The sequence below is a fragment of the Diospyros lotus genome, chromosome 9, assembly GCF_014633365.1.
Source record: "Diospyros lotus cultivar Yz01 chromosome 9, ASM1463336v1, whole genome shotgun sequence".
Lineage (NCBI taxonomy): Eukaryota > Viridiplantae > Streptophyta > Magnoliopsida > Ericales > Ebenaceae > Diospyros > Diospyros lotus.
The window spans coordinates 1,803,556-1,947,734 of NC_068346.1; the positions used below are offsets into that span (position 1 = coordinate 1,803,556).

The following is a 144,179-nucleotide window of genomic DNA, read 5'->3' on the forward strand; positions in this document are numbered from 1 at the left end:
GAATAGTGAATAATTAATTAAATTTAAAATTTGATAAATAATTAAAAATTAAAAAATATATAATTATCAATTATATTAAAATTATTTAAAGTAACAATTTTTTTTTTATTTTTAGATTAAACTCTCATGTGTATCACACATGTTCATCACTAGTTGTATATATATAATAAAAGAGAAAAAAAAAAAAAAAAGCAGTGGATCCGCCCACCAAGGAAAGAGGGCCGACCCGTTTGGCAACGGGTCGGCCATAAATGGGATTATGGGAAGGGGGGTGGGGACGGAAGCGCTCCCCCACCACTTCTGCTCTGCTCTCTCTCCCTCCCTCCCATTTTCTCTCTTCAAGTTTCTCTCAAATATACCCACTGTAAATCACCCATTTTGTAAAATCCAACCGTCCGATCTTCGATCCAACCGCATTTTTACCGTGAAAGTGGCCCCGATTTAGAAGTAGGTAAGTCTTTTAGTTTCATCGGCAATTGTTTCAGTATAGATCCATGATATATACATTTATGCGCGCGATTTGGGTGTTTGGCCAGAAATTGAAACTTAGATCTACTAAGATCCGGCCGTCTGATCTTGCTGATGTTTGGGTATGTTGGTGGATGGGGGTAAGGGTGTCGAGTGGTTGCCTCGGATCGCCGGAAAAAATGGCCGGCGGCGACTGGCATTGCGTTTTCAATTGTGGCCGAAAATAAAAATTAGATCTACGAAAAACCAGCTGTTAGATTTGCCCCATTTTTGGATATATTGAGGCCCTTGGCTTGGTGTTCCAAACGGTAGGCTTTGATCATGGAAATCGGACCGCCGCCGGCGGCCGCTGGTGGTTATGGCTGGTTAAGCTATTGTTTTTGGGGTTGGCCAAGTTGGCGGGGCCCATCTCGTTTATGGGCTAGCCCAACGAGTTGGGCTGGGTCTGGCCCAGTTGTGGTAGCCCTTGGGTCGGCCCAGAACCCAAGTTTATTAACCCGTTTAATCTTGACTGTTGATTTTGACCCCTTATTCTGTTTGTTGTAGGGCCAGATTTCCAGGATTTTACTCAACCTCCTCCCAGGCTCAGACTTGAGTTACTCCTTTCCAGGCGAGTAGAAAGGCTATGTTATGTTTAACTTATGTTCTTTCACGTATATACTACTTTGTGCATAACTTATACATGATCTTTACATGTGACTTCTTGAATAATATGCAAATTGTTGTAAATGCATGAAACATACATATGCACCCAAAAGAATGTTGGGAACTCTTAACACGATATGCACCATTCTCAATATGCACCCAAAAGAATGTTGGGAACTCTTAACCTAATTTCTTTGGGAACTCCTAAGACGATATGCACCATTCTCAATATGCAGTTATGCACCCAAAAGAATGCTGGGAACTCTTAACATGATATTTCATGCACAGTGATACATATTTAGGAGCACCTTTTCACGGCCCACTCTTTACCATCATCTATAAAATCTAATTTCTTCTTAAAAGGAGTAATATAATTGTAACAGGAAAGAGATAACAAGAAGCTTAGTAGCTGATAACTTTTTCCCTGCACTTTTAGCAGGGCCAGAGTGGAATTGACAGGAAATCATTGATCTTAGATTGGAATTGGCCAACAATGTCGGCACTTTTCCATGTAGTGGATAATGCAGCGTGACATTTCATATTAGCATAAGCCCAGCAAGGCCAATACTTCTCTTCTAAAAGAACAATAATTAGCTAGGGCCCTTCCTTTTTGGTCCTTGCCTTCTTTTTACCTTTTTGTCTTAATTTAGACAATTGATTCCATTGTTAACATTCAATCTCTTGATGATATTGCCTCTAAGCATGGATGGTGCCAACCTCTTTTGTCTGCAAATCTTCTAGATATGATTCAGAGACAAATGTCTGATACAATACTATTAGTAGTTTCAAATTGGTGATTACACATTCCCATTTAAGCTATATTCAGAAACCCTGTCGCAATTACAAATTAAGTCTGTAATTTTATGCCTTTTAACCACAAATTATCCCTACCACTTCCCTGATTGCACAAAAGAATTCACACCTTACCCCCTTCAACACAATGCTTCTTCACAAAAAGATAAACTATTCTTGAATATTTGCCCGCATTGGGCCTAAACAAAGTCATAATCCATTCTAGTTCAGTAGAACGTCACAATTTCTATTTTTTTTTATAGAATCATTTATTACCTAGAAGAAATAAAAAATTTAGCATAAAATCAAAAACACAAAATAAAAAATCCAACGGAAGCGCACTTTTGAATACATTAATCAATTACCTTCCTTCAATCAAGAAATTATGCAGAGAAACAAAAATGAAAATGCCAGCATTGTTCACAAATCCGTTCTAGGGTTTATGCTTTAGTGTGAAACAAAAGAATTTTGCTTGATTAGAAATCCAATATTTTATGTGTCTTTTATAAAATTATGATAAAAATGAAAAGTCTTTTTTTTTTTATGTATACAAATCTATATCCACATTTGCTCAAAAAATGTCCAAGCCTAAAAGGAAGAAGTCAAAGGAAGGAGCTCGAGGGGACCACCGAAAGACCTTGATAAGGCAGTACCTGATAGACCTTTCAGTTACCTTTCTTGGGGAATCACAGTAGACTTTGACGAGAACTTACCTGGATGCCTCCAAAAGACCTTTCTCAGAAGTCTCTTCCCAATATCATCAAGAGATCCTTTCGGGAGCCTTTCTCGGGTACTAGAGACACGGTTCCTAGGGGACTTTTCGAACTATGAACCAATAAAAATACATCAAACCTACTTCTATGATTTTTTTGTAAGTATAAACAAAGATTTAATCGCTCATTTCACTTAAATTTTTTTTTTTAATGTAAATATTGGTCTCTTAGATTAATTATAATAACACTAATAGTAATCACAAATTTTAATTTCATATTAAATCATTTTTCTAAATTTATGATATTTGATTTTATAAGTCTAACCCTTTTTATACTGTTTGTTATCTCTTCTGATTGTCATAGACATTAAAAATAAGAATTTTTGTGTAAATTAATAATTAGCCAAACCACGTGAGGTTCCACGGCAATATACCCTTAATATTACATAAGCATACCATAGTTGTACTCTTTGAATGGTTTCTCTTCTCTGAAAAGCTCAATCTTGCATAGAAATGGCAAAGCAATACAGAAACCTAAATCTCACATTGAAACCCCAAAGCAACACTGATTGAATGCTTCACGCGCGGGCTTCTGCAGAGGAAAATCTCACATCCACTCACTCATTGAATAGGTAAGGTGCACCTTGTATCGTAACTGTTTTTTCCAAATTTTGAATAGCTTGAATTTTGATATTTGATACTTGATCACTGATCCCTAGTTTGGATTGCAAAAAGATAGTGCATAGATCTCTAAATTCTAGGTCCAGTAGATTGTTGATATTTGATACTTGATCACTAATGTTTTGTTTGATATCTCTGTCAATTAAGTTAATGCTAAAAACTGATTAGGACTTGTAGCTATTATTAAGGTTGTAGAGCTAACGTGGGGGTCTTGTCAAGGCTGAAGATATCTTTGATCATGGTTATTGTAGAATGACAATGTTTAACCATGAAGAGAGGGGAACATACTTAAAAGAAAAAAAATGAAATTGAATAATAGGGCATCAAAAGATCTTCTAAGAGATTGTGTAACTATAGGATAAGATGACTAGAAGAGGAGGGAATTGCTCTGGCTCTCAATTTTTACTATTTCCATTCTTGTGTGTGGATGACGTTTTCATTTCTTTTTCCCTCTTGGGGTGGGGTGCAGGGAAGCAGCAATTGAGGTTATATAGTAGTTAATATGGAGATTCTACCTATGTCATAATTAGAAAAGAAGACATATTTTATGTTATAGTCAATGGACTGGCTCTGAATCATGGGCTTATTAGCAAGGAGGATGATTAAAAAACACAACAGGTCTAGCAAAAAAATAATGTTCTGATAAGAGAGAATCTCACTGGCGAGGAGCCAGGGATCAAGACCTTGAAATTCAAGAAAGATGATTTGAGAATTAAGTGAACAGAGAATGTGCGGAAGATAGGGAAGAAGTACTCAAGTAGATAAGAAAATGAGGGAAAAGAAATTTATGTTTTTCCTTACCTCACTACAACAGAATACATATCTTCTATACATTGCCTGTTATAGAAACTATCCTCGCAACTATTTAACAAGAATGAACAACTGATGCTAAATTCTTTTAAACTACCAATGATTTCCAGCTAAATTGGAACAGCTCAGCGAGCTGAAAATTAACTACTTTGTGCTCTATTCCTCTTCTTCTCTATCTCTGCTGTGCTTTGCTTCAGCAATTGTGCCTCAGCTCAATCTCCAGCTAGTTCTTGCTACTTATTTTCTTTAGCTACTCTATTGGCTACTCCAGATCTATCCTGCTCTTGTGTAGCCTTTTCCCTTGGCATAACATCAATTCCTGTAGCATTCTCCTCAGCATCTCTACTGCTGGCAGCAACGCCTTTATAAGCAGCTCCCTTATTCCTCTTCAAAGTCTTTTCTAGTGTTATATCATGTTCAGATAGGAAAGGGAAAAAAAGAAAAGAAAAAGAAGCTACCTTTTTGTTTCAATTTCATTCCAGTTGATGTGTTTCTGGAGCTAAAATGTTATATTTTATCTACAAATCTCAAATAACCGATCCCCATCATCCATTTAGTCATAATCAAGCTTTATGGCTATATTACAAAATAAGAATTTTGATTGTTCGTCTTGCTGATGCAATTTACTGCAATGCCCTAACCATAATAATGGTTATCTGGAAGTTGTGAGTAGAAACTTCGTGGGGGCAGGGTGGGATTCCGTACTGTTTGGTGCTACTCCTTTATGACTTATCTTTGATGTATGCTTATCCAGTTGCTTGGATTTTTTTTTTTTTTTTTTTTTGGGGGGGGGGGGGGGGGGGGGTTGTGGTGAAGATGAAACTGAAAAGAAAAAGTATCCTTTGAAGTGATTTTCGCTTAAGGGTTTAGGGTAATGGTACATCAAAGATTGTCTTTGAATTTTATAGTTCAATTTGCAAAGTGTTATGTTCAATTTGCAAAGGGTTTAGGGTAGATATTCTTGTATGTGCTTTACCTTGAAGGCCAAATATGTCGTTTACTTGATTCTTAGTTTAGTAAATTGTTAAGAGGTTATTGTTATAAATTAAAAAATATGAAAGGGGATTCCTTTAGCTGATAGCAAATGGTGACGTGATTTTTTGTTATTGAGCTAAAAATAATTTGTTGTTATTTGTAATGGAAAATCTTGATAAAATATTAATAGGCCTCTGGTCCAAGGTCATAGAAGTGTGTGACAATGTCAAGGTCTAGTGTGGTTGCTCTTGCTGCTATTTGGGTTAGTTCAGAATGGACTTATCGGGGAAGTATAAGAATTAGGACAACTTTTGACTTCAAAATTGTGCAATGGAATTGGAGCCTTTTTTGTATTATCATGTATCCTCTGTGATGTGTAGTAGGGATAATCAAGGCTGTTTGTTCTTTCAGTTTTTGTTTTTCTCTATTGGTCTGGATGTTGATCTAAATTTTCTAAGCAAATCAGGAAAAGAGCTACAAGAGATTTGGTGGAAAAGGATGCAGAACAACTCCTCTCAAGAAGAAGAGGCATTTAAGGTTCGAAAGTTAGAGATTTCAGACAAAGACAAGGGCTTTATCCAACTGTTGCAGCAACTAACTTCATGTGATTCTGTCTCTGACAAAGAATTCGAAGAGCGATTCCAAGAGCTCAGTTCATATGGCGACAACCATCTCGTTTGTGTAATTGAAGATACTCGCTCAGGGAAGATTATTGCAAGCGGAAGCGTGTTTATCGAAAAGAAGTTCATAAGGAATTGTGGGAAAGTTGGGCATGTTGAAGATGTGGTGGTCGACTCCAGTGCCCGGGGAATGCAACTAGGAAAGAAAATTGTTGGTTTCCTTACGGATCACGCTCAATCAATGGGTTGCTACAAAGTCATCCTTGACTGTAGCACTGAGAACCGAGCATTTTATGAGAGATGCGGTTTCAAGCAAAAGGAAATTCAGATGGTGAGGTATTTCATTTGAAGGAATGTCATGCGTTTCTTCTGGATCGACGGGACGGCCATTTTGTGTACAAAGTTTAATTTGGATGCTTCATTGGATTTATTATTAGATAACATTTTTGGGGTACGGTTTCTACGTGGGTCATCAAACTGTAATTATGTGACATTTTTTTGAATATGAATTTTGGATTTTAATGTTTGCAGTTGTGTCTTAATCTTATGTTTTTAATTGCACCATAAGGTTTTATTACATTTTCTAAATGTTACAATTAATCACCATCCATTAGTTAACCCTTATCTGTCTTAGTTGACCAACATAAAATTTTGTATTTTGTTAATATATAAAATTTTGTATTCAGAATTTTGGAATCTTATATGTAAAATTCTGTATTTTATATGTGATTTAGAATTTTGCATACATAATTACAGAATTTTGTATATCAATGTAATGTAGAATACATAATTCTAGAATTCATCAAAGAAATTCAGAATTTTGTTTTGGTTAACTAACAGAGTTAAGGGTTGATTAATGGGTGATGGTTGATCATAACATTTAAAAAGGGTAATAGAATTTTTTGGTGCAATTAAAAGTACATGATAACTTATTTAACTGGAAAAAGATCGTTCGTTTTCAGGACTAATCAGACAAAATTCAAAACTTAAGTTATAAAAAAAAAACACATGATAACTTTAAGTGAAAGAGAATTTTATATAATTTATCGTTTAACCAAATTAAAAGTCATTAAAAAATGTAAAAAAAATATTTATTAAATAACTAACGTTGGTCTTAAATCTAAAAGTTTGATAGCTTATTTGAAACCTTTTAAATTGTATTAGTTAGTTGTACAATAGTTTATTTAATACTTCTTAATATAGAATGATCAAATTGACTTGAAATTAAAATAAAATAACTTACTTGATATTTTATTATTAGACTAAAATTATAACTTTGTTATAAATATAAATGATAATTATATAATATTTTTTCAAAAATAATGATATGATTTATTTATATTCTCGCATTACAAAGAAAATAATTCATTATCAATATTATTTTAACAATATTTTTAGATAAAATTTTTATACAAATATTGTAACTTGAAGTGTGGTCTTGGTAAGAGTGTTCTCCCTAATTTGGGATATGCATACACCCCACCCGGATTAGAACGAATGGGCAGATAGAAAATACTTTTATTTAAAAGTTTAGGTTTAGGGTTCATATAAATGAAGAAAATGTTTTTTTTTTCTTTTTTAATTTTATTTTTTCCTAAAATGGTTGAGTGTTTCATTAAAAATAAAAATTTAATTTTCTGACTTTTAAATTTTATATTATGAATTAATTTAAATATATGTTTTAAAAATGATCAAAGGGCTTACTTTTTGTTACCCTCAAAATTTGGAGAGAGAGAGAGAGAGAGAATGAAATTAAAATGGATAAAATAAAACCAATTTTTGTATTTTAACAACAACATAAACTTAAATAAATTTGTAAAGGTTCAAATTTTATTTGTTGATTAAAAGAATAATAATGTTTATTTATTTGTTGACTATATCTCATCTTTCAATTATTTATTTAGTATTTATTTGTTGACTATATCTCATCTTTCAATTATTTATTTAGTAGTAGTAGTAGTAAAAGTGTCTTTTTAAACAAAATCAATCAACAGCTTCCAATCTAATGGATTGATTTTGTTTAAAAAATCATGCAAGGCTCCATATTAATTAATTTTACCAATGCTATTTGATTGAACTGGGGACTGTAATTTGTAATACCTTTGAAGAGTCATGATAAATTTTGTCATTTAAGAGAATTTTAGTCTATAAAAAATTTCAAAATTGCCCTTGAATTAAAGAAAATGCCATGAAATATTGGATGTCTTAGGAGGGGCAAAATGGTAATTTGGAATTTCATCCCAAAGGAAGATAAATTATTTTTGGAGAAATTATTTATATTGGAGAATTAATTTTGGAGAATTTAATTCTTGATTAAGTGCATGGATAATTAGGAATTAAATTAGAAAACCAAGTATGACTAGATTGGTGACACTTGACAAATTCTTATGGAAAGAGATTTAATTTAATTTGGAGAATAAAGATTTATTTAATTAAGAGAATTTGGTGACACATGGCATGATCTTATGAATCAAGAGGAATATTTAATAAATGCAAAAAGCAAAAAGAAATTAATCTCTCAAGCATTAATGAGAGCCATTATGGAGAGAATTAAAAAGAAAATCAATAATAAAAAGAAATGTGTCAAGCATTAATGTTGGAAAATAGAGGATTTAAATAAATGATAAAGTAAATGGATTATGTCTTTCAAGAGCCTTTAAAATTAAATCAAAAAGAAATTATTTAAGTCTCCATTAAATGCTTGAAAAGTTATGGATTTAATTTAAATGCAAATTTGGGAAATTAGTCAATCTTGGAAATTAGTCATGATTTAATTATTTGAAAAATAGAGAATTATGGAAAATTGGGATTGATCCAAGGGAGGAGATTTAGTCTCCAAAGAAATATCAATGGATGAGAATTAAGAAGACAAGTCTCTTAGATTTGTGTTTCCTTTGAATCTAGATAAGAATTCTCCTAAAATCAAGGGCTAGGATTTAAGTTGGGAGAAGCACAAGGATTGTGCTAATGTTCAAAGGTAGAGATTAAGTCTCTTGAAATAAGAAGAAATCTATGGCTAGGATGTGATCTTGAGAATTGGCATGGATTAAGAAGAAAACTCTATAAATAGGAAGTGAGAAATTGGTTCAAAGCTTTTTCCCCATTTGTGAATTGAAGAAGCAAGAAGGCAAGCAAGTCTAGAGAAAGAAGAGAAAAACTAGCAAAGATAAGCCTAGTTTTCTCCCTTGATATAGTTGAATGCATGTGTTTAAGAACTAAAGTCCCTTTATTATTTTTCTTTAAGGGTGAGTCTTAGCTTGTGGAGGTGTTGAAGCTTCAAAGTCTAAGAGGGATTCTTGGCTTGTGAGAGTGTTAAAGCTTCAAGGAAACAAGGTAAGTGATAGCCCCAAGTGGAGGGGTTTTTGTTTGCATTTGTATATGTGTAAATGAGTTGCATGTGATGGTTCTTTGCATGTTTTGTGCCCAAGTGGACCTATGGCCATAAGGAGGACTTGTGAGGGGAGTGAGGGGTTGGTTGGTGCCTTAACCTAAGTGGTTATGAGGTGCCTTAACCTAAGTGGTTATGAGGGCATAGAGAACTACCCTTAATATGCATTGCATTGCATTACATGTTATGTTTATCATACTTCATTTACATTTGTATAGCACCCTTACTGAGCATTGGCTCATAAGGTCCTTTGACCTCGATGTAGGTGGAGAATCATCTAAGGGAAATGGAGTTTTGCAAGGGTGAAGGTATTGAAGCAAAGAGGAAATTATGTGTAATGGTTATGTAGTTTTGTCTTTTTGTGTTGTATTATTTTGTTAAACTTGGAATGTATGTAAATGTAGTTAAAAAGGGGTAAACTTGAGTGTTTTGGAAGGCCCTTGGTATGGAAATGTATTCTGGAAAATATGGTTTTTATTTAAAAAAAAATATTTTTTTTTGAAAAAAATGGCCGAGGCAGTGGGCTGGCGCGGCCGGCCAGTGCTCGCGTGGCCCGCGCGGCCCACGCGCTCGCAGCCTGCGCGGCCAGCGCGCGCTGGGGGGCGCGGCTGCTGCTGCGCCCCCCCTCTTGTGGCTGCTGTGAAGTTTCCTTTTTTTTTATATTTTATATTTTTGGGGTTATTTAGTTATTTTTGATAAATTATGAAATTTTGAAATAATTTAAATAAATAAATAAATAAATGAGTATTTAGCCTTTAAATTAATTTTTAAATTAATGTAAATTTGAGGCAATTGTGGGAAAAATTTTTATATTTTGGGAAATTAAATAATGGACTATTTTCCTAAAATTTTGAAATTGGACGATGATGCTTGAGATTTGTATTTCAAAAATTAATTTCCTAATGGTTGAAAAATTATGGAAATTTTGAAATAAATAAAAGGGAAAATCAATTGAGCTTTAATGAGGAAAAATTTATTTAAATTTTTCTAAAGAAAGATTAATCCAAATATTTTTCAAAGGAATTGGAAGTGAGATAAATGGGTTAATGGTTGGGGCAAAGATAGGAAAAATCTATTTTCTTATAATTAAGGCGTTATGCCATAAATTATTTTAAGCTAGAGAGTTAGCTTATTTCCTTTTGATCCTGGTAGGTCACCCTTTTCCTTCATTAAAGAGTTCGAGAAGGGGTGACAATTGCGAGGTCTCGGGTTTAATAGGTCGATTGATAATTCCCGGACCCTCGAGCGGAGCGAAGAGAGAGCAAAGCCTAGTTCTCACCTAGGTCGTTTCCCGTTGAAACATAGCCGTCTCTTCATCTTTGCCCTAGCGTGTGAATAGTAAGTTGGCTATTCGTGAGAAACACCCATAAGTGGGAGCGGAGCGTTACATAATTTACATTCTTTTAAGTCAATATTGGAGAAAAATGCCATTAAAATTGTAACATACTAATAAGTAATATTTATAATAAATAAATTCGAATTTACAAGCCCACATAAAAAACGGGTAGAACTGTGGCTGCTGGGATTCGAGCCCAGGTCTCCACGGCCACAACGTGGAATTCTTACCACTAAACTACAGCCACAAGACGATGCTCGTTCCTTTAATTTAAATTATTCAGTTAATAAGTTATACGTTAACCCAAAAATAATAATATATAAAGATCTTATTCGATACATAAAATTAAAAACCCTAGACCAACTTCATAAGTTTAGATTAAATAAATTAGAAGCCTGATCATACCATGCACTTGTAAATAAAAACTCATTAGGTGACAATTGATGGTTGTGATTTCATTTTTTATATATTTTAGAACAAAATTTAAAGTTAGCAAAGTGATAAAATTAAATATATAATTTACACACTTACAAGGATCATGAAAACAAATCTTGGTGATTAAATTTTATTTATATATATTTTTTAAAAAACATAAGAAGTATTTTAAAAAAAATACCAAAACACTCATTTACTTAGTCGGGCCGATGACAAGTGGGTAGAGATTCTATTGACAAAATCTCATCTTTAGTAACGAACCAAGCTTTAAGTATGTTAAATTATGAGGAAGCCGTTCAAGAGAATAAAAAAAATAAAAATCTTTTCTCTTCGGATGACCTTTCCTTGTGAAGGCCCGTAATGCTTAACTTTTGATTTTGTTAGAAAAGGTAAATCACGGAATGTGCCTTAAAAGAGCTCAAAGTTCAAATTCACAATTTATTAAAATAATATTGACATATCATGATCAATTCTTAATCATCCCAGCTATGCCCGAGGGACAAGAAAATCTTCTCTTGTCAATTGAGATGCGGGTTGCGGCCTGGCCAGCAGCGGTAGGCACCTCCTGTTGGCAAAACTTACCATCGTTCCAAGAGAATTGGCCAAGTTAAAAAGCAAGCATCTAATGCCTCAGCACGCAACAAGCAAATGCAACGTTGATTGAAGTTGGCGGATCTAGAAGACTTGCAATTAGCATCGCTTGTAAAGATTGTTTGTTTGATAGTTGATATAGTCTTCCGATAGAGAGCATCTCCCTCCCCCTTCCCACACAAACAAAACTCAAAACAGTACAGTGCCCTATCCATCTGGCATAACAATAACAGTGAAAGGACTTCGCTAATTCAATGGTAGAAGTAGCACTACATCAACACTGCAAATCTCACATTGAAAAAGGAACATACCACAGGAAGGATAGCTCAAGGTGGGGATCAAACCTAACTAACTTGCAACTCTACTATCCTTCTATAGATCATATGCAGAACAGTGCGGAACAAATCAGCAAAATCAAAAAGAAAAAATACAACCCCTAAAACCTCTCTCCATTTTTCTTTCTGTTGGAAAGAGATTACATAACATATAAAGATCATCAAGTGAAGTCTATACAAGGTTCTGACTCAAGTAATGAATCCCTGTGCAACCCAATTAAACAGAGAAGAAGAAGATGCTGTTGCGTTAGTTCTTTAAACCACTTTGGCACAATTAAATGGGATATGCTTCCCCTTCACGCCCCTTATCACCCAAAAAAATTGGGGATAATTACAGAGGCCTGCCAAAGATTTGCCATAATATCCGCTTTCCATTTAATTTTGTCACATTACAGAAATCTACTTGAAATGTCTTTGACGAACAGAGACTTATTTGAGGTCTTGATTGTTGTTTTGCTCTTTGTTTTGGGCTTAACGATGGAAAATAATATTGCTTTAATGATGAAATTTTTTGTTTAAGTGATTCTTTATTTGGTACATCTATCTCATTTCATAAGCATTTCAAAGCATCAAAATAAAAATCAATTTTTCATGAAAATCAATTTTATCCAATGCCAAAATCTTGTTCTCAAAATTCTTTGATGACATTTGGGAAAAACAAATTTTTATGTTAAAAGAATGGTTTAAATTTTGATTATTCAATAATAGTCTTAAAGTAGTTGAAAATCGAAGTAATGGTTTTTAAAATGCAAAGACCAAATTAGGTACGGTCGATCGCTTGAGGTCTTGCAGTCGACTGGTTGCCCAAGCCAGTCGACTAGGCAAATGCAAGCTCTCGACCAAGTCATCAACCACTAATGCATGAAATCCAATCAACTGACTTCAACCCATTCGATTGTTTTTGCCATGCTTGTTGACTATTTTCTTAGGGTTTGTTGTAATTGGTCGACCATCTCTTAGCCCTATCGACCGTCTTCCTTATAGATGTTTTTAACGACTAATTTTGCAGATCATTTATGACGATCAATGGCTCCATTAACGATAACTAAATTCAAAGGGTAGGTAACACCTTTAAATACCAATATGATGGTGCATTTGGAGGGTAAGAGAGATTATTGCAAGCTTCAAATTTTACAATCTCATTCAAGTGCTCAAGTGTTTTTTAATTTTCTCTCAAAAGGCTTTGTAAATTATTTTGTTTCAATTGTTCAACCCTCTGTGTTTAATTTTGAGAGACAATTATAACTAAGAGATTCATTTATCATATCATTTTTTATTATAAAAATTATTATACATTGCCTAGCAAGATTGCTAGAGGGTCTACTTTGATAAGTAGAATGTTGTGATACTAGATGGCCTACTTGGGATCAAGGAAAATGTTTCAATAGATGTTTTAAAACCCTTAGTAAGGATAGCCAATAACTGTTTCCTTTAAACAAAGAAACTTAGTTGAGTAAGAAGAGAAAAATATTAGATTATAAATCTAGGTTAGTCAACTATTTTCAAATTTCTTAAGAAATTTTAAGCGTAAAAAATATGCTACTATAAATAGAGACCTGATCGACTAAAATCATTCAATTCACGTATATTTCAAGCTGTAGCTCTTTGCATCTCATCTCCAGATAACTCTAGATTAATTTCTCATTTCCTTTCGGTTTTTATATGAAATCTTTTCATTTTGGTCTGTTTTCCTCTTCATCTCATCATTTCACTGAAAATATTCTTTCATTTAGTCAGGAGCGGATCTATATGTAAGTTGTCCTCTGCAAAAGCCCAAAATAACTTGCAACAAAAATTAAATTTATAGAGTAATTTTTTTGATTACTTAATATTAGGCCAGCCCAAAGTCACTCCAGCCCATCCTTCTCTTCTCTTTCCTCTCTCGACCTCCCTCTCGCTCACGGCTCACCCTCGTTGCCTCTCGCTCTCTGCCTCCTCTTCTCTTGCTCGTCCCCTCGCGCTTGCCCTCGCTCTCTGCCTCTCCCTTGCTCTCGCTCGCCCTCGCTGGCTCTCTCTTTCTCTCGCTCGAGCTCGGCCCCTCTTGCTCTCGCTCGCCCTCGCTGCCTCTCGCCCTCGCTCTCTGCCTACCTTGCTCTCGCTCGCCCTCCGGCTCTCGCTGCCTTTCTCTTGCTCTCGCTCTCGCTCGCCCTCGCTGCCTCTCGCCCTCGCTCTCTGCCTCTCTTGCTCTCGCTCGCCCTCCGGCTCTCGCTGCCTTTCTCTTGCTCTCGCTCTCGCTCGCCCTCGCCCTCGCCCTCGCTCTCTGCCTGACTGCCTCTCTCAGTCTCTCTTGCTCTCGCTCGGCCAGTCGGCCTCGCCCTCTTGCTCGCTACCCTGGCCCCTGCCTCTGATTCAGCCATTCAGGTCTTCGTTTTACCCCCCCGCCCCCCAAACATCCAGATTTGCTTCATTCGAGCCCAGGTATGTTTTCTCTTCTTTCAGTTCTTTGATTCTCTCGATTGACAGCTAAATCTCGATAGTTTTTCTATTTTTCGCCCATATTTTTTTTTACTTGTTTATGCTTGATTTGTTGTTGAAATCGCTGCCTTTTTTCAGCAAGTTTTAAGTGATTTTGTTGTTTATGCTTGATTTGTTGTGTCTGCTTGCCTCTTTTACTACTGCATTTAGCTAGGAACTTAGGAATTGGTGTGGCTGGAAGCCTGGAATTTGTTATTGCGAATCTGTTATTGTTATTGAATATTTGAATCGACAATAATAGATGTAGACTCTGTTGTAGGTGAATTTTTTGTTTCAAAATCTCGTTAAGCACAAGTTTAATGAAAAATTATTGTAGTGACTTTTTGGTTACATAAAATTTTTATTACATTAACCTTTTAAATTTCAGCCCCCCAAACCTAAATTCCTAGATCCGCCCCTGCATGTAGTACTCTTAAAATCGGGACCAAACCCTCTGAAATGTCATCAAAGCAAAAAGAAGTCGTCACCTCTACTTCTAAGGATTCTGCATGAAGAAACCTAGAGTCAGAAATCCTTTAGTGTCTGCACCTAACCCTAGCAACAGACCACCCTCTCATTCTCAATCAACTCACTTTTGGAATGACCATCACAAGAGCCTGTATTCAAGTGCCGTTGCTAGACAATATGTACTTGGTAGAAATATAAACTGGGACAACTTTACGAAAATAAAATTTGGAGCAAACCTAAAAACATGGATAAACAATATGGGTTGGTTTAAACTGTCCACCACAAACCTTCTTGTCTATTCTGAGGCCCTAGCAAAATTTTATTCCAGTCTTCCCAAATCTCTGTTAAAAAATAAAAAGGAATAATATGATCTAGATAGTATCAAATTTAGATTTGGTGGAAAAAAATACACCATGACATATGAGTAATTCATAGCCCTACTAGACCTAGACAATTGTAAGACAGACATAGATGACCTTGAATTCAACCATGATGAAATATGGTTTAACCTGATTGGGAAAAATGAGTCATTTTCAACCGATAACCATCCAGCTTCTCATGATTTTCTTAACCTAGAACACATAGTTCTTCAACTTTATTGCCACCTCAATCAATGTTCGAACTGGGTCCTTTCATTTTGTCACATTCTTAGATTTAGACATGATGTGGTGTGCCCTTCAAAACATCAAATTCAATCTTCCCTTGTTCCTCTTCTCCCGAATGTATAATTCTGTAATTGTTAAAGAGAAGTGCAAATTTTCATTTGGAATGCTTCTCACACTTATTCTCCAAAACACCCATGGTCCTCTAACTGACACATCTGACTCTCTCTCTCTCTTTCTCTCTCTCTCTCGTTATGACACTTACTCTCTCCCAACCTTAAAAAGAATAGGGATCACTCGTGAAAATGATATTTGGTAGATGCCTACTAAGAAAGAGCACTCGACACATCTAGAAGGAAATATCCCTCCATGACGAGAAACTGGTCCTTCACAACCTTCTTCTCCTTCTCTAACTCAAGCCTCTACCTCACATCCCCAAAATCCTCCAAATCCTAGCCCTACTCTTGGTATGACAAAAATGTCATTGAATGACTTTTTGATCCAGTTAATCACTACCCTACTTACCAACCAGGAAACCATAATAGAATGACTAAGTAATGTAGAAAGAGAACTGACTGAAGTAAAATCAATTCTACATGGAATGAGGAGATTTAAGACAACTACCAAAAGATCTATCAGAATAGCTGTAGAAGAAGAAGAAGACATGCCAACAGAGGAACAAGGAGAGGAAAGAAGACAAAAAGAGAGGACATAAGAAAAAGAAGGAACTAGAAGAGAAAAAGAAGCAAGAGGACGAGGAGCACAAGGACAAGTGAGAATAGAAGAAGAAAAAGAAAAAGAACAATATAAGAAAGCAAAAAAAGGACACAAACATAGACAAAAAGAACAGGAATAGGATGATCACATCTATAGTGTTTAAGATAACCAACTGTACCTAGTGATATGTTTAAACTATTTTTCTAGTAAATGATTACCTGATTATGTGGTGCACCTATGATAGGTAGCACAAAACTAATTTTTCTTTTGCTATGGTATATTTTCTGTGCACTCTATAATTCCTGTCTTGATATGTTTGCAATGCATCATACTTTTGAGTATGCTTTTATGCTTATGCCTTATGTTATTCTTCCTAAATTTTTATGATGCTTATGTATTCTACAAGTTAGGGGGAGATAGTTTCCTTTTGTTCTCCTTGTGAACTAATTTTTTATTTCTGACAAAAAGAGAGAGAAAAAAAGTATATTAGTTTCAAGGAGACTTTCAATAGGTCAATGTTTCAAGTGGAATCTCATTCTCCTTAATTATTCCTTATAATTTTTTAAAAATGTCTCCCTCTATGTATGTAAATATATATATAGGTCTACATATACATATAAATTGTTAATATATATCGATATAATTATAAGTATGTATGTATATGTGTATAGATACATACTTTTATGTACTCGAGTGCATATATACTTATATATATGTTTGTATGAAGCATAGTTACAAATATGTGCTTACATATATCTACATATATATATAAATATTACATCTATATACATATATTTATTTATGTATATATATGTATACATGTTCATTAAAATTTGTATATACCTATGTATGTACATGTATATTGGTACACATAGATGTATAACTATGTATACATACTTACAGATATATATATGTAAGTATGCATCATAAATACAAATTTTAAAATATATGTGCACATATATATATATATATATGCATATGTATACATATCTATATATATTGTAAGACCCCATATTTGAAATGAATAATATATTTAACATATTTCGTTATTTCATAACGTTAGAATAGTCGTATTTAAAGATTTAGGAGACATATTGTCAACTTTGCTTAGCCGAATTGACTGGAGGGAGTGCCCTCGAACCGAGATGTCTAATGAAAAGAATACGGTATTTCGTTATTTCATAACGTTAGAATAGTCGTATTTAAAGATTTAGGAGACATATTGTCAACTTTGCTCAGCCGAATTGACTGGAGGGAGTGCCCTGGAACCGAGATGTCTAATGAAAAGAATACGGTATTGACGAGCATCTCGAGATATGATTTATGATACTGAAAGAAATCAGATTTGAAACGATTTTTGGTACAGTTTCAGATCAGACTGAAAAACTGAATTGTAGTAAGAGGCTTCCGAAAAGACAACGGAAAATTCGTAGAAGTCAAATATTACATAAGGAACAACCCTTAAGTGGCCTCGGGATGAAACAAGGGGATTTTGCAATCAAAGCATAACTTCGGGCCAAAGTATAATTTTTGAAAATTTTCGAGAGAGGTCGAAACGACATTATTCCCTAAACTTCGAGGGGTCAAATGAGAGGTTTAGATCGTGAGGGTTTCAAAAGAAGTTTTGAAAAACTCAGGGGCCTTATGGAAAGGGCCAAAATACATTTCAAAAGTTAGGGGGTGAAAGTGTAATTTCAGAAAAAGTTGGGCAGCCATGGCTGACCAAGCTTCCGGCCACCAATTCCATCACCGCTTTCGGCCACAGGAAACTCGAGGAAAAGGGCTAAGGGACCTCAAGGCTTGGCCTGGATCGATCCATGTCCGACAAAAGGGAGCAAAACGGATAGATTTTTCTACCAAAAGTTGGCCACTGTAAATCGAGTTTTGGGGCCATTTTTGGTGGCTTTTGGACTGATCTAAGGAAAGTAAAGACTTTAGTGGCTTTGGATTCCATAGGGATGGTCGGTTAGAGGCTTGATTTTGAGTATAAAAAGAGATCTAAATGGCTGATTTTTCTTCAAAGTTGAGGCTCAAAATTGGGCATGTTAAAGGACAAATTGAGCAACAAGGATAAGAGGCTTTTAATCCTTGTGAGTGGTAGAGTGATTTTGAAAAATTTGGTGAAGTTTCGTGTCAATTTGAAGGGGTTTTGGACGTTGGCCAGAAAATCGAGCGGGCGGCGAATGCGGTCTGAAAATCGGTTGATTCGGCCTTTTCCGACAGGTGGTTCGGCCATCGGAGGGTGCCCCTAGGATCTATTCAAAGAGACTTCAGCGTGGTGGAGTCAGATCGATCATCGGAGGTGGAACCAGGTGGTAGTGGTGGGTAGTTCTTCGGGGAAGACGAACCAGAGATGGTGCATAAGGCACACACGCTAGGCAAGTGGCTGCGGGGCACGTGGTTGGGTGTGGGAGGTAAGAAAAATAGAAAAAAAATAAAAAAAAAGAAAAATGAAGACAATAGAAGAAAAATTGGAAAAAAAAATGTAAAAATTTCCAAAAAAAATCGAGGATTTTATTTTAAGAATCATTGTGGGAAATTTTCTGGAAAACGCTGAAGGAAATATTTATTTTACAATTTTTGAGGAAAAAAGAATTGTGGAAATTAGAAAAAAAAATTGAAGAAAAATAGGGTTTAATATTTATTTGAACGAATATGATGAATAGGGCGTTTTTGTGGCTCAAATTGAGTGATTGTGTGACTTTCAAGACTTAACACGCAAATCGAGGCGGTATACTAGATGGTTTGAATCTTAAGTTAAAGGTAAGTGATTTTTCCCAGAAAACTTGATTTTAAGTATATGGTTTATCATGTTGTCATGTCTTGATGTGAATATGTCATATAGATTGCATTTACATGTATTGATGATGAAATATGCATATGTACATGATGATATTATTGATCATGCATTCACATAAGGGTTTGAGAGTACAGGCCGGGACTGCTGTTCTTCCAATGGTGCACCCATACATCTTGGCTTGATAATGAGGTTATAAAAATGTGGAATAGCATTAAAGTATGGTCGGCTCAAACCGAAATGAAATAAAAAATGACATTTTGCATCCATGCACGAAATATGTTTATTGTTTCCTTACTTAGATGATTCATTATTTAACCTGAGTTTTGCCCCTGGAATATTCAAACGTTCCAGATGTTGTTGTAGCAGAAGCAGATACAGAAAATGCATGTGATGGCATTTAACAAGTGCACGATGATCTATGATTAAGATATTGAAATTGATGTATTTAAGTTTCTGCTACTTAACATTCTGAACATTTTGAAAGACAATGATATATTATTTGAACTATGGTGATTGTAATATTAGGTTCAATTCTTAGTTTCTGCATTTGATGTTTATGATCATTCTCTTTCGAGATGTACGTATGGAAATTTTGGGATGGATATGAATAATTATTTGGTTTAGTCGTAAATTTAAATAGAAAAAAAATTATTATCCCATAATTGTCCTAATTTATAATACGCTCGAGAAAGTGAGGTGTTACATATATAAATATATGTATATACATATGTATAAATATCTTTGCATAAGTATGTATATCTAAATATGTATGTATATATGTAAGTACTTATATGTACATAAGTTCATATATGCTTATATATGTGTATGTATGAAGACTACATACATATATGTGCTTACAAATACGTATGTATATATAAATATACATCAGGACTGTTTTAAGAATATTTATGATCCTAGATAAAAGTTATTTTGGTGGTCCCTTAATAATGTAAATAAATATTTAACATTTATTTTCTTTACTTTTTGAGATGTAAAATCACTAAATAAATTTTTGTATTCAAATTTAGAAAGTAAATCCCTTTCAATTGATAATATAAACAAAACGAAAAGATTTGAAAATATAAAAATTGAATAATAAAAAAATATGGAGAGTCCATAGCCAAGTCTTGCAAATTAAAAAATCTTAGATTTGCTTTTTGTTTTTTTCTTTAATGTTTAGATTAGTGCGAACTCTCAAAATGGAATTTTTGTTGTTCAAAGAATCTTTTTATTAAATTATTATTATAAAATAACGTCATTTCTTACTTTTTTTATTTCATTATGGATCCAAATATGAATTCTAGACAAACTATCTGTTGGGATGTAACCCACATAGAAGTCTAGAATTCATGTAGCCAACCCCACATAGTGGGATAACGGCTGGATATGTTGTTGTTGTTTATGTTAATTACTAATTTATACCTTACTATTCATTGCTTAATATTAAAAATAATTCATGAACTTTGGGAGGTAGGGTGCCTACTTGTCTAAATAACATATAACTATTTATTATTTAACATTGAAAAATAATTCATAGAGTTGAAGAGTGAGGGAGTCTCTTTGTCCTAATAATTCATTATTATTCATTACCTAACATTAAAAAATAATTTGCAAACTTGGAGAGTTGGGGGTTCTTCTCATTCAAATGAAATAATAAAATAAATAGAACATGAATTCAAACAAAAAACTATCATGAAATAAAATTAATAATTATATATTTTTAAAAATAAAAAATAAATTTTAAATAATTAAATATCAATAAATGGGATTATAGGGAGGGGGGGGGGGGGGGGGGGAACGGAAGGGCTCCCTCACCACTTCTGCTCTCTTTCTCTCTATCATAGATTTTGCAAAATCCAACCGTCCGATCTTCAATCCGACCGCATTTTCATCGTGAAAGTGGCCTCGATCTAGAAGTAGGTAAGTCTTTTAGTTTCATTGGCAATTGTTTCAGTATAGATCCATGATATATACATTTATGCGTGCGATTTGGTTGTTTGGCCAGAAATTAAAACTTAGATCTACGAAGATCCGGTCGTCAGATCTTGCTGATTTTTGGGTATGTTGGTCGATGGGGTTAAGGGTGTCGAGTGGTTGCCTCGGGTCGCCGGAAAAACTGGCCGGCGGCGACTAGCAGCGCATTTTCAATTGTGGACAAAAATTAAAAATTAGATTTTTGAAAATCCAGCCGGATATGCCCCTTTTTTGGATATATTAAGGCCCTTGGCTTGGTGTTTCAATTGGTAGGCTTTGATCATGGAAATCGCCAGTCGGCTGCGGTCATCGCCTGCGGCTGCTGGTGGAGGCTGTTATGGTTGGTTTAGGCTATTTTTTTGGGGTTGTCCCAAGTTGGCGAGGCCCAGTTGGTGTATGGGCCAACCCAACTTGTTGGGCTGGGTTTGACCCAGTTGTGGTAGCCCCTTATTCTGTTTGTTGTAGGGCTAGATTTCCAGGATTTTACTCAACCTCCTCCCAGGCTCAGACTTGAGTTACTCCTTTCCAGGCGAGTAGAAAGGCTATGTTATGTTTAACTTATGTTCTTTCATATATATACTGTTTCATGCATAACTTATACAAGATCTTTACATGTGATTTCTTGAATAATATGCAAATTGTTCTAAATGCACGAAACATGTTCATCCTACTGGGAGAGACATACGCATTGTGATTATGATATGATACACTAAATGTTTCTTATTCTTGGATTATACAAATTGTTGAAAAGTTGTGCATTTTAGGCACCAGGTATGATGGCAGATAGATTTTGTGATATGCATAAATAGGGTATCACTTGCATCTTAGGGGGACAGACTAGTAGATTCTCTGATGTTCACAGCAAAAGAAGATCATGGTACTGTGAACCTTGACATATCTTAGCCATGGAACATTGATGGTATGATTCAACATTGCTATTGGGTGAGGCATTACGGTGTCGCACGAGTATCATATTATGTATTGTTTGTATATATATATGTATATAGGGTTTTGGGTTGAGGGTTATAGGGGTTGAGTTTGAGGGTTTTAGGGGTTGGGGTTTTTAGGGGGTTAGGGTTTTGGGTTTAAGCGTTTAATGGTTTGGGGTTTTTTTACGGCTTCAAGCTTAGGGTTTTTTTTTAGTAAATAAGAAATTCATTGAATAAAGAATAAGTGCCAAAGCGTCAATAACAAAAGTTGGGGCATACCCCACTCATAACAAAACAACAAACAACTACAAGCTACATAAGAACAAGGAGTGACAAACTACATCTAAGTAAGCCCCAAACAGGCGAGGCTGAAAACATACATAAGACTGAAAATAATGTACCATGGAAAATAGTAACAACTGACCCATAGTGGGAAGGCCAGAGAGAACAGTAGAGAAGTCCAATGGGGAACAAGCGAAGCCAGCAACCACCCTTCTCCAAAACAACCCCCATTCCGCGATGAAATTTGAAGTAGGAGCAAATTGTCAAATTCCACGGCATTAGGCCGGAAGCCTTGACGGAAGAAAGAAACTGGCTAGCTGGAAACCACCAAAGAACCACAAAACTGCCCCGGGGGAGGGAAACCGTCAATTCCAAGAACTTTCATCATCGAAGACAACCCCATTCCAAGATGAAATTTGAAGTAGGAGCAAACTGTCAAATTTCACGTTACTAGGTTGCTCCAATGGAGGAAGGATAACTGGTCGGATGGGTCCGCCAGAAAGCCGCAAAACATGGCATTGAGGGAAGAGAGAAGCAGGGCAAAGAAAGGGGAGGGGGAAAGAAAGGAGAACATACATTGATAGAGTTGTAACTTGGGAGCCAATCATAAGAGTTGTGAATTGGCTGCATCTCTTATAAATGTCGGACATATTTTGATTAATAAACGTATTTTTCTTTTAATACTTGGCAATGTGTTCATTTTTAGGGTTTAGGGTTTAGGATTCAGGATTCAAGAAATATTAGAATCTGTTCAAAAATCACAAAGTCCACAAACAATCAGTCATCAAGAAATCAGGTATGAGATTAGTACTCTCAAAAAAGAAATAGCAGATCTTGAGGAACAGATTGATAGAGAAAATCAGGATATCAGGACACATCTACACCAGTTAGACCAACAGGTACTAGTAACAAATCTAAAAGAAAAATTAGAAAACTTCATTCCAAAACCAAATCCCCAATCAGTACATTAGAACCATCAGATGATAACCAGGAACAGGATCATTCCTTGTTCTTAAATGTTATCAACAGAATCTCATATCAGAGGTGGTATATCAATATCACTATCAGAATGCAATCTTACAAATTAGAAAGGATAGCCGTATTAGATTTCGAAGCAGACATGAACTGTATCTAGGAAGGATTAGTACCCACAAAATATTTTTAAAAAAACAAAGAAACTTTAACAGCAGCAAATAATCATCAGCTCAATATCAGATATAAGATCCCAGTTGCACATGTCTGCAACAAAGGAGTGTGTTTCTCCACCTCCTCCTTAGTCAAAAACCTAATCACTCCTATCATATTAAGAACCCCTTTCCTCCAACTCTTGTATCCTATGAGTTACCAAATCAGGTGTAGAAACTACATTCCTCAATAAACCCATTCTCTTCACTTTTGCATATCCTGTCATGACTAGGGATATCAACCTTCTCAAAAACATATCAATTTACAAAACTCATCAGATCAATCTTTTGAAAAATGACATTAGTTTTTATCAAATTCCTCATTTGCATCATCCATCTGCATCAGAATTAGGATATGGAGGTATCCTAGTGCAGCATTATAACCAGCATCATCATACTATTTCTTATCAGTCTGGTACTTGCCATGTAAATTATTTTACTGGGACAAAACATTTATTTCCTACTTACTTAATTCAAAACTATTTAAATCAAAAGTTTTTCCTTAAAACTGTTTTTCAATCAAAACATTTCAACAGGAAAGGTCTGGGTATATCAGCTTTTCCTTAATTCAAAAGGTTTTCATCAAACAAGCCTATATCAGCTTTACAACCCATGCTAGCATATTAGATATGAAGCCCACTTCGGCTTTACAACCTGATCAGGCCCAGGGTAAAGGTCTGGGTAGTCCACAACAAATGACTTATGGTAAAGACTCATCAAATCCATTATTATGGCTGGAGCCTTTGCCAAAAAGCCCAAAAACCCGTAAAATGGTGGTCGCAAGATCCCTATGGGAACGCTATAAAATGGGTGACCCAACAGTTGGCCCATTATGAATTTCTTGTGCAATATGGACCATCCACTAATCCATGTTATCTGTACAAAGAAATTTACTACACTATTACTCCATTAATCTATGATTGGATGAAGAAAAGAAGAATAAAAATCATAAGAGAATTCTGCCCAAGCAATATTCCCCTACATGTAGACATTGTAAACAACATTGCTATCAGAGTTTGCATGGTCGAATCATCAGATCAGCATCTTCCTAGTCTCATGGAAAATCTGATTTATGGTCATTCTTATTAGCCTAAACAGGAGAAAACAACAATGAGTACTCCTCCTTCCAAGAAAAATGATACAGGTAAAAACCATCAGCACCACCATCAGTTCAAGCATCATCGTCATCAGTTAAAAAAGCCAACAAGTTTACTCCATTAGACAACCTTCCTTTTGAATATCCACCATTACTCCCTTCCTCACCATTGAAACCAAAAGCACCATCGTATCTGCCCACGGCCATGCCATCACCGTCTTCAACCTCATCTCCTCAACCAAAATCTACCCCCTTTCAAAAGTCTCCTTATCACCAAAAACCCATCATGGTACCCATTATTCCATTAGAAGCCCAATTACTATAAGATTCCTACCTTAACTCTCCCACTAAATTAGCAAGAACCATTATTAATCCCTTCACTTATTAGGTTTCACCTTACTTTCCCTCCTATGATTTCTATGAGAATATCCTCACAGATAGTGTTCTAAAACGCGCTAGGCGCTAGTTGGGCGCCAGACTGGGGCCTAACGCCTAGGCGGACTATTGTTTTTTTTTTGGTTTTTTTTAATTTTTGATGTAATTTCATGTTAGTTTTAGATAAATCAAAGTTAAAGACAAATGAAACTTATATAAACAGATTAGATGTACTGGTTGACAGAAAGATTTATATATATATAAATAATAAATAATATATTTTTATATATATATAAACGGTGCCAAGGTATTGTTTTGTATTTTGGCCGCCTGGGCCGCCTAAACACCACCTTGGCAGCCTAGGCCCCGCCTGGGCCGCCTAGACACCGCCTAGACTCGATTAATCGGGCCCGATGCCTAGGATGCCGATTTGCATGTATTCGGGGCGACAAAGGTCCGCCTAACGCCTGGGCGGCGCTTAGGCGGCCTTCTAGGCCGCGTTTTAGAACACTGGCCACAGATACCAAATCCATAGATATCTCTACTGTCATGGACTGCAATGACCCTAATGAAGTTGCCTTCATGAAAGTCAAGATCAGTTGTGTCCTAACCTTATTAGGCGAAGATAAACCTAGTCACCTACTGCAAATTCGTAGTCCATGTGTCCTTTGTCATAGTAATTCTTCATGCGTGCCTGGGCTTGGTGTAACTGATCTCTCAGCTCCCTTAGAATTTGGTCACAATGAAGGAGGCTATGTTGTACGGTGTTAACGCGGGTTGTGCTCAGCACATATGTTAGTAGCGTTGGGGGTGCTTGGCTGTAGACTACTTCGAAAGGTGTCTACTTAGTGGAGGAATGAATACTTGTATTGTAGCAGTATTCTACCCAAGGAACCCACTTCGTCCATTCTTTCGGTTTGGAGCTGGTGAAGCAATGCAAGTACATCTCAACAGTCCTATTGATTGCTTCGGTTTGGCCATTAGTTTGGGGATGATAAGAACAACTAAAATTGAAATTGGTGCCTTGTAGATTAAATAACTCCCTTCAAAAAGTGCTCACACATACTGGGTCACGGTCGCAAACTATGGATCTGGGCATTCCATGGAGTTTAAAGACACGCTCAAAGAAAGATTGTGCTACCTTTGGGGCTGTGTATAGGTGGGTTAAAGGAATGAAGTGGGCGTACTTAGTAAGTCGGTCCACTACCACAAACAATACCGATTTTCCTTGCAAAGGGGGCAGCCCCCCAATGAAATCCATGGATATATTCGTCCACACTTGATTTGGTATTGATAGTGGTTGGAGCAACCCAGCAGGGGTTTGATGGTCAGTTTTGTGCTGTTGGCAAATATCACACTTCTGAATTAACTCTTTAAGCATTGCAACCATTCTTTTCCAGTAGAAAATGGCGTGCAGTCTCTGCATTGTTTTGTAGAAGCCTTCATGTCCCATACTATGGATTTCTTGGAGAATGATAGGAATTGAGTCAGAATTGTTAGGCAAATAAATCTTACTCTTATAGAACATAACATTGTCTTTGTTTTCCCATGGTTTGTCGAGCCCACTCCTGGCGAGTTTGGTATGTAGTGCTTGCAGCTCTAGATGATGTTAGTTCTCTTCTTTGATGGAGGTTAGCCTATTCGGCAAGGGACTGTTAATGGGGTAGCAGGAGCCTTGTCGAGATAAAGCATCGGCAACCCAGTTACTGTTACCTTTCTTGTATTTGATGGTGAAATCATACCCTATAAGCTTCATCAACCAACGTTGTTGTGCTTCTGTCACGGTACGCTTCTCCCTTAAATATTTGAGGCTTCTTTGGTCGGTGCGAACAATGAAGTGGCACCCCAACAAATATGTGTCATGTCCTTAGGAGGATTAGAAGGGTAATATTGTGATAGGGATATAATAAAAGGGGTAATATTGTAATATGATTATATTAGTTTCTTAGGAGATATTTGGTTGTTTGTTAGGAGCACATGGGTGCAGTTAGAAATTAGTTAAGGAGTTACCTATGCCTATAAAAAGGTCCATTGTAAGAGGAGATGATTATGCTTGAATGAATGAAAGAAAATATGATTCTCTCTCTACAATTCTCTCAAATCTCCCTCTCATTTCTCTCTTCTATTCTCCCTTAATTCTCTCTAATTTCTTCCCTATTCTTCTTCAATTTTCCCTCTATACATTATGTTCTTGACCTCAATTCAATCGGATCCTTCCGATTGCCAATTTCAGCCGTTATGAACCCTAGTTCATGACAATATGGTCTCCATTTTCGGACATCAAGAACCAGGGCCATTAATTCTTTTTCATTTGTGGACAAGAGCAATTGCTTCCCTTGTAGGGCAGTGCTGAAGAATGCCATTGGGCGTTGCTGTTGCATCAAGACTGCCCCTACACCTTGCTTGGATGTGTCACATTTGATGACAAATGGTAAGAGCTAAATTCAGGAAGGGCCAAAACGGGGGCATTAGTTAGGGCTCTTTTAAGGTTGCTAAATGACTCCTCTGATTCCGTGGTCCAAGAAAAAGAATTCTTCCGATGCATGGATGTTAATGGAGCAACTATCTTTCCATATTCTGCAATGAATTGCTATAATAATTAGTTAGTCCCAAAAACCCATGAAGTGCCTTTATTGAATTCGGCATGGGCCATTCCTCAATTGCTCGAATTTTCTGGGGGTCAACCTTCACTCCCTCACTACAAATTATGTGGCTGAGGTATTGGACTTCTTGTTGGGCAAATTGGCATTTTTCCTTCTTCATGGCAAGATGGTGTGCGTGAAGGGTGGGAAAAATGATTCGGAAGTGCAAGTGAATCTTAGTATTGTTTGAAGCAAGACTAGACTAAGTAGAAGATTGAGCAAATCTTAGTATTGTTCTCCAAGCTGTGAATCTGAACGATAAAGAGAAGGGACCTAAGATCAAAGGCTCCACCTCCAATCAGGAGAAAGGGCCACTGTTGCCTGCCCCTCGAAAGGTCGAAACAAGGCAAGGAGGTGGCGGCTACCCAAAAATCCACTTCGATAGCAGTCCTCAGTGGCCTTTTCTGGGTATCTCCCAAACTACTATCCCCAACCATTCTTATGTTGAAGAATTTAGTGCTAGTAATATCCATAGCAATAATGGACATTGAGACCCTAAAATTGATTTTTCTCCATTTCTATGGAAAGAATGCTTGGGGATGGCTTCACAAATGTGAAAAGATATTTCTAATTTCTAAGACCCCAAGGAAGAAAAAGGTTCATTATGCTTGTATACACATGCATGACTATGCTGGAACTTGATTTTTGGGGTGAATAATGGGAAAAGAGAAGGTGGATTGGAACTATTTTGCTTCTGAGGTCCAAAATAGATTTAGGAGGAAGGTATGCAAGATGTGGTGGAGGAGTTTAATAAGTTAAGGCAATGGAGTAGCTTGAAGATATATCGGGGGAAGTTTGAGGACCTTATGGTCTTGATGCTAAGGTTTAACCTAGGGTTGAGTGAACCCTATTTTGTGTCAAGTTTCGTGAGTGGCTTGAGGGAAGAAATATAGTCAATGGTAAAAATGTTTAAGCCTTCCACCCTTATTCAAGTCTATGATCAGGCTCTATTACAAGAAAGTTTAGTTGATGCTCTGCTTAAAAGACAAAGGGTGTTGTTTAGGCCTCAAAATCCCTACACCACAAATTCCTACACATCCAAAAACCCTGTTCAGCCACCCAAATCAACTATTAAGGCCTCAAATCAGAACCCCTACTTCCCAAACAAACACACTAGACTTGCCTAGTGTTATTAAAGGAGAGCCTAGGCAGAAGGCGCCCCTTGGGCACTTGGAATGCTTCCTAGCGGGCGCAGATCGTCAAGGCGTAGCTAGGCCAAGGCACTTTGGGTTTAGGCGCGCCTAGACTTTTTTAACTCTTCTTTAGGGTTTTTATTTTATTGTTTATTACTTTATTTAAATTTTTATTGTTTAAGGTTTAAATTTATTGCTTCAACTACAAATTTGACAATGAGTAAAAGGGCTACTACTTTAAATGCTTCGATTGAATTTGAACTAGATGAAGATGGAGAGGGAGATGATGTGGAAGAAGATTTTAGAGATGATGCTTCTAATGATGAAAATATGGAAATGTTTGATCTTGATGACAAGGATGTTTTTTAGATTATTTAAAATGTATAATTAGTTAATCTTGATTAAGATTTAAGACCTATACATTGTTTAAGATTTAATTTAAATTGATTTAAAGACTTTTAGATTGCATTTTTTATTGTTCTTTTCATTAGTATATGTTGAATTTTTTAATTTCTTTGATAACATGCTTGTGAATATGTTATTAGGAGTTAGAACCTATTTTATACCTTATTCTTCAACTAAAATATATATTTTTCTTTTTTTTAAGTTAGCATACGCCTAGTTCCATCAGGCGTGCACCTCACCTTACGCCTTGTGATTTAGGCTCCAACACTCTTTTGCGCCTTGTGCCTTTAATAACACTAGACTTGCCTTTAATCCAAAGCCCCCATCCAAATCAAATGACCAAAGAAGAGAATTGGGTTCATGTTACAAGTGTGGAGACTGATATTATTATGGACACCAGTGTGGGAACAAGCAGTTATTGAGTATGGAAATAAATGATGGGGAATTAGTGGAAGAAGGGTGGACTGAAAAGAATGGATGGAGTACAAACATGCAGGAATTTCCATGAATCCATTGTCACGACCTTAGGATACAGGAAGGGTAATTGTGTAATTGGGGCTGCTTATTGTTGTGGGTTGGTTAGAAGCATTTGGCTGTTGCTCTGTTGTTGTGAATTAGTTAGAGACATTGGTGGTTGCCCTGGTTGTTGGGCTTTCAGTTACTATAACTGAAGAATAGCTAGGAACACCAATAAAGGGGTTAGTTGTAAGAAGATGGCATCGAAGAAATGAAAGATGGAATCTTTTCCCTCAACTTCTCTGATTATTCTCTCTATGTCATTTATGTAATTCTTCCCCAATTCTTGCTGTATTTTCCCTTCTTTCCGTCTAATTGCCCCTCAATTTCCTCCAAATTTCCTATTCAAACCCTAAGCAAACCCTAGGATCATGTCAAGTTGCATCAGAGCTAGCAATTCTTAGTTGTGAGTTCAAAAGTTTCAATAGTTGTTCCGAACTGATTTTGAAGGAATCAAAGCCAGATTCCAAATAGAGCAATCGGTCATTGGAAACAAATTCCGACGGTGATTCTCGGCTTGATAGGCGATCGTTTTTGACCCAATTCTAAAGGAATCAACGATTGAACGTAATTAAGATAGAGGAAACCAGTTCTCAACTCAAAATTGAAGGTGTACATAGCCGATCAATCCTTGGCCAGTGGTTAAGATTGCAGTGAGTAAGAAGTCATGGATTAGAGGCAAATTTGAGCGATCGAGATCATAGTGATCGCGATCGAATCGGCGAATTGTAGTGACCCACAACGATTGGCTTGGAATTGTGGATTGTCGATCCACAACGGGTGAAGATGCTGATCGGCGATTGGGTGTGGAACTAAACGAGTCATAGGAGGCAATTCAAGAAGTAGTGAATTCTGGAAAATTCATCAGAGTTGGTGGTCTTCTGGCCATTGGACGATGATTAGGTGACAAGAAGGCGAGTTGGGGCAATCGTTAAATCACTTCGATTTTGGCGCGTAATGAAGGCACGGTGTGGAAGTAGGCTTAGGCAATCTTGAATTCGCTTGATCACAAGTAGATAGTGAACAGTTGCAGGGGTTCAGACAATCGGTTGGGATTGGGGTGTGGGTCACAACCATTGTCAGTCTTGATTGGCGGCGAGTGTAGCGATTCTCAGGCTATTAATTTCTGTCAATTGTTAATTTCCGTCACTGATCTAGCAGAACAAAGCCAGTGAACTTAGGCAAGCTATCAGGAAGGAAGCTACAACAATTTCGATTGTGACAGAGGCAGACTAGGTTTATCGAATTCAGGTTTTGGTAAATTTAGGTTGCTCATGTTATGAGGTGGTTTCGGTGAAGTTAATTTCACAGGCGAAGCAGAATCAAATCGATTATCAAGGGGTTGTTTCAGAGGCAAATTTTCAAAGGAACTGGTCCGTGGACGTGGAGTACAGGTTCGAGATGGAATTCACTAAATTCAATCAAAGGATAGACGACTTATTGGATCTGACGTCGCATGTCTTTCAAGTTAGAATACCAACGGATCTTTATTCAAGATCCACTGTAGAACAAATCCCATCAGGAGTTGGAATTTGTTATAGGACCTTCGGTTTGCAAGAAGTGGATGAACTACTTGTAAAGGATCGGATTGGAACTGAGAGTTGCAACGAAGAATTCAATAACCTAACACAAAAAGACTTTATAATGGATTATAAAGCTAGATTTGAAGAATTGAAAGCGCTAATGCTCAATTCCCATCTGAACTTGATTGAGTCTTACTTTGTGTCAAAATTCATTAATGGTCTTAACGATGCACTGAGGCCTAGTGTGAAAACATTTTTTCCTATCACGGTGGAATAAGTAGTCGAGAAGGCGAGACTGTAAGAATTGGCACTAGAAGCCATTTACAGAAAGCATGGGCTGCTGCTGAAAAGTTATCTTAAGAGCAGGTTGCAAGTTTGTGATGGACCACATGTAGCTAAAGGAGTTTTGATGGATCAATTTGGACCAGAGCAATTTTACAATGGCTCTAAGGAAGCTAATACTGAAGTTGATGAGCATGGACAGGCAACCGATGAGGACTCGGACCAAAGAAACAAACTGGAGGCTGAGGGCAAGAATGGTTCTGGGAAAGCAGATTTTAAGAGTATTGCTTCTTTGCCTTTGGTTTTGGAAAAATTGAGTCACAGGTTAAGATAATTGTCAAGGAAGACGCCGAAGAAAAATACTTTCAATCTTATTCATCCTTTGAGGGGATTAATGGGATTATATACAAGACTTTCTATCAATTTAGGAAGTTCCTTAAAACAGAATAGGACAGTTTCCAAATTTAGTTTTGGAAACCTGTACAATTTAGGATACAACAAGATATAGAAAGTTACAGCTTCTAGAAGATACACACACTAATTTAGAAAGAAAAGATAATCCAGAAACCAATCAAAATAATCTGATCTTGCTTGAGAATAAGGACAAGATCAGCCTCTCAACCGTTGACACTCCCCCTCAAAATTGAGAATGGATGTCATCCATTCCAAGCTTACTGATCAACTTGTGACTAACGGCTGCAGGTAATCCTTTAGTTAACACATCTGCCCTAGTTCTTGCATTACCCAACTTTTCACTACCCTTTACACTGGAGATTGACCCTTCAGGCAAGGGCATGGGAGCTATGTTGATGCAATTGGCCCATTACACAAAAGGTCTCGCTTCCCCTTTTCAGCGGGCATACAGAGGCCATAGAGAAGAGAAACAACGTCAAGGTGTTGTGGCGGATCTTCACCGTCTCTGACAGCTGAATTCTTTTTCAGCACCTTTAACCGCCCCCCATTAATTGCAGCCTGTAATTTTGGTTGCATGTATTGAAAATCATCTTTGCAGGTAGGTGGATGGTTGGTTTGATCTCGTTTTGGGTAATTTTACCCCGACATGTCTGCCAAGTGTTCGACATAATGTTTAAACTAGAGAACGGTTGTTTTGATGCTAACTCTTTTTGGTTTTAACTCTTGTTCACGCTGTAATGTTCACTTGGTCACTGAGGTCTTTCACAAATCCATAATTAGTCAGTTGGATTAGAGACGCTCTTAGATATTGGGCTTTACAACTGATAGGCTCATAGCCTATTTGATGTATTGGGTCTGCAAGGAATGACCAAGCCTCGATCATGTGGGGCAACAGGGGAGTTTAGTTAAACAATTGGGTGTTTCTTAGCCATGCATTGTACAATCACCTATGAAAGGACCATGTCCAACACAGTTGAGGTCACACGGAGTCATTCTTGTTGTTCTTTTTTTGGCACCTTTTCTTTTTAATTCTCCTCTATTGTGCTGATTCTGCAGGATGGAATGCCAGGACCGCAAATTGAAACCTGAATTTGAAAAAAAGATTTTTCAAATCTTTTCAGATTTTATGACAAGGTTGATCCTAGACCTTTACCAATTGTTTTTTTTTTTTAATTATCTTGGAAGTTGAAGAATATAATTCAGTTTTGTTTTGCAAAATTACTGCATCCCACATGTCTACTGTAGTAGTATATTCCCTGAAATATGTTTTTGTAACTTTTTTGCACAATTCCTACAAGAAGTGAATTTTTTTCATAATTTTCTTTTATTTCCTTAATATGTTGTTAAATCAAATAAAAGTTTGGTTTTTGGGGATTTAAGATCGATTTGTGGGTCTTAAACTTCTGAAATGTTATTAACTTGAAAGCTTGCATTAAATAATGGCATTATCTACAAGCAGACTACCTGGTTTCTTTCAAATGCTTGTTCAAAAACTTGATTGACTATAAATCTTTGAAAGAAATAATGACACAATGTCAGTTTTTGGATGTACAAACCATAGAAATTAATAATTGCTCAATGCTTAAATCTACTGATTGTTGAATTTCATGATAATGGCGTGCTAGAATACTTGCATTTTGAGTATCTATCCTTTAACCCTTGGTCAAAATGAAATGGTAGTTTGAGTTTTGATCGCCCACTAGTTACTTTATAGTAATCCGCCTGGATCAATGAACACAAATCATGTTGATAGTCAGCTAGTATACTACATGTTAACCCATTACTAACATTAGTATTATTCACCACCGTACCTATTCTTTGAAACACTGAATGGGTTGCATTATGACACCTTTTCTTAACTACAAGATACTGAGGGCTGGCAATATCAGGTCTGGTGCTAAGTTGGAAGGTCAATTGGCTACTAAAGTACATTCGCTTTACTTGTTTGAAATGTTAGGGAATGGAAAGAACTATAAACCCTTGCAAACTGCTATGGAGTGCATTTCTTTCTAAGATAGGCTTGTCCACTTGGATTATGAAAATGCCTGCATCATCCTATAGTTTTTTATTATTTTTATTTTTGTTTGAATTTTTAATGTTACTTGAAGAACATTGCAAGTATTTGTTTGAGAAGGCAGAGCAGAGCAAGATATGGTAGCATTGCTGTATGGTTATATGATTGTGAATGCCATTGGAGTTTATCATCCATGTACATCCCAAATTTGGTGTTGAAGTACATCTCATTTTCTCTTTACCATGTAGTTGAAACTGAGTCTCTCTAGTTTGATAGTGCATTCTGAATCTGAAGCCTCTTGTTGATCATATTTTGAATTATAGTATGGCACTTTTTAACTGAAACAATCCTACTTTTAACTTTTTGCACATCCATTTGTAATAGGGTTGCAAAATTTGAGGAGTTGGTTTCTTCAGGAAGTAAGTCACTTGCTGGGTTTCAGCAAGGACTAGGTTAGTAGTTTCAAGAATGTGGATCATTTTTTGTAGGTAGTAGAATGAGGTTTATTGTTCCTTCAGTAAGTTGGGTTCCATGTTGTCATGACAGAGTTTCTTCGACGGCCTCCAATTAACAAGACATCAGAGTTGATTGAGCGAATCTTTACGGCTAATGAAACCAGGAGGGTTGCAGTATATGTTGAAGCTGGATGTGTAAGTGTTCATGACAGAATACAAAATATAAGCAAGTGTAAGTGCATATATAGTTCTTTCATGGAATTAGATAGGATACTTGAGGTGCATTGAATCTAAACATTCTGAGTAACTGACCATTTCTTTCTTCTCTGTTTAAACTATATTTACTCGAGTGCATAAGGAGAGATGAGACAGACAACCCTTATCCTCCAAATAGTAGTGTTAAATTTTTAACTTCTTTTCCATTCTATAAATCTTTGTATCTAGTTACTGCCAGTGCTTTGATGTTATGACAATCACAGTGACTCATATTAAAACAACTTGGTCAATGTTGATGGACTTCCCTGGCTATCAAAAATATGTTTCAGTCCTATTTGCTTTGACCTCTTGTTGGCTGTTTGTTTTGTCAGCATGTTTATGCTGCATGCAGTATAACAATACTGTATATATTTGTTGCAAGTCCCTTTAACGGGAAATTCTATTCACAGCCACATTATTGCTCTTCACAGCCACTCCCGCCAAAATTCACCCAACATCTTTCAAAAATCCTATTTTACCCTTCCTTTTACTCTCCTCCACAGCCACAGCACAGCCACCATATGCTCCATCTCTCTCATTGCACCCATCTCTCTCTCACACCATCTCTCCATCTCTCTCTCTCTCCCCCGAATACACAAACATACACACACACACACACACACACACACACACTCACACACACCTATATATATATAGACACAAACACACACACACAAGAAAACGCATGGCCACAGGAACCTGGTTCCCGACTGCCAGCAGTCGGGGAACCCAAGAGTTCCCGACTGGAACCAGGTTCCATGGCCGCTGCCATGCGTTTTCTTGTGTGTGTGTGTGTATAGGTGTGTGTGAGTGTGTGTGTATATATGTATATATCTGTGTGTGTGTTTGTGTGTGTGTGTATTCGGGGGAGAGAGAGAGATGGGTGTGAGAGAGAGATGGGTGCAATGAGAGAGATGGAGCAGATGGTGGCTGCGCTGTGGCTGTGGAGGAGAGTAAAAGGAAGGGTAAAATAGGATTTTTAAAAGATGTGGGGTGAATTTTGGCGGGAGTGGCTGTGAAGAGCAATAATGTGGCTGTGAATAGAATTTTTGTAGTGGCCCACTATCGGATAGTCCCGCTAGCATAGGATATCCGAAAGGAGGTCATCACAAGTGTGATATAGAACAATAACATACAACACCATAATACTATCCTTAGATAAACTCAGCGGAAACTAACATAAAGGTTTACAACATCTTAGACCATAGTCTAAACAAAATGAAATACAAGGGCACTAACAAATTTTACAACATAAAATTTCCTCACACTTGCCCTCATCACAAATGCTAACATAGACCATCTAATTTGGAAGGTCTCTGTACACTTCTAACCCTGGGCTTTAGCCCCACTGGGCTCGCCCTCAACCACTGCTCTACTTGTACCTGGAATGACATGAGAGTAAACAAGGTGAGCCACAAGGCTCAGCAAGTGTATTTATAAAGCATGGAGATATAGAATCAAAGGCAGGGATAATCAAGATAGAATAAACAACTCTATGAGAAGATATTAGTATAACGCGACTCATAAGTTCTCCGTTTACATTAATTTCCCATGTCGTGATTATTACATATATTATGCACTCGTTCCCATGCTCATGCATATGCACCAATAGTAGGGAATTTTTCCGCATAATTCTCAAGGCTCTCACGGCCTATATATATATATATATATATATCCATTCATGAATATATATGCATCATGAAAATACATTAACAAATGATAACAATTTGAGCCACGCCTTCTGGGTTGATGGCCACCTCACCCGCGTCAAGCGCTCATAGGATATCCTTTCTCATCCATGGACTTAGCCGTCGCGCAAAATAATAGGTGCGCAAATCAGTATAATCATGCATCACATATGCATATCCCCATTTCATGTCAATCCTCAATGATTAAGAAAAATCTCAAATCATGCTTAATCATGCATCACAGGGTAAATTTTAATACATTTATTTACTCATACTTATAGAAATGCCCAAACCAATATTTACGGTTTATTTTTACCCCAATAATAATCGCAAGAAACACTAAATCTTGCATGACACTAGACCCTAATGAATAAATGTCATTCCTTAAGAAATGTAGGGTGACACAAAATCCTATTTAGATTCTTGCAATGTTCAACAAGAAAACGAATTAATATTGCAAGATTTATCGAAATAAGGAAAATAAAACCCTTTTATCCAACAGTGAGGGTTATCAAGAATAATTCAAAAAAACAATGGAAGAACTATACAAAAATCATAATTTTAAACGTAGGAATGATAGACTACATAGGAAGAGTTGAATAACAACATATTTCAGAAATTTTCAGATTTCAAGCATATTTTCAAAAATCCAATCTGGGCTCAATATTTGGTCAAATACCACAAACGATATACCAAATCAAATCCTAATGAGTCTAGTTTCTGGAACATCAACTGGATTTGAAATCGGAAATAACCACAAGGAGATATTCCACAAAAACCGAAACAAAGCAGAATTTGTAACAGTAATTTACAGAATTCTACATAGAATTCAACAAGGTTGTTATGGGTACAAATCATAACCAAAAATTTCAAATCTTATACCGAATCGAAGCCCATGAAGTCTATTTTATAGAAAAAATAAATGGATCACAATTTGGATATAACCACAGAGCATTATACCCCAAAAATCGAAGCAAGAACAGATTATTCAAAAACAGAGCAGAAAATTTCCAGATTCTGGGCAAGAATTTATAAGGATATTGTAGGCTCAAAACATAGCCAAAAATTCTAAAAAATTTACCAAATGAAGATTATCAAGTCTAGTTTATACAGAAACAAACGGATCTTGAATCGGATATAACCACAGAGAGTTATACCCTAAAGAGTACAACAAGGTCAGTTTACTCGAAAGCAGTAAAATTTCCAGATCTTAGCAGGGATTTACAAGGCTATAACATGATCAAATCTTAGTCAAAAAATTCGATTCTTGTGTCTAAAATGAAGCTTAAGATGTCTAGTTTACAACCCAACAAACGGATCTCAATTTGAATATAAACACAAGGAGTTATAGACCAAAGAACATAACAGGGTCAGTGAATCCGAGAATAAGAATTTAAGAGCAACAACTTAAAAATGAAGGAAACAAGCCTTCTAAGATGGAAACAAGGTTGAAGAACTTGCATTAAAAGATAAACAAGAGAAGAAGAACTTACACAATCATAAGGAGAAGAAGAAGAAGAAGATCTTGCGTATGAAACAAGAAGGAAGGGAACTTGCCTTAGATGGTTGTTAAATCCAAAGAGATGAAGACACCCTTCAAATTGGAAATTCTCCACTTGAAGCTCTAATGAAGAAGAACAATGGAGGAAGAAGAGACAATCGGGAGAGGGAGAAAAAGAAGGGAACAAGAAAGTAAGAAGAAAGAAAAGGAGGGAAAAATGTGGAAAACTTGTCTCCCAACTCTTTCCAATCCATCTCCCTTTTCATTTTTTCTAATTTGCCCCTCGTACTAATACACACAATTCACATATCTCTTACCCATTTTGGTCATTTTACCATTCTCTTAATCTTTTTTTCTTTTTAATTAAGATACCATTCTCTATGCCCATGGCCCAAGCCCAAGTCAAAATATATAGCCCAAGCCCAAGTCAAAATATATGGCCCAATCCAATTAAGGCCCAATGGACTTTTCTTGAGATTTGGGTTCAACCCAATTCATTTACACTTAAGATTTAATTATTTATCAATGGTCTAATTCAAATAAGGCCCAAACCCATTTAGCCCACAACTTTGAGACTTTTTCACACCAAATATTATTTTCATTAATTTACCCCCATTACCAACTCATATAATATTCTTAACAATTAATTAATAAAGGCAACAACTCTAATGTGCAAACTAAAATACCCATAACACCTAGACCCACTAACGGGTCATTACAATTTTCCTTTATGTTATTGCTTTGGCTTTGTCTATTTGTATTTAGGTATCATTATTATTATTCAGTTCCTGAATTTCTGATGGTGCTACTGGACCGTATTGACCTTTTTTCCTCTATGGGTTTGGATTTGCATGGAAGTACATACATGCCAACTTGGACTTCTTGACCACTTAACTAAAGGTAAACCTCTGAATTTTTTTCAATATTTCTTGATGTTCCATATATCTGAAGGGATTAACATAAAAAATTGTGTAAGTCAATTATATGATTGTGTGTAGCATAGTAGAGCACCAACATGTGCAAAGTATGAATGTAATAGAGATGAAGATGTTACAATGGATGAGTGTCCATAAAAAAATAATTTTAAAAATGAGATTATTTATAATATGGTCGGAGGGGTTTTTATTGAAGATGAGGTTTGTAATTTTATTAAAGACCAATAGAGCATGCCATGAGGAAAGTGGCTGGAATGGAACTAGTCTGTACCAAAAAGGTAAAGCAGGACCAAGAAAAATTTGATAAGAAACTCTTTATGTTTTGTTTGGGAAAGAAGGGCCAAAGGTGTGGGGTAGAGAACAGAATGGTGCATAATAGAATGGAAAGAAATGGTAAGAGAAGTAACATGACATTCCCTCGACTTCTGCAAAGAGGGAAGCCTCATGCATCAGGGTTGCCCTTTATTTCGCATTGGAGGGTGTGATCTGTGATGGATGTTCTATTTAAGTCTATAATGCTGTTTCTTAGTTATATTGGTATATTTTAACTTGCGCCATTTTTTAAAATTAATTCATCTGGACTTTCTCCAATCACGTTGTGTTCAAAATTGATGTTGTTTGCAGCCAAGAGCACCGTGAATGAACTCGAAGGCCTTGTCAAGGAAATGACGGGGGTAATGCAAACTACAAATGATAGCAAAGCACATTTTTTGCAGGAAGCGGCCATAAAAAATGAGTTTGATTTAGAACCAGTTAACTCTTATAAGGTAGTGCACTCTCTTTATATCCTTGCTCCATGTTTATGTTCATCTTTCTGTTTATTTATTTCATTTGATAGCCAGAACCATTGCGGGGCTTCCATTTTACTTATTTCCCATAAATAAAAGATTTTGGCATATCTTCTATCTATTTCACATTTTTCTTTTCCTAGGCAACTGTGAGCACAACCCGAGAGGATAGATATTCGAACCTTTTTTTTACTATATTGGTTTCCTTTTTGAATTGTGACATTGTAGTTCTTTCTTCCTTAGGATGAAGCGACATCTTCTTGTGAACCTCAAAAACCAGAAGTTATTGATTATGCTACCACGATGGGTGTTATATACAGCATGGTGAAGCAGGACTTCAATATGCAGGTACTGAGCTTCGATTCAATAATACACTAACTCTGGATATATCTATTACTGTGTTGCCTTTGGTATAATGAGATCTCAAAGAGTCTGGAAAGAAGTAACTGAGCAAAATCATCCATCGCCTTTGTTGCAGGAAAAGATAATATCTTCACTGAATCTCAAGTCGTCTTCAGGAGAACTGGAGAGCTACAACCTGATGTGGTCCTTGCGCCCTTTCGTAAACGATGAAATCATGCATCAGGCTTGGAGATTTATTCCATGACTACCGTTCTCTTTTCTTTTTCTTCTCTTGCCTTTGCTTATTTACATACACGTCTCTGCCTTTTCTTCTTCTCAATCTTGGGAAGGTAATGTATTTAATCTTTTATTTGTATCAATGATTAAAGGTACAGAAAATTTTAAAATAATAAATCTTAAAAAATTATTTTGTATTCTTAATTACTTTCTAAAACTGCCCTTGCTATGTTTTAATACTTTTTGCAAAGAAGAAATGCAATTTACAAATTTAATTGAGTGTTCTGGTATGCATCACAGCAGATGCTGATCTGAGCCCAGCTTTGATGATGGGCCTCATCAAGTATTGGGCCCATGATCTTCTTAAATTGAACTGTTTTAAATCTTTGCATCTTCTATTACGCATACAAGGCTGTACAAATCATTATCCTTATTTCACCACGCAGAGAGGTTGCAGTAGTGTGAACATGAAACAATGAAGCCATTTTTGTTGACTATATAGAGCTAGCAAAAGCAAGCAGTAAGGACCTGATCATTATACTATACTAAGTAAATAGGAAAATTGATGAAGTCCGAAGCGAAACAATTTTGCGTTACTGGTGGTGGTGGTGGTGGTGGGGGCCCATCTTGGAGGCATTGCAGTTTGCACTGTAATGGTCAGCGGCTCTGCTTTCAGGCTTTTGAGTGATGGCCACAGTAACAGAGTTCAGTTTTGAATTTTTGGTGAAGGGCACAGTGAGGGCACGACATGTACTTTACACGTACGTACTAAATGGATGATGCCCAGTACAAAATGCCTTCAAATACTAATTCCCATGGGGTTATATGGAATTTTCCTAAATTCTGTCAAGCAAAAGATTTAATGGGCCAAATGCACAATCTGCTATTATTATTCTACCATCCCTTTGCCAGTTTAATTGATATCTCTAATTAATGGTTTCATTGATTATTTACTTAAATTTATATATTTTATGACGTTAGCTCCTTTTAAATTGTACTATTAATTGTAACCCTAGTCTATTGTACTCTTCCGTGTAAGTCCCTCGTCAAGTAATTTATTTTTTTAAATAATATTTGTTAATTAAGATATGAATTGGAAAAAGTAATACATACAAAGCATTTTAGATAATAGTGATGTTGATTGTGTTTATTAAATTTATTTGACAACTTATTGAAAAGAAGTTTAAGTGACTTTTTATTTGAGATTTTTCAGATAAATTTATTTTTTATTTTTTAGTTAAAATTATATGAGATTTTTTAGATAAAAAAATAAATTTATATGTTTTCCAATATATTTTAAAAAATTTAATAAATAACTTGATAGAAATTTTAAAATATTTTTTATTTTTATCTTAATCATCAAAATATTTTAATTTTATTTTGATATAATTTTATGTGATTCATTTTAACAAAACTATCCTAATAAATAATAATTAAGATACATGATAGCCTCAGCTGAGAGCACAAAGTGCCTCCAAGGTGAAGTTTGGGACAAAGACTAAAGATCGAGTCTCGCCAGCGGTAATGTGAGAGCAATTTCTCAAAATGAGGGGCTTTTTGTGCGCAGTGAACATTGGTCTAGCTATTGTGCCCGGTTGAGTCACCATGATTAACTTCCTCACATTCTATCGGGCCGAATATGAGGACATCTGGGATAAGTGATTCACCTTTTGGGACAAGATACATGATAACCCTTTATTGCATTAGGTGAGATTTATTACATAAACCACGGAAGATTCAACCCATAAGGCATGGCCATGGACCATGCCAAGCGCTACTATTCTAATGTTGCCACGGACAACCCGGACCCGGACCCGAACCCGAACCCGAACCCCTTGGTTTTGTCCTCGCGTGCCAACTCTACCACAAACCCTATTTAATTTATAATTGCTCTCGCATTCAAAAGCTTACGGAGTTCCTACGCAAAGCAGCTATTTTCTTTCGTTTTCCATCTCTTCTGCACATGAGAGAAGGAAGGAGACTCGGTTACAGTAGTTCTTCCTGCGATGGAGATGGAGAGTCCTCACTATGCTCCGACGACGACGACCGACATCGACGCGTCTCGGCCGTCGTTGGGCTTCCCTCTGGGCATCGCCCTCCTCTTGATCATCATCTTCACCTTGAGCGGAGTCTTCTCCTGCTGCTACCACTGGGACAAGCTCCGATCCCTCCGCCGATCCTCCGACAACGATCGATCGTCGCCCTCCAAACCTAAACCCACCGACGTGGTAATATATACATATATATGTATATTATATTCCTCCTTTTTTTCCACTTTCTCCCATCTTGAACGGAATAATGAATGATGGATTAGTTGTTTTTGTGAAAACCAGAGTTGGAAGCCAAACGGAAGCGGGAGCGTGTCGGTGCTGATGCCGGGCGATCAGATACCGAAGTTCATAGCATTGCCGTGTCCTTGCGAGCCTCCGCCACCAGCCAGTTTCGCCTTGGAGGTGGACAAGCAGCCGCCGCCACCGAAGCCGCCGCAGATAGCTGTTCCCTTGTATATTTAATATTAGCTAGCTAATTAGTTATTTGTATATTACTATTATGCCACTTGGTAGAAAAAAGTTTATGTGATTACAAAAATAAAAAATATATTTTACAATTGGAAAGCCGAAATTTTCTACCTTTTGCCAATGGGCAAATGGCTGCTAATGGAAGATGGCATCGCAGATATTTGATTGAATAAATAAAAATGATTTTGAGGCGTTGATGGCAAGTTTATTTAAATAGTTAAGTGTGACATTTTTAATAATATTTACGTGTTAATATGTTATATTTTATTTGTATCAAAAAGTGTCTTGATTAGGGTATGTGAATGACTTGCAAGAAAAAAACCAATTAAAGGTATGAGTGAGTCTTCTACGCTGACTTTTTGATACTTGAGCTAGTCTATAAATGAGTACGTAAAATGTGAAAAAAATAAAATTCCAATAAATGTAGAATTTTGAACACATCTTTATTAGAGGAGGGGTCTTCTATTTGTAAAGGACATGAGACTAATAGATTTGTAAGCAACTTGAGTTGATCTTCTCAGTCTCTTGATCATACTAGTCGTCGAGTGATTTTACCAATCTGTCGACCATACCAGTCCCTTACCAGAGTCTTTCGGTCACTCTAACTAGTCTCTTATTCTTGATCATTTAATAATTTTTTATATTTTTAATTTATTTTTATAATTTTTTTTAATAGACTTTTCGATCCCTTTCTTTGTGCTTGCACCTATTCTTAAAAAGTAGGGCGTCATGAACAATATATTTGATGGATTTATTTAGTGTGTGTCCTATAGTTCTATTTTATATTCCAGCCAAACCCTCTTTTTAACTATTCTTACACCAACCCTATACAAGGTACATTCGAATATACCAGAAGCTCAAAACAATATCAAATCAAACCCAAAAGGTTTGATAAAAGTCCATAGCCACCTTGGCTATAGCCTCCAGCCATCAGCCACCACATCTTTTCTCATCTAATTGGGTATCCTTACAATCAGTTTAGGTTTGATAAAGTCCCCTTTTTTAACTTTTTTTTGGTTCTTTAGACTAAACAAATAGTTTTGTACGACAAGATAAAATTGATGAAAGTCCTAGGAAAGATACCAGATAGATAGGAATAAATTAGTACGGTATATTAATATTTATATAATTGGCTCTATTTTAATAAAATTGAGAATTATTATTATATAATATATATATTAATAATAAAATGTTTTGAAGTATAAGATATATATATATTTTGTAAATTGGTTACCACTTATTGAAATTCTGGATTGTGAAAAAATAAGTTGATCAAACTGGTAAAATCCACTTAATTAATGTGATCCAATTAGATTTTCAGACTTTGATTATTTTAGAATTTATTTATGTGTGATTTAAAAAAGTATAAATAGCTCATAAGTTATTGGACTGTTTGACAGGAGAACTCATTAAGAATACCTTACGATTAGCTCTCTTTCTTATACAAAATATAATTTTTTATATAAGTATTCAAAACACGTAAATCTTCTCATGTTATTTTGATATATCAGTACCCATTAGCAGTTCCCTTAAGAAAAAATTCAGATAGCTATTGATTTTGATATTGTTTAACCCTTTTTTCTTATGATGCATTAAAACATCTCAAGTGCATTGCTTCGACATTTTCGAAACTCTAAAAAATGTTTTCGGACCATTTTTATAATTACGAAAATGTTTCATGGTCGTTTTATAATATTAAGAAAATATCGAAAATGTATTTCTGATTTGGAGATGGAAGTCATCTCTAACTTAAAATTTTTAATTTTTGTTGAAATTTATTTTCAAAATTAGTTTGATTGTATTATCAAATTTTTGTTTATTTTAGATTGAATAATTATTTTTATAATTTTTATATTAAAAATAATATTTACAAAAATATCTCTATATTTTTTATTTACACATTTTCTCGTGTTTTCGATTTTTATTTCTTGAACAATTTTTCGTTTCGTATTATATTCATTTTTTATTTTTGTTTCCGTACAATCTAACCTTTTAGCATTTTGTATTTTGTTTTTAATATTATATAATAGATTACATAACAAGTGATATTCGATTCAGTAAATACTAAATAGGAAAGATAATAGATGCACGTGGAGATTTACAAGAACCCTAGAATGGAAGGCTAGGGTGAGGATGAAGATGGAGTGGGGGTACTATTTATCAATGCAACCACTCCCACACAGATATATTTGAGTGGAAATCCATGCAAAATGTTAGGTATATATCATCTTCAGATCAGCTCTTTCTTGTTCTGTCCTCGTGCTTGTGGTTTTGCTCTCTCAATTGGGCTTCAGTTTTCGTTTTCAAAATTTGGTATTATATTCTAATCTATAAAATACTTCAGGCACAAATATATATATTATATAACTATTACACATATTTTTCATGCATATAACACATCCTTTATGTTATACACATAATAGTTATGTAATACACATTTTACATATACATCATATCCACATCCCTAACTAATATTGTAACGAGCCAATTTAATTTAAATATGCGTTATTGGGGTAATTTAAATTAAAAAGAATATTAAAATAATTTGTTGTTATAAATAATAATTTTTGATGTTTTAAGAAAATAAGAAATTAAGGTAATTAATTCTAATATTTCTGGAATAAGAAAAAAATTTAAATAAATTAAATTGTGAAATTTTTATAAGTTCCGGGTGTTAATGTAATTAATTAAGAGGCGTACGTGTGAATTTCAAAAGATAAGGGGGTGCTGGTGCGAAGTTCAGAAAGGGCCGAAAGTCACCTTAAATATAATGTAAAGTGTATATATGTTGAAGGTGGCGTGCGGGCGTGCGCGAGGGGGCCAGGCAGCTGGCGTGGGTTCGAATCCGCGGGTGGGCAGGCGTGCGAGGCTGGAATTTTGACTGATTTTAATCAGTCTTGGATGTCGAAACGACGTCGTTTCGATTGAGGAAGGTGGCCTCCAATGGCTGGCCCGCGTGCTGCCACGTGGCGCCCTCTCCTCCGCTCATTTTTGCACCAATTTAAAGCCCAAATTGGGCGTTTTTAATGCAGCAGAAACAACAAACATTTTGGGAGAAAAGCAGCGTGCGCGTGGGAGAAATTTGGGGCTAAAATTTGGATTAAATCAAGTTTAAATCTAGATTTAATTTGCTAGGTATGTAGGCAAGCTAGTAATTAATATTATGTACGGTCGGAATTTCGTTTAGAGTTCAAATTTGTTAATTTTGGTAAATAATTTGAATATTGCAGTGTGTATAATTTTTACCGCGTTTGGCCAAAACAAGCCTAAGGATATCCTCGTAAATGCAAGTTCTTTATGCCCTTCTCAACGTTTCTTTCGTTGTTAATTTATTTGACCTCTCTTCGTTTGTTTCGGCTGTTAATAAATTATGAAATTTTAAACGGTTTATTTTTAAATTTAATTTATTAAACTAGACTCGAGGATTTTAATCGTTGGTTGCCTACGGGGGTTTGTGCCACCCCCAAGCCTGTGGGAATAATGTTGTACTCACTCGGGGCTAGGTTCTTAGTTGTTCGGGCATTATTATGGATTTTGGTTGTTTATAGGCTAGAACGGTTGGGCAGTGGGGGCAAGGATCGGTTGATCGGTGACGGAGTGACTGTCGTACGGTCTATCTTAGGTCGTCGGCTGGTCTCTCTTATCCACTGACTGTTGACCGGTGCCAAGCACTGTTGACTGACTCTGCCGTTACGTGATTATAGCATGACTGATATCATTTTATTCTTGTTGCATGTTTTGGTGTGCACATGGGTACAGGCTGCATGTTGGGGTTTTCATGATCTGGTTATGCTTGGTCAAGGACATCCTAGCTTAGTTATGATGCATCCAGCACGGGCATATGCATCGCGTGTGGTTTACTATATGGGCGGAGCATGGCCTGATGCTTGGATGTATGGGCGTCAGTGTATCACGTTGATGCTCACTATGCCATTGCATTGTTATGTGCATTGCATGGTTACTGATAGTATTTAGTTCTCGAACGGGAGTACCGTTCCGAGGGAGCCTATGGCTCGGGTGTCGGGAGTACCGACATGGATATGGGTGACGGGAGTACCGACCCGGGACAGTGCGCACAGGTTTGTTGGAGATCTATATTGTCTTTTAGGGTAGCAGCAGGTTGGTATGGGAGTTGGGTGCCAGGTGTCTTATGTGGGCCCCAAGGATCGGTATGTGCTATTATTATGCTGCACTATTGTATTGTTGCGTCACATGGCTTGTGTGTACGTGCGGGATTGTGTTAGGGCGATCTCCTCGATTTACTGTATAGCCTTCATTTTCTTATAAACTTGTTGAGTCTTGCGACTCACCTTACTTTTCATCATTCCAGGTAAGGGTAAAGCGAAGGCCGAGGGCAAGGGCGAGGGCGAGGATCGTTCCACTTAGCAGCCAGCCGTGTCGGTAGGTGTACATTTAGCTTGCCCCCATTGTCTCTGATGTTTTGTTGGGAGTTATGTCTCTCATTTTTTACTGTGTCGGGTTGTTCCTTGTATCTTTTATTTGTTGGCACAGGTGTATGTATATTTTTATATACTCTTTGACCGCTGTTCTAGCGGGGTACTTGTGGGCGTGCATGTATATCGTTTTGCTTCCGCTGTAGTATTTTTTTTATGTATACATGTCAGGGTATTTTTGTCTTGTGTTTATTTCTCTTCTCTTATGTAAGCGCTTTCGTTCAGATAGACCGGGCGATTGGGATATCCGGGCGGGGGTGCTTACAATGTGTTCCCGAATATACAAATATATATTTTACTTATAAAAGTATCCCAAAAATGATTTAGGTAAGGTTGCAATTGAATGGACCCGAGCCAAATTTTGCTAATCTCAAACTTGGTTTGCGAGCCAATTTTTAGGCTTGAGCCTTAAAACTTGGCGAGCTCGATCTCGACAGGAGTTCGAACGCTTGTTGGACATCTCAAACTCAAGTTTGTCAAAATCTATTATTTTATTTAAACTTTGTTGCCTAGAAAAATACCTAAGAAGGGGATGAATTGGATTTTTCAAAAATTTATAATCTTAACTTTGTTGAAAACTCTTAAATTTATGATTTTAATAAAAAGTCATTGAGCAAGAATAAGAAAATTTAAATCAAACAATCACAAGGAACAAGAGAGTTTTTATAGAGATTCAGCTTTAAAGAGTTTAGTTCTTTCTCTCAAATTTGAGATTGAGGTTTTATTAGGGAGATATAACATTACCTTTTAATTGGAGTTAGAATCAACATACAATTTATTGTCTAAACAAAACTAATACACTGCTAGTAAATACAAACTCCTCACATAACAAGTGGGTAAAACAACAAACTTTCAACTAGAGATAATTTCAAATAAGTAACCAGTAATTGAGAATTTAACCAGCCAACACACTTCCAATACTTTGATTTTTCTTACTTTTGTTTGAATGCTCTTCCAACAGTTTGTTCTGTCTATTTTAGACTTCATATTCACTCTATATATATACATCTCCAGAGAACTAATTGTTACAAAGAAGGATAATGAGCAATTTTGAAATTCAAAAAATTCTTTAGCTTTTCTAGTCTTCGACTAAAGTATTTCAGCATTTGTAGGTATCTTGGCTTACAAACATAACAGAGAAAATACATTGTATGAAAGATTAACGTGAGAAAGTTGAGGAGACAACTTGATAATAAGAATAGCCATAAGTTTTTTGAGACAAAAAAATTATGAGAGTTAGAGACAATAAAATCAAAATTTACAAAAGCAAAGTCAGAACATATTTTTTTCAAAAAGGGATTTTACTTTTTTACTTGAAAAAATCAGCATATGATTTTAAGGTACAAGGTGAAAAATATTTTGTACAAATATACCTTTGAGCATGTAACAAAAAAAAAAAAAAAATGCAAAAAACAAAGTACAATAGAGGCAACCGTTGGAGTTTGGTCAACCGAAGACATTACTTTGGTCAATCGAAGTTGTCTAGCAACCAATCGCACAACTTTGGTCCAAGGCAAGTTTGACCTATGACAAAAGACCAAGATTTTGGCCAACTGCGGTTGATTTAAGTTATACTTAGAATCATTTTTCTTGACTTCAATCGATTTAAGCTAAATAATCAGTCGACTTAAGATACATAGCCATGAAAAATATGTATTTTTCTTCACAAGAAGCTGATAAAATATATTTATGTCGTAAAATATTTTTATTATCGTCAAAATCTTATATTCTTACCCTTGAGCATAACAAACGTAATTTACTATTTTATTTTATTATATACATATATTATATTATGTTAAATAATTAAATTAATATATATAATAATTTTAAACATATTCAAATTAATCATATTATTATAATAATTTAAAGTTTGATAATTTTATGTTAAATAATATGTTTATAAAATTATAAATAAATATTAATATATTTATAAACGAGTTTGTTTAAAGATATTCACGAACTTCGAATCGAACATATTCTTGAATTTTAATGAGTCAAAATTTATTAAATTCAAATTCGATTCATTTATAAATCGAGTTTTAAAATTAGATTTAAGTCCAATTTATTTATCTTAACAAATAAAATTTTGTTAAGTCAAATATTGAGTCACCCACAAATGACTTGTCTGTCTTATTTACGACATTAGGTTCAAGTTGTGTTTAGGGTAGGCAAAGTTTTGAATTTTTTTATATAAAAACTATTAAGAGAGTACGAAAACTATTAGGGAACGAGTCTCCCCAAAGTTGAAGACATTCAAATTAAATCAAATCATGGGCCTGAGCCCCAGTCCCCGGGCCTTTGGTGCTAGGACTTTATTATTATTATTATTATTTTAATATCTGATTTATGTTGTCTTAAAGGACAATAATGTTTCTAAAATTGGTGAAGGTATGTAAGTGCATGAGCTTAATGTCACGCCCCCAATGTTTTTGGGCCTTAAAGATACAATCCTTAATAACCAATCATAATTCTTCGTAATATTAAATTATTTTTTTTAAGTTATTTTTTCACAAACTTGTCTCCTTTACTAAGAGAAAAGTCTATACTCATAACCCGATTTGATCATAATATTTGAAGAAAGTTTTTAGACAAAAAAAACTCTAATTTAGTAGAAAATGAGTTCAATATAAAATGAAATGAGTGGAGATATATATAGTCATTCATTTGCATTTTAAGAGTTTACATCATGAGGACGGATTCATAAATTTATATAAGAGGAGGTTAAATTTTTTTTTTTAGATATAAAATTACACATCATAAATTATGGGATGAGTTGTAATTTTTTCTAACTAAGTTATTATTAAAAAATATTTTTTTATATTAAAAAATTAATTTTAATTGTGAAGCCTAGGGCGATCCGCCCTTATACATCATTAAACACCATTCCATCTACTACATTTATATTGAATAATCTAGAACATATTAAAAAGACTTGCGTGGCAAAAGTTTCCTTTTCATATAAGAGTTTAATTTGGCCGCAATTATAATTTAATAATCATTTAATATACCAAGTCCAATAATAGGACATACTATCATCTGAGAGTTAGGGTAACGTCCAAAATATTTATAATTATTTCCTAAGTAGCAAATAGAATATCGCATTCTATAATCTATTTTAATGTCACACTCTAGTCCAAATCATTTGTCACATTAAAGAAAAAACAAATCAAAGCCTAACAATCAAATGGCAAAAAAGATATTTATAGGGATTTGGTTGGACTTTTTGGAAGTTAGGGTTATGGAGCTTGACTGGACGGTTGGTTGGCACTCTACAGTCAAACCTAAGCCCGGATTAGTATATTCCAGTCCTAAAGTGTCGCACCCATCATAATAATAAGAATAATTAATAAAATTATGACTTTTCAAAGGTCATTTAGTCAAACTAACCTACAGAAAAACGGAAAATAAATAGAAAAAAAGAGAGACAAATAATAATAATATAATAGGTAAAAATATTTTTAATTTATTTCCATCCCTTTATTAAAAGGGTATACTAATAATTATTTATTAAAAACCACTAAAGTTTGTGTGACAAGACCAAGGAGAGTAGGACTAGTAACATAATAATGCCCCACACGGAATCTTTATGGAATTAATTAAAAAAAATAACATTTTTATGTCTTGTTGCTGCCACTGCCACAGTACATGAACATGACTCACTGTGTGATACTTGCGAAGCAAGCATTTATTTTGCGTCCTAATCAAAGTTCACAAAATGAAAAATGTCCAAGGCCTTGGGACACCACTTCAAAAAGTCGTCTTTTTTATAGAGCCCACTCTCCCCCCTGACCCAACACAAAGTATAGTCCTCTCTTGATTTAAATAAATAATATTTAATTCATTACTTCTCCCTTTAACCTAAATTACTCTACTAATTGAAGTCCATCACCAGGGGCAGAGGAAATTTGGTAGGATTGAATCAAATTAATTCGAGGAATGTGTTTAGTCTCAATTCGTCAGTTAGTTTTTAAGCTTGAGTTTGAGTTGAAGTTTAAGCTCGAATTTAATATTAAATAATATATTTATAAAATTATAAATAAATATATTAATATATCAATAAATTAGTTTATTCACTATTTAATTAAATATATTTACGAGACATTAATTGAATTTTTTAGTATTTTTGAGTTTCTAATCTAATATATTCATGAGATTTAACTAAATAAGATTTATTAAGTTCAACCTCAATTTATTTACAAATTAAGATTAAAAATTATACTTAGATTTATCTCATTTATTATAATAAACAAATTTAAATGAACTTTTATCAAGTAAACTATCAAATCAATCGTGAAGGATTCGACTTATTGCAATCCGAAAAGTAGGGAAAGAAGAAAAAGATAATCAATCAAAACAAACATTTCTCTTAAAGTGTGTTTGATTGTACACATTTTTCATGAAAAATATGTAATTATTATACATTTTTTATAAAAAATAATTAAATATTTTTAATTTTTTCATGAAAAAATATGTATAGTAGAACCATTTAAAATTTCTTTTTATAAAATTTATTTTTTAAAAGGGTAAAATGATTTTTATTTTCTAGACAATATTACTTAAAATTAAATTCTAAATAATATAATCAAACATTCCTTTAAAGTTGGATTGAGGAAACGTTATTCATGGTGTATATAGTATTTTAAATATTTTTAAAAAAATATAAATTCTTTTCTTCTTTTCTTTCGGTGTAGGGAGAATGAAAATATCATTTCCGTGTGGACCCCACGGCACAAAAACCCTATTAATTCCACTGCGTGTTTCAGTTTATATCCATTTCCGCAAACCATGAATAAACCGTTTCACTGCGCATCCTTCCTTCCCTAGAAGATCATCGTCTTCTCCGAATCTGCAACTTCGCTTCCGATTCCGATTCCAATTCCGATTCACAATAATTCCTCCTTTCCATGGAAGACAACCATGCCAACACCAAACCTGATTACAAGGTGAAGCTGATGTGCAGTTACGGCGGCAAGATCCAACCGCGCCCCCACGACCACCAACTCGCTTATCTCGGCGGCGACACGAAGATCCTCTCCGTCGATCGCCGCGTCAAGCTCTCCGATGTCGTCTCCAAGCTGGTCTCTCTCTGCAACGTCCCCGCCGACGTCTCGTTCAAGTACCAGTTGCCTGGAGAAGATCTCGATGCTCTGGTCTCGGTGATCAACGACGACGATCTCGCCCACATGATGGACGAATACGACCGAATCCGCAATCAATCGCCCAAGCCAGCAAGGCTCCGGATCTTCCTCTTCTCCCCGAACCCGCCTGCCAAACCCGAGCCCGCTAAAACGCCGGCGTCCTCACAGTTGAACCCGGATTTCCTCTTCGGGTTCGACAAGGATTACCAGTACGGTGAATATCAAACCCATTCCACTCCTAAATGTGAGATTCCTCCGGATCATGGCATGACCCGACCCGAGGCTGTTCTTCCGCTGGAGGTCACCACCCATGGTGGCTTGTATCACGGGACATTCTCACGCGAGAGTCACGTGACAACCGGAGGAGGATCGGCGGGGCAGGTGGTTTACGTGGTTCCGGGAATCGTGTACGGGCAGCAGCCGGTTTACGGTTTCGTCGCCGAGCCAAAGCTGGGATTCGGTGCGGACGTGAGGAGAATGGTGGGCGGAGTGGGCCCGGATGATGGTGGCATTGGACACGTGGCGACAGATGAAGGTGGAAGGTCGGGTGGGCACGGCGCGGTGGCAACAAGCCATCAAATCTGATCTCTCTGATCGGTGGATCTTTTCTCTGTCAGTCCATAGATTCTCATCCAGCGTGTGTGGATGTCTGTATATAATAATTTTTTCGTTTTTTCTTTTGGGAGTGTGTTTTTTTATTTTCCCTTAATTTTTTTTGGATATTATGTTTTTGTTTATTTTGTTTGAGAAGAAGAATTTGTTTTATTTGTCTTATTTTTATTTTGATGGAGTGAGGAATTTTTCATTTGGAAATATAAATATTGCCATCAAGTAGGTGCCATCCATGTAACTTGTGAACTTAATTTGGTGATGTTTCTTTTAATTAACATGTCACTTGCTCATTTAAATTTCTTCTTTTTGGGGTTAAATTTCATCCCCCAAAATAATTCAAAGACTCAAGTTGAATATTAGAGTTTAAATTAATTCTTTTGGTGGGTGGGAGTGACTGGGTAGGATCGAATGACTATCACGATAAATTTGCCTTATGACATATCAGAAGACAACATAAATTTTTACACGTCATATTTCTCATTATTTATATGTTATTAATCAAGCAATTCTTATCCCGCATTAATTGTTCAATTTGCCTATAAAGTATAAAAGATCCCTCTCATTGGGTTTAAATCATAACATTTTTTAGACACTGCTTTCAAGAGGTTTGTTTGTTTTTTTTTAAGAAAATATTTGTTAAAATGAGCAAAATAAGAGATCTAAGGAATGGTCAAGATAAAATAAAGAAACATTCAAAGATTTTTATCAGATTGTTTGTTAAATTTTTTAGAATCTACTGATAATTATATTTTTTCTTTTTATGTGTTTGTTAATACATATGATAAGCACCAAGATAAGAGTTTTTTTTTTTTATTAAAATATCACTATTGTTAAATTCATTTAAAATTGTTTGTTAACATCAACAACAATTTTATGATTAAAATAGTATTTTATGATTAATATGAATTGTCAAAAAAATAAAAATAATGTTTTATTTTCTAAATCCATGTTTAAAAATAATAGATTTAAAAAGAGTTAAAAAGTAGAAATGATTATTGTTGGAATTACAATAATTTTACTTAGATAATTAAAAATGGCCAAAATATATTTTATAATAAAATATAAAATTGAATAAAATAATTTAAAAATTGGTGAAAGGAATTGTATTAGTTAATAAAATATATATATATAGAGAGAGAGAAATTTAAATTTTAAAAATTAGTGAAAGGAATAATGTCATTTAAATTTTAAAAATTGTCAAAATATATGATAATTTAAAAATTTATTAAATAATATTAATTATAAGACTTAAATGAATAATTTTTTTTAATAAATTTAAAATTTTTAAAATGTATTAAATGATATTAACTATTCTACAAGGAGCATATAAACAATTAAGGCTTATCTACAAAATATCAGATAAATTTATCTGAGGGTGAATGCCAAATAAATTTATCTTGAAAGAGAGAAATAAGAGGCTATGTGAGAGTTTTTTTTGAAGATGATCAAATAAATTTAACAAACACATTAAAAATGTTAAACATTTGAAATGCTTCTCATATTTGACATTTTCTTTTTCTTATATTCTTTAACAAACACCACCTAAGTAAGAAAGAAAGAGTTTTTCCCAATAGTGTGATCTTAGTCAAAATGTGGGAAAAGAAAACTATGTTGCATGAAAATGTCTCAGGGTGTCGACATTTATGAAACATTTCAATTTCTGAAATGCAAAAAACAAAAAATTTTGCGCTATTTTTATAATTTTAAAAATGTTTTGAGACTATTTTGTAATATTAAAAAAATATTAAAAATACGCTTCTTATTTGAAAACATATTTCTTTCTAAGAAGAGGTTAGAACAATATTTTTAATTTTTTTTAGAATTCATTTGAATGCATTATGAAATTTATGTTTATTTTTAAATTTAATAAATATTTTTTTATAATTTTTTTATTAAAATTATATTTACAAAAATGTCTCTATATTTTTTTTTTATTTACAAGTATTACGGGTATTTTTTAAACCGCCTTAGACTATTGTTTGGATTGCTTTGGACTAAGAATAGTCCAATGATTGAGCTCCAGCCACTTGAAGCCCAATGAGCCTAAAGCCTAAGAACATCTCAGCGAGGTCGCACAATGCTAGCTAAAGCATGAGTTCAGGTCGCGATAGCAAGCGAGCTCCTAGCGATGCTTCTAGCTCGTTGGTCAATCTGATCAGCTCGCAAAGAAAACCACGAAGTAGAATAAATGATGTTCGCTTGTCTTCTCTGTGGTAAATTAGGTCCCAGATGGTGCATAACTTTTTCTCTCGATTTTATGAAGATAATGACACATTGTCCCTCACGACATGACCCTACTACTTTGAACCTTGTATAAATTATAAATACCCTACACTAACAAAAATCATTGTACAGATATGAAAAAAATACATACTGTTACTCTGTCAAAATTATCAGAGAATAGTTATGAACTAGGCATCATTTCGGCCGAACCACATAAAAATTCTTGCGTATTGTTTGTTGATTATGCTATTATTTTTTTTCCCTTTTGTTCATGATTATTCTATCAGAATGGGTCGACGAATCATAATCAATTAATTCTAAACGTGGAGAACAAGTTTTTTTATGTTTTTACTTTTTTGAAAAATGTCATTCTCTCATTTTTATTTTATATTTATTTTATTTTTTATTTCTTTTTCGTACAATTTGAGAAAAAAGAATTTTCCCCATCTTCCAAACGAGCTTTTTATGGACAAGTTCAAATTTAAATTAAGGTCCCAAAAGTGAAACCACCAATTACTCTCAGTTTCCATTCCCTTCCTTTCTCAATGAGACAACTGGAAATTATTTTATTATTATTATTATTATTGCTCTTCTACCAAAATAGGTGTATAAAAACAATAGAGCTAATTCTTTACCAAAAAAGAATTCCACACTAAAAAAGGAATTATATATGAATATCATACAAATGGAAAGTAAAAGACAAAAAAGCCAATCATACGAAGTTTATATATATGAGAATGCCACTTAGATATTTAAGAATGATCCTTGCTGGGATACCCTTGAATATATGTCTAAATAAATTTTTTAAAATTTAAATATAAATTATTTTTATTAAGTCTCGAATACTAGAAATATCCATCTTTGATCAACTCTAAATTCCATGAAATTATATGAAGAAATAAGAAACGAACGCGTATACTAGAAAAATTTTAAAGATTTGCAAAGGTTAGCTATTCTGTAAGTACAAAATATCTTAAGTATAAGAAGCATCACTTAATTAGTCTCCATTTTTTCATGATCTCTTCGTTGAAGAAGAAAGGAGAGACTATATATCAAGATAATAGTAGAATTGAATAAAGACCACGTCATTTATTTTATGTAATGGATAAGTGTTAATGGCCATTGTAACAATAATGCAATGATAAACACAAGAAAGCGAGATTTGGGTTGAAAGCAGCATGAAATCCCATACAAAAAAATATAGTATTAAATTGATTTAAAAATTAATTTTAAAAATATAATTGAAATAATAAAAAGTTAAAATACAATATAAAAAAAATAAAAGTATAAATACAAAAATATAAATTTTGCCCAACTTGATCCCTATAACCGAAATGCAGATGCTGGGGCGAGCCGGGGTCAGGGCAGGCCAAATCTGGGAAAGAGCAATGTAGACCCGCATCGTCTACAATCAATCAAGGGTTTTGGTTGAAAGATGAGGACAAAGAGAAAGGAATCCAAGGGCGCCTATGGCCGTCAAATGGATCAGAGAGAACCCACCTGCATGCTACGGACATCCTCATCTCCCCATGTCCATGTTCTTTCATGCGGAGATGAAGGCAGCCAGCAGCAGCTCAAGTCCCCACCAGTGCAGTTTTCCCTTAATTAAAAATGAATAATGATAGACAGTTCGATAGAGTTCGGTCACTCCATCAAAACGTCTGTCACTGTCTATACATATATTGTTTACATTTATTTATGGTTATGGTGATCGATCGATGGAGGGATGGATAATGGAAAAGTCCAAAATATACTCATTCGTTCATGCAACAAGTCCATACCACACACTGAACTGAATGACAGGCCAATAACTGGCTACTGGCTGCTCATGGAAGACAAATCAAAGAAGTACACAATTTAGAGATTAGAGCTCAAACTCCGAACTGCTCTAACATGATAATTAAGATGATAAGTTTAGATGGAATATATGAAAGATAAAGTGAAATATAATTATAATGAAAATATTTTTTTAAGATTAACCATTGTCTGTCCCTATATATGGGCCACAAAATAAGAGAGTGAACAGCATCGCTCCACCTTACTGTTTAACTTTTTTCCAGTTTCTATCGTCACTGAAGTGGGCAGCTCACCCTACATCGATCTGTGGCGGCCAACCCATTATCCATGGCGAGTGATCCGGCAGGCCACCGGCGGCTATTCTACTTCTCCGGCTGCATGTCGCTGTCGTGCGTGCCGGTGCACGAAGAATACTCCCGCATCCGTCTTCCCGCCGCCGGCGACAAACACCGGGGCCGGAGATGGCGGAAGCTCATCAAGAAACTAGTTAGAGAAGGCAAAAACATCTACGGATCGAAGCCTCAGAGCTTTCAGTACGACGCCATTAGCTACTCCCAGAATTTCGATGAAGGCTGCCACAAGGAAGAGTACTACGATTTCCATTGCCAGAATCTTGGAGATTTTAAAAGGCATCTGCGTTGAATCATGATCATGGTTCATGAATTCTCATGATCTTTGTGTGTTTCCAAACTGTAAGTCTTTTGAACTGTGCTTGATCTAGCTCATCTTTCTGATCAGGAAACAGTAACATTCTTGTTTCAGATCGACCTCTCCGAAAGCGGATTATTAACTAATTTGTTGTTTCTTTATCGGGTTTGAATGGATCTAATTAAGGAAGATGAATGAGACTATACTTGGATTCAAATCTATTCTATACAATTATGTGCTCAGAATCTGAATCCATTTGGGCATAGTTTCAGGAAAGTTTATTTATTTATTATCAACTAGACATTAAGAGACTTAAAAAGGTAATTTAAGTGATGTTTAAATGGAAATTTTATTTAAAACACTTCTAAAAATCATGTAACTCATTGATAATGATAGGATGCATTCAAACTGATCTTGCAAAGTTGCGGTATTTATTTAGTACTAACACTTAATTAACTCTAAAATATGTTATCCATGTCCAAGGACGATAATGCCATCCCCATGGACGTTCTTCCGCTTATGGGCCACTCTGTCTTGTTACCAATACTAATTTAGAAGTAATTGTATAAGCGAGTCCTAAATTTCAAAGTTAAATTTATGGGCGTCAAAGTCACTCTCACCTTCTAAATCATTCATTATTAGGGGTCTTGATGGCATGTATTGTGTGTTTAATTATGTACATTCTGAACAAGATATTAGCCCAGTCGCTTCTAATCTCGTAAGTTATCAAAATTAGTCATAGTTTTGAAATTAAATCGCACGCACCAAACCCAAGAGAAGAGGTTGCAATAGACGACTGTCTCTGTTCTCTCTCCGGCTCTTCTCTGAGTCTCCAGGTCAGAATCAATCCAAATTCTAGGCATGTTTCAATTTTGAGTTGTCGGCAGTATCTACATTTACATTCTGTTCAATGGATCTTTGCGCTGATTGGCTTCGCCACAAGAAGTTAAGGAATCACTTCTTAATGAACAAAAGGAGGAAATTTGAGCTTAAAAGGTTCCCATATTTGGACATCTTTTTCACTCTAAAATTGGCGTGAATTGCAAGGAAAAAAAATGTTCTTTCGAATTCTCTGGCCTTTTTATATTTTTGACTTTTAATTTGCCCCTGGACTGTCATTTAAACCATATTAATTGATGGGTGGTCTTCTGATTGCTTGATAAGTGCCCTTGTTTAAGCAGTATCATGATATTGTATGGCATCACTGCATGGGTAGTGCGTAGCAATGTTGGCCTGTTGCCTGTGTGCAAATTTTAAGAGGTTTGGGCAGATTGGAACTAAACTTACGATACGATTAAGATATATCGGTAGCTTTGAGGAAGGACATTGTTCGTCTCTTAAACAATAATTTCATACTGTTCTATTTGGTCCTTATATACAGGGTTTATTGACCTTTGATGACGGGTCTAATTTTTGGTCTATTAAAGGAAAATATGTCGAGAGAGAGTGGAAAATGTCTAGACTGGTATTCCTCCTCTTTAAACACTAATATTTAATAAAATAAAAAATTACCATCTTAATCCTTCCAAGCGTCCAGTATGAGTATGCCATATTGGTTAAAAACTTAAAATGGTTTTTTGAACACAACTTATTTCTGTAAGAATCCAATTGCTACTAAAGAACCACAAGGTGTTGATGTACCAGTAGACCAACTGTGTAAGTAAGGGTTTTACTTTTGTTTGGTCTGATTGGCATCACTCTGTTAAGAAATTCATAAAAAGGGAATCTTTCTGATTTTTTTGTTTGTTTTTTATGGTGTATAGATTTAGAGAAAAACATGTATGCAAACCAATTACATTTTGCCAACAGTTCAGTTCTTTTTACCATTGAATGTTGGTTATGATTATTAGATGGTGAGTGATACCATCTTAAATTTAGTTTTCCAGATATCTAATTTGGGTGACTGCATGTTCCTTCATGACTCAATTGCAAATTCCTGTTACAACTGTGGGAAAAGACGATTGAGGATAAACTATTTCGTAAAAGCTTTCCCTGGATAGAGAAATAGTATGGTTCAATTAAAGAATTTTCTCCTTCTCCCAGTGTATAACTCTTATAATTGTTATTTGAGGGGAAATATTATGTTGAAATGGTTTACCTAGGAGAAAGTCTTTGTTTGACTTGTGGAAGAATGTGAAGTCTCTTTCCTTGTTGTCTTTTAATTTGGCAAGAATACCACAAACATGAAGACATATATCTACTATCTAATGTCTAATACATCTCTAATTACTTCAAGTCTTGGGAGTAACTGATGAAGAAAAAAAATCAGGAAAAAGCATTATAAAGAGAAATTTAAGCATGGATGTCTTTGTTTCATCTGTGCAACATGCCACCTCTGGGTAGAATATGTAAGCTATGAATGCCTTTATATTGTATGTAATAGCATGGGCTTGTTACAGAATTACATATCAATTTTATAACAACCTTGAAGCCCCTTCGTCAAGCATATTGTGGCATCTCTTCTTGAGATAGTGTTGAATGCTAACATAACGTTGGTCAGATCCCGGAGACTTTGTTCACAACCAAGCACGATCACCTGTGAGCAAGGCAACCACTGTGGTACTTCTAGATTAAATGATAAAAGTAAGTCACACCATTGATGTTTATTAATATTTGTTTTTTAATTCGTTTGTTTTTCTAACTTGAGTCAACCACTGGGCTTGTGCGTGCATATTGTACTCTGACATACATGCTATGATACTGCCTGTCTAAAATGTTGCCTGTTTATAAATTACTCATTCTCTATTGTACAAGTACTAAGTGCTACTCCAGTGCAGCTGCAACCTGTAGCAGTTACCAGAACATCATTGGGATCAAAGACTGCATTGATCGTTTGTATTACTACATTACTTTCTGAGTGAGGAGAGAACTGTACCTTGATCTTTTTATCCTTGCTGATATTTCTTGACTTTGTTGTTCTGGCTGGCTTAATTGGAGTTGGACGGGTAGATATGAGTTCTCTCCAGTTCTGAAACCATATGGATTTTGGGTGATTTCGGTCACTTCTATCACATCCCTTGTTCCATAAACCTGATGCAAGAAGTTTCTTCATAGTCAGAAAAATAATCTAACATGTTATTAGTTGAAATGTTTTTTTATATGAGTTTGTTTTGGGATTTCTGAAGGTTGAACTTGTAGTTTAACTAGATACCTTTTTATACAATTCCATGTTTTCTTGACGAATGACATTTACCTTCTTGTAGAGTTCTATGTTTTCCTGGTGCATGAGATTCCCCTGTAATGAATCCAACAAAGATTAGTAATGTAGCTGAAAATTGTTCTTGTCAAAAACTAACAGTTGGTTGATCTGGAGAAACCTTTTGGTTTAGTTCTTGTATCTCATCAGTTAGAATCTGTTCCTGCAGTGTCAGAATAACCATGTTATGTAAGTAGAAAAATCATTTTAATTGTTATAGTCTTTGTCAGACAAGGCTGCAGCCATATCAGTTTCAAAGCGTTGCATAATGACTAGTGGTGTCTGACCTTTTTCATGCGGACACAATTTAAACTTATCTCCAGTTGGTTCTCAAGATCTTGCAGATCTTTGACACTGAAACCATAAAGTTCTTCTCCCATCAATTGCCTGTGTCATCAAAATTGAAATCTTCTTTCAGTATTGGATCTTAGGCACATTCATATTCTTGATAAGTGAAGGTCTTTCATATCTTGAAGAGATCATCATCATTAAGTGCATCTTATTCTAACAAAGTTAGGGTCGATGGTATGATATTCTTAATGTTAAGGTGACTGTTAGAAGTCCTATTGACCGTTCAAATCCATGCAAAAGAACAATATGGCATATCTTGGAGATACATAACAAAATTTCAATCATTGATCTCTTGTTAGTCTAGAGATCCTTTGGGGTTTTTTGACTACTGGAGGATCTTAATGCTTCTTGAATACAGGATAGGGCAAACATTTCCATGACGACAGATTTATATCATATAGAAGGAAGAAACTATTTCATAACTGTTTAAGCAAGAAAGACGTATTTAAGTCAAAATGATGAGAAGATGTTCACACCAGAAAGTATTAGCAATCATAACAGAAATGAAATGGGTGGCCAAACTAACGAGCCAATTATAAGAAAAAAACTGCATAGGCAGTGGGACAATGGGCAAGTAGGAAACTGGATGTCACATGAGAAAGTAGAAGGAATGAAAAGGAAGCTAAAAGTCAGTATTGTAATAGAGAATTTCAAAAGGTTCTTCAGTTCTTAGAATCTCATAATGATTCTGTAGTTTGAAAATTCAGATATCCAATATATGCCACCAAGAGAGTGTTGGAATTACCTAGAGCATACTTAACGCTTTTGGTTCAGCTATTTCTTTCTTTCTTCTTTTCTCTTTTGTTTTTCTCTTTCTACAACAGAGAGACAACTATTTAACTGAAAAATGGAAAATAATTGGGAAAGAAAGAAGAGAAGGATGAAGGAGGAGAAGCATAAAGAAAACATTGGCCTCTGGCAGTAGTTTCCATCCTGTTTTGAACCAATTACTGACTAAAAGAAAAAGTTGTACAGAGGAAAATGCCCCTGGTAGCAAAAGATATGTAAAATATGGTATATGGTTACACTGGCAAAGATTCAGGGTGTTTGAATCTCATACCTACTTATCTTAATAATGTCTTCATGAGCTAGGCATGTTTTAGATACTTGTATTAAACATGTGAATGCTTCAAGGATCTGATTTCCTTAACATCACAAGGGCAATATGGACCAGTAACAATACTCCAGTAAGAACCAAGAAGGGATCAGCAAATGTTAAATAAGCAACAGGGCAGAGTTATTAGAACTCTAAAAATATCTGTACGAAAGCAAAAATACTTAAGGATTTTCTATCAAGTTTTCTTTGGTCTTCTTTTCCCTCTTTTGCTACAAACTTCCTCCATTTTATCCACTCACCTCTCATAGGTGCCCTGGTGGTTGTTGTTGTTATTCTTTTTCTTCTTCTTCTTTTTTTTTTTTTGGCTGGGTCGCCGATTGATTTTTTTCACATATTCAAGCTCTCTTAATTGTGTTTCCTGCATCTTATCTTCACTAGATGCTAGCCTAATTTTATAATTAATATTCTCATTTTTTATTATATCTATCTACCATAACATTTATAAATAAAAAAGATCTTGGACTACAATGACAGAGCAGCTTTTTTTCTTTTTGCTTATTTCCTCTTCTTGTGAAGCTTGTTGCCTGTGCCACTTTTCATCACATTTCAGTCTACTTTCATTACTCCAATTTTCCAGCTGTCGCTTGGTAGCAGTAGCAAAGTTCAGTTCACCTCTTCAAGCTTCAATATGACCAAATCTTCACCACGTGATCATAAAGAATTTTTTTCATTTGTAAATAACAAGCACGGAGTAAGCCTTGACCTGCGGTTGGGGACACTGAATGTAGAACAATGGAAACCAATTGCTGCCTAGGTTATATTTAACTTCGCACAGTATGTCATATTGAAGCCTTTCACAGCATCAGCTGGCATCTTTCCAGCCTAGTGCACTGTAATCCAAACTTCGATATTCATTTTGACTATTTCAGCTGGCATCTTCAAGCTTAATGAACCATAATCCAAAGTTCTATATATATGTTCATCTGGATTATCTTGTGTAACAAACACTCTTCAAGTTGATAAGATCGACTTTTTTTCTGGCACATACCAAAAAGGAGGTTGCATGTAAACCTAATCGATTATTGATAACTTTGATTATTGCATGTGAGTCATCAGTTGTTTACTGTTCTTTTTATATTTTATAGAATGCAACTGATGAATACCAAGCATTATCTATAACTTGTCACTCTTATTATTTTTCACAGAATATTTTCAAACAGGGAGGATCTTCGAGTAGTTATATATGAAGAATACCGCTGATATTTTGATGGTCTTCTTTTAGTTTTATACTATCTCTAGGTTAATTATATTTTCCATCTACAATAAATATATTGGGAGTCAAAGAAGAAAAAATAATTTTACCGATGATTTTCTTGCAAGTTGTGTAATTGTTGCCTCAAGATTGCTGCCTCCCTTTGCCAAAACTATCAAGTAGCATGGGACAAATAAGTGAATACAAACGCATGAGATACTTTAGGAATTAACAAGAAGATCGGAGAACAAATATTGTAATAGATGATTGAAAAACTGATGATTAATTCTCATTAAACTGACTTAATTCATAGCAATACATCAACAGAAAAAAGCATGATTTTCTTCTAAAGAGTAGCAACTAATTTGACTTGAACTCAAACTGAATTGAATTATTCAAACTAAGTAACTAAAATTTAAAATAGATTAGCTAGCTATTAAGGATATTTTCTATATCTTTTTCAGCACAAATATAGCAGCAAAAGTTGCACAGCTCAACACTCCTCCTTGCCACTTTTGCTGCAAACTCCCAACTTCTTCTTTAGTTATTCAAATCTGATTTTAGGCAAAATCTTTGTCAGAATATCAGCTAACTGATCATTAGTTTTGCAATGCACCAGAATAACTTTCTTATTCTTTTGAACTTCTCTAATAAAGTGATATTTAATTTAAAAATGTTTTGTCCTACCATGAAATACATGATTATCTGAAATAGCTATAGTAGCCTAATTGTCAACAAAAATCTTAGTTGCTTCCCTTTGATCATGCTTCAAATATGATAGTAACTCCTCAACCATAAGGCTTGATTCATAGCAGCAACAACAACAACATATTCTGCTTCTGCTATTGATTGAGCAATGATCTCTTGCTTCTTTGAACTCCAAGAGAAACAACCTGCACCAAAATTAAATAAATGTCCAGAAGTGCTTTTCATGTCATCATATGACCCTACCCAATCACTGTCAGAAAAATCATGTAACCTCAACTTCTCAAAATTTTCAAACCATACTCTACACTCAATAGTGCCTTTAATGTATCTTAGCACCCTTTTTGCAGCTCTGAAGTGTAATTCACTTGCATAATGCATAAATCTGGACAATAGACTCATAGAATACATTATATCAGTCTTTGTAGTAGTTAAATACATCAAACAACCTATAAGACTCCTATAAGGACCTTCATCAACTTTCTAAGCCCCATCATCTCTACACAACTTCTCATTTTGCATTAAATGAGTGCTTACGGGTTTGCAATTTTCCATTCTGAACTTTTTTAAAACTTCCTTTCCATATTTTTGTTGCCTAATGAAATTCTCCCCATTTGATTGTTGAATTTCCATGCCAAGAAAGTATGACATTTCTCCTAAATCTGTCATCTCAAGGCCTCCATTATTTGATGTTTGAATTATTCCACCAAAGTTGGGTTGCTTCTTGTCACAAGCAAATCATCAACATATAAAGAAATAACAACAATATCATTGTTAGTAGACTTCACATATAAAGTTGATTCACTTGAACTCTTTTTGAAACCTATTTTCAGTAGGTGATCATCAACCTTGCTATACCAGGCTCTTAGTGTCTGTTTCAAGCCATACAAGGTCTTTTTAAGTAAGTACACATTATCTTATTTACCTTTCACTGCAAAGCCTTCGGGTTGCTCAACAAAATCTCCTCCTCCAAATAGCCATTTAGGAATGCAGACTTGACATCTAGCTGATACATTTTCCACTCCTCCTAAGTTGTAAGTATTATTGTTAAACTCGCGAGTCAAATCGTATGAGTTTACGAGTGACGAAGCTTTAAACGAGTCAACTCGTGTGTAGAATTTGTTTTTCATAGGATCGGAGTTGACTCACAACTCAAAATGATAAACTCGGGCTGAGTTTATTGAGTTTAACTTTGGCAAGTATTAAATTGAGTTAAGTTCAACTTACTGTCATTTTCGTGTCGTGTCTCTACAAACCCTAAAGGCTATTCGACGATTTGGGCGTTCTCTCTTGCTGTCGCGTGGTTGATCGGTGCGGGTTGTAACAACCCAAATTTTTCGGGTGTTAAATGACTTAGGATTTCGGGAATATTTTTTTTCAACATAATACATCCAAACCAACACACATAAATCAATTTCCAACAATCCTATTATACCTTCTCAGCATACCAAACTAAGAATTAATAAGCTAAGACATGTATTAACATCACATACGCAGAAGGTAGATCAATACCTCAAATAGTATATAACTAAAACCACTTTATTCATAACATGGAAACCGTATCATCGTTTAACATGACATCATCAAAATAAAATACATCATAGACCAAAAGACATGCTATGAACCATCTACAAATAGCCATTATTTCTCGACAATTCCTTTTCATTTGGTGCCGCTGCCTTTAACTGGAACGTTTGAATATCTTAGGGACAAAATCCAAATAAGATGTTGAATCATCTAAGTGAGGTTCAAAAACATTTCATAAATATATGCAAAATCATGAAACAAAACGACATATCCCGACATGTCCCAACCCAAGAAAATCCCAGTAGCACTTAACCCATACCACATGAAAAGAATAATCTCTCTAAAGGCAACATAACCACATTAGCACATTGGCATAACATAATCCTAACTTAAAAGGGTAACATCAACACCTCTTCTTGACATGACAGAAAACCATCATTACCACTTTCGACATGAAAGGGTCAACATCAATTTAGGAACTCGAGAAATCACCCCACGATCATGTTAGGGATTACGTTTCCACTCAAAAACATTATGGGCCATATCAACACAAATCTTGACCACAAGATGATCAACACTATCCCATGAATCAATGTCACCTCAGCGATAGTGCCATTGCTCAAAGGAACCTAGGATGATGTTCATTCTTAGCCTCGCCACTTAAACTGATCCGGGGTGGTATCTATTCTCAGCCTGCCACAAGTGGGCATTATTCCTTGGCATGCATCCCTAGTACTATCACTCAAGTTCCATATCACATATTGACATCTCACATCCTGCATGTACAACCAGTCACCCTAGTGTAACTTCCCTAGCTCGGCACGAAACCCTAGGCAGTCATCCCGGCAACCACACACGGCACAGGATACCCCTATACGTTGTTCCGATAAATACCCTTGGAAAATTACAGCTACACTATCCGAGCAACATCCTAAGTTGACATCCTACATGAACAACACAAAAACATGCCAATGTCACACACCATGATTTCAATGCATCATATGAAACAACATTTCAATGTATACAATTTATTGCACAAAATTCAATGCACATGTATAAATATTTTGGGACGAACCTCTCACATGAAAACAACCATCATAGGTTAAACCATTCACATGCAACAAAACCTTTTTGCATGAAATTGAATCAAGTTTGGGGTCGAAACACCCACAATAAACCAATTTTAGTCAAGAACACTCACATCGAACGAACTTAGAATGCTTCGATTCTCGTGCCAAGCTTCAAACAACCGCACAACCACTCAACTTTGAGCCTCAATGTACCCTAGACATCATATTCATTCAAAGGAATATTAATATATATTTTTCCATAATTTTCTCTATTTTCTTCCTATTTTCCCTCGATTATTCCAAAATAAATATCTCCTCAAACATTTTTTCAAATTTTTTCAACACCATAATTCATAAAATAATTTTCTAAAAATAATAAAAATGTTCAAAAAATACCAATGGCTCATGCGCCAAGTGCATGCACTGCGAGTGAAGTTTGGCGCATGAATCTCACGCGTCGATCTTATTTTTTGGCTCCGGTCGTCGACGATTGCTCCGATCACTGATCTTTTTGCACCACCTTGAAGCCCTTCCCAAGTCGATCCTATAAGCACCTTCCTTGGCTTGAAAACACCACTGGAGATGCACCAAACGTCCAAATTTCAGTTTGACTTCAGCGAGGCTTGCGATTTTTCGACCATCATTCGAAACCCACTTAAACCACCACGAAACCTCACCAAACCCTCTAGAAATGCTCCCCAAGACACGAGGGACAAAATCCCTCTATCCAATCCTTAAAAAACATTCCAAAACTTGAGCAATTTGTGCACAAAAACCTTGAAACCCTCAGCCCTATTTATAGCCAATAACCGGCTACTTCTCGACCAATCGGGGATGGGAAAGACAGCCACCGACTTTTCAGTGTTCACAATGCACTTTGCTAAATTATATTTTGGCCCCTCCTCGATTTCCAATTACATTTTGGCCCTTTCCTTGAAGTCCTTGATTTTGCCAATAATTCCATTAAGACCCACAAGTTCTAGACTCTTCATTTCACCCCCCCAAAACTTAGAAAAAATATCTTTTTGACCTCCCTCTGGAAAAATTAAGAATTTACACTTAGGCCCGATTGTGTGATTTGATTGCTAATCCTTTTGTTTCAACCCGAAACCAACTATATTCTACTTACAAAATCAAAGTCTCTTCAGGGTTTCGTTGGCTCTTTAGAAATCTGTTACGACCATTTGATTTTTCCACCTAAGACATAGCTATATCAAAATCTGATTCTAATTTGACTTTTTTTGATGTCATAAATCACGTCTTGAAATGCTCGCCAATACCATATCATTTTCCTTAGATATCTAGCTTCCAGGGCATTCCCTGGAGTTGATTCGGTTATTCACAATATTGTACCAAAAATTATACTAAAGCCCTAATCTTTTGAAGATTTCACTTACGGCCCAAGATAAATTATACTTAAAAAAGCTATACGAAATTCTCGGGTGTTACACCGGTGCTAGGCACTGCGAAAGTTGTAATATCCCAAGAGCCTAGAGAATGGTAGTATATATCGAGGATAAATAAGGAAGAAAATAATACTAGCTGGATACCTTTTGAACTGAATGCAGGCAAAGAACTCCAAAGTTAAGCGTGCTTGACCTGGGGAAATCCAAAAATGAGTGACCCCCCTGGGAAGTTCGCTTAAGCTCATCAGGGTAAGTTGTTCCAGTCCTTCCTATCACTCAATGCGGGATGTTACAAGTGGTATCAGAGCCGACCCCCGAGCCTCTGAGCACGGTGGTGGGGCAAACCTCAGCGAGGACGTTGAGTCCCCAAGGGGGGGGTGCCTGTAGGCACCTTAGGCGAATCCCACATCGGCTATGCAATAGGGGGAGATCTGGGACCGGTTGTAAGGTCGCATGACGATGACGTCATGTGCTCAAGGGGGGAGAATGTAATACCCCAAGAGCCCAGAGAATGGTAGTATATATCGAGGATAAGTAAGGAAGGAAACAACACCAGCTGGATACCTTTTGGACTGAATGCAGACAAAGAACTCCAGAGTTAAGCGTGATTGACCTGGGAAAATCCAAGGATGGGTGACCCCCTGGGAAATTCGCGTAAGTCCATCAAGGTAAGTTATTCCGGTCCTTTTTATTGCTCGATGCAGGATGTTACAGGGGAGTATAGGAGTCTCACCTTGTTGGTTTATCTCTTGGACAGTACGATTTCACTGCAAATGGCCTAGGTTTCTGCAGAAAACACGCGTTTCGGTAAACCTAAACTCAAATATTTTTACATAGGGTTGAGAGGCTTTAAATTAGGGACAAAACTAGAAAATTTGAAGAAAAATAAGGCCCTCATGCTCCTTCACGCGCCCTGGAAACGTGAGCCACGCGCCTTCACGTGCATCCACTTTCCGGCGTGTGTAACTCACGCGCTGTACAGCAGATTCAGACAGCTTCGCCTCAGTTTCGTATTTCGGCCATAACTTCGTCATTTTAACTCCGATTCGACCCCCGTTTGAACCTACGCGGCCCTCTCTTCCCCCTCTATAGGATTATAAAAAAAAAGGACTTAACTCATTTTTTCTAACTGATTTTGGTGAATTTCGGCGAAGACCTGCAATTCCGACGAGGCTCTTTGTCCGCCACTTCTCCGCTGCTTTCTTCTCGCCTTATTGGAGAACTTCTTCTTCTCTTTCTAGAGCAAAATCCTCCACTTAGAATGCCTCAACTCTCAAAGTTTTCTTTAATGATTTGAGAATAACCCATGGTGCCTATTTATAGATTACTTGAATCAATCATATTATGCCACTTGTCACAATCTTAGCCATGGACTCCAAAGACTCAAACCTATAATTGAATGGCTTTTCAAATCCAAAGTTAGAATGAATTTAACTTTTGAAATCCAAGCTAAAATCCCAAACTTCTTCCAAATGACTTTTTGGCCCTTATTTCAAGTTCTCAACTTTAATATTTTACCACATGAGCTTATAATTTCATTCTTATTTCATTTGGATAATTCTCTAATTATAATTGCACCCTCAAATATCAAATTTATTGAGATACCTAAAATCTCAAAATTAATAACTCAAAATTACTTGATATGTACGATTTTCGGGAAGCTCTTACCATCATTCAGTCTTTTTAGGCTACAACTTAGCTTAATCGAAAAATCGTCTCTGATTTGATTTTTTTTAGCTTCATAAATCTCGCCTCGAGACGCTCGTCAAAGATATACTTTTGTCCTTAGGTATCTAAGCTCCAGGTTACTCCCTATGACCGATTCGATCACTTGTTGCCATTTCAAGCATATTTTTCAGTATTTTAAACTCACTTAAAATACGTGGCATCTTCACGAAAATATGGGGTATTATAGCAGTTGTCGATGAAACTTTCAAATTTGCATATGAGGGCGCAAGTGTTCATTTCTTGATTAATTGTCTAATTCTATTGAGACTGTAAAATTAGCGCTTAAGACTCAAAAAATTTGCAAAGGCTCAAATCTATTTCAGATGCTTTTGAAGCCCTTTGTTGGAACCCACCCATTTGTAGTTAACATGGGCAACATCTCAAGCTTTCTATCCCTGATTTGCTACACCAATTTCATTTCTATATATGACCTTTATCTTTTGTAAGGCAAAGTCTTTATAACTTACATTCTCATTAAGTTTTTCTTGATTTTCTCTACCTTTTTATGCTAAATAATTGTTCCATTTCATCTACTCTAGAGCTTCCATTAACGAGAACAAACCATCTTAAATCCCTTTACATTAATTCTTCTTTTGTTTTCTTGTGTAGTCTTCTTTTGAAATTAGTAGCTAGTGTGGTTGATTGTTCAAGCATTTAGCTATCGAATAAGGATTATCCTCAAGTATATGGGTATGAGCAAAAAGAACTAGTAAGTATTTTTCAAGCATTTAGCTGGTCCATTCTTTTGGGTTAAGTACAAGCAAAAATAACTATTAAGTAATATATAGGGGAGGTGCAATGTATAAGCACCTCAAGTATATGGGTAATTGAAACTACTCTCCTCCCAATGGTAGAAATCATCTATGAGACCTGTTGTGTTAATAACTAAAGAAACTTTATAATATCCAGATTTCTATATGTTTTTTTTTATAAGTAAGAAACTTCAATGTATTTCAAATTTAGATAATTAGTTAACTTCATCTTTGGAATGGACCAGTCAGATTACAAACTACAAAGCAATACTAATGGCTATTTTGAAATGGCCAGTAATTATGAGAGGAGCCACTTAAAATCTCGATTTTAACAACCATGATTGTAAGTGCTAGAAACATTTTGATTGTGTCAAGCCTTGTTATAGGTGCAAATATTTTTGAGAAATCCACCCTAAACTGTTGTGCATATCTTTTGACTATCAACCTTGTTTTGTGTTTGTTAATAAAATCATCAGTATTTAGTTTGGTTCTAAATGCCCATTTTATACCAATTGGCTTTTATGAAATGTCATGTCTACCAAAGTCCATGTTTGGTTCTTTTCTATCAATTTTAACTCTTCCTTCATTGTTGAAATCCATTTTGGATCCTTAGTAGCTTCTTCAAAACCTGCAGGCTCAAGCACAACAACATTACATTTTCGATAAGCATCAGAAAGCAATTTGGTACCTCTAATTGAAATATCATCAATTATCTCCTCCTGAACTGCTTCAAAATTTAGTTTTCTTTTATGCTCTACTTTAGACTTGTCCCAATTCCAGGTCGTAGATTAATCAAATTTGATGTCTCTGTTAACAATCACATTTCCTATCACAGGATGATTGTAATTCCCAAAAAATTCTTGAGGTTATAAATGGAATATTATGAAGGGTATAAATGAAATTTTTGAAAGAATGAGACTGTAAGGTACACTAACACAGTTTTAAGTGACCGAATCGACTGAAGGGAGTACCCCAGACCCTAGATAGTTAAGGAAAATGGAATAGTACCGACGAGTGATTCGAGGCATGATTTTAGGAATCAAAAGAAGTTGGATCGAGAACAGTTTTCGGTATAGTTGCGGAATAGATTGAGAAAATCGAATCGACGTAGGAAACTTTTGAAAAGTCAATGGAATGTTTTGAGGACCAGTATTTTATATGTAGAACAACCCTCAAGCAATTTTGGGTTAAAACGAAATGAATTAGGGTCAAATCGATCAACTAGACCTAAGTGTAATTTATTAATTTTGCCCGAGGAAGGCCGAAAAGATAGTTTTTCAGGAATTTTGAGGATGAAATAAAGATTAAAAAACTTATGAGCCTCAGTGGTATTGTTGGAAAGATCAGGGATGTTATGGAAATGGCCAAAATGACATTAAAGAAACAAGGGGGTCAAAGTGTAATAAACTGAAAATAAGATGTGAACACAGCCAAAAATGGCCGCCGCACTAGTACTGCACGTGGAGACATTTTCGGCGATGGGACGGTCGGGGTAGGGCTGGGGAGAGGTCGTATACAGTGTAACGCCCTGTTTTCCCAGAATGTGCATTACCTCGAGATTTCGGGAATATGTATATTTATTTTTTTTATTTTTTTTTCAACATCAAACACATAACATAAGTCTCTCGATACACATACCTTCATCATAATCGTTTCCTGACAATCCCGATCGTACCTTCTTAGCATATCAAAATTTAATAGTTAATAGACTAAGACAGGTATTATCAATCACATTAGCGGAAGTAAGATCGAAACCTCAATGATATATAACCGACAATTCCTTTTACAATAACCAAATCGATGTTTTACATAAAAATATCAAAATATTACATAACCTTTGAACATTATAATCATCGACAAAAACCTACGAAAACTAAACATAGCAGCTACATCTCGATGACATTCTTTCCCTTAGCGCCACTGCATTCACTTGGAACATTTGAATATTCCAGAGACATAGTCCAAATTAGATGCTGAATTATCTAAGTGAGAGTTCAAAAATATTTTCATGCAGATATGCAAGACCATATATATAACCGATAAATCCCGACATGCCCCAGTCTAAGAGAATTCCACATAGCACTTAGCCCTAACAGGGGAAAATGCAATCTCTCTAAAGGCGACACGACTACACCGATCTATTGGCAAATTAATCCTGTTTAAGAGGGACAACCTCGACATATGAACCTGAGAATCACCCCATTGTCATTGTTAAGCTTTACGTTCCTACTCAAAAACATTCCAAAACCCAATGCAACCCTAGCCCCAAGAGTGTCACATCAGCACTATCCCTGAAATCCACGACACCTCGGCCTTAATGCTATTGCTCAAAGGAACCTGAGGTGGTGTCCACTCTCAGCCCCGCCACTTGAGCCAACAATCGGGGTGGTGTCCACTCTCAACCCTGCCACTTGAGTATCGTAGGGTGAAGTCTGTCTCAGCCCCGTCCCAAGTGGGTCACATAGCATTAACCCTTGGCACGCATTCCGAGTGCTAACACTCGAGAGCTACGTCACAGGTTAACAACCCACGTCCCACATGGACAACACAACATGCCAATGCCAAAAATCATAACATGCATAACTTAAAATCAACATTTCGATGTATGCAATTTATCGTACGAAATTCAATGCATGTGTACATAATCGTTTGGACAAACTATCACAATAAACCAAGCCATAGGGATGAACACTCATAGTAAACCATTCACATACTACTATAAGTCTTTTCGAGTAGAACCACTCACATTGGGCTAAATTCAAGATTCCTCGAAATGCGTGCCCAATCGACCTCGATTCTCGTGCCAGGTGCTCTCTAGTTCAAATTTGAGCATCAACGATATCCTAGACATCATATGCATTCAAAGGGAAATCAATATCTATTTTCTCAATTTTCTCATTATTTTTCTCTAATTTCTTCATATTTTTCTCTCGATAATTTCAAGTAAATACCTATTCAAGCATTTTTTCTAATTTTTTCTCCACAAAAATTTATAAAACAATATTTATAAGCCTATGGAATTTTCTGGAAATTTTCCAGATTTTTCTCCTATTTTCTCAAATTTTCATAATTACTTTTCCTTGAGAAAATTTATTTCCCATTGTTTTCCTTAGAATATACTTCAATAAAAATCACCAAAATTCATAAAATAAATTATTTATCCTTCTGTAATTTTCTCAGAATTTATAAAAATTCCTCCTATTTATTTTCTATTTACCTTTCCTTTCAAAAATCCAAAATAATTATCTCCTCAAGAAATTTCCAAGATAAAAATTTATGAAAATAAACTATTCATTTTTCTTGAATTTCTGGATATTTTTCCAGAATTTTAATTCTTTTAATTCTATTTTTTATCGAATTTTCTATATTTTCAGCATTTAAAAAACTATAAAAAATACCTCCGGTCATCTTCTCCGGCGACGGCACACCGGAAAATTGAAGCGACGACACCAGGCTGTTCCTCTCCCTTAGTCGATCCCAATGGTACCCATCTTGCTCGGAAAAAACCACTGGAAGCCTTCTGATTTGGTTGAAAACAGTCCGCCGAAGCTATCCCGCCACCGAACTTCGGCAAATCAAATTGGCTTTCGATTCGAATTCCGATTGACATGAAAATTTTCAGATTTTCTACCCATAGCCTTGCCACCAAAATCCCCTTAATAGATCCTTCGATCGATCACTCTACAACCCGATTTAATACTCATGCAATATGTATATATATATATATATACAACCAAATGTATATATATGCAAAAACACTCCCTACACTACTCCAAAAACCCTCAAAATTCTCAGAATTGCTCCTCACAACCTGGGGAACAAAAGCCCCTTATCCCCGACCTCTGATTCGTTCCCAAAAGTGAGAAATCTGAAGTAAAATCTTTGATGCAAACCCACACCAAAACTCGGCTATTTATAACCAAATTCGTCCGTTTTTCTGACCAATCAAAGGCCATTGCTTCACCCCTACGCGACCTTGGCCATGCCCTGTCGAAGAACAGCTACAATCTTCGGATTCTTCGGCCACAAATCGCGGCTAGATCTGCCATTTCTGAGCAAATTTTTGAAAATTGCACTTTAGCCCCTTAGAAACTTTCTTTTACATTTTGGCCCTTATCCTCAAGCCCCTGATCTTTCTAGCACCATCACTAAAACCCTCAAGATTGGTACTTCTCATTTATCCATTGAAGCTTCCAAAAAATTACCGTTTTGACCTCCCTCGGGCAAATTCAGAAAATTACACTTAGGCCCAATTGATGGGTTTGACCTCAAATCCACTCGATTCAACCTGAAACCACTTAAGGGTTGTTCTATACATCAAATATTAGTCCTAGACACACTCCGTTGATTTTTCGGACATCGTCTATAACAATTCGGAAATACGACCTCATTGACAGCTGTATTTTTGCTGTACCGAAAACTATTCTCGATTTCATTTCTTTTATCACTAAAAATCATAATTTAAATCACTTGTCGATACTATACCATTTTTCTTGGATATCTAGGGTCCGGGGTACTCTCTCTGACTAATTCGATCGTCCAAAGCTGTGTTAGTGTACCCTATCGTCTTATTTTTTTCAAAATTCCAGTTATGCCCTTTATCAAATATCATTTTTATTCTCAAATTATTCCCGGGTATTACATACAGCGTGGGGAGGCTTGGGGGCCAAGGCTTGGCAGATGATTGGCCGAGATGTGGCCGAAAATCGCTTATAAATAGTGAGTGTTTGGCCAAAACTTTACACAAAAATTACTTGTGTTTGGGAGTGAATCGAAGGTAAGGGATAGAGGGCTTTTGGTCTCGAGGGATCAAGGATCAAATCTGGAGCATTTGGGAGTGTTTTATGTGCGTTTGAAGGCTGTTTCGAGCATCGCCGGATATGCGAGGCGGACTGCCTAGGGTCGACTTGCAACTGCCCGATTGGGGGCTTTTTCAGTGAGTTTTCGGTCTGTAAGTGGTGTTCTTGGGATCGATTAAGTGAGTGCTTCATGGGGGTACTCTTAGTTCAGCCATTGGAGTAGTTATCGGCGGCCGGATTTGAGGAAAAAGATTGGCGCGTGACTACACGCGCCACCTTTCACACACTGAGCCCGTGTGGGCACGTGAGATAGGGGTAATTTTGGTATTTTATTTCAGTATTTTCTAAATTTATTTTAGGAATTATCATGTTGAAAAATTTGAAAAAATGTTTGAGAAGATAATTATTTTGGAATTATCAAGGTGAAAACCAGGAGAAAAATAAAGGAAATTATGAAAAATTAAGAAAAATAGATTTTGATGCTCCCTTAATTAAATATGGTGTTTAGGAAATGCCGTGGTTTGAGGTTGAGTATAAGTACGGGTGTTTGAGGTGTGACGAGCAAATCGAGGTCGTGCACGAAGATCAAGGCATTCTGAATACATTTGAGGTGAGTGGTTCTATCCCAAAATTTGGTAGACTTGTGAGTGTTCGCCCCAAAACTTGATTTATTATGGATTTTTCTACCCTAAAACCTGGTATTTATGTTACTTAAGTGTGTTGTGTTTTCATGCAAAACGATTTTATTACATGCAAACGATAACCGGTGATGGTTGATTTTATGAAGGAGATTCGTCCCTAAGTGTTTTGTACTTGTGCATTGTACTTTATAAAATATTGTTTATATGATGCATTAAGTGGTGATATGTGGCATTGTCATGCGTTTTTGGTTATACATATGGAATGTCAGCCTGGAATGTTGTTTGGATAGTGTAGTCATAATTCTCCAAGGGTGTTGCCGGAATAATATATAGGGGTATCCTGTGCTGGTATGCATGCCGAGATAGCTGCCTAGGTTTCTGTGCCAGGCCGTATGGCCAGGGTAGTTACACTAGGACGACTAGGTGGTCCATATATGAGATTTGAGTTGGGATTGGGTTGTAGTTCCTAGATGCTTCTGAGTGGGAACGTAATCGATCCCTGACGTAATTGTGATGAGCCGGGTTCTTACGTTGATGTGACCCTTCTAGGTTGGGAGTGGTAACGATTGTTCCCGAGATGTTGGGGAGATGTGTTGATTTTGCCCTTCTTAAGCTAGGACCGCGTTGTGTTAGTGTGTCGGTGTGGTGGCGTGGCCTTTAGAGATTGCTCTTTCCCCGTGGTAGGGTTAAGCGCTGTGTGGAATTCTCTTGGACTAGGGCTTGCCGGGTTGTGTTGGTTTATTTTATGTCTTGCATTCATTCATGAAAACGTGTTTCTGAACTCTCACTTAGATGATTTATCATCTAATATGGACTATGTCCCTGAAATATTTAAACGTTCTAGGTGAAGGCAGCAGTGCGAAAGGAAAAGGGATTGCTGAGAAGCGACAGTGAGTAATGGATAGTTTATAGTATGTCATTTTCAATTATGTTATTTTTTTTATGATGTCATGTAAAACAGTGGTTCGGCTTTATGTTATGAATAAAATGATTTCAGTTATGTTTTATTGAGGTTTCGATCTAACTTCCGCATTTGAGGTGTAATACCCGGGAATGGTTTGAGGATATAAACGGTATTTAATGAAGGGCATACATGGAATTTGCGAAAAAATGTGACTATAGGGTACATTAACACAACTTTGGAAGATCGAATTAGTCAGAGGGAGTACTTCGGACCCTAGATAATTAAGAAAAGCGATATAGTATCATCGAGTAAAATAAATTATGCTTTTTGGTGATAAAGGAAATTGGATTGGGAATAGTTTTTGGTACAGTAAAAATACAGCTGCCGAATAGGTCGTAATACTGAATTGTTGTAGACAACATCCAAAAAATCAACAGAGCATGCCTAGGACTAATATTTGATGAATAGAACAACCCTTAAGTGATTTCGGGTTGAATCGAGTGGATTTGAGGTCAAAACGATCAATCAGGCCTAAGTGTAATTTTCTAAAATTGCTCGAGGGAGGTCAAAACGATAATTTTTCAAAAGTTTCAAGGGAGAAATGAGAAGTACTAATCTTAAGGGTCTTAGTGATGGTGCTAGAAAGATCAGGGGTTTGAGGATAAGGGCCAAAATGCAAAAAAAAAAAAATTTAAGGGGGCCAAACTGCAATTTTCGAAAATCTGCTCAAAAATGGGAGATCTGGCCGCGATTTGTGGCCGGAAAATCCGGCGATTTGGCAGCCTAGTTTAGTCAGGGCATGGCCAAGGACGGTCCTGGTGGCGTGTAGGAGAAGATTTGGCCGGAAATCGGCCACGTGGGGGTCGGTTTTGGCCTATAAATACCAAGGGTTTTTGGCCGAATTTGGAGCATCAAATTGCTAGGTTTTGAGGGCAAATCAAGGGAAACCAATAAGGGGCTTTTGATCATTGAGGCAAGATGAGCAATTCTGGTAAGTTTCGTGAGTTTTGGAGGTGATTTGAAGGCGTTTCAAGAGTGGTCGGAAAGTCGAGGCAGTCCGCCTACCACGACCTGCAACTCGACTTCTGGTGGGCTTTCCAGTGGCCTTTCGGCCTGAAAGTGGTGGGGTTGAGATCGATTCTTTGTGGGCTTTCGGGAGGTATCGGTTTCAGGGTCATCGGAGTAACCGCCGACGACTGGCTCGAGGTTGAAGACGGTGGCGTGTGAGCTGCACGCGCCAGCCTTTGCTTGCACCCACGTGCCAAGTGCGTGAAGGCGCGTGACAAGGGGCTTTTTGGTAATTCAACTTCTAGAAATTTTATTTAATTATTTTATGAATTATTATGTAAAAATATTTGAGAAAATAGTTGTGTAGATATTTATTTTGGATTATTAGAGAAGAAAAATGGGAGAAAAAATAGGAAAATGTGAAAAAATTAAGGAAAAATTATAATTGTTGGATAAATATGATGATTAGGGTGCCTTGAGGGTTGAGGCGAAGTGACTTGTGCGAAGTTCGAGGTGGGCACGCAAATCAAGGCATATCACGCTTTTCAAGAAGAATTTGAATTTAGCCAAGGTGAGTGGTTCTACCCGAAAAGACTTATAGTAGCATGTGAATGGTTTACTGTGAGTATTCATCCCTATGGCTTGGTTTATTGTGATGGTTTGTCCAAACGGTTATTTACACATGCATTGAATTTTGTACAATAAATTGCATACATCGAAATGTTGATTTTAAGTTATGCGTGTTATGATTTTTAGCATTGGCATGTTGTGTGTTGATCACGTGGGATGTGGGTTGTTAACCTGTGACGTAGCTCTCGAGTGTCAGCACTCGGGATGCGTGCCAAGGGTTAATGCTATGTGACCCACTTGGGACGGGGTTAAGACGGATTTCACCCTACGGTACTCAAGTGGCGGGGCTGAGAGTGGACACCACCTCAGGTTCCTTTGAGCAATAGCATTAAGGCTAAGGTGTCGTTGATTCCGGGGATAGTGCTGATGTGACACTCATGGGGCTAGGGTTGCGTTTGGGTTTTGGAATGCTTTTGAGTAGGAGCATAATGCCTAACAATGACAATGGGGTGATTTCTGGGTTCATATGTCGAGGTTGTCCTTCTTAAGCAGGATTGTGTTACCAATGGGTCGATGTGGTCGTGTCGCCTTTAGAGAGATTGCACTTTCCCCGGTTAAGGCTAAGTGCTTCGTGGGATTCTCTTAGGCTGGTGCATGTCAGAATTTGTTGATTTTATATATGATTTTGCATATATTCATGAAAATATTTTGAACTCTCACTTAGATGATTTAGCATCTAATTTGAACTTTGTCCCTGAAATATTCAAATGTTCTAAGTGAAAGCAGTGGTGCCAAGGGGAAGAATGTCGTTGAGATGTAGCTGCCATGTTTAGATTTCATAGGTTTTTGTCTATAATTACGATGTTCAGAGGTTATGTAATATTTTGATATTTTCATATGAAATATCGATTTGGTTATTTAATTGTAAAAGAAATTTGTCGGTTATATATCATCGAGGTTCGATCTTGCTTCCTCTGATGTGATTGATAATACCTGTCTTAGTCTATTATTTTTTTAAATGCTGAGAAGGTATAGTTGGGATTGTTGGGAAACGAGTATGATGAGGGTATGTATATCAAGAGACTTATGTTGTGGGTATGATGTTGAAAAAAAAAAAATATATTCCCGAAATCTCGAGTTAACGCACGCTTGGGAAAAACGGGGCGTTACATGAGGTGAATTACTTGTCTTAGTTTATTAATGATTTTAAGTTGATATTCTGATAAGGTGTATCGAGATATTCGGGGAATAGTTTTTGTGTTGAGTTTCCATTGAAAAAAAATATATATCCCTAGAATCTTACGTTACCTAACACCCTAGGAGAGCGGGGTGTTACAATGATAAGCTCTAAAGCCTTTGATGATGTTGCCATAACCAATTAGTATCCCAATCTTAGCTTTCTAATCCAACTTATCTCCTTTTACACCAGGAACATGTGTGTAACAGAAGCAACCAAACACCTTCAGATTTTGTACAAAAGGTTTGTAACCATCCAAACTTCAAATATTGTTTTGTTCTTCAGTGTTTTTGTTTGTAGTTTATTGAGCAAATAAACTGCAATATTGACAGCCTGAACCCAAAATTGCTTAGGTATTTTCTCCTCAATCAACAAGCACCTCAACCCAAAATTGCTTAGGTATTTTCTCCTCAATCAACAAGCACCTGGCCATCTCCATTATTGTTTTGTTTTGCTTTTCACACACTCCATAATTTGTTCTGGAGTGTAAGTTGCAGTTAATTGATGTTCAATACCTGCATCTTCACATAACTTCTTGAATTTGTCAAAAGTATACTCAATTCCATTATCTGACCTAATCACCTTTATTCTATGGCTGCTTTGATTCTCAATACAATTTTTAAACTTCCAAAAGACACGAGCAACTTTAGATTTTTGTTTTAGAAAGTAAATCCAACACATCTTGCTAAAATCATCAATGAATGCAACATAATACATGCATGTTGCTATTTAAGGATTGAGTTCTCATTGGACCACACATCTGTATGAACAAGTTGAAGTTTTTCCATTGCTCTCCAAGTCTTGTTTTGTGGAAATGGCAATTTGGATTGCTTCCCAAGTCGACAGACTTCACAAACTCCAGTTTCTTTTTCAACACTAGGTAAATCTTGTATAAGCTGATTCTTATGCATAAAGGTGAGGGAAAAATAATGAAAATGTCCCAACCTTTATGCCAAAGCTGATATTGATCAAGAGAACTAGGATATACACAGGAATTTGCTTGCATACAATCTAACATAAAGCTTTTCCTTTTATCTTTTACCATATTCCCTTTGCCTTTGACATCAATATAGTCTCTATTCTCAATTCTGACTTTGGAATCATATGATCTATCAAGTTCTTTGAATATGGTCTCATTATAAGTCATATGATGAGTGCAACCACTATCAATAAGCCAAGCTTCACTAGTTCTGCTATTTGCAAAACAGGTTGCCACAAACAATTTCTCCTCTTATTGTTGATCAACAACTTCTGCCTGTTGTGTGCCTAGTTGTTTATTTTTGTAGACTTTCTCCATGTGGCTCGTCTGATTACAAGACCTGCATTTAACATTAGCTCTAAACCAACAATATTTCTATAAGTGTGATGTTTTCTTACAGTGTGGACAAGGGGAAAATTTCACTTTTTGGCCACCTTCATCATTATTTTCGTCCTCCTTTTTGTTCTTCTTATTCTAGAACTGTTTTTTGCCTTTGCCACTTGACTGAGTCTGACCTTTTTCCTTTGCTTGAAATGCACCTTCTGTTTCCCCATTTTTCCTAATAGCTTTTCTTTGTTCTTGAGCTTGTAATGCACTAACTAACTCTGTTAGAGTCATTTGATTAACGTCTCTTAAATCCTCAAGAGATGAGATTTTTGTCTCGAATCTTTCGGGTAGACTCACCAGCACCTTCTTTACAATCCTTTTGTCAGTTAGCTCTTCTCCCATCAATTTGATTTTGTTTACTATAGACATTAACTTGTCTGAGTACTTTTACACTTTCATGCTCTTCTATCTTTAGAATCTCAAAATCTCTTTTGAGATTTAATATTTGCATCCGCCTAGTTCTTTCATTTCCTTGAAATGTCTCCTTGAGCGTACGTATCCCAAGCTTGCTTTGCTATTGTACAAGCCATAATCCTTGTGAAAATATCATCTGAAACTACTGAATGAATGCAGGTCTTGGCCTTAGCCCCTTTCTTGTTGCTGTCCTATTTTTGTGATTTGGGAAATGGTTGAATCCTCAGGTCATGGTGGTATTTTAGTTATTATCACATCCCATAAATCACTTGCTTGCAAGCATGACTCCATCTTCCCTGTCCAAATCTGATAATTTTCACTTGTGAAATTAGGTGGTGCTGACATGAAATTGTTTTCTGACATAGCTGTTATCTGGCTTGAAGGCTAGGTGTGTGGTTTTTTTTGAAAAAGAGAAGGTTCCTCACTAGATTCGCTCACTCTCAAACACAGATCAATAAGGCTCTGATACCAATTTGTAGGAATTAACAAGGAGATTAGAGAACAAAGGTTGAAATAGATGACTGAAAACTGATGATTAATTCTCATTAAATTGACTTAATTTATAGCAATACATCAACATAAAAAACATGATTTTCTCCTAAAAAATAGCAACTAATTTGACTTGAACTCAAATTGAATTGAATTATTCAAACTAAGCAATTAAAATTCAAAAGAGATTAGATAGTTGTTAAAGATATTTTCTATATCTTTTCCAGCACAAATATAGCAGCAAAAGTTGCACAGCTCAAACAGATACTTTATAAGCAACAGCATATTGAGTAAACCAAATCAGTATTCAAAATTCTGATTCATGAGTATAATACAACACTGGAAAACATTGTTGGACGAGATATGTATCTAACAAAGCTAGTGTAGCATTTTTTTGTAGTAGCTAAGGCCATAAGCCTATTGTTGAGTTTGAAAATGTTGTGAATCTTTTCTTCATTGTCGGATTCAATTTTTTTGGCATGCCTTTTCCTTTTCTGATAGAATATATTATTTTCTATTTGAACTAGCCCTCCTCAGTGTACCTGTATCCCAAATTAATGGTAATTTGGGAGTGAGGATTAGAAAAATGTGTTTGCTAAGGCAATTGGGACTCCTGACCATTCCAAATCCTGTAAAAATGAATTTTCTCTTCTCCCCTGTTGTATTCTTCACATGCTTCTTTGTATTTTAAATTTTTAATAACATGTATGCCTTTAATACTTACCTAGTAATCTGTACTTAGTTTGGCTGATCTTAATTAGATTGAATGACCAAATTCTGTCAATATGGTATAATACTGCTCCTAAATGATTCTTGCTTTCTAGTGCCTTTCCTACTTAGTTTCTGTTGGGTCAATTGAATTTAAGTGTTTTTTAGAAATTTGATCGTCATAGAAGAAGTTCTAGCGGATATAATTATCTTCACGTGTTAGTTCTAGAAGTGAACCAGTTCATTCTATCATGTTCATGTTGAGAATGTGGGTGGGTTGTGTATGCAAAAAATTCATGCACAGGGATTCCTGTCATAACTTGCTAATTGCCATCCACAAGAAGCCATTCACCTGTTTCATGGTTCAACAAGCTCCATGTATTTCTGATCTATATTATTGTAAAGAGTGTCTGGCAGCTCATGCACCACTTTATCTGGATGTTTTATTATTCTAGTATGCCATTCAGTCAAGACAAACGAACTATCTTATAATGGAATCATGTCAATCATTTTGCAAATATCCAAAGATCCTTTGCAAACAATTAGGCACTAGCTTTGTTTTCTTGGCCGATAGAAGCAATGTCAGGCAGAGATCTATAGCTTAAACTGTCATATGCACTCAAACCATTATAACTATAATGCAATCCTTATCTTATAGTTCTAAAGATTGATCTTTATTTACAACACTGCAATGCCTGCTTCCTGTTGTGACCTTATTGTATCAAAGGTTTTAGCTAGTAAGAATATCTATTGGATTCCTTAGTAGCCATCAATCTTTTGATTTTTAGTGAAGGATAGATTATACCCCTAATTTGGCACCAGTGTTAGTTAGTAGCCCTTGTGGGAATTTATTGAGTTTTATAGGGTTTACATCCTTGGAGAAATATTGCTATCTTTTTAAAATCGTGGAATAAAAGCCTCTGCCATTGTTGTTAAAATCCCGATTTTAAGCATACGATTTTACGATTCGAAGACCCCCAAACGATTCAAATCCCATGTAAAATCCAATTTGAGATAAAATCCTATAAAATTTCGATTTTACATGTACGATTTTACGATTTTACGCTTCAGAGATCCCCGAACGATTTTACGATTCAAAGACCTCTATTGATTTAAGTTGTAATTTAGAGGATACTTCCAACGTCTCAATGTCACATAGCATCTGACATTAGAACTTATCCAATGAATTGTTATATTTTGCCTCTAAATTGGAACTTGATTTAACATTGATTACATAAATTCCAATGTCACATAGCATCTAACATTAATTGCATAAGTTCCAATTTACTTGATTTAAATTATAATTTTTACTTGATTTAACATTGATTGCATAAGTAAATCAAGACAAACAAGTAATTAATTAATGGACCACCCAACCCCAAATTGGGATATTACTTGATTTAATCAATGTTAAATCAAGAAAAAATTACAATCTAAATTTAATGGAAGACATTGGAAGCATCCTCTAAAGAATTTTAAGCTATATTTTACCTCTAAATTACCTATATTTTGCCTCTAAATTGCCTATACCAACCTGCTAGTTTTTGAGCTATATTTAGGAAGTATCATTTTTTGAATTATAATAAGGAATAATCAAGTTATTAAATAATATTAATTCATTTTTTATAAAATTATATTATTATAAACATATATTTACAAAAATTAAAGGGTATTTTTAATTATCTCTAAAATCTTACGATTTTAAGATTCGATTTTACGATCCGATTTTATGGACCCTTTATCGATCCTACTTAAAATCCCGATTTTAACAACCTTGGCCTCTGCTGATGAGAAATAATTATTTCATGCACCTAGTACCTAAATGTGCCATCTACTTGTTCTTTAGCTTGAGAAGTTTATAAGATTTGAACTTAATTAAATTCATTTTCCGATTGAAGAAATTCAAATATTTTTGCAATCAAATGACAACCAAGGCTCTAAATTTGGTCTTCTGCAAAAGTGGAGCACCTGGTGTCAACTGACAAGATTAAGGTAACATTTGAGTGGAAGAATATTTTCATTTTAGGTATATATATTAAATGCGAACTCTGGAATTTTTCTGTTAAATCTAACTATTTTGAAAGAGAAGTTCTATTCCTAAAAGAAGTGTGTGATAACTAAAACCTGTTAATGAAAATGAGACTAACTGTGGGTTTATTATGTACCCTAGCACAATAATAAACGGGAAGCTTACTGTAGAAAGATAGCTGTCTACACTGTTATGGTATGGCAGCCACAGAGATTAGTGCATGAAAACAAGCTGAGAAACTACCTTCTACAATATTGCTGTATCAATATTGAAGCGTCTTCTGTTGACATAATTCCATTGGAAGATAGTTCGTTCCTCTTAGCCGAGCATGGTTTTGGAATAGTATGGTTCTATATATCTTTTCTCTTGAGTAGCAGTGCATGAGTTTCAGATCACTAATATGTTTTTTCGCCAGAATAATGTATGTTCTCAGCTGCTTACTAATGGTTAAACAGCTTTTGCACCGGTGCCTACTTTCTGTTAGGCATGTGCTCCTAGATGTGGTTTATTGATCGAAGGTGATAGCAAACGAAGGCAGTCGTCAAACATGTAAGACAACTCCATATCTTCTGATTCTGCATCATGACCAGTATATCTAAAGTATATATTGTAAGGCCGCTGTAGAACCTGGCAGCAGCTGAAATATCTACAGACCATATTTACAATAAGTGACTATCTGCATTATTAGCCAATACTCCGAGAAGGGATGTGAATTTAAATGTGTTACTTTGGGATGTTACCTTACTACTGAACTAAATTAAACCAATAATGATAAGTGTGGTACAAAATTATACGTCTCATATATGCATGTTGGATATATTTTTCAGCATTCTATGCACTACAGGCCAAACACAACAAAAATTCCTTAAGCATAGCCTTAAACTTTTTATGCAGAAGGTGCCAGAGGAGGCATATATACAGTGGTAGAAGCATACCTTGACTTGGGAAACTTGATTGTCTTGTTGATGATTTTCTCCTTTGGATTCATTATATCGGTCGATTACTGATTCCATGCTGACAAGAATAAGCAGAAGAATGGTCAGAATCTTTTGCAGTTATATTTTTTGTCATCTTTAAAGCAGTAAAGAGACACCATGTGTTATTGCATCTGCATTGAGTTGATAGAAGGAGATGGATGTTAAGACACGACAGAACTGAAATAAGGTTATTCAAAGATCTTGTTTTTGAGGCCTAAATGTAAGCTCTTTGTTTATTATATTGATTGATGTTTCATAATTAAACCTAGTTTAAGTCTTAACTTACTGTCTTTTGAAGGAGATTACCAGACCTAAACAAACGCTACCGGTTTCAAATTTATTATTTTTATCATTGTTGTTTCGAGGAAAGCTCAGTCCTCAGTAAGAACTCAGTCAATTCTTTTACCATCAAACCGTATGCCAGTTCATGATCAGTTGTTGAAATACAGCAAACTGTAGGATAATTTGGGAACACTTTGTTTAATTTCAAATAGTTTTTACTTTGGTTGTTTTTTGTTTTCAAATCTTGGTTGTTTTTTTTTATCAAAAGAGTAAGTAGGCATTGAAAATTATCTTATCAGGGCTTATTTACGATGATTAAACTTTTAATGAATTTTAATCATCTTAAATATTTTATCTGAAACTATTTCTAATGACACCATTTATTCTCTTACATAAATTTAAAGAATATGTCGTATGAGATCATTTGAGACTTTTATATGGGGCTCACCACGACATTAACATGATATTAAATTCATAAAATAATATATCTTAATGTTTGGACTAATAAACTTATAAAAGTATTGTGCATTTTATCATATAATAAATATATATTGATAAAATACTCGTTACCCACAAAAAATAACTAATTCATTGTTAAAGATTGAGTTGATGAAAGGGAGTTAATTGATTGAATAAAAACAAAAATATATAAACATAAAAACACTATATTAATGTATTTTGTGTTTATTTATTTAAAAACAAAAATGACACATCAAACATCATTCTCTATTTCTTGTTCTGAAAAAGACAGGAAAATCAAAGTAACACCGAACATTGTCCTCTTCCAAATAAGGAAACAGGACTCACCAAGATTCTGATGGGTCCCATGTCCAATAATAATAATAAAAGCCTTAACTAGGTGGCTTTAATCCCTTCCACAAAAGCAGATAAAAGCATGCAATTGGTGGTTGATTTATGTCATTCGATGTTTGTTCACAGCAGCCGACAGTCGACGGACAAGGAGAATCCAATCCAAGCAAAGAGTACGGCAGCCGCCTTGATTAAAGGATTGATTGGGGGCAAAAGAATTATTCGATTCCAAGCCAATGGCAGTGGTGCAGCGAATGCAACACATTGTGCCAAAATTTTCCACTGCAACAAACACGGAATAAGGAAAACGTCTTTTCTCCTATTCCCAAGACAGATAAAAACTGTCCTTAATCGTGAATATTAGGTTTCTTTTTCGTAATCACGTTTCTACAAATGGAATCATCAGGGTCTGAAATGTATGCCCTTTCACACTCAGAAAAGCTCACATTTTTTTATTTTTTTTGCGCTTCTTCGGCACCGAACACGTCCCAATCACGATGGTGTTTGTAGGGTTACGGGAAATTTTTTTTTTCTTTTCAAGACAGGACGATACATGTTCTTTACGGTCTCAAATGAGTCAAATATTGTTAAATATTAATATTAAGGATGTATTTATAAATATAATTATGTAATTATTTTTTTACATTTACAAAATATAATTACTTGACAACAACATACTGAAGACACAAAATAACTTCACCTTTGTAAGAAATCTTGTGGCTAAACTCAAGAAGACTCTCTCTTTTAGGATTGAATTCATGCAAAGAAAATAAAAAATAATAATAATCGAAATAAGTAGATTATGCTTAAAATCCCATCCATAATAATAGAAGAAATCGATTTAATGAATAGTAGTGTAGTTTTGAACGAGACAACAAAATGAAATCAGGAAGTCTCGCAATTCTAGATAAATGTTTACTTTGCCATTTAGATGACACTGATTATCAATTTATGACACTTATTTTAGTCATACAATCTCCATACTAGCTATATTATTTTCCCTCAAAATTACTAAGTTGTGACCACTCAAACTTATATTAAGAAGTCTATGTTGATGAACAATTAGGCAATATTATTCTTCATAGATTCTGAACAGAGATCACAACTTCTTATAAAGGATATTATAATGAAGAATCTTTCTCATATACATAAAAGAATTTTAGAGATGGAAAAAAGGAAAATAATAATCTGAGAGCATATCTACTTTCAGAAAGTTACTAGAAACAGCAAATTGTTGAATTCGAATGCCTAAGTGGTGGAATTTGGTTTAATTATATATATATATATATATATATATATATACCACAGTGAGTGATGCATCGAGCAGTACTTGTGGGACTGTTTGAGCCATTTTAGGGAAGTTGGTTTAGGCAAGATTACACTTACATTTTATATTTGTTTGAAAATTTTATTTGAATATTCAATTGTAATAATTTTTTGTGACACTCATATATTGATGTGATATATATTTTTATTAATATAACACAAAATATAATACATTAATATACAAATATTACTAAAAATGTCAATAATTGAGTGCCCAAATACCATTTCGATGATTGTTTGCCTCAATTTCTCTCAAAATTTCTATCTTTTGTTATTTTCTTATCATCTTCTGACCATCTTTTCTGCTTTTTTAAGAGAGCTCGAGGATTAAAGATTGGACTTTTTTATTGACAATTGGTAGTTGTATTGGCTAGCCGTGGCCTTAGTGTGTTCCATTCTCTTCCATACAAAATATTCAACATTTTCAATGATATGTATCTTTCTTTCGGTATTGGTTTGCTGGTTTTTCAATGATAGCTTTGATTGTTGCTGGGTTAAGTAATTAAATGCCTGATCTAAAATTCATCTTCTTTGATAATATACAATTCTCATTTCCTTTAAAAGAAAGTTAGAAATATATATAATGGTTATATCATTCTAGGTAAACCCTACATTGATAGTTTATTAGAAATTTCTTTGATAATTTTCAAACTGGATAAAGGTCATGACTCAACCCTACATTGATAGTTTATTAGAAATGTCTTTAGTATATTAATTGATTCTATAAAAATAATAGCCGACATAATTGGCTATCACTTTTAGGTGATAATTCGTGTTGTTATAAGTGTTGAAATCATTATTGAGTGAGTGTGACCTAAGAAAGTGTCTTAGACTATCTTAGACTAGATTGAGATATAGATTTTTAGCTTGGTGAGTATATAGGTTAAGAATTAAAATGATAATTTGTTGTAACTCAATTCGGTCTTAGATATGTTATTTGATCTAATAGATCTAATAGTCACATTGAGTTTGGTATTTTTACACATAATGTTTCGAGCTTAGACGGTGATAGTCTAACCAAGTTATCCCAATGTAGGGTAGAAGTGAGATTTAACTAACTTAGCTAATGGGGTTGTCTGACCTTATTAAACTAAATATATATTATTATTCTATATATGTTTCCTTACAAATAGAGAAGAAAAGAGGTTTTGCAACAAACCCTAGACGTCATTAGGGTTGAACTTTTAAGTTTCATAGATTTTAGATGGACAAGTAACATGTCCACACCAATGTAGACATGTTAAGTTTCATAGATCTGGTGGAAAGGTGGTTCTTTGCTGCTCATTCACACACCAATGGGAGACATAAACACGAGAGAGGCCACAGAACCTAAGATCAGCTGTACTAATTCACGGAAAAGAAAACATAAGTTTGAAGCTATATATGTATAGGAGATCCATGGCTTAAGTAGTCAACATGCCCATTGCCCTTGACATGCCCTTGAGGTCTATATGTCCTGTGCAAAATGCTCCTATCTCTTGAAAAGACATGTTTCAGGACTCAACTCAACCACACATATATATATACTCCTAGCCATCAACACTTCTAAATCCATGGATAAATCAATCCTCCCTATTGAAACACCGACTCTGAAAACACTGAAACTTAACGGCACCAAAAATATTCATTTCCTATCCTAACAACACTTCCTAATATGCCTCCTTAAACCATGCCTTTTGCTCCTTCTTTGCTTAGCATAGTGCATTAATATTTCGATCTCAGATGAAAAATTAATAACCCTAATAATCAGATCAGAGCGTGCAAGTGAATGTTACATTTCCATGAACCAAGCAGTACTAATTAAGTACTCAGACCCAAAAAAAAGAAAAGAAAAGAAAAGGATGGAAAAAGTTTGGAAACGACACTCAATGTTTCAAATTTAGTAAACATGACAGTTATGGATGGAAAAACATATAAGAAGCACATTTCATTTGATTAAGAAAACCAAGTTTAGTGAAGAAATACTGTGTAAGAACCTGGTGCTTGCAAATTCGTAGAGCTTGCCGGTGCTGGAGAAGATGATGAGCCCCACTTCTGCATCGCATAGAATCGCCAGCTCCTTGGCCTTCTTCAGCAGCCCGTTCCTTCGCTTCGAGAAAGTCACCTGCCTGCTCGTCGTATTGTCGATTCTCCTGATCACAATCTTCCCTCTCCCCATCCTCACCACTCCAGTAATTAGGGTTTCTGCAGCCAGAACAATTTGTATTATAGAGCAACAAAGATCAGATCTTTATGAAGCAAAAACAAAACTCATTAACAGAAACCATTGAAAGAAAGAAGATTTGCAGAAACCTTACTGATCAGTTCAGCTTTGAGATTGAATCTACGGCTTTGAGTGTGAAGAAGCGTTTCTTCCTTCTTAGAGTCGAGGGCTTTTTATAAGAAAACAAGTGGCTTTTGAGAGGGGTACGGATACCATTAAAATGAGCAGACCCTATCTAAAGCAGCTAAAATAGAGCGGTTTCAGAGACCAAAAATGCATAAAAGGTAATCTTCAACAGTTGAGAAGTCATGGGTGAATTAGGAATTGTACATCATGGACTAGTTGGTAAAAATGCATGCCGCCGTATCTGACACTGACACGTGGGGTTTTTTAATCTTACCTTAATATTTCTAAAATTGGTAAAAATGCATGCCGCCCGGTTAAGTAGCTTAAAAGCGATGGCCATCCACTGTTGCAACTCCAAGACAGTGCATAGGTTACTGTTCTTTTCCCTTTATTCAAATAAAAACAACTGTTTCATTCAATCCAGATCAGTGAGATTCCATATTTTAATTCTCCACCTCAATTATCAAGAGACTAAGACAATATAAAGATTAGGATTAGATTACTTTTAGCGTGAATATGAGATCAATTTGAGTTAGAAATTTGATTTTTATCTCTTGATCATGTTCATTTTGTAAAGGTTTAGTCTCTATTTTTTGTATAGTTATGTCTGTAAATAACTATATAAGACAGTCTTATAGTTCTAAGACAGTTAATTTTATTATACATCTTGAGTTTGGTCTTCCTTTTAACAATTTTTTTTTCCTAACAATTTATTGTATATCTTGACATGACTTATAATTTTGCACTTTTTATATTTTTTCTCATATTTTCGAAATTTATCCAAAGCCTCATTTACAAACTTACAGAAGTTGTTTTGTACAATATGATAACAGCAAACTTCTTCTTTTTCCTGAGTTAAAAAAAATGTAATTTTTTTTATATTTTTTTCAATCCCAAATATTTCTTCTTAAATGATTTAAGAATTTCCCTATAGGGTCTTTGCATCAATTTGTGGATTATTTGTAGTAACTTAACAAGGCGATTAGATTAGAAAGAACCAGTCCTGGAGAGTACGGTTTGGTTAGAAATGTAATATTTGAAAGTTGATTACAGTCATAATTAAAAATTCATATTGAAAGAATATAAACATAAAAATATATATATTAAACTGTTACGAATAAACAGAGATAACAAATCTTCTTACATAGTCAAAATCATACACTGCTGATAAACAACTCTAATGGCCAATAGTATAAACTCAACACAACAGATAATAAAAGCATAAACGAAACCAAGAGACACACGATTTATAGTGGTTCACCCCAAATAGGGGCTACGTCCACTTGAGCTCCGGTGAGAAGAGCTCACTCCACTATATAAATTAATCCAATTACAATCATACATAAAATCAAAATAAACAAAGACTGGTTTTCTATACAATACGCTCAAAAACCACTTTGACAGGTTAGGAGCTTACCTTGAATCAAACCAGAGAACACATATGAAACGAAGAAGACGAAGACTGTACAGAGAATTTACAAAGAGAGAGAGACAGAGAAAGTAAAAACCCTAAATGACAGACTCTTGGCCAATCCCCTTTTTTTCTTTCGTCTTCCCCCGATCAAATCATCAATCTCGAGGCAAGAGATAAATAAGGCAACTGGACGGTTGAGATGGCGCGGGATAGAGGAAGCAACAATGGCTCAGATGAAATCGTGCAAGAGAGATCAGCTCCAGGCTACGCGACAAAAACCAAAAGCCAAAAGGGCTTGGGCTTGGGCCAACGGTGGCTGCCAAATGGCCTTCCAGTGGGCACCCAAAAGGGCAGCCCACGGTTGCCAAATGCCCCCCCCCCAACCTTTGGGCCTCATTTGATGTTTCACAAAAAATATAACAAACTCCACATTGAAGCATCAAATGACTAAGTAATCAGATATGATATATAAGTTTAGCATGCTACAATTCTCACATTCACTACTCTAGATGACTAAAGAGTTAGCCATCATCGATATGCAACAAATTCAAGCAATGCTTGAACTTAGTTGCAGTCAATACCTTCGTGCCCATGTCAGCAGGATTGTTGGTTGTAGAAACTTTCTGGATGTCCACAGTTCCATTGGCTATCATTTCCCTTACATAATGATATTTTACATCCACATGTTTGGTTCGATCATGATACACAGGATTTTTGGACAAGTGGATGGCACTTTGGTTATCCGAGAAAACCACCACTTTGCTTTGAAGCAAGTGAATTTCTTTGAGAATACCTTGAAGCCATATGGCTTCCTTGAAGCTAATAGTTACAGCCACGTACTCTGCCTCAGTTGAGGACAGAGCAACAAGTGGCTGCAGCTGAGACTTCCAACTGATACAATTTCCACCCAAGGTAAAATAAAAGGCAGTGGTGGATTTTTTAGAATTTCTGTCCCCTGCAAAATCAGAGTCAACATACCCAACAAGATCAAATGTATCAAACCTTTTCTTAAAATTTAAACCAATGCATACAGAACCATTTATGTACCTAAGCAAATGTTTTAAAGCATCCCAATGAATTTTCCTAGGGTTTGACATATATCGACTGAGTAATGAAATTGAATATATAAAGTCGGGCCTAGTACTTATCATTGAATACATAAGTGTTCCAATCACATTTGCATAAGGGACATTTTTTATTTCTATAATTTCAGAATTGGATGTAGGACACTGTAGTTTAGATAAAATAAAATGTCTAGCCAATAGAACTATAACAGTTTTACAATTTTGCATTCCAAATTTATAAACAGCTTTTACCAGATAATCATGCTGATGTATTTTGAGGCTATTATTGCTTATATTTCTCTCAATTTTCATTCCTAAAATTTTCTTAGTAGGGCCTAAGTCTTTCATATCAAATGTTGCATTTAACATTGATTTTAGCTCCTTAATCTTTGACTTAGACTTGCTAATAAGTAGGATCCATCTACGCACAACAGTAGATAGACAAGAATATCAGAGAGCATAAAGTAAAAGCAATTGTCATATTGACTTCTAACAAAACCAGCCCCTAGAACAAAATTATCAATTTTTTTGTACCATTGTCTTGGGACTTGTTTTAAGTCATATAAAGATTTTTTCAACAAGCAGACATGATTAGATTTATCTGAAACAACATAACTAATGGGCTGAACCATGTAAATGTGTTCATCAAGGTTTCCATGCAGAAATGCAGTTTTAACATCTAATTGTTCAAATTCTAAATCAAATTGAACTGCAACTGTAAGCATCATGCGTATTGTCTTAAATTTAACCAAATGAGAGAAAATTTTGGTATAGTCTATCCCTTCCCTTTGTGTGAACCCCTTAGCTACTAGTCTTGCTTTATATCTAATAGGGTCATTAGAGGACATACCTTCTTTTAGTTTGAATAGCCACTTACATTGGATCAACTTCTGATTTTCTGGACGAAGGATAAGAACCCAAGTTCTGTTGGCCATCAGAAAGGTCATTTCTTCGTCCATGGCTTGCTGCCATTTTTGACTTTCCTTTGAGCTGACAGCCTCCTCATAAGAGGAAGGCTCACTGCTCCTTATTTCAACACCTGCCACTAAGGCACAAAATACTAAATCTGAAAAGGCATACCTAGCAGGTGGTCTTACAATTCTCCTGTTTCTATCTCAGGCAAGTTGGTAATCACCAAGATCATGTTGAGGTGAGTCATGTTGCTCCACCTCAATCTCAGTTTTACCATTTTGTTCCTCATGATCAGTCTCATGATCAGAGGTTTGGTCTAAGTTTGATATGGGTGAGGGATCACCTTCTGGTTGAGGTTCTGGTATAATTGGAGCACCAGGAGGGTTATCATTTATAACTGGGTGCTTCACCTCAATTTGGGTTCCTCTTAAGCTGATAAAATTATCTGTGTTACTCTGTTGGTTTGTTTCTTCAGTGTTAGATAACTTGTAAGGGAAAATAGCTTCATTAAATATAACATCACAACTAATGATGATTTTCACACCTTTAGAATGTCTTTCCCATAACCTATATCCTTTAGTTCCTTCCTGATACCCAACAAAAACACACTTTGTGGATCTAGGTTCCAGCTTACCTTCTGATTGGTGAGCATAGGCTTCACAACCAAAGGTTCTTAGGTAATTTAGGTTTAATTTCCTTTCAGTCCACTTTTCTTCGGGGCATTTAAAATTAAGGGCAGTGGAAAGACTTCGGTTTACTAGGTGTGATGCTGTAGCTAAAGCCTCTCCCCACTCCCCAGAAGGATTTAGGCAAACCAGATGTGAACAAAAGGCACCTCACATTTTCAAAGAGGGTTCGGTTCATTCTTTCAGCTACCTCATTTTGTTGGGGTGTGTTCCTAACAGTTTTATACCTAATTGTATCTTGGGAGTTGCAATATTTATCAAACTCTTTGTTACAGAACTCTAATCTATTATCTATTCTAAGAGTTTTGATTTTCTTGTCAGCTTGGTTTTCTATTAAGATCTTCCATGTTTTAAATTTCTCTAATGTTTGATCTTTAGTTTTTAATAGAAAAACCCATACCTTCCTAGTAAAATCATCTATAATAGAAAGAAAATACCTATTACCTCCATGGGTGGGGACTTGGAAAGGTCCCCACAGATCTGCATGTAAGTACTCAAGGCATGCCTTCGCCAGGTGAGTTCCCTTATAGAAACTCATCCTGTATTGCTTGCCTAGCACACATGGTTCACAAAAATCGAGGGTCTCAACAGACACTGAACCGATGTATCCTTGGTTTGACAGTGCCTGCAAACCTTTCAGGCTCATGTGACCAAGTCTCAAGTGTCATAGTTCTGTCTTATCAGTGTTAACATAACATGCAGAGTTTGATTTAACAAAGGATTGAAAACAACCATTTAAAACATATAAACCATTTTTCTTTGAACCAGTTAGGATTAAATCTTCTCCTTTAAAAAACATTCATAGAACCATTTTCAACCTTGTAAGAAAATCCTAACTCATCAAGAGTACCGAGAGAAATCAAATTTCTTTTAAGACCAAGTACATATCTTACATCAGTGAGTGTTCTTACTTTGTTGTCATGCAACTTAAGAGTAATATCACTTTTACCCTGAACACTGCATGAATGGTTGTTACCCATATACACTATTCCACTTTCTTTATTATTAAAGTTATGAAACTAATCAAAATTAGGGCACATATGAAAAGAACAGTCAGAGTCCATAATCCATTCTTTTTTTACAGAACAACTAGATACATTAAGCACCTCAGCTAAACAGTTAGAACTACTAGCTGTCATAGTTACATTGCCCCCTTGTGTCTATTTTTTCAAATAGTCATAACAGTATTTCTTTATATGTCCCTCTTTCCCACAGTGGTAACATTTCCATTTCGTTTGTTTTTGTTTTCCCTTCTTATCTTTCTTTTTTCCCTTCTGCCCTGACCTATTAAATTGTTTCAGTATTCACAGTATAATTTCTTTTATCAGAATTTCCTTTTACAAACAAATTATTACCCGTTTTCTTAGATGTGCTAAGTTCTAGTTCTCTAGCCTTAATACCAGAAATAACAAGTTCCATACTAGGTGCTATACCAGTATAACGTAAAGCATGCTTCACTACATCATAATCATCAAGTAATGAGTTTAACAAAATTATGGTTTCACTAGTATCACTTAAATCCTAATCAGTACCTCTTAATAACAAAGTAAGTCTAGTAAATTCATCGATGTTTTCATCCATAGACTTAGAGGTATTCATCTTAAAGTTAAACAACATACCTTTTAAATAAACTAAATTTGGAGCAGACATTACAGAATACAAAGATTCTAATCTATTACAAAGATTAAGGGGTAGAGATATACCGTCAACCTTACGGATTATAGAATCACCGAGATGGAGGAATATCAAATTGAAAGCCTCTTCTTTGATTTCATCAGTTTGAGCTAGCTGCTTAAGTGACCATTTACGGTCATCTAGCTCGAGTGCTATAAACACTTTGTGATAAGAGAGAAAAATCGTTATCTTCTTTTTTCAACTTCCGAAATCTCCCTTTCCATCGAGTGTACCGATTTCAAATCGGGTTGTTGTCATTTTCGTGTTGCACGAAAAATGCCCAAAAATAAACCCTAGATTACTGACGGAGACTTGTACAGCAAACCCCCGTTGACAAAGTCTCCTCAGAAAAACCCTAGGACTTTAAAACTGAAAGTAAAGCAAGATCGCTACGGGGCAAGCAGCGTAGTTCAAAAATTTTGAACCTTACCCCGATCCCGGCGATTGGATCAACGTCGAAATCAAATCATTCACAAACAAATAAATAAATCTAACCTTTAGATTATCGAGTCGTCCAAGCGTCCGACCTCTAACTCGTGATACGCGGCACGCGTCCGTTGGCAAGGAGAGCGGAATAGGAGTGCTAGCTCCTTCTCCTTTGCGCGACTTGTGTATGGACGGTAAAAGAACACCCACGTTTCAAATCGATGCCAAAAGAAACGGGGAAGAGTGAATGGCAATGCGTTTTTCAACTCTTGAAAAACGACACCAAAAATCACCTCAATAATGGGCAACCTATAAAAGGATATTTATAATGAAATATCCTAGGGTTTCTAAAACCCTAATGGATTGGGCTAGCCCATTAATTCTAATTTAATTAGAATCATAAGTGGGCTTATTTTAGTCCAACTAGAAATATAATTAAATGGCCCAATCATTTTATAGGTTAAATAAAATATTATGGCCCAAATCTAATTCAAGCCCAAATATATTTTATTTAATATTTGGCCCAAATCTAATTTGGTCCAAATATAATATTTAATATTTGGCCCAAATCTAATTTAGTCCAAATATAATATTTATTTTAATATTTGGCCCAAATCCAATTTAGTCCAAATATAATATTTAATTTAATATTTGGCCCAAATCTAATTTAGTCCAAATATTAACTTAAGCCCAAAAATATTTTATTTCCTATTTGCCACTCCAACAAATAGAAAATCATTAAATTAGAAACTCCTTCCTAATTTAATCAAATGTCATTTTTAGGAAACTCTTTCCATTATGACGACTCTTCGTCATATCGACGTCATTACGTCTATTTGTTCTTTTCCCGTGAGAACCTATGACGGCACAACTTCTTGCCGAAGTGTCCCACTTAACCATACGTCCACTCTCCTGGTTTAAGCCAGGGACCGTGCCTATTGCGTATGACTCATTAGGCTTCCGAATATGTTGGCAATGTGTCGGTACGAACACATAAGACAAGATTGGCCTCTAGCAAGGCGTCATGCCTACCCAATTATTCAGAAGGATTCATAATCCGCAAATAACCTTTCACGAGCATGGTTACCGTGTAATACGATCCTCTCGTCAATGCATCTTATGTGATCTCAAGTATGGCGATGTGTTGCTTGATAATGATCACATGAGTTTTCTTCGGTCTTTCGGATATCTTCACTTAATAGAAAGTGAATCAATAACTCCTTATTGATCTCTTTCACCATGGCCATGGATTTAAAGTGAATATCCACCGAATGCGCCTTAGATACATCATCCTCTATCAAGGGATAGACGAGTCCCATCTTGGCTATGCACCCATCTCCATAAGCCTCATGATATACCCAACGATCGCCCACGTGCAGCCTTTGTCTAGGCCCATCGAAACGATGTCAAAGCATACCGGTCTTCTTATGAGATGACCGTGACAACCTCAGGTCCAAGGATTAGTTACACCCATCTCGTATGAGAATTCCATCAACATTTAACCAAAATGGATTCTCATGGCGAGTCATGTCCAGTGACACGTTCTCCAACATTGGTCACCTATGTACTTGTCTAGGCATCCCCATGCCTATGGGTGTGAGACCCACATTGCTATCACATAGCAAAAACATAGCACATACAAGTCTTACCGCAATTGTCAATGTCCATTCTTGACATTGCTATGACTTAGGACGTTTAATGATGTCTATAAACTGTGATGCATCATCTCACATCTTTATAGATTATTCACAGTATACATCATATGGACTTCTATCTAGTTTCATTCGGTTATTACAATAATAACAAGAAACTAATAGAATGACTTCTTGTGAATTTGAATAACTCCTTATTCAAATAATAACATGATTACAATTGTCAGTGTACAACATGCCCAATCTGATTGGGTCTAGAGCACCTACACTAACAAAAACAACACCAACACAGAGAGAGAAAGGAAACCCTAGATTTCTGGAAAAAGAATCGAACACGATTTTGACTCAGACAAAACCCTAGGATACGCAAGCCGGATACTCTGATACCACTGTTACGAATAAATAGAGATAACAAATCTCCTTACACAGTCAAAATCATACATTGCTGATAAACAACTCTAATGGCCGAGAGTATAAACTCAACACAACAGATAATAAAAGTATAAACGAAACTAAGAGGCACACGATTTATAGTGGTTCACCCCAAATAAGGGCTACGTCCACTTGAGCTCCGGTGAGAAGAGCTCACTTCATTATATAAATCAATCTGATTACAACTATATACAAAATCAAAATAAACAAAGACTGGTTCTCTATACAATACGATCAAAACCACTTTGACAGGTTAGGAGCTTACCTTGAATCAAACCAGAGAACGCATATGAAACGAAGAAGACGAAGACTGTACAGAGAATTTACAAAGAGAGAAAGAGAGAGAGTAAAAACCCTAAATGACAGACTCTCGGCCAACCCCTTCTTTTTCTTTCGTCTTCCCTCGATCAATTCATCAATCTCGAGGCAAGAGATAAATAAGGCAACTGGATGGCTGAGATGACGCGGAATAAAGGAAGCAGCAATGGCTCAGATGAAATCGTGCAAGAGAAATTAGCTGCAGGGCTATGTGACAAAAACCAAAAGCCGAAAGGGTTTGGGCTTGGGTCAACAATGGCTGCCAAATGGCCCTCCAGTGGGCGCCCGAAAGGGCAGCCCACGATTGCCAAATGGCCCCCCCCAACCTTTGGGTCTCATTTGATATTTCACAAAAAATATAACATAAACATTTATCATATATGGGTAAATAGATGACCCATTACCATCTCTAATGCTAATAAGTTAATTAAGCAATACGTGTTCTAGTTTATTAGGTAATTTGGTTGTTTTTATGTCAATTGGCTCCCTGTATTTGTTATGGGCCATGGTGTTTCTGTGTCTTGCGGCTATTTTTTTGGGTAGCCGTGTCCATTTAGTGCATGCCTTTCGGAGTGCAGCTTTTCTTGTATTAACAAAAAAGGAGGATGAAAGTTGAGAGCTTCCTGATTATTTGGTAAAAAGTAAAGAAATTAATTAATGGGATGGAAAATTTGAACCTAACACTGCTGACCATATTGGTTCCCTTTCTACTTTGCTCCTGATCAGCAGTAGATGGCTAGTAGCTAAACCTGCCACAAAGTAAAAGTGGACCACAGTTGGGGAAGGAAAAAGATTTCCTTTCTTTTGTTTCATTTGAAAGTTTCCAAATTATAGGTAAAAAGTGAATATTGAAGCACATAAGAAACATATAGAGGCCAACTTGTTTTTCTCCTGCTGCTGTGCTCTTCAGAAAAGCTATCAAGTAGTTAAACCTGCCAAACCAATCACTGGCTAATAAGGACATAAGATGAGATAATTAACTAATTAATTAATGATCAGTACATTAAATCTAAAGCAAACTCTCATTAAAAGTTTCAGCAACATTTGTGAATGGCTTTTCTTTGCCACTTCGTTTCTTTGGTTTACAGAAGTAAATTAAGGTGCTTTTGGAAGTTGGATTCTTTTGCAAAAAGAAATTTAAAAATGGGTAAAGAGTGCAAACAGTTCAAAGAAGAAAAACAAAAAATAACAAAATAACAGAGAAAGACTAAGTTTTTTTGAAGGGTTATTTCTAAGCTTTTTTAAGCAATTTATTATTGTTAATTTTTTTTTTATCACACACAATCTAAATCCCCCGACACACATGTGAGGAAATGCAAATGGCCATCCGCCAATCGAGAGAGGCCTTGGCACGCCTGCATTAATTAGCTTTAATCCACTCCCAAATCATCTGTACGAGTTAGAACACCTTAATTAACAAAATTTAATTCTAATTAACAGCATATATATATATATATACACACACATACAGTGGTTGCCTGGTTGGGGAATGGGTCCATTTGCAGACAATCATGAAAAATACTCCGGCCATTGTCCCTTAAAATGCCATCCCATTGGCCGAACCCACGTGATCTCGATTTGCTAGACCAATGAGAATATCGTCAGCTATTATTGTTAAATGCTAATTGACCTTTAAGCGTGGACTTAGAATAATGCAATTCGATGGGTATAACAACGAGGCTAGCCAGATGTCAATCATCAGGAAATCATATACTTGCAAAAGCCCAGAAGAAAGGCGGTCACAAATGCAGATGGCATTAGTTTATCGTCCTTAACAAACAAAAGTTGCCACTTTTTTGAGTTCCACCACACACCAACGGCGATCAGTGCTTTGGAGTTGTTGTGAGAATAGTGGGGATTGATATAAATTAGAAGCGGAGCACATGAGGCTGTTGATAACTCTCAATGAATCCATCCCACCAAGGAAAGATCAAAGGTAGCAGTAGATATGGCTTTTTGGGAATGGGAGAGATGTGTCTCTTATGAAGGTCCATGCCCACATGCTGAGCAGGGTTGAGTTTCACAAAAGAACTTCATTGGCAGTGCATATATATATATGGTTTCTTTGGGGTGGCACGTGGAAGGTGATAATCTTCCAATGTTATTGGTCTTTTTATTCATTCATCGAGTCACTTGTCGATAGTATTTTTTTTTTTTAGATAGAAAATGACCATAAAAAAAGAAAACATACATAAACGGAAAGAAAACCAACGAATTAAGGAGTACAGCAAGGAGGTAGAAATGAACTAGGATCAGATGCAAATCTACAACTCACTAAGGATTAGGTCCTTCTCAAGGTCAAGGGCATTCGGGACACCAAGAGAATGGAAGATTGATCCAGCGGGCCCGGAAGCTACATTGGATGGATAGCTTTGATGTCTCTGATAAGGAGAGAGTGACAGTTTAAGCTGTACATGGCCTATGGGTATGGATAGTAGGGATTTAGGTGACGTTCTGTTGCTGTCCCTCTTCTTGCTCTGTGTTCTAGTGCATTTTTGTTTGCTTTGACTGTTTTCAGCTTCTTCTGGGAGGTTTTGAGTTTTCTCAATACTTAGCTTTATGGATGACTGTTGTTTTACGTGGTTTTGCTAGTTTAGGCACAGGGAGCTGGTTTTATCAGCCAATCCCATAAAGCCTCTAGCTTCTTTATTAAAAATGTTATGGAGATCAAGCTCAAGCCCAAAATTAAGTCGAGCTCGAAAAAGAGACTTTGAGTTTATTTATTTAAAAATTTATCAAGCTCGAGCTTCAAATAAACTTTAAGCGACCTTCCAGTATTTTCATAAATTTTAAATCTAAAAGTTATTATAAGTTTGATTTTAGACCTGTATATATAAAACATATAAACTTAGTATATTCTAATATATTTTTAAATCTTTAATAATATAACAATAAAATTGTCAATTATAAACTTGGAAATCAAATCTAACCAATCTACAACTTGGACTAAATGGAACCAGTAATTTCGACTTATTCGATTCAATTATTTCTGTTTAAGCGAGATGTTGTTCATCTCTTAATTACCTATTCATTAAACCATTATTATTTAATTCAAAATTTATTTTAGTCAAATTAAAATAAAAAATTCATGAAGTGGAAATTTTGAATGGTTCATGTAACGCCCCGTTTTTCGAGCGCGTTATAATTCAGGACAATTTTGGGATAATTTTTTTTTAAAAACTATTATTAAATCATATCACTCTTTAAATAAATCCCAAAAGCTCCATTCATTTATCTCCAATGAGAATCATCATAAATATCAAATGCGAAAACTAGAATTGAACCTAACATTATAACATTAACCATAATTCAGTGTTTACATTTCAAGAACATAAATTTCTCAACATGTCTTAATACATAACATAAGTTCTCAATTAATATTAACCTTAAATAGGGTTCTACATCATCATTCCTCAAAACGTTCAGAATTCGAAGTAGCAGAATTTAAATACATGAGCTACATAACATACATTTAACTGATCATACAACTCATCATGCACTTTGCTAAGTGTCATTTCATACCTCATTCATCCTCGTTCATGTTACAATCTCCATTTGGAACGTTTGAATATTCTAGGAGCAAAGCCCAAGTTAGATGATGAATCATCTAAGTAAGGGAAACAAAATATTTAATGCTCATGTATGTATGCAATGCACTTAACATCATAACTCTCGTGTTTGGGTCAACTGCACCTTAAGATTACCCGTCATTTTTTCAATCTCCCTACCAGACCGGGGTGTATGGGTGCACCATTGGCAAAGCAACAGCGGCAGTACCTAATCCCAAACCCATGCAACGTATGACTATGAATCTCATCATGCTCATATGCATAATTCATAAATCAAAACATGTAAAATGCAATCTACATGACATACTCATAACAAGGCATGACAACATGATAAGATCATAAAACTTGGTCTAGTTGAGAAATACCACTTACCTTATAAAAAAATAATTTTGTCCCTAATGTAATTTTGCCTCAAAATTTGTGTCGGATTTCCAATTGTACTCAATTATGAACCTTGACGTACCTTGACACCATAATTACTTAAGAAAATCATATTTCTAATTTTTCTCTAATTTTTCTAATTTCTCCAATTTCCTCCTATTATTTCCTCAAGATTATAAATAAATATTTTTCATAAAATTTTCTCAATTTCTCTTCACAATAATTCCTGAAACAATATTTCTAAGCCCCATAAATTTTCTCATAATTTTAAAATCTATGTTCTATTTATTTCTCATTTTTTCCTTTGATTTTCAAGCATCTATTGCCTCAAAAATCCATAATAAATACTAATCATGCATTTCTCTTCCAATTTCACTATCAAAAATTCTAGAATGTCATTCTAATATTTCCAGAATTTTTAAAGAAATTTTTGAAGATAATTTACCTTCCCGTGGAGTGATTCGGTATTTTTCTATACTGCGATGAAGTCTTGGTTTGCGTATCCAACAACGCCTTTTGTCACAAATTTTCACTCAAACTACTAAACTCAACCTATAAGATTTTTCTAAAAATTTTTGATATATTTTTTTTCTCTATATTCTTTCTTTCTCTTTCTCAATTTTCTCTCTTACTCTCAAATCCTTATTTCTTATAATCTTTCTCTTTCTAATTCAAGTACTCCAACCTTTCAAGTTTTCTCTATTTATAGAGGTTGAATTAAATTTAGTATAATTGTAGTGATCCACTATCTTTCATTTTTTTAAAATTATTTTCCACTAAATCTTATTCATAATCTCTAATTATTTATCCATACACTACTTTATTTTTCATATTTCTCCATTAATTCACCCATTATCTTTGACTAGTAATGAACCCGTGTGATACATGAGAAAGTTTAATTTAAAAATAAAAAAATAAATTTGTTACTTTAAATAATTTTAACAGAATTGATAATTATAATTTTTTTTAATTTTTAATTATTTATTAAAATTTAAATTTAATTAATTATTCGCTATTCAATATGTTAATGGAGAACACTTTTAATTCAATATACTGTTAAAATATGTTAAAAAATAAGTAACACATTAAGTAGGTCATTTGACAAAATACTTTTAAATTTTCTTATTCATTATATTATATTTATTTATAAATAAATATTATAAAATCAATAATATATCCACTCAAAGACATTCGTTATTTTCTATTTATTATATTATAATTATAAATATAAATTAAAACTCATAAATACGAGTAAGAATAAGTTTTTTCAATAATAATAAAATTTTAAAAATATGAATTTTGATTTCTTCCATAGTCTTAAAAATGTGATACCTTAAATATTAATTAGCATTGAAAAATCCTAACATTTGATAACCTTAAATAATTTTTTATGAATTTGTTAAAAAATTCACTATTGATTAACACTTGACAAAATATTTTGTTTGAGTATCATATTTGAATATTATATAAATATATATAGAATAAAGATATAAAGATAATATTTTAAATAAATGGACAATTTTCTATGATTTAATTAATAATTTGAGTTGTCTATTAATATTTCTCATAAAACCCATGCAAATTTAATATAAATTTTAGAAACAAAAAACAGCTTAATAGATTTTTGGAGGGAACAAATCAAAATTTGTAAACTATTCTACTTTAATAAAATATATTATATATTATTATATTATATAAAGATATGATTTTATTTAATGAATAATTTACCGTGACTTAGTTAATACTTTAAGTGTCTATTTATATTTCTCATAAATAATATTTATTTTTTATTAATTGACGGATTAATTGATGAAAAGATCTAACAAAAAATATTTATTTTTGATTAATTAATAGCATTGAAAAATTCATACAAGTTTAATACAAATTTTAGATATAAAAAATAGTTTGACAAGTTTTTGAAGGGAAGAAATATTTACGTACTATTCTACTATATATTATATATAATATATAATATATAATATTTATATTATATTATATAAAGATAGAATTTTATATAAATGAATAATTTTCTTTGACTTATTTAGTAGTTTAAGTGTCTATTCATATTACTCATAAATAATATTTATTTTTAATTGATTGACAGATTAATTAAATACTTAATATTCACATAATAATGTATTGAAAAACCCATTATTAGCATTGAAAAACTCATGTATTTAAAATTTATTATTAATTTTACAATAATTAGTACATATTATTTCAAAACAATTGAAAATTTTAAATTATTAATGCAAATTACAAAATATAAATTATTAATACAATAAGTACTAAATGCAAATCATTGATGCAAGTTTTGGGGGAATATTTTATTAATATTTATTATTTCAAAGCAATTGAAAGATTTAAATTATTAATGCAAATTATAAAATATAAATTATTAATGCAATAAGTATTAATTAAAAATCATTAATCCAAGTTTTAGGAGAAATTTCTTTTTTCAAAACTATCTTACTTTTATATATAATATATAATATAATATTTATATTATATTATATAATAATAGAATTTTATATAAATGAATAATTTTCTGTGACTTAATTAATAATTTAAGTGTCTATTCATATTCCTCATAAATAATATTTATTTTTGATTGATTAAATGATTAATTAAATATTTAATATTCACATAATAATGTATTGAAAAACCCATTATTAGCATTGACAAACTCGTGTATTTAAAATTTATTATTAATTTTACAATAATTATTACATATTATTTCAAAACAATTGAAAGATTTAAATTATTAATGCAAATTATAAAATATAAATTATTAATGCAATAAGTACTAAATGCAAATCATTAAATTAAGTTTGGGGGGAATATTTTATTATTATTTATTATTTCAAAGCAATTGAAAGATTTAAATTATTAATGCAATAAGTATTAATTGCAAATCATTAATGCAAGTTTTGGGGGGAAATTTATTTTTTTGAAGACTATCCTATTTTTATATATATAAAGATATATGATATTTATATTATATTATATAAAGATAGAATTTAATATAAATGAACAATTTTCTGTTACTCAATTAATAATTTAAGTGTTTATTCATATTCCTCATCAATAATATTTATTTTGATTGATTGAAGAATTAATTAAATATTTAATATTCACATAATAATGTATTGAAAAACCCATGATTAGTATTGACAAACTCGTGTATTTAAAATTTATTATTAATTTTACAATAATTAGTACATATTATTTCTAAACAATTGAAAGATTTTGTAATATCCCAAAATTTGAAAATAAATAATAATTAGTCAAATTGGTGTTTGAGGACATTATTAAATATTTGGAAATTTAAGAGGAAGTATGTATTTATGTGGTTTTGAGGAAAATAAGAAATTCATGGTTGATAATTATTAATTATTGTATTGGTTGGAAACAATTGATAATTGTTAAATATTTTTGGGTTTAAGAGAAATATTAATTAATAATTATTATGTTTGTGGAGATTATTAAATATTTGTGGGTTTAAATGAAAAAAATGATTTAATTTATATTTTGGTGATTATTGAGTGTTTAAGGTGTAAAGAAAATAATTAATTATTGGGGATTATCTAGGAAAATAATAAATTAATTTAGTGATTTTTGGGGTAAAAGTGAAATATAGAATAAAAGATATGTGGGGGTGTGTGTGTGAATAAAGGAAACTGTGGGGGGTTCAAAGGAGATCTGTGAAATTGAGCTGGGATGGGTTTAAAATTAATGGGAGGCATATACATGTTAAAAGCAGCGTGTGGCGCGGTGGTCGCGCGCGAGGAATGCCAGCGGGGAGACACGGGTTCGAGCCCCGCGGGTGCGCGCGCGCTGTGGAGGAATTTTGGCTGATTTTCAGCCAAAACCCTTGCCCAAAACGACGTCGTTTTGGGTAAGGCGGTGGCAGCCATGTGCGGCTGCTGGGCGCGCCACGTGGCGCGCTGTGGGCCGCCCCTTTGCCTTGCGTTAAAGCAGCATTTTTGCTGCGATTTTAAGGCCGATTTGGGCCAAATTTGAGACAGAACCAGAGGAAGAAAAATGAAGAAGAAGCAGCGCGCGCGAGGGTCATTTTTTAGAGAAAAATTGGAGATTAAACTATGTTTAATCGTGATTTAATTAATCAGGTAAGTAAATAATTATGTGTTAAACATTCTCTATGGTTGAAATTTAATTTTGGGCTCAATTTTATTAATTTTGGGAGTTTAATCTAATTTACAGCGTGTATTAATTTGGTGATGTTTAAGCGTGGAAACGCTGTAATCAGCTTAAGCGAGGCAAGTTCTCCTCTACCCTTGCGATCTATTTCCATTTAGTGAACCCCTTGTTTTCCCTTAATTCGGTTTGGTTTTGCGTATTAATTATACGAATTAGGGATGTTTTGGGCATGATTTAATTTAAAAGAAATATGAGATTTATTGGGATTTTATCTACGAGGTGCCTATGTGGGATTTAGATGGCTAAATTAATTATATTATTACGGTTAGATTTAATTAATGTGAGTCTTAGGTTTTATTAATCGCTATCAAACGTTTTTAAACGTTTTACTTCGCAGCGGGAATGCAAGAAATTGAGGAAACGGCCGTGTAAAGGCAATCTCTTAACCCTCTCTTCCTAATCTTTAATTCCCGTGAAAGACCCCGTGATTTCCTGTATATTATCATCTCCTTTACTTTAATTCAGCACCTAGCATTATTTGTTGAATTATTATTCATTGGGTTTATTTTAAATTAAATCCAGTACTTCTAGAGTTTTATTTGTTGTGAGTTTACGGGGGTTTGTATCGCCCCCATTCCTTTGGGAATGATGCTGAACCAGTTTGGGAACTAAGTATCTAGACGTGCGGGTTTATGTACGATTTTATTGAGTTTATTTACAGTTTTCTCGGATTTATTTATGGTACGGTTAGAGCTATCAAGCAGTAGGACAGGGGTCGGTTGTTGGTCATGTTGGGGTAGACTATTATACGGCCCTGATGTGGACCGTCGGGTGGACACCCCTAGTCACTGGCCGTTGACCGGTGCCAGGCGCTGCTGACTAGCTCTGCCGGTATGTGATTTACTGCATGATTAGATATCTTGTATTACTGTTCATGATTTGATATGCACATGGGTACGAGATGCATGTTGGGATATTCATTTCTTGAGTATGCTTGGACACGGACATTCTAGATTGGTTAGGTTGCATCCAGCGCGGCATATACATGGCGTGTGGTTTACTATGTGGGCGGAGCATGGCCTGATGTCTGGATGTATGGGCGCCTTGTATCACGTTGATGCTCACTACTCCATTGCATTTCTATGTGCATTGCATGGATACTGGTAGTATTTAGTTCTCGGACGGGAGTACCGTTCCGAGGGAGCCTATGGCTCGGTTGTCGGAAGTACCGACGGATACAGGTGACGGGAGTACCGGCCTGGGACAGCGCGCGGAGGTTTGTGGAGACATTTGTTGCCTTTCAGGGCAGCGGCAGGTTGGTATGGGACTTGGGTGCCAAGTGTCTTATGTGGGCCCCAAGGACCGGTATGTGCTTTTATTTTGTTACGCTATTGAGCTGTTGTGTTGTAGCGTCTCATGGCTTGTGTGTACCTAGGGGTTTATTCTGGGGTAAGATTTCTGGTTTTGTGTAGCCTTCAGCATTTTCTTCCTTATGCTTGCTGAGTCTCTCGACTCACCTTGCTTTCCATCATTCCAGGTAGTGGCGGCATGGGCCATAGCAAGGGAGTCAGCTTTTAGCGGCAGAGTCGATGTGGTGTACAGGCAGTCTCGTCAATCCCTATCCACTCTGATGTCTAAGTAGAATTTGCTCTATTATTTTATACTAAGAAGAAAGTAAAGAACTATAAACTTTACAAAAGGGATGAGAGTACCTGATCGGAGAATAACACAAAGGAGAGAAGATTGAGCTCAAGAGGGGTGACTTGCCTCATACAGATATGGAGTCTCTTATAGAGCAATGGGCATCACTATTCTACACTCGACTCGAGGCATGCCATAATTGCACCGTCAGACTTGACGTCGTTTAGCGTCTCATTTTTCAACATTTGGCAGTGTGCCTTTTTTTTTTTCAACGCTCGGCGCCTCTATTTTCAACATTTGGCAGTGTGCCTTCTTTCTTTATAGGGCAGTGTGATTGCACTGCCCAAGAAAAGATGGCTACCACCAGCGTCAATTCTGTCTCTCTCAATTCAATTTTTTTTTTTAATTAATTTTGTTTTAATTTTTTTTTAGGTAAAATTTTGTAGACACCTTACCCCCCAACTTAAATTGCGTATTGTCCTCAATTGGCAATAAAAGGATAGAAGATAGGCATACCTGGCGGTCTTCAATACATAAACTCGTATGGAGAAATTTTATTTAGACTGCACATAGAGAAACACTAGTTAAGTAATGAAGAAAATGAACAACTTATATGTATATATATATATATAAAAAATTATTTTATTATATTTTTATTTATTTTTTTTTTTTTAAAATTTTTTTTTTCTTTTCTTCCAATTAAGGATCAAATGAGTGGTTGCCCACCTAATCGTATAATATCTCCCATTCACTACACCACTTTTAAAGTTATTTTCAAAATTATATAAATTGATTTTTCTCATGAATGCACATATATATTTTGAAAATATATCGTCCGAATGTGTTGGTTTTATTATATCCGCGTATGGCACATTAATTTGCACAAACATCTCACACGTGTTTGGTTTAATTTGATCCTCAATAATATCGACTAACCTAAAAGATAGAAATTGAGGGGTAAATGTGGATAAACTTATGATTTTTTCACATTTTGGCTCTCGAATTTTATCCTCTTCTTCCTCCCAGGTTTCTACTTTTCTTACATCATTTTGGTCTTTTTCTTCCTCCAAGGCTTCATTGACATCTACCTCACTGTGATCAACCACTCTCTCTTCTTGCACCAAAGGGTGTACTGTCCTAGGGGCATCAAGTTTCTCAATTATTTCTCCATTCCTTAAGACAGTCACTCCTATGTCCTGCTCCTGACTTTCACTTTTGATGATGGGTTTTATTAATGGGATTTGGAGTGAGTTGGGATGGACAGGCTCTGACATGCTCAAAGTTTGTGTTAGCTGTGTCAATTGGTTCCTAATGTCCTCTGTAACTCTAATGGTATGTTCTTGACATTTGGACATTTGTGTAAAAATTTCCATTTGGCCTTGCATAAATAGATTGAAGGTATCTTCTAATGAACTCCCATGAGGGGGTTGATATGCATCGAATGTAGACCCTTCATTAGTTTGAAATGATTGAGGCTGGGAAAGGAAGTGCTCATGTGGTTGGGCTACAAAATCATTTTTCCATGAGAAATTTGGATGAAAGTGTGAATTAAGGTGATATGCATCAAAGTCCGAATGGTAATTTTCCTCATGGTTCTGGTAATACATTCTCTCATAGTTGTGTGTGTGTGTGTAACTGGATTGACCATACAATACCTCCTTAAAAGCAGGTATTATAGGGCAGTCATCCGTTAAATGAGCTGAAGTCTCACACACAGCACACCAAACCTCAATTTCATGGTAAGTGGGTAACAAATGGGTAGTGTCTGATTGCAAATCAAAAGTGGTTTGCCTAAGAGGGTATAGATAATCCTTAAGAGGTCTAGACAAATCAGATTCAAAATGATAATTTTCATCATGATAAGTATCTTGTGCAGACAGATTGTAGTAATTTTGAGACATGAGTGTAAAGTTGACAATCCAATTGCAGGTAAAGACTCAGAATGATATGAAAATACTGTTTCAAAATTCTACCTGATCTCAGTCTCATATACAATGCACAAACAAAAATAAAGTAAAAGAGAAATAGAGTTACCGATTTTATCAAGAGATGCTTATTCTTTTTTTTTTTATTTTTTTTATTTTTTTTTTTGTTTTTGCCTTAATCTCCCCGGCAACGGCGCCAAAATTTGACTGCACTCTCACCCTGCAATTAAAACACAATAAAAACAAATCATAATAAAACTTTTATATATTTTTTTTATTTTAGTGAGAGGTTTATACTCGCCAGTGTACGAGTGCAGTTGTAGTCCAAGTTTATATTTATATTTTCTGGATGAATCCAGGTCGTCCACTGAGAGATTTATTTATGGCAAAAGAAAAAGAATGTCACACACACGCACACGCATTTGGACAAATTGACAACAAGATTTTTTATGGTTTTGTTTTTAGACAACAGATACTAGAAAATAAAGTAAGGCAAAAATTGAAATAAACATTAAACGTAAAAATATGAATTTGGATAGTGCTTGAGTTAAGACAATTTCAGTACCAACCCGTTGATTCCCAAATTTTAGCATAAAAGATTAGCAACATTAATTTAATTTCAGATATGAGGATTTGTTATTAAATGCAATTAGAGATGATGATAGTTCTAGGTTAAGCAATCCCCATACATGATATGCGGGATTCTAATTTAAGCAACTACCATAAATTCAATTACAATTAATATACAAAACAACTAAATTAATCATCCGGATTTGGGTATGGTAGCGTTTCCAGTTCTAGTAACTCTCATACATGGCATGAAAGCTCTAAGTTAGGCTTACGCTCCAATCCAAACCTAGTGATTTTTTAATAATTAATACACACTCATACTGAAATTTAAATTAATGTTACTTATTTAAAGCGCAGCTTTCTTTGGGAATCATTGGCGTTGGACACTGTCCTTGCCTTAACCCAAGATTAGATTTAACTACTCATTTTTATTTGAAAGTTAATTGACATAAATTTAAATGACGTAATTTAAATAACAGAATTTAAATGACAAGAAATTTAAAGGCATAAACTAACCGGCCATTTAGGCGGTGAATAATTAAATAACAAGAATTAAAATGACAAGAAATTTAAAGGCATAAACTAACCGACCATTTAGGCGGTGAATAATTAAATGACAAAAATTAAAATTGCAGAAATTTAAAGGCACAAATTAACCGGCCATTTAGGCGGTGAATAATAAAGTAATAATAAATGACATAAGAATTTAAAAGAAGAAAGAAAAAAAAGTAAGATTATAAGAAAAAGTACTAAAGAAAATGAGAAAGAACAAGAACAATTCTCAAAGAGAGAATTATAAGGAAACAACTAAACTTTTATTCAAGAATAATAATCACACTTACAAATGCAATCAAGTGAGCTATTTATAGGCCACAAGATGCAATACAAACCACACAATTTCAATTATTCAATTAGACATAATTATATCTAATGGGCACTCACACACTTAAAGTTAAATGGATTTTAGCTATAATACACACCTAATATTAAATGGATTTTAGCTAAAATACATACCTAATAAAGCATTCATAAAGTTAAATGGATTTTAGCTATAATATCCACCTAATAGTTAAATGGATTTTAGCTAAAAAACACACCTAATAAAGCTCTCACATAAAAAATAAAAATAGATTTCTATAAATTGGTTTTTAATCTTCATTAGGATTAAAAATAATCCTTGGGCCTTCTCCAAATAATATCTTCCATGGGTTGCTCAAATTGGGCCTTAATTCTTCATGGGTTTGAATTCTTCATGGACTTTAATTTTTCATGGGTTTGATTTCTTCATGGATTTGAATTCTTCATGGACTTGATTTCTCCATGGGTTTGATTTCTTCATGGACTTGAATTCTTCATGCCTAAAAAAAAAATAAAAATAATTTAATGTTATTAATAAATTACATATTATATATATGTATTACACATGGCACATATATATTAGATTATATTATATATATTACATACATGCATATAATGATATATATGTATTATATATAATTTTATATATTATTATTATTTACTTTAGAATTTCATTTCATTCATCTTTCAATTTAAACTTGCATATAACCATAAAATATATATTAATATCTAATTTAAACCATTTTTAAGATCAAAAGAAGGGTATAATTATAACAAATTTTTTATAAAATTAACCACTAATCACTGGTGTTGTTTCCTTTCTTACACTATCCTCGATATATTCTAACTTCTCTGGGCTCTCGGGGTATTACATTCTCCCCCCCTTAAGCACATAACGTCCTCGTCATGTGACCTTATAACCGGTCCCAAACCTTCTCCTCTTGGGGGCTGCCATCCTAGAAGCCTGCCAGAAGCCGCTCCTTGTATAGGCCCTCAAGCCCTGGCGCCACTCCCCGCCCTCATCGGACCGCCTTCGCCAAGGGTCAGCTCTGATACCATTGTAACGTCCCATTCGAGCGATAGGAAGATCCGGAACAACTTATCCTAATGGGCCTACACGAACTTCCCAGGGGGGTCACCCATCCCTGGATTACCCCAGGTCAAGCACGCTTAACTTGGGAGTTTTTTGCCAACATTCAGCCCAAAAGGTATCCAGCTGGTGTTGTTTCCTTTCTTACACTATCCTCGATATATTCTAACTTTTCTGGGCTCTCGGGGTATTACATGATTGATCGGATGATTAATTAAATATTTAATATTCACATAATAATGTATTGAAAACCCATGATTAGCATTGATAAACTCGTGTATTTAAAATTTATTATCAATTTTACAATAATTAGTACATATTATTTCAAAACAATTGAAAGATTTAAATTATTAATGCAAATTATAAAATATAAATTATTAATGCAATAAGTACTAAATGCAAATCATTAATGCAAGTTTTGGGAGAATATTTTATTACTATTTATTATTTCAATGCAATTGAAAGATTTAAATTATTAATGTAAATTACAAAATATAAATTATTAATGCAATAAGTATTAAATGCAAATCATTAATGCAAGTTTTGGGAGAAAATTTCTTTTTTTAATACTATCATACTTTTATATATATAAAGATTATTTGGCCACACTTTACTTTGTCTTCCACATTTCTCCATTAATTCATCATTTATTTTTGATTATTAGTCCACACCATATTTTGTCTCCCACATTTCTCCATTAATTCACTTATTATTTTTGATTATTTGTTCACACCATATTTTGTCTCCCATATTTCTCCATTAATTAATCCATTATCTTTTATTATTTGTCCATACTCTATTTTGTCTCCACATTTCTCTATTATTTCACCCGCTATCTTTAATTATTTTTTTCTTTAATTATTTTTCAACTAAATCTTATTTTGAATGGATTATTCTTTCATTTAGTCCATAAATTTAAGCCCACTTTCTTAGCCTACTAACTCTAAGCCCATTTATTTAGCCTTTCATTTCTCAACTTAGCCCACTAACTATAAGCCTATTTACTTAGCCATTTTTTTCAATTTAGTCCACTAATTCTAAGCTCGTTTACTTAACATTTCTTTTTTTTTTTTTTAACTTAACCTATTAACTCTAAGTCCATTTACTTAACATTTCATTTTTCAAGTTAGCCTACTAACTCTAAACCCATTAGTTTTCTCAATTATAATTTCTAATGATGTCAAAAAATATTTTAAATATAAAATTAATTATTATTATTCTCAAAATATTAGGATATTACAATTCACCTTTACCAAAGCCACGTCAGCCATCACATTTTTTTTATCTTAATTTCTGGATGTAGCATGGAAATTATTTTATTTGAATAGAAAGATGGAGTTTAATTAAGGAGGTGTTTACTTGTGAAAAATAATTTTATTTTTTTAAAATAAATATCTTAGAGAAAAATAAAAAATTATAAAAGTTGTTTACAATGATACATCTATAGCATGCTCAGTGGTCAATTCATGACCCCATTGAAATTTATTTTTATTTTAAAATATATGTAAAATTTCAAATATAATTATAAATTTTATAGTTTGACCACATTAAAAATAAAAATTTTTAATTGATCCCACTTATTAGAAAACAATAAAGGGTAATTAAGAATTTTTTTTATTCAAAAACATAGTACAATGTAAAAAATTTTATGCAAAGAAATAATATAATTAATTATTCAATTATTGAAGTCTTCTCCTCTCTCTGTATATACACATACTATCATGAGATGAGCCACTTAATAAATTTAGAATGATAGTACATTATTTCTTAGTTTAATACATATAGACCTCCTTGAATAATTAAAAAATATGAGGTTTACTCCTTGAAATAAAAAGTCAAAATTTAATATTTTAATTATTAAAAATTATTATTTTAAATCTTTACTATAATTGAGAGTAAATAGAGCCAATATTTATGTCACTGGTATCAAACACAAAAAAATTTACTTCAATAAGACATATTAGATTATGTTTAATACATAAATATGATATTTGGTTGTTTAATAATTTAAAATTTTGACATTTGGCCCCTGATACGAAAAAAAGGGACAAAATTTGATTAAAAAAAACATAAATTTCTTAAAAAGACCTAAAAATAATAAAAAACCTAAATTTAATAAAAAAATCATTAAAAAAACCTAAAAATATTCAAAAAAATGCCTAAATTTTATTAAAAAAAAGACCTAAAAATTCTAAAAAAATACCTAAATTTTATTAAAAATATATAAAAATATTCAAAAAAGACATATATTTCATAAAAGGACCTAAAAATAATATTTTCATTTTATATGTTTTATTTTTAAGTCTATTTAATGAAATTTTTAGGTTTTTTTTTATGAAATTTAGGTCTTTTTTTGAATATTTTAAGTCTTTTTTTTTTTTTTATGAAATTTAGGTCTTTTTTTTGAATATTTTTAGATCTATTTTTATGAAATTTTATGCCTTTTATGCAATTTAGGTCTTCTTTAAATATTTTCGATCTTTTTTTTTTATAATTTTTTGGTCTTTTATGAAATTTAGGTATTTTTTATTACTTTAGGTAATTTTTTATAAAAATTTTAAGTCTTTTATGAAACTTAGGTCTTTTTATAAAATTTAGGTTTTTTTAGATCTTTTTATAAAATATTTTTAGGTGTTTTTATGAAATACTTTTAGGTCTTTTTTTTAATAAAAATTTTAGATTTTTTATTAAATTTAATTTTTTATATATCAAGGATCAAATGTTAAATTTTTTAATTATTAAATAATCAAATATTATATTTATGTAATAAATTTAATCTAATATATCTCGGTGCGTGATTTTTTTTATATGACATGTTATTTTATATGACATAAATAATGATTTTGTTTAATTTTAGTTACGATAAAAATTTAAAATAATGATTTTAATAATTAAAATAACAAATCTAAATATTTTATATTTAAAAATTAAACATCACATTTTTAATTATTAAGAGAGTATGTATCGCTTTATTTCTTTAAATAGTCAATTAGCCGCATGATAATGCCACCTGTTCACATTAAATTGACAATCCCACAAGCGGCTCCTTCCATTCCACGTCATGGACGAGCTTTGGAATTTGAGGCAAAATATGTCAACTCACAAAGCGACTGAGCTTAATTTAATTAATCACAACATTTGTCGTTTTCCCTCACCATATGATATTAATGTAAATTTATACTCTGCAACTGCGTTTTATTTTTTCTTATTAATCATAAGAGAGAAATCTTAAAAAATATGATTAATCAAGTTATCTATGGAGTGTGTTTATTAGGGAATTTAATTTACATATTTAATTTGTCTATTGTTCTTAAATAAAATCTCATGTAAACTTTTGAGTAGCATTATATATCCTCCTCCAACTTGTAAAATGCGACACCATCAAGTCACAAACGAGTGTATTCCCCATAAATGATCTCTATCATCTCTCCTTATTTTTGATATGCCATCGGTAAAAATTTATTAAAAGATTAAAAATACTTAAAAGTCTAAAATAACTTTCTAGACTAAAAATGTACAATTTCCCTTAATAAGAGAGAGAGAGAGAGAGTTCCAAATAAAGTGCGACAAAACAACTCTAACATTTGAAAATTCTTGCAAAAGTCCTATAAAAAGGATAAACATTATTCATAAAAATACTAATTATAGTAGATCTTGAAATATTAAAATAGACATTACCTAGAACAATCTTAATTCTAATAAATTTCAAAAAATTCCAAAATCTTCTATAAAAAGATGAGCGTTCATTTAAAAAAAAATACATATCTAATATTGGTCTCAATAGAGCCTTTACATATTTAATGTCTAATTTAAGTATATCAGAGTATTTACACAAAAACTCTCCTGCACCTTCTCTTGGTTCTCTTTCTTGTAAGGTTTAAATGACTTGACAATGATATTTTTAATCAATAAATTTTTTGTTGCATTAAATTGACAACAATTTTCATAAAGAATGATTGTAAGTTTTTTTTTTTGAAGGAAAATACTACTTTTACACCTTGGGCTACACCTTAGATTATAAAAAGTAGCTCAAATAAAAAAAATACTCTCGTTTAATTTACAAAATTACAAAAACCCCTTCCTCCTTCCTTTCTTTTCTCTCTCTCTCTCCTCACCCAACAACCTCATAGTTGCCTCCTCTGTCCCCCCCTTTCCATTGTTGCCTTCAACAACAATCGACTCACGAGAGGCGAGGTGTCAAGGCGAAGACAACAACAGGATGACAGTGAAGGATGATTGCTGGAGGCGGCCATGGAAAGGGGAAAGAGAGGGGGCGGCCATGAGTTTGCTATGTAAGGGGAAGTAAATTTGTAAAGAGAAGAAGGGTATTTTCGTTATTTTGGCTGGTGTGTAATTTTTTTTTGTAGTTTTGTGTGCACAAGTAGCATAATTTTTTTTTTTGTTTTGAATTCTCCACAGCTTGTAAGCTTAATTAAAGTGAATGTTTGTGGGTCGCTGCACTTTTAAACATAATAGTACCTTGAAAAAAAAAATCAATTTGCACTGCACATAGAATTCTGTAATAAACTGCAGAATATGACATTTAGAATAAATCATATTATTAGTTTTTAAATTTTAAATTTTATAATGTCGTAATCACTCTACTTTAATTCTTGTTACGGTAACTACTAAATTTTAATTTTTGTTAAAATTCAGCCACTCTTTTAATTTTTTATCAAATTCTGTTAATAAAAATTAACATGATATGCATCAATATAACTACCAAAATCACATATTATTGAATTTGGATTAATTTTAACATGAAGTGATTTAGGATCTATAATCAGTTTTTGTTAATAGGATTTAACAACAAATTAAAAGAATATTTTAATTTTATTAAGAATCAAAGTTGAATAACTATAGCAATAAAAAAAAGTACAAAATTTGGGACGAAGTTTTCTTTAATTTAAGTATATATCTTTGCTTATTTTCCAAGCAAAGACAAGGCAATTGCGTCAACCGATTAGACACTTCTTTAATCTCTCACCTTCACCACCCATTAGTTCATTACTTTATGATAGTATTTGTTGATTAAAATAATGGATTAAAAAAAATAAGGTATAAAAATTATTTTGAATAAAAATATTTTTTATTATATTTATTAAATTTATTTCATAATTCTTAAAAAATAAATTACATAATTTCTTATTTGAGATTTTTTAGATAAATTTATTTTTTCTCCATAAATTTTGATTATACCTTACATATAATAGAAAATAACTCATATGACTTTAATGTATTTAAAAAAATTTAATAAACAGTATAATAAAAAATTTATAATATTTTTATATTAATTATTTTATATCTTAATTTAAAAAATATCTTAATTTTATTTTAATACAATCTTATTTTACTGATTTTAAGAAATGATAGTTATTTTAATACAATTTTAGTTGGAGAATATACTCTATTTGTCCGCGGAGACCGGTGATCACTTTAACACACCAACGAAACAATTAACAAATGTTAAAGATAAAGCGATGAAACAATCAGAAAAGACAAACCTTGTACGTAAATCTTAGGCGTTCATAACATGGAAAGTTCACAATAATGATAAGAAACCACAAGAAGTTCAAAGCATGGAGGAGCAGTAATCGCTAAATAGTAGTTGTTCAGCCGTCCTCTTTAGCTAATTAATATTGTAAGTAACATTGCAGCAGCAGCAGCACTTAATTAAAGATGATTAACTTAATGAGACAATATGTTGAAGTTAAAGGACTTATTGAGCCATGATTTCCAGCTACTGCTTCTCTTCTGGGCGATCATCTCTGACCTCGCTTCTGTCATCTGTGGTTGGATCTGCTTCTTGCACAGTATAAAATTCCTTGCCCCAGACAAGCCTATAGACTCCGATGGATTCAAAGCTGCCAAAAAACGAATATATATATATATATATATATATAAAGAAAGCCTCAAACCAGAAATTAAGATGGAAAAAATGTCAAAAATCGAATATTCAAGAGATGGGGTGAGGTTGAATGCATAGACAAACCATCTGATCCTGCATTGACTGGATAGAGAAGGAAGCCACTGGCCTCAGAACCAAGAACTGGGAGGCGTCCTTCACGGCCGTAGATCTTCAAAGCTGTGTCAATAACAGCCGAAACATGGTCGTCTTCATTCACCACAAACCTTATCGGCCCGGCGCTGCCCAGAACATTCACAGTGATCAAGAACCTATTTTTCTTCGAAACCTGACGACTACTTTGATCGAAACTCTTCTTCTTCTTCTTCTCCTGCTGCTGCTTGTGACCCATCATTTTCTCCGACACACTACTTCCCTTCATCTTAAACGGAATTAACAAACAAAAAAAGCTACAAATTAACGAATTAAAAGGTGGAAGGGTAAAGGGATTTGATAGATTTAGGGGTCAAGGCCAAGGCAGCGGTAATACCAGGCTTCCTTGCGGGAACCAAAGGAAGAAGAAAGGAAGGGTTGGAGAAGAAGAAGAGAGGGAAAGAGAATCAGATGAAATTGCGCAGTAAGCGCAGATGATGGAGATGAAAGCATGAGAGTCCAGACGGTCTCAACCATTCAAGAGTTGTTTTTTCGAGTGTACTCTCTAAAGAAATTGATTACTAGGGTATCTATTAGAGAGAGAGAGAGAGAGAGAGAGGTTAGAGCTGATCAGAAGGGAGACTTGTGAGGGAAAAGATTTAGGCAATGCACGCGTTTGGTAACATTGGTTATCTCATCTCTGCAATAATATGTTCTTGTGGGGTTGTTGAGGTCACACGTGAGGCAGCATATGTTGGTGACAAAAGGATCTAGCCATCTAGGGAAGGTGGTGCCCCTACTGTATAATTAATCAACTTACGCATTCTTGGTGAATTTTCTATGTTTATCAAAATTGTGATAATGTGTTGAAAATATGGATGGTCTCGTGTGAGCCATTCTTTGCTTAGTGATGAATAAATAATTATAAACATAACATGAAAAAATATTTAAAAATACTCTTCTCTTATGTCGCACACAGCATATTACTTACTTCAATCAGATGTGCATTTGCATGGTTTACACGATTATAACTTTGGTACAAAATCTTTTCTTAAAAACTTTCAATTTTCCCAAGAATATGTGAACGGTGTGACCAAAAGGTTATAATAAAGAATATGTTTTATAAAAATAAAACATATTCCGCCCAGTGCCAGTGGTCTTTCTATTAGCCTTTTGGGCTGAAGAAATTCTTTCCATTCGGTTGGTTGATTATTTGGAATATTTATTCAGAAGGGAAGGAATATATTCATCGAAGAAACAGCTGCGGCCTGTAAGAGGATGAAGAAACTAGAAGGAATCTTCAAGAAGAGAAAGCAAGACCATCCTTTCTTCGTTTCACACATCCTTTCTTCATTTCACATCTCTCCGGAATGTAAGAATAAGAAAACTTTCACAATTTATGCCTCTTTGGGCTTCTGTTTAGTTTTCTGGGTTTTTTTTTCTTGGTTTTTGGGGATGCTTTTATTTTTTGCATCATCAACAAACAAAGTAGTTAAAAAAATAATTAAAATTAAATAATATTCAATTATTACTTTCTAATATTTTGGTTCTTTTTAAGTTAAATTTTTATGGGCTTTAGATGTGATGATGGTTTTTGGGACCGACCACCACGTGCCACCTCTGCGACTGGACCTCGGGAATGGTACCTCGGATTTGGTGATGTCGGACCTCGGGTGTAGAACCTGCAAGACAATGGAGGGCCGGGGCTAGGATCCCCCGGGGTGGACTCTGACGCTCAAATCAGTAGAGTAAATGCGAGTAGAAGTAAATGAGAGAGCTGTAGAGCTTGAATATATCTGGCGAGAGTCCTTGTCTTTTATAGGCGAACCCGTTTTGGGGTACGTGAGATGAGCGGGCACGACCCCCGAGAATCCCGGTCAAGTTGGAACGGGTCTTGCAGTTCGGCCCGGATTTCCCGGGCTCCGCTCTAGAGTGTTGACTTGCCACGTATCGGTCTCTCAGGTGATCCGCGTGGCAGGTGAGACTATCAGCGTGTAGGGGTATTCTAGTAATTTCAGTTGATGCCACATCACTTGCCCCCCACTCCTTGAGCCGAGCTGAAAACCATGCTGGGTCGAGGAGTAGGTTACCTGACTGTTGATTTTTACCAAGGCGCACGAGAGTGTTTTTAAAGTTGAGATTAGTGCTTAAAAACCTCATTTACTACCCTGAAATTATAGGGATGGGTTTTGGTTGGAGGGAAGAATTCGTTTGGAGGGAAACATTGTCATTTTGAATTTTTCTTCCTTTGGGTCCCCTCTATATAAGCCCTAAGGCCCCACCCCACAATTATTATTTCAAGACAAGCATTCATCTCCTTGAGGTTAGTCTTTCCCATCCTCCTTTGCTTTTATTTTTTCTTATTTGCTATTTATTTATTTTTTATCTTTGCTTCCCTTTGGTTTTTTTTGCTTGTTTTTTTTTTTTTTTTTTAAAAAGATCAAATTTTCCCTCTGCCTGGCCAAGGTCGGCCCGGCCCGACCTCGGCCGCGGTCGAGGTCGGCCTTGCTCGGCCTCGCCAAGGCGAGGCCGAGCTTCCTCGGCCATGGCCGACATGGCCGAGCCAGAGCTCGGCCATGCTCGGCCTCGCCAGATCTCGGCGAGGCCGAGCCCCTCGGCCACGGCCGAGAGCTTGGCTCGGCCTGGCCGAGGTCGGCCATGGCCGATCCCCTCTGCTCTCTCTTCTGCAATTTTTTTTATTTTACATTTAATATATATATATATACATATATCTACATAGGTACAGGGGCATCCTTCCCATCAGACTGTTGCCCTTTTTTTTTTTATATATATATATATTTTTTTATATCCCCTTGGGCTAGCCATGGCCGACCCTTGGGCTTTGACAAAGCCCTTGGGCTTTTCCTTTGTTAATAATAACAAAACGATCTTTAAAACAAGGCTTAATTTCACTAACCTGTTTCCTTGGCTCTTCTTTTCCGCAGGCGTGACTCGAGATTTTCCCAAGCTAAATCGCGCCTACTGAGCTCTCCGAGGCTCTAGCCCAGTCGTGGTTGTTTTTTCCTAACCTCGGCCTTTACTCTCCTGGTCAGTGACCTTCTCTTAACTACTTCTGCTCGTTTTTTAGCATGTCTTCTTCTTCTTCTTCCTCTGATTCCGAGAACTCTAGTACCAGCTCTAGTAGTGAGGAATCACACACTGAGTTATCCAGCCCCCCCCCCACGGCCCCCTTCGTAGGCCCGGGAAACTTAGGAGGCCTGAAAGAGTTTCACTTCATCTCACTTCAGAGTCTCATGTGAGTAGTGATCCCAACTTAGGAAGCTTACCCGAGGATCTAACCACGGACCATTCTACCGTAACCGAGAGGGAGTTGTTTCCCCTCCTCCGAAAATACCGCCTCATTCATGATGAGTATTGGTATAGTGAACCCCGAGGTCTGAAAGCTCACCAGGCCCCCTATGGCTATATCATCGTTTATGAGCAGGCCTTGGTTGCCGGCCTTAGATTTCCTCTCGCGACTCCTGTAGTTGATGTGTTCGCTATCGTGGGGTTATGCCCCTCTCAGTTGACTCCCAATGGCTGGAGGGGCCTATCTACCTTCATTCTCTGCTGTCGAGCTCGGGACATTGAGCCCACTGCTCAACTTTTCTTTAAGATGTTCAAGGTAATTTCCATTAGCAAAACTGAACCTCGATTTGCCTTTTCGCCCCTCAACCAGCGTTAGTTCGTAGTCGATAACCCCACATCGGTAAAACGATGGAAGAGTAGATTTTTCTTTGCTGGCTTGAAAGACCGAGGGGTCAGCTTCGGGGTGCCAGTTGAGTGGGCTTTCCAGCCCTCAAAGGTCCGTAGTCGCAAGATCACGCAGGACGAGCTTCACAATATTTAGATCTTGAGAGAGCTGAACCCTATCAGCGCTCGGGTCCTGATATGTGATCGCACCTTGTACCTGGGGGGTTTATCCACTCACACTTGCTTCGAGCCTGATGTCACTTTAGGTAGTCATTTTCCCACTATTTTCATACTTTTCTAACTCGCTTTTCTTGCCCTTAGTATCTTGTTTGCGCATTTGCAGCTGAGATGGTGAGCACAGCTTTCATCTGGGGGAAGAACAAACGGAGACCTGCGGAGGACGAGGGCACCCCAGCTCTTATGGGGGAAAGGCTGCCTTGAATGCTCCTCCTGCTGAGGAAGGAGAGCCTAGTCGTGCTAAGAGGAAGAGGACTTCCCATCCTCCGAGAGAGCTCATGCCAGCCCCGGAGTCTCCTCCCCACAGTCCAGACCATGTTCCCGATTGGGGAGTGAAGGCAAGCGATCCCAGCCGGAACACTCAGGTGGCAAGACGTATGATTCACCACTTTGCCATTCCCGCCGATCGTCAGGTGTTGGCCGAGCAGTCCTCGGAGGCCATAAAAGCCACATTGTGCAAGTATCTGGCCCAGATAATCACCTATACTTTATCAACATCCTCTAGTCTCATCTATGTTGTCCTTACTTGCCTTGCCCATTGCAGGTGGTCACACTCGTTTCAGACTTTTCCGGACGTTTCTCTAAAACTTCCAAGAAGACCTTGGAGCTAGACACCCAGCTGCAGGAAATGGACGAGTTACTGGAGAGCCATAGGAAGAACTTGGATGAGTTGTCCTCCCAGCGGCAGGCTTCAGACCTACGTATTCAGGGGCTAGAGGCAGAACTATCTCGGACGAGCTCCAAGCTATTTCGGGCGAACTCAGTCATTCGCCAATACGAGCGCAAGTATGCCGAGCCCATCAAGCTTCCTGAGGTAGAGGAGTTCCTCCAGAAGAACCTGCAGGACGCTTGGACAAAGGGATTCCAAGCTCATGAGACAGAGGTATTACGAGCTCATCCAGACTTGGACATGTCCACTGTTCGGTCTGTTGCGGAGATTGTGGCCGGGATGGAGGACTCGGAGATGGCCGGCGATGATGATGCGCCTCCTGATGCTTGAGCTTTTCTTCTTTTTCTAGCTGGGGCCTTTTGTACTTCCTCTACTATCATGTATTGGACCATCTCGCTTTTATACAATGCCGTTTCATTTTGGTTGTTCATCTTTTGCTTGTGAACATATGGTCTGAGACTAGTTGAACTTCGATCCCTTCCATAGTTGGGTGCTGTGTTGTAATTTTTCCTTGGCCATTAGTCCACCTTTGGGGGACAGCCGAGGGCTCGTGACCCATGAATGAATCTTTTCGTGGCCATCAGTACACCATTGGGGACAGCCTAGGGCTCGTGACCCTTGGATTTTAGCCACTCCTACGCGAAGTGTTAGCCAGAGTTTTTCCATGGCCCTTAGTCCACTTTTGGGGACGGCCTAGGGCTCGTGACCCTTGGGTTTTAGCCACTTCTACGCGAAGTGTTAGCCAGAGTTTTTCCATGGCCCTTAGTCCACTTTTGGGGACGGCCTAGGGCTCGTGACCCTTGGGTTTTAGCCACTCCCACGCGAAGGAGGGTGTTAGCTAGAGTTTTTCCATGGCCCTTAGTCCACTTTTGAGGACGACCTAGGGCTCGTGACCCTTGGGTTTTAGCCACTCCCACGCGAAGGAGGGTGTTAGCTATAGTTTTTCCATGGCCCTTAGTCCACTTTTGAGGACGGCCTAGGGCTCGTGACCTTTGGGTTTTAGCCACTCCAACGCAAAGGAGGGTGTTGGCTAGAGTTTTTTCCATTGCCCTTAGTCCACTTTTGAGGACGGCCTAGGGCTCGTGACCCTTGGGTTTTAGCCACTCTCATGCGAAGGAGGGTGTTGGCTAGAGTTTTTTCCATGGCCCTTAGTCCACTTTTGAGGACGGCCTAGGGCTCGTGACTCTCGGGTTTTAGCCACTCCCACGCGAAGGAGGGTGTCGGCTAGAGTTTTTTCCATGGCCCTTAGTCCACTTTTGGGGACGGCCTAGGGCTCGTGACCCTTGGATTTTTCTTCAACGAAGTATAATCCTTTGGACAATTGCTATTAGATGAAGAGAATATGAAGCCTTGCCATTAGTCGTAAAGAAAAAGAGTACAAAGAGATTCAGGGAATTCCCCTGCTCATTGATAAAACTTCCTTAAGTTCTGTACATTCCAAGTATGCTTCAGGGGCTTGCCTTCCGGGGCTTGCCTTCCATGTCTTCTAGTTGATATGCCCCCGGACTTAGGGATTCCACCACCCGGTACGCCCCTTCCCAATTCGAAGTTAGTTTATTCATGTCCCGAGGATGACTCACGTCGAACCGTCGTAGAACAAAATCTCCTGGCATGAAGCTCCTAGCGTGGACTCGTCGATTGTAGTACCTAGCAATGCGCCGGTTATATGCGGCTTGTCGAATTCGTGCCAGGTCTCGGAGCTCATCCATCAAATCCAAGTTGCACCTTAGCCCTTGCTCGTTAATCTCAGGATCGAAATGCTCCACTCGGTAGCTCCTCACCCCAATCTCGACAGGGATGAGAGCCTCCGAGCCATAACACAATGTGAAAGGGCATTCTCCTGTAGCCGTTCGCGGTGTGGTTCGATAAGACCATAGTATACTGGGGAGCTCATCTACCGATTGACAGTCCACCTTCTCAACCCGAGCTCGAAGTCCTTGCAGAATGGTCCTGTTCGTAAGCTCTACTTGCCCATTAGCTTGAGGATGGGCGACCGAGGTAAAATGTTGCTTAATCCCCAACTCTCGGCACCATTCTTGCACTGATCGGTCTTCGAATTGGGTGCCATTGTCAGTTATTAGCACCCTTGGAATACCAAACCGACAGACGATGAATTTCCAAAGGAATTGTTTTACCCTCCAGCCTGTAATAGTCGCCACAGGCTCGGCCTCCACCCACTTAGTAAAGTAGTCGATGGCTGCTATCAAGTATTTGTTCTGTCCAGCCGCTAGTGGAAAAGGCCCGAGGATATCGACTCCCCACCTGGCAAATGGACAAGGCAAAGCCAGGTGGGTGAGTTCAGCTGCCGGGGTGTGAACCAGGTTGGAAGTTTTTTGGCATCTCTCACAAGTCTGGACCAAATGCCCAGTGTCGCTCATCATTGTCGGCCAGTAATACCCCTGTCGAAGTGCCTTCTGGGAGAGAGACAGAGCTCCGATGTGACTGCCGCAAATCCCTTCGTGGATTTCCCTTAGGATGTAGTCGGCCTCGACCGGTCCCACACACTTCAACAGCGGCTGAGTGAAGGATTTCTTATAAAGGTCTGATCCCACCAGTAGAAACTTGGCAGCCTGGCGCTTGAGTTTTCGACTTTCCTGTTCCTCCTCGGGTAGTCATCCCTTAGTCAGATGTGCTACGATGGGATCCATCCAACTTTCAACCCCTTCCATGCAAAGCTGCTCTGCCTCAGTCTCTATGCTCTTTTGGGACAACGACTCCATGTAAACAGCTCGAGAATTCCTAGGGAAGGAAGAAGCAGCTATCCTCGAGAGAGCATCCGCCACTGCATTCTGTGCTCGTGGGACATGATTGATTTTCACTGTCCGAAATCGTGCCATAAGATCCTTGGCTATCGCCAAGTATTGGGCCATGACGTCCTCTCGGTCCTCGAACTCTCCTGTGACCTGCTGCACAATTAAATTCGAGTCAGAATATACCTCTAGATCCCTGACTCCCATCTGTTCTGCTAGTCTGAGCCCGGCAATAAGCGCCTCATACTCGGCCTCATTGTTAGAGGCATTGAACTCGAAGTGGAGGGCATACGGCCAAGCCTGGCCATCGGGGCCCTGCAGTAGTAATCCAGCGCCACTGCCTCCGACACTGGAGCTGCCATCTACGGAGAGAGTCCAAGTCTAGGAAATCCCTTCGTCTGCTTCCTCTAGTAGGGTACCCTCCACGATCAAGTCGGCAAGAGCCTGCGCCTTGATGGCCGGCCGAGGTCGATAGTCGATGTCGAAAGCACTCAGCTCTACTGCCCATTTGAGCATCCTCCCCGATAAGTCCGGCTTTCCCAGCACATGCCTCAGCGGCTGACTTGATAGGACGATAATGTGGTGTGCCTCAAAGTAAGGCCTCAACTTTCGAGCGGAGATGACTAGGGAATAGGCCAACTTCTCTGTTGGAGTGTAACGAATCTCAGCTCCGGCCAACCTTTTGCTCACATAATAAACCGGCTTTTGAATTTTGTCCTCCTCCCGCACCAAAACCGAACTGACAGCCTCATCCGAGGCAGCCAGATAAATATATAGTGACTTTCCCGACTGTGGTTTTACCAGGACTGGGGGGGAGACCAGACACTGTTTCAGCTGTTCAAACGCCTCCTGGCACTCCTCTGTCCATACAAAATTCTGGACTCGAGTCAAGGCCTTAAAGAATGGCAATTGTCTTTCCGCAGATCTTGACAAGAACCTCCCTAATGCTGCTATTCTCCCAGTTAGCCTCTGCACCTCCTTGATACTTCGAGGGGGAGGCATCTCGAGTATGGCCTTTATCTTCGAGGGGTTAGCCTCAATTCCCCGATAATGTATCATGAACCCTAAGAATTTACCAGCTGTAACCCCGAAGGCACACTTGGCCGGGTTGAGCTTCATCTGATACTGGCGTAAGGTTCTGAGGCACTCCTCCAAGTCGTCCGGATGCTGTTCAACCAATAGACTCTTGACTAACATGTCATCCACGTAAGCCTCCATGTTTCGACCGAGTTGGGCTTTGAACAGTTTGTTGACCAACCTCTGATATGTAGCTCCAGTGTTCTTCACCCCGAAGGGCATAACTCGGTAACAATAGGTAGCCTTATCCGTGATGAAGGCAGTCTTTTCCTGATCTTCAGGGTGTAGTGGGATTTGGTGGTACCCCTGGAATGCATCCAGGAAACTCATTAGCTGACACCCCGTTGTTCCGTCAATCAACGCATCAATCCTGGGCAGAGGGTAACTGTCTTTCGGGCAAGCCTTGTTAAGATCTTTAAAATCAATACAAAGCCTCCATTTTCCCGATCCCTTGGAGACAAGAACCACGTTGGCTAACCACTCTGGGTAGTTGACTTCTCTAATATGATTAGCCTCCATAAGCTTTTCCACCTCCGCCTCTATAGCTTTAGCCCGCTCCGAGGCAAACTTCCTCTTCCTTTGTCTTACCGGCACACAATCCGGGTAGAGCCCCAAGTGATGTGTCATGATCACTGGGTCTATCCCCAGCATATCCAGGATAGACCATGCAAACATATCTTGATATCGATGTAGGAGTGAAAGGATCTCGGACCTCAAGGGCTCCTGTAACTTGGCACTGATTCATACTGTCCGATCGAGCTCTTCCCCCAGTGGGACTTCCTCGAGCTCATCCACCGGCTCTGAAGTCTTAGGCTCTTCTGGACCTTCCAAGATGAAACTAGTAACCACAGTGGGAGGGGCAGCGGAATTCTGTCCCTCCTCCCTTACTGACCTCTGACCTGCTCCTATACTTGGGTCTCTCACCTGTTCCGTCTCCATCTGGCCCTGACCAGCTTGAGGGACCGCCTCCTGATTCGGTCCTGAGTCTAACTCTGACCCCTTGGCCATAGTGGCACTCAAAGAGGCCACGTAGCATTCCCTAGCCTGCCGCTGGTCTCCTCTTACCTTGCCAATCCCTCCCGAAGTAGGGAATTTCAACACCATATGATACGTACTTGGTACTGCCCTCAGAGCACTAAGCTCAGACCTACCAAGGATCATATTGTACGCCGAGGGCACATCCGCCACCAAAAAATCCAACGTCACTCGGGATTTATGAGGACCACTACCGACCGTCAGGGGCAACCGGATCAAACTTTCAGAATGGATCACCATTCCATCAAAACCCACCAATGGGACACGGACTGGCCTCAGCTGATCGAGCGTGAACCCCATCCCTAGGAATGCCCTCTTGTAGAGAATCTCTGAAGAGCTACCTGGATCCACGAGGATTCGCCTCATCTCCCACTCTCCCACTTGAGCAGTGATCACCAAAGGGTCCGAATAGCTGGGATAACTCGGAAGATCCTCCTCAGAGAAAGTAATGACCACCCCTTCCTTTACTATGCTCTTGGGAGCAGTTGAGTGGGACCCTGGAACTGTCCCTGTCGCCAGCGTGTACAAGATAAACTTCTGTCCCCCCTCCTCGGCGGGCTGCTTTCCTTCTCTCCGGGGCGGTGTTCGGCTTCGCTCTCGAAAGCGATCTCGAGTAGGAGACCTCCCTCGATGCTCCGACTTGGATTCTACCTTGCCCGAGCTCGTACCTCCTCGACCCACGAAATCCCGAAGGTATCCTCGGTTGATAAGCTCTTGTATTTCTTCTTTCAGTTGGATGCAATCCTTAGTATCATGGCCGTGGTCGCGGTGAAAACGGCAATACTTCTTTTTGCTTCGAGTGTTGGGTGGAGATTTCAGCGGGGGAGGACGCCGTAAATAATTCTTATCCTCCAATGCCAGGAGAATCTCTGCTCGACTTGTATTGAGGGGAGTGTAATTCACCGGGCTTCCACGTACACCCCCAAAACTCGAGCGATCGGGAGCTCGGGAGGGGCGATAGTCCGTCTTCTGCTCTGGGGCCGGTTGTTTCTTCTCCTTTTCTCTTTCTTTCCTGTCAGGTTGTTCCGCCCGCTTCACCTTCATCACCTCTTCGACGTTGATGTACTTATTAGCCCTGGCTGAGGCCTCTGTGAAAGTACGAGGTGGAGTCTTGGCTATGGACTGAGCAAATGGCTCAGCTCTCAAGTCATTCTGAAGAGCCACCATTGCGATTCGCTGGTCAAACTCATCGATACTTAATGCCTCTTCGTTGAACCTAGCCACGAAATCTCTTAGGGATTCACCCTGGTTCTGCTTGATGTTCACCAGAGCCATGGAAGACTTTCGGTGGCGCTTCAAGGGAGCGTAGTGGGCTAAGAAACAGGTCTTCAGTTCTTCCCAGCGGTTGATGGAACGATGGGGAAGGCAGGAGTACCAGGTCCGGGCATGTCCTCCCAAAGTGGCTGAAAATGCCAGGTACCACATCGCGTCCAACCCCGATCGCACCAGCATGTGAGAGGAGAAAAGCTCGACGTGATCATAGGGATCTGTGCTTCCATCATAGAGCTTGATGGAGGGGATATGAAACCTTTCCGGTGGAACCTCCGCCATGATGCCCTTACTCAAGGGTTGGTTAGAGCCAAGGTGGAGCAACTCTTCCTTTCCCTTCTTGAGTTCCTGGACTTGCTTCTCTAAGAAACGCAATCATCTCTCCTGCAAAGTCCCTCTTTCTCGAGAGGGGGCAGAAGTGGATCCTGCCACCTCAGAGGAGTGGATTTCCTGACCCGTCTGGCGGGATTGACGAGGCTCCCGAGCAGGAGGAGGTGACTGATGCTCCGCCCGCTGAGAGGGCACATGCGAACGATGCTGTTCAGTCTGGTGTAGATAACCAGTCAACAACTCAGTTAGCTGTTGGACCTGGTTTTCCAACCTGGTGAGTCGGTCCTCCAGCATGGGATTGGCTGGAGGTGGTGGATTCTCTCCTTGTTGCGGGGCTTCTAGATTGGCTCCGACATGACTGCGAGTCACGTCTCTTCGGGGAGCCATGTGGTTAGTTGTGGCAAGGAGTGAAAGTCGTTTGACACTCGCGGAAAGACCGAGGTCCGAGGTGAGGAGTTGAAGTCCGAAGCGCGAGGTAGGGAATGAAGAGGCTAGCGAGTATGGACGTCGGCCCCACGGTGGGCGCCAAATGATGATGGTTTTTGGGACCGACCACCACGTGCCACCTCTGCGACTGGACCTCGGGAATGGTACCTCGGACTTGGTGATGTCGGACCTCGGGTGTAGAACCTGCAAGACAATGGAGGGCCGGGGCTAGGATTCCCCGGGGTGGACTCCGACGCTCAAATCAGTAGAGTAAATGCGAGTAGAAGTAAATGAGAGAGCTGTAGAGCTTGAATATACCTGGCGAGAGTCCTTGTCTTTTATAGGCGAACCCGTTTTGGGGCACCCGAGATGAGCGGGCACGACCCCCGAGAATCCCGGTCAAGTTAGAACGGGTCTTGCGATTCGGCCCGGATTTCCCGGGCTCCACTCCGGAGTGTTGACTTGCTACGTGTCGGTCTCTCAGGTGATCCGCGTGACAGGTGAGACTATCAGCGCGTAGGGGTATTCTAGTAATTTCAGTTGATGCCACATCAACATGTATTCTTAAGTTAGGTTGCACAGAAACGGAAACGGAAACGGAAATGGAAACGGAAAATAGATATGATACAAAGTTAAAATAAAAAAATGATATTTTTAAAAAATTAAAAAGTAAAAATGTAAAAGAAACGCATAAATAAAAAAATATAGAAATTTTTTATAAATATTAATTTTTAGTATAAAATATTATATATTAAAAATATATATATATTTTTATATAAAATATAAGATAACTTTTCACGTCTCTAACCTCTTCCTGGGCATAAACGTGTTTTCAAAATCAAAAATACATTTTCGATATTTTTTTCGAACAACCTCGATATATTTTCAAAATTACAGAAATGATCAAGAAATATATATTTTTATATTTTTGGTATTTTGATACAGAAAATATTTCCAAAATATCCAAAACGACACTCCCGAGTCATTCATTTCTGTGCATCATAGTTCCTAAGATCTCAACTTATCCCTATCATTTTAAGTGGAGTTTAAAAGGATGAGGGATTAATTATGTCATAATAGAAATTTAGCAAATATTGTTAAAGCACTTGCATGAATTTTGAATAATATTGCTGATTACAGTATGATTAACCTCGTCGCCATTACAAGTTAAATAACATTAATTTAGCCTTTAGACATCAAAGTAGATTAACCAAAACAAATTTTAAGTAATTCAAAGTTAAAACCGGTAAATTAAGATTAGATCTCTTCCTAAAAATAAGTCAATTTTTAATTTTCCACATTGCTACTTTTCTCTCTCTCTCTCTCTCCCTCCTTCTGGTCCTTCACCCAAGGTAAGGTAGGGGATTAAATTTGGCATTCTTCCATTTGTTCTTTCTTTTTCCTTATTTGTTGGGTTACTTCTATCTTTCCGAATACAGCCTCTGTTTAGTCATTAAAGAGTACCCACCTTGCAGATGGGCTGCTGCCATTTAGTCAAGCGGCTAGCCCACCACCAATGGCCACCAAAATGGACGAGAACTTCCTTCACATGTGATCTCCACTTAAAATGGTAAAAGAGTTTATGATACTTTTGTCGATATTTGGTAAGAGATTTGGATGAGAGGTCCTTAAATCACATTTAATTTTTATTGAATTATTTTGAGTTAAATAATCTCTTTCTAGTCACAATGGGACAATTTGAGAATCCTCTAAAAAAAAATATAAGGTGTTGCTTCTAAGAGCATGAGTGGTGGTCCCAATTATTGCGTCAAATCAATGCATTTTAAGAAGATAAATATTTGAATGTAAACGTCTTGAATCTCATGAGAGTCGCATTAAATTTCATTGCTTGAATCACTTTTTCAAAAATCATACATAGACATATTCGTTGATTTGATTAATAATAAAAAAAATTATTGATTTAATTCTCCATCTTAATGACAGATTAAATAATTAATTAAATTCTATTGAGTCTAACTCGGCCAATTATGAAAGGAGAAGTGACACATGTCCCTTAATATATGTCCCTCCTATTTAGAGGTGTCACGTGTCATTCTCCTTCTCCGTTCCGTCAGAAAAATTACTTGTTTCTAAATATTCTATTACTCGATTCAAAAATTCAATTAAATTCTAAATTGATCACTATTAGGGATTCAACCCGACATTCATGAAAAAAAAACTTTATTTAAAATTTCACTTACCTATTAAGAGATAGGACCATTCAAAGGCACAATTTTAAAAAAATAAATACAAATACACTCTTAAAGTTACTCATTATTTTGCTATTCATTTTATTGGTACAGAGTACCAACATACTCTCTTTAATAAGAAGAATGCGACATGATGTTGGTCCCCAAGCAAATATTTTGGGTGGATTTAATGGCCGTCACTTACACCTTTGAGCTCAACAGTCTTAGCGTCCATCCATGACTTTCTTATTTTTTATTTTAATTTAAATTAAAATTACAAATTCTTCGTCAATAGAAGTCAATAAAGGAAGCCACTTAGAGCATTTTTATTTTTATTTTTTTTTTGTCTCCTAGGCACTATATTAGAATAATTTCTTTTGATACTTCGAATTAATTATTATTATTATTATTATTATTATTATTATTATTATGTTTCCGATAAAAGTTAAATTTATCAATATATTCATATAATTATTTTTCATTAGCCTGATGAATGAGAATAAGGATACATGGCCAGGGACATTTCAAACTTGGAACAAGGTTAATGGACATCACGAATCTCAAATTTGGGGACTGAGATCTAACTTATGGAATACCAAACTCAAATGAAAGATCTGACCTCATGGATTGGGTTTAGATTGAGAGTTAGACTCGGACCCCACAACACTTCTCTTCAATAACAATTCATAAATTCAAATCCAAGTGATTCATCGGGATGCATCAAATCGTCTATGTAGTGTGATTGTGGCTTTTTACTAGCTCCACATTGTATCTATATAAAGATAAATTTGTACTCAAAACATAGCGTAAGTGGTAAATCTCTTAAGTTTCATTAGAGATAGTGGGGATCAATTCCTGATAGAGATACAAATATCTTATTTAATGAGAATTAATTGCATATTTACTTGAAAATATATAACCTTATGATCGCATCCGATTTATCTAAAGGCCGAATTAGAAGAAAATGCTGATCTACTCTAGAATTAGATAGAGTCTAGACATCTGAGTCAAAAAAAATAAATAAAAATTAAATATATCATTAATTATATCATCATTATATCACTTTATCTCAAATCTTGTGATTAACTCTCTTCGTACACACTATCCTTTTTTTTTTTTAAGTCAAGCAAGTCTTATACAAATTTTGAGTCGAATACAACTAAAACCATCTTGAGATAAAAAAAAATTAGTTAGAAGATACTATAGTTCAACTGATTCGATGGTGTCAACTCTCAAGCATCGCATTTACAAATATAATTGTACAATCACAATAGATTAACTTGAAACGCCGAAAAAAATAAAAATAAAAAATTGTGTTGAGTTGATGACTTGGAGAAAAGTGGAAAAAAAATTCTTCTTTGACGGCGCCAAGATAAGAGAGGGCGTCGTTCTAGTCAAAACCCACTATTATTTCAATGCATTAATGGAGTCGTGAACAGGTGCCATGGATTGGAATAATTGGAGCTCTCAAAATTAATAAAAGGCATCGCCATTGGTGTAAGATCATTCATCAGCCTTCTTCATTCTGATCGTTTGAACCCACTTACTAATTAGTGGTTATATATCTTCTCTGGAGAGCTGTTGATATTTGGCATCAAGAATCACCAGATTAATCAAATCTTCCTTCCGGCTCTGAAGGATTCATTATCCACTAATTAGCCCGCCGGCCGGCCGGCAAATCAACAGATCTTCAATGGAAAATCTTCTGGGTCTGCTCCGAGTTCACATCCGCAGAGGCGTAAACCTTGCTGTTCGAGATGTTAGAAGCAGCGATCCATATGTTGTTCTCCGCATGGGCAAACAAGTAATTTTAATTAACCATCTCTCTCTCTCTCTCTCTCTCTCTCTCTCTCTGATACCAACCCAGAAAAGCCTCGGGTTCTTCCACAAAACTTCGATCTGTATATCTGCAATTCATATGCCAACTTAGTAAATCCGAAGCACAAAATACTTTCTGGTTATTTTTCAATTAGTAGAAACCTGATTTCTTTTTCCAATTCATTAATTTCTTTTTCTTGCTTCTGCCCAATTGTTTAAATCAGAAACTGAAGACTCGAGTAGTAAAGAAGAATGTCAATCCCGAGTGGAATGAAGATTTGACACTCTCTATTGCAGACCCAAATCTCCCAATCAAGCTTGTAAGTTCTCTATTTAATTAATTTACTGTAGAGCGTCTCGTCTTCTAGTCTAACGTGATTCGCCCTAAATGCAGGCCGTCTATGATAAGGACACGTTCAGCCCGGACGACAAAATGGGGGATGCAGAGTTCGAAATCAAACCGTTCATTGAAGCAGTGAAGATGCGTTCGAATGGCCTCCAAAATGGAACTGTTCTTGCAAAGGTGAAAGCAACAAGGGAGAATTGCTTGGCCGAAGAGAGCTGCATCGTCTGGACAGACGACAAAGTTGTCCAGAACATGTTTCTTAGGCTACGAAATGTGGAGCGTGGTGAGGTTGACTTGCAGCTTGAATGGATCGATATTCCGGGTTCCAAGGCCTTGTAATGTAGACTCCATCTCCTTAGTGATCATCTTCTTGAGGTCTTTCTGGGGTGTGGATTAATGTAAGCAAGCTAGTCAAACCACCTATTTTGTTTGTCTCAATATGTGACTAAGTTTAATGGGAACAGAATTTTTTAAATGTCTCTGGCTGATAAAAGGTGTATAGTCAAGCATGTGGAGCTCGTACTAAACTTCTGAATAGTTGTTGATTGAACGGTTGTTGATTGAATAATGCATTGAACTTGACACAAATAATAGATCATATGATAAAAATAAATAATGATCCAACTTATAACATGGGCTTAAATTGAATGAAGTTTAGTTAATTATAACACGAACAACGAACACTAGTTGGTAATATCAAGTTTAGTTAATTATAACATGGGCTTAAATTGAATGAAGCTATCTGCCTTTGAACACCGTTCTCACCAACTTATTGGACCAAAATTGGGGCCATTCCACTCGGAAAATGGGCTTCGGAACATTCCGAAACGACCCCATCAACTCAAGTAACCCACTATATGTTTGTATTATTTAATTATTTCACTTCCCAATATCATTTTAACCCAAATAGAGTAAGTTAAGCAACCTAAGGTTAGCCTAACCATGCTAGGGTTACCACTTTAACAACGCAGCTTAAGTTAAGCACCTTAATCCCCTTAACTTACGTTAACTCTTCCCAACTTCATTATGTGCTTAAATTTGGGCCCTTCATCTCAGGCTTGGGCCCAACCCAACACCTTTTGAAAACCCCTAAAGCTATCCCATTTTTACCCAACTTGGGCCTAAACTTAAATTGGACCTTGGGCTTTGTAAAAGTCCACTTGGACTCGAATATGGGTGTATTTTCACTTACAAAATGAGCTCAATGATGCCCAACTTTCAAGTGATCTAGGGGTAAAGAACAAAGCCGTAAGCATTGTATTGAAAAGGAGGGAAGGCCAAGTTGATCGTCCAATTTATTATGTCAGCAAAGTCTTGCAAGGGGCAGAGACGCGATACCCTTTCATAGAAAATGTAGCCTTAGCCTTAATAAATGTCTCTAGAAAATTATACCCATATTTTCAAGCTCATTTCATCATTGTTCTAACCAACCAACCATTGAGAAGTATTCTACAGAAATCGAGATGTTTAAGCTAACTTACTAAATGGTCTATAGAACTAAACGAGCACGACGTATAGTTTTAGCCAATGCAGACTATAAAAGGACAAGTATTAATAGATTTTATTGTAGAATGTACCCTTGTCAAGGAAGCCGAAGAAGATAATGAGGTAGAGTGATTGCTATTTGTTGATGGGGCCGCAATTTCGCAAGGGAGTGGGCTTGGAATAATGTTCATCCCGCTTGAAGGGGAGCCCCTTGAATACTCATCGAGATTCGATTTCCCTAGCTCAAATAATGTGGCTAAGTACGAGGCGTTAATTGTCGATTTGAAATTGGCTCGAAAACTTGAGGTAACACAATTGACAACCCACAATAATTCTCAATTAATAGTCCAGCAGTACCATAGGTAGTACGAAACCAAGGAACCAGTCATGGGACAATATCTACAAAAGGTCAAGATCCTTGCGTAGCTGTTTACAAATTTTCAGCTGGTTCAAATCAACAGGTCCCTTAATAGTCATACAGACGCGTTATCCAAATTGGCATCCAGTGAAGAAACCATTGGAAGAATAGTGTTCGTGGAAGTCCTTCAGTGACCAAGTATAGAAGAACTTGAGGTGGCATGTGTTTAGAATAACAATGACTGGAGAACACCTTTTTACAAATACCTGAATAAGGGAGAGCTGCCAACCGACCCAATGGAGGCTAAGAAAATGAAAGTCAGAGACACCCGTTTCACAATGATTGATGGGATATTTTACAAGCGAGCTTTCACTATGCCACTCCTTAGGTGCTTGGGTCCTTAAGAGACCAAACACGTCTTGGCTGAAGTTCATAGTGGGGTTTATAGAGAACATCTAGGGGGAAAGGCCCTTGTGGCCAAAATCCTAAGAGCCAATTTCTTTTGGCCCACGTTATAACAAGATGCTCTAAGGAAAATCGGGGGATGTGATAAATGTCAAAGGTATGCTTCGATTCAATCTGCTTTGATATCACAATTACAGCCTACATTCCAACTTATCCCCTTCACTCAATAGGGTTTTGACATTTTGGGCCCATTTCCACAAGCCAAGGGTTAAAGGAGATTTCTTCTAGTCACAATAGATTACTTCACTAAGTGGATTTAATCTAAGCTCTAGTCGCAATCACTACAAGGAAGGTGGAGGCCATGGTTTAGAAATACATTATATGTCGATTTGGAGTCCCACAAATGATTAACACTGAACACAGAAAGTAGTTTGATTATGATTCCTTTCGAGCTTTCTATGAGAGCCTAGGCATCCAATTGAGGATTTCCTCGATGGCGTATCCCCAAGCCAACAGACAAGCTGAAGTCAGCAATAAAACATTCTTACATGGCTTGAAAACTCGTCTAGAAGGAGCAAATAGAGCATGGGTGGATGAATTGCCAATTGTCTTGTGGGCCTATCGAACAACTAACCGGGTCTCGATGGGTGAAACACCCTTTAAGGTGGTACCTCGAACAATTTTGATTCATTAAGATAAAGCCTTGATCTTGTTGAGGAACAAAGGGACAAGGCGGATATTCAAATTGTTGTCTATCACAAAAGGATTGCCAACTACTAAAACTCTTGGGGTAAATAACAGGCCCCTGAATGAAGGTAATTTAGTTCTCAGAAGGTCAGCCATCATCAACGTACTCCGGGATGATAGGAAATTTCAAGCTAATTGGAAAGGGCCATACTACATCCAGTATATGATAGGTCTCAGTACATGTATCCTTCAAACGTTCCAAGATAAAACCATAAGCAAGACTTGGAGTACAAATCATTTGAAATTGTACTGTCCCCCTGACATGTAAAGTAATGTGTGAATGATGATTGCAAATAATGATATGAGCTTGAGAAGGGACCATGGACGTAGGCACATTTGGCTGAACTACTTAAAAATACTTATGTAAACTTATTTGTTTATTGTTTCTATCTTCCAAGCCAAAAGGTAAAATGGGTGACCAACTACTAGTCCCCACCTCATAAAAACTTTCGCTCCCCTATAAAACGATAAGACAAATTTTGCCTGACAAATGAAGAATGAAATATTGGTGTTCTGCAAACAATGCATTTTGCTCAGCCCGATACTAACTGAATCACTGTCCCATTAGTGAGACATTCTACTAAGCCTGATAGTAATGTAAAAAATGTCTTGCTGCGCAATACGCTATGCTCATTGGGTCCAACAACTATGGTATTAGTAACTGTCCCGTCCCTAAGCCAAGTGGCCCGACTCGACAATAGGATGAGCATACTTGGCACAACTCGTCGGTAGTGGGATCAAAAGTTATCCTATTAGCTTATTGATTGTCTCAACCAGATGGCAAAAGGTCATGAAATCACCGAATGACTACTAAGGGTCTAAATGCCCATAGTCTGCCTTGTGACATAAAAATCGAAATCCTAAGGTTAAAATAAGACCTCCAATGGGAAAAGTTAATAAAAATGACCGCTTGGAGTTTGCTATTGCTAAGAGAAGGAAAGAAATCAAGGTGCCAATTTTATTCATGTGAATGAACTTACACCATAAAAAAAAAGAAGAAGAAAACAAAAATCCCTACTACATTCAACTAATGAGAAACAATAAAGAAGCACACCTCACGTTCATTTCCTTTTACCGGAACTGGTAGAACTAAAAGAAGGATCACTATTACTCGGGACAAGCGGGACTTTGCCCTCTTCTCAATCGGAGGCTAGAGGAGCCATGTCATCAACTACAGGAAAGGCGTCAGTCATTTTCACTTTCCCCAAAAGTGAAAGCATATGACTCCCATGGACTTGTCAAGTTTGCCAAATCATTAGCCATATTTGCATTCAAGAAAGCCCTACAACCAACATTAGCCTGGGCCCGCATCCATGCCCGCACTCACACACGCCAATATAACCAACACCCCCGAGTGAGGGTCACTTGGGGGTGCCACGATTGCTTCTATGTGCCCATATGTCTTCACCCACGCACCAACACCTCTGAGAGACTCAGTCAAAACTACTCCCGCGAGACCCAATTAAAACCTCCTCCGAGGTTTTTGCCGAAAAGATCGAGTTACCCGACACGTGGTAGTCTTTTCCATCATTATAAATAGGGGGTCTTTCCTCCCCATACAGTACGCAAACCCACACACTCGCATTTACTTCTTGCATTCAATTATTCCACTTCTACGATAGGCTAATTTGAGTATAGGAGGGTTCGTGTGAAAATTCTCACCTGCGCCCTAACTGATCTTCTTTCCAAGTAGGTCATCCATCCCTCGGAAGAGTCACCCATCGCTTGGATAAGTTGCACGTGAGTCATCCTAAGACGGTTTTCCACCTATAAAATTATTGTTGTAGTTGAGCAACAACACAAGTAAAAATTGTTCTTAATCGAGTAATATTTTGTTTACTCAAATAACACTTATTCTTACTTAAATAAACTTGAGTAACACTTATTATTAAGTGAGTAACACTTTTTTTTTTTTTTGTTCGGTTCAACTTGTTTTTTCAATTTATTCAATTTTTATATTTATTTGTTTAGCTTGGTTTGATTTTTCTTTTTTACAGATTTGATTATTTTAATTTCAATATTTTGACAAATTTGATAACTGAAATCATCAAATGGTTATCCCTAATTGTTAGGGTGTTACTACCAAAATTTGGTTTGTATAGTGTATTAGGATTCCCCAATCCCCACGTTGTTACAGTGAAAGCCTTTCAAGTTCCAAACTGACAACATTGGATGGACAGTAAACTTTGTCCGTTTATTCCACGAAACAACATAAACTAATTGACAAATTGCATCTTAGATAGAGTATGAAATAACCTAAGTTATATGGAAAATGAATAGGAGGGGAAATAAAAATGTGAAGAAAATACCTAAATAAAAAAAATATAGAGATTTTTTGTAAATATAATTTTTAATATAAAAATTATATATTAAAAATTCACATTTAATATATAATTTTATGTTTTATAAATTATTTTCATCTTTAACCTTTTCGTGAACAAAAATGTGTTTTTAATATTTTGCTAATATTATGAAACGGACTCAAAACATTTCTACAATTACAAAAACAACACAAAAATATATATTTTTTGGTGTGTTTATGATATTTTAGTACAAGAAACGTTTTAAAAAAGTTAAAATGATACCACCAAGACGTTTCAGTACATCATAGGAGATAACCAAAGGCATCGATGGAGATCTAATTGAGATGTATGGGTTATAGTCATCGGCCTCTCTCACTTATAACCATGTAATTCGCAGATTGTAATTAAATTTCTAGAGTAAATATTAATTTTTTTGTTTTTAAAATTTAATTTTTTTATAAATTTAATATGTAGTTGTTATTGTGATATAATAATGAATTTTTATATGTGAAAGAGTGTAACAAGGGGTATTGAGTGAGCCTCCATCCCATGACCTGATGACAAGAGTGTTCTGATGATAAGAAAGTATCTTGATAACAAGAGATTATGCAGCACTAAGACACCCATACCCACCCACCATGCACCCATGCCATGCGACTAGCCATGGGAGAAGACTACCTAGCCGAGAGCCATGGTTAAACTAATCAAGCCAACTTCCTAACACTCATCAATTTTCTTCTTAATTCTATAAATAGGAGAGCCATCATTCTTGTTCAGGTACCCCACTACATTGCTAAAACTTTGATTTTTCTTCAATCATAAGACTAACTTAAATATTGGAAAGTTTGTTGGTAACCTTACACGTGTCTCTAATTGTTTTTTTCTTAGCAAGTCTCTTGTCATCAAATCACGTAACGAAGGCTCACTCACCACCCTCTCAAGACACTCTCCTGCACTTAAAAAATTATTATTGTATTTTGACAACAATAATACTCGACAGAGTATTTTTATAATATCTAATTTAATATGTTATTATTTTTGTGTTCTAAATTCTATTTCAAAAATATTATTTAAACACTTAAAATTAATACTTGTACATTAATACAATAAATTCTTATATTAAATAAACCCATAATGTAATATATTAATATACAAATATATTATATCACATAAAATACTATTTCTGTTAATTGAATCTACTTACGAGTCTTTAATCAACTCAGCTGATCGAATTTTTTTGAGTTTAAACTCAAGTTATATATAAATTAAATTTTAAAATTAAATTTAAATTAAAATAAACAAACCCAAATGAACTTTTATAGGTCGAGGTCGAGTGGAATAGCTCAAGTCCGAACAGGTCAGTTCTTTGTTCTTTGGGACCAAAGATGATATCCCTCGCTTAAGGGCGAACAGGTCAATTCTTTTGAGACCATGACGGAGCCCGCCCACAAGAGTTCCGATTCCGACTGATTCCCCTCAATAAAGATTTCATCTTTATCCTTTATTCAGCTCTTGGCAGTTAGGCCCCACAAACGAAAGTGACCCTTCAGGCGGAGCAGATTTCCCTTGTGATCTTTAGGAAAACATTATGGTTTTAATGACATTGATATTATGTATAATAATATGTAACATAATGGATGTGTTCTATATGATAATATATTATCATAGGGGTATAGAGTGTTACATAGATATTTTTTATGTGACTAATTGGGTAAATTATCAAAATGATAACTGAACTTGGGTTAGGGTAAAAAAGGTGATTATTTTTTAAATTGTTAGAAATCTGTCATTATATTTTAATTTTGTTATATTTTCAGTTACTCATATTAACTATCATTAAATTTTATTAACGGAATGCTAACGTAACAAAAAGGTCATTAATTTTTAATTTGTTACAAATCAATCATTATATTTTAATTATGTTGTAATTTTAGTCACTCGTACTACCTACCGTTAAATGTCACTAATGGAATGCTAATGTGGAACATTAGAGGCCCAATCAATAAAATTTGATTTTTTTTTTTTCACTTTTATCACCCGATCCACTAATTAAAAGCACTGTTTAACAAAAAATATTTGTTTACAAAAGAACTTAAACAATGTTTTTAATACGTGTGGGTCAGATTTGGATGGATTTAAGTTTTATTGATTGGGTTCTTGATGGGACGAAATATTCTAAAAATATTCTGCCACATTAGCATTCAATTTAATGGCAATTAGTGTGATTGATTGAAAATATAATAAGAAAATTAAAATCCAATAAGCAATTTACAATAATTTAAAAGTCAATAACCTTTTTATACCCTGACCCTAAGTTGAGTGACTATTTTGATAATTTTCATTTGTTGATTGGGCTTTTGACATGGTGAAACATTATAAAAATAATTGAAAATATAACAAAATCAAAGTACAATTAATTGTCAAGAATTGCTTGAGCCAATCAGCTAGAAAAGAAAAGTTGAGATCCCCTTCATTTCTGGAGACTAGAACACATGTTTTATTTTTTTAATTTAAATTTTATAACTTAAAATATCCTAATATTTTTCATTTTAAAAAGTCATAACATTTATTTTTAAAAAATTTAAAAAACATAAAAAAATACTATCAAATATATTTATTTATTTTATTAAAATATAATAATAAATTTATAATACAAAAAATTGTATTGATATACAGGGTGCAAGTGACCCTCTTGGTGACAAGAAACCTATTGATGATGAGAGACCTGAAGCACACTTGAACAAGGAGGGTGGCTCTTGTCATCATCAGGTCTCTATCTATCAAGTAAAATATATATATATATATATGTATATATATCAATACCGAAACGTAACGCAACTGTGTGTTTGCCTTAGCGACAAAAGCAGTCGCACTCAAGAACAGATGCCAAAAAAGACCAAATTTTGGAGCTTTACTGGACATGCAAGCAACGAAAGCTTGCAGCTGCTTAGTCATTTTTTTTTACAGCTTCTGTCACCCTCCTATTGTTTAACGGGTTTACTATTTAAGCACAAGATGGTTATATTGAATGCGATACTTAATTTTAATGGAAATAATTTTGAGCAGGAATATTATCTATTGTTCAAGTAAATATATAATACTTCAATACAAGTGTTATACAATATAAATAATTTTAAATAAGATTATTATTAAGTGTCACACAAAATATAATACTTCTATGTCTAAATAATATTTTTGTTTATTTAAATGTTGAACTACAAGAGTGGTGAAACTTAGGCGAGAGCTAAATTACACGGAAACAAAGAATATATATGATATAAAATGAAAATTAAAAAATAACATTTTTTTAAAAAAAGTAAAACAGAAAAGTGAGAAAATGTGTAAATAAAAAAATGTGTTTTTTTGTAAATATAATTTTTAATATAAAAATTTATAAAAAATAGTTATTCAATCAAAAAATAAATATAAATTTCATAATACGTTCAAATAAATATAAACATAAGTTCTATAATTCAAGAACCATAACTTACTAGTTAAAAATAAATAATAAATTTAGAAAAGAAATAATCAAACATATAATACAAACAATAAATTTCTAAATTTACTTACATTTAAAAATAAAAAATAAATTTAAAAATGAAAGAGGATGACAACAAAAAAGCAAGGCATCGCGAGATTGACAACAAGAAGATAGGGCTTCACGAGACCGGTAATGATGAAGAACGGACTCCGGGAGATCATCGACATAGAGACAAGATTCCAAGGACCGATGAAGAAGAACGATGACTGCAAATCAAGTAAAAAATGAAGTGACCAAGACCCACAAAACTCTAAAAACCCTGTCGCAATGATCGAGATGACAACCGAAGATCAATTTTGAGCGAAAAATGACTTTCGAGAGACCGTAGATGGAAAACCCATGAAACAGTTTGTTGTGGCTAGAAAAAGCTAAAAAACTACACGATGATGTCTCCGAGAGCCCATAATTAATTTTTGAGAAACCAATTCGACATCGACGAAAGCTGTAAAAAGCAAACAGTGACAACGATAAAACAACCAATAAGAGATTTCGTGTGGCAAAGAAAGATAGAGAAACGAAGTAAAAGCCATCTACGATGCAAGTCCAAGCACGACAACAAATGAGCCATAAGATGGTGAAGCAAGCAATCATGCAAGACCCAAAAAG

General features: G+C 35.8%; 7 protein-coding genes, 1 long non-coding RNA gene and 1 other non-coding gene across 16 annotated transcripts; 4 read left to right on the forward strand and 5 right to left on the reverse strand.

Moving 5' to 3' along the window:
- Positions 1-272: 272 nt before the first annotated feature.
- On the forward strand, positions 273-6,245 carry LOC127809930 (glucosamine 6-phosphate N-acetyltransferase-like). Of its 3 annotated transcripts, none has more exons than XM_052349109.1 (3): positions 273-451; positions 1,015-1,078; positions 5,550-6,245. In XM_052349109.1, exon 3 carries the CDS (start codon positions 5,582-5,584, stop codon positions 6,050-6,052), a length of 471 nt encoding a protein of 156 aa, XP_052205069.1. In that variant the 5' UTR covers positions 273-451; positions 1,015-1,078; positions 5,550-5,581; the 3' UTR covers positions 6,053-6,245. The 3 variants fall into 3 exon arrangements, with proteins under 3 accessions (XP_052205069.1, XP_052205071.1, XP_052205070.1); XM_052349111.1 differs by having other exon boundaries at positions 273-447; XM_052349110.1 differs by lacking the exons at positions 273-451; positions 1,015-1,078 and adding an exon at positions 1,085-3,249.
- A 4,357-nt stretch (positions 6,246-10,602) lies between these two features.
- Positions 10,603-10,674, reverse strand: TRNAH-GUG (transfer RNA histidin (anticodon GUG)). The gene has a single exon. It is a non-coding gene; the product is annotated as a tRNA-His (tRNA).
- A 2,972-nt stretch (positions 10,675-13,646) lies between these two features.
- LOC127809929 (uncharacterized) lies at positions 13,647-40,003 on the forward strand. The gene is made up of 8 exons (XM_052349108.1): positions 13,647-14,206; positions 32,641-32,718; positions 33,983-34,050; positions 34,145-34,285; positions 38,356-38,397; positions 39,057-39,199; positions 39,464-39,568; positions 39,699-40,003. Exons 2-8 carry the CDS (start codon positions 32,642-32,644, stop codon positions 39,825-39,827), a joined length of 705 nt encoding a protein of 234 aa, XP_052205068.1. The 5' UTR covers positions 13,647-14,206; position 32,641; the 3' UTR covers positions 39,828-40,003.
- A 1,712-nt stretch (positions 40,004-41,715) lies between these two features.
- On the forward strand, positions 41,716-42,532 carry LOC127810399 (uncharacterized protein At5g65660-like). The gene is made up of 2 exons (XM_052349864.1): positions 41,716-42,027; positions 42,133-42,532. The coding sequence occupies exons 1-2, from the start codon at positions 41,806-41,808 to the stop codon at positions 42,310-42,312; spliced, it is 402 nt and encodes a 133-aa protein (XP_052205824.1). The 5' UTR covers positions 41,716-41,805; the 3' UTR covers positions 42,313-42,532.
- A 16,792-nt stretch (positions 42,533-59,324) lies between these two features.
- On the reverse strand, positions 59,325-90,252 carry LOC127810283 (MADS-box transcription factor 23-like). Of its 6 annotated transcripts, none has more exons than XM_052349667.1 (9): positions 90,092-90,252; positions 89,771-89,978; positions 85,335-85,413; positions 63,157-63,218; positions 60,674-60,773; positions 60,508-60,549; positions 60,342-60,425; positions 60,066-60,220; positions 59,325-59,974 (listed from the first exon to the last, which is right to left on the reverse strand). In XM_052349667.1, exons 2-9 carry the CDS (start codon positions 89,950-89,952, stop codon positions 59,947-59,949), a joined length of 732 nt encoding a protein of 243 aa, XP_052205627.1. In that variant the 5' UTR covers positions 89,953-89,978; positions 90,092-90,252; the 3' UTR covers positions 59,325-59,946. The 6 variants fall into 6 exon arrangements, with proteins under 6 accessions (XP_052205627.1, XP_052205628.1, XP_052205629.1 ...); XM_052349668.1 differs by having other exon boundaries at positions 59,327-59,744; XM_052349669.1 differs by having other exon boundaries at positions 59,332-59,726.
- On the reverse strand, positions 63,898-84,678 carry LOC127810285 (uncharacterized). The gene is made up of 3 exons (XR_008025402.1): positions 73,633-84,678; positions 72,981-73,077; positions 63,898-63,939 (listed from the first exon to the last, which is right to left on the reverse strand). It is a non-coding gene; the product is annotated as an uncharacterized LOC127810285 (long non-coding RNA).
- A 28,127-nt stretch (positions 90,253-118,379) lies between the features above and the next one.
- LOC127810199 (uncharacterized protein At4g22758-like) lies at positions 118,380-119,613 on the reverse strand. The gene is made up of 2 exons (XM_052349536.1): positions 118,889-119,613; positions 118,380-118,760 (listed from the first exon to the last, which is right to left on the reverse strand). Exons 1-2 carry the CDS (start codon positions 119,181-119,183, stop codon positions 118,585-118,587), a joined length of 471 nt encoding a protein of 156 aa, XP_052205496.1. The 5' UTR covers positions 119,184-119,613; the 3' UTR covers positions 118,380-118,584.
- Positions 119,614-128,062: 8,449 nt separating this feature from the next.
- On the reverse strand, positions 128,063-129,907 carry LOC127809992 (uncharacterized). Its single transcript, XM_052349206.1, has 2 exons — positions 129,732-129,907; positions 128,063-129,572 (listed from the first exon to the last, which is right to left on the reverse strand). Exons 1-2 carry the CDS (start codon positions 129,905-129,907, stop codon positions 128,063-128,065), a joined length of 1,686 nt encoding a protein of 561 aa, XP_052205166.1.
- Positions 129,908-133,974: 4,067 nt separating this feature from the next.
- LOC127810079 (protein C2-DOMAIN ABA-RELATED 4-like) lies at positions 133,975-135,382 on the forward strand. Its single transcript, XM_052349319.1, has 3 exons — positions 133,975-134,374; positions 134,613-134,708; positions 134,783-135,382. The coding sequence occupies exons 1-3, from the start codon at positions 134,264-134,266 to the stop codon at positions 135,071-135,073; spliced, it is 498 nt and encodes a 165-aa protein (XP_052205279.1). The 5' UTR covers positions 133,975-134,263; the 3' UTR covers positions 135,074-135,382.
- The last annotated feature ends 8,797 nt before the right edge of the window (positions 135,383-144,179 follow it).

What these genes read in the sequence shown, in the direction of transcription:
- LOC127810199 (XM_052349536.1), bottom strand. Translation starts at nt 119,183, where the DNA reads ATGAAGGGAAGTAGTGTGTCGGAGAAAATGATGGGTCACAAGCAGCAG. An exon ending in AGTCAATGCAGGATCAGATG is followed by an intron (nt 118,761 to 118,888) that starts GTTTGTCTATGC and finishes GTTTTTTGGCAG; the next exon opens with CTTTGAATCCATCGGAGTCT.
- LOC127809930 (XM_052349109.1), top strand. Translation starts at nt 5,582, where the DNA reads ATGCAGAACAACTCCTCTCAAGAAGAAGAGGCATTTAAGGTTCGAAAG.
- LOC127810399 (XM_052349864.1), top strand. Translation starts at nt 41,806, where the DNA reads ATGGAGATGGAGAGTCCTCACTATGCTCCGACGACGACGACCGACATC. An exon ending in AACCTAAACCCACCGACGTG is followed by an intron (nt 42,028 to 42,132) that starts GTAATATATACA and finishes TGTGAAAACCAG; the next exon opens with AGTTGGAAGCCAAACGGAAG.
- LOC127810079 (XM_052349319.1), top strand. Translation starts at nt 134,264, where the DNA reads ATGGAAAATCTTCTGGGTCTGCTCCGAGTTCACATCCGCAGAGGCGTA. An exon ending in TTCTCCGCATGGGCAAACAA is followed by an intron (nt 134,375 to 134,612) that starts GTAATTTTAATT and finishes TGTTTAAATCAG; the next exon opens with AAACTGAAGACTCGAGTAGT. An exon ending in CAAATCTCCCAATCAAGCTT is followed by an intron (nt 134,709 to 134,782) that starts GTAAGTTCTCTA and finishes CCCTAAATGCAG; the next exon opens with GCCGTCTATGATAAGGACAC.
- LOC127809929 (XM_052349108.1), top strand. Translation starts at nt 32,642, where the DNA reads ATGGAATGCCAGGACCGCAAATTGAAACCTGAATTTGAAAAAAAGATT. An exon ending in TTTTCAGATTTTATGACAAG is followed by an intron (nt 32,719 to 33,982) that starts GTTGATCCTAGA and finishes CATTTGTAATAG; the next exon opens with GGTTGCAAAATTTGAGGAGT. An exon ending in AGCAGGACTTCAATATGCAG is followed by an intron (nt 39,569 to 39,698) that starts GTACTGAGCTTC and finishes CCTTTGTTGCAG; the next exon opens with GAAAAGATAATATCTTCACT.
- LOC127810283 (XM_052349665.1), bottom strand. Translation starts at nt 89,952, where the DNA reads ATGGGGAGAGGGAAGATTGTGATCAGGAGAATCGACAATACGACGAGC. An exon ending in ATCAAGTTTCCCAAGTCAAG is followed by an intron (nt 63,219 to 85,334) that starts GTATGCTTCTAC and finishes GCTACTTGATAG; the next exon opens with TTTTGGCAAAGGGAGGCAGC. An exon ending in AACTTGCAAGAAAATCATCG is followed by an intron (nt 60,774 to 63,156) that starts GTAAAATTATTT and finishes TTGATGACACAG; the next exon opens with GCAATTGATGGGAGAAGAAC.
- LOC127809992 (XM_052349206.1), bottom strand. Translation starts at nt 129,907, where the DNA reads ATGGCGGAGGTTCCACCGGAAAGGTTTCATATCCCCTCCATCAAGCTC. An exon ending in GGAGGACATGCCCGGACCTG is followed by an intron (nt 129,573 to 129,731) that starts GTACTCCTGCCT and finishes TTTCGTGGCTAG; the next exon opens with GTTCAACGAAGAGGCATTAA.